This window comes from Sorex fumeus, unplaced genomic scaffold (assembly GCF_029834395.1).
Source record: "Sorex fumeus unplaced genomic scaffold, SorFum_2.1 ptg000013l, whole genome shotgun sequence".
Lineage (NCBI taxonomy): Eukaryota > Metazoa > Chordata > Mammalia > Eulipotyphla > Soricidae > Sorex > Sorex fumeus.
This window is the reverse complement of record NW_026606070.1, coordinates 1006678-1137414: the sequence shown is the minus strand read 5'-3', so window position 1 is coordinate 1137414 and position 130737 is coordinate 1006678. Positions and strand designations below refer to the sequence as shown.

At 47.0% G+C, this 130737-nt stretch overlaps 1 protein-coding gene across 2 annotated transcripts; it reads right to left on the bottom strand.

Annotated features, from left to right (window-relative positions):
• Positions 1 to 32488: 32488 nt before the first annotated feature.
• FAM13A (family with sequence similarity 13 member A) lies at positions 32489 to 129022 on the bottom strand. 2 transcript variants are annotated; one of them, XM_056111234.1, is made up of 17 exons: positions 128754 to 129022; positions 98521 to 98562; positions 95133 to 95312; positions 91869 to 92055; positions 80619 to 80692; positions 80210 to 80261; positions 68512 to 68656; positions 60134 to 60347; positions 59318 to 59456; positions 58341 to 58422; positions 57123 to 57343; positions 56469 to 56552; positions 49649 to 49744; positions 48458 to 48541; positions 39697 to 39893; positions 38873 to 38974; positions 32489 to 35188 (listed from the first exon to the last, which is right to left on the bottom strand). In XM_056111234.1, exons 1-17 carry the CDS (start codon positions 128780 to 128782, stop codon positions 35062 to 35064), a joined length of 2055 nt encoding a protein of 684 aa, XP_055967209.1. In that variant the 5' UTR covers positions 128783 to 129022; the 3' UTR covers positions 32489 to 35061. The 2 variants fall into 2 exon arrangements, with proteins under 2 accessions (XP_055967209.1, XP_055967210.1); XM_056111235.1 differs by lacking the exon at positions 98521 to 98562.
• Between the last annotated feature and the right edge of the window lie 1715 nt (positions 129023 to 130737).

The window sequence follows — 130737 nt, the reverse complement described above, 5'->3', positions numbered from 1 at the left end:
GGCCTCAGTGGGCGGCTGTGATGGGTATGAGGACGCGGTGTAAGGGGTCCGACAGGCTTGACCTGTCACAGGCGTGAGCTGGTGCTTGTTGAGGGACCGGTGGCTGTGAGGAACCACTTGAAGGCGTCAGCAGAGAAAATGGAATCATGATAAAGACACATCTAGGGAAAGTGAAGGTAGGTTTAGGGGTGAAGAGCCACCAACACATAGTACTTGAGGTCAGTAGCTGAGTTAAAATGTTCCTGTTTTGGGGTGGGAGGTAGACAGGAATATGACTTGAACCTAGTTTTAAGAAGAAAAATGGGCAAAGGCAGCTCATATAGAGAAGGGAGCACCAAATAAAGGGTGCTGGGAAGATCTTCCCAGGATGGGAGATGCCTGCTGAAAGTAGTCTATGGACCGAACATGATTGCCACCCAATGTCTCTTCTGCAGACCACAGCACCCAAAAGGAGAGATAGAACCAAAGGGAGTGCCCTGCCACAGAGGCAGGGTGAGATGGGGGTTGGGGGTGGGTGGGAGGGATCTTGGGATTGGAGGGGGTGGAGAATGGGCACTGGTGGTGGGATGGGTACTCGATCATTGTGTAACTGAAACCCAAGCACAACAACTTGTAAGTCTACAACTGTACCTCACGGTGTTCACTAGTAAAAAAGAAGAAAAATGGGAACAGGGGTCAATGTCGAGTCACTGCTGGAAGAACTGAGCCCAGGACAGTGGAGGGAGGGTGGGGGTGCATGGGTGGGATGGAGAGAGTAGGGAGGGGTGAGGGAAGAAGGGGCTGGCAGGACGGAGACTCTGTAGCCTCCTCTGCCCTGCAAGCAGGAACGCTGTTTTCTGCATACTGGGAACAGCTACAGTACATTGTTTCACCAGTCTTCACGGTGAATTACAGATCAAAACAAAGAGGGGAGTAGCTTTTCCTGAATAATTACCCCAGCACTTAATAGCATACCCAAGGGTGAAGTCTGAGAAATATTCAACCCTGCCACATTGAATCGTGAATGGAAACAACCCAATTATTTCAGATTGCTTGACCTTAGAATCCTCATCTCCTGCCGGAGCGATAGTACCACCCGTTGGGAGTTTGCCTTGTGCGTGTCCAACCCGGGTGCAATCCTTGGCATCCCATATGGTCCCTCAAGCACTGCCAAGAGTGATCCCTGAGTCCAGAGCCAGGAGTAAGCCCTGAGCATCACTGGGTGTGACCCAAAAAGAAAAAAAAAAGATCCTCATCTCTGAAATAAGAGAATAGACTAGGTAATGTCTGGAGTCTCTCAGAAAGAGAAAAATCTAAAAATTTGTCACCGAGAAGAACGCCCAATAAGTCCTTCTCAGCATTGTTGCTTGGGTGAAATTCTGTGCTACTTCTAAATGACTCTGATTTTTTTCTGGGAGACTTTTCTTTTTCCCCTTCATTACTAACAGTTTAAAAGAAAAAAATATGTATTTTTTTTTGGCTTTTAGACCACAGTTTGTGATGGCAGGGGTTACCCCTGGCTCTGCACTGAGGATCACTCCCACAGTGCTCAGCATGGGTTCTGGGGATCAAACTCAGGCCAGCTGCTTAGCCTCTGTGCTCTCCAATGTTTACGAACAGTTTTAGAAGATAATGCCACATGGGCATCAAAAAAATAATTTATAGTTGGATGGAATTACTATTTTATTTATTTTGCTTTGGGAATCACACCCGTTGATGCACAAGGGTTACTGCTGGCTCTGTACTGAGGAATTACTCCTGGCTGTGCTCAGGGCACCATATGGGATGCCGGCGATCGAACCCAGATTGACTGTGTGCAAGGCAAATGTCCTATCTGCTGTGCTATTGCTCTGGCCTGGATTTATTATTTGAAACTGTGAGTTACTACACTATATGGAGTTGCTTACCAGGGTCTGCGTTTTGGGTTTCACCACCTGCCTTTCTTCCCACCTTTGCAGAATTGTTGACTTTCCTTGTTTCATCTGCCAGTTTTATCAAACAACTCCCCGATTTTGGGTGGGTGGGATTCAGTAGAAGCAGAACTGTGTGTGATTCAGCCAACACTGATGTCATCTGCTCCCTGTCAAAGCCTTTCGGTAACGTATGTGGTTTTCTATCAATCCAGAAGGCGGGGGTTTGGGAGAAGACAGCCACGGGTCAAGACAAGTGACCTGTGTCTCAAGGGCTGCCTCTTGTTTTTAAACTTAGGAAGGGTGTGTGAGAGTTCACATGACCTACAAAACACAGCGTGCATATTTCACTGTTTACAGGAAAGGATTTACCAGCCCCTTTGAGACTGGACATGCAGCATTTTAGGAACTGCACCAACAGAGCTGGGTAAAGATACTGACGTCTCCGGGGACACGTGGCATTGTGGGGTAGTGAGCAGGTGGACGCACAGCTGTCCCAGCAGACCTTGTCCTTTGCATCTCTTCTGTCAGGTGGTTCTTGAGTTAGAGGACAGAGGTGGTACCACTAAAAGAAAATTGTGTAGAGGACACCTCCAGTGACAAAGAAGAAGTGTAGGGATCGCTCTGGAATCTACTTAAGAACATTCCCAACATGGAGCTGGAGTGATTCAGCATGGGGTTCTGGGGATCAAACTCAGGCAAGCTGAGCAGGCCCAGTAACGTCTCCACTGGAGACTTTGTTGTTACTGTGTTGGGCATATCGAATACATCACGGACAATGGGTAGGGACCTGGCCTTGCGTGCAGCTGATCTGGATTTGATCCCTGCGTCCACATGTGGGTCCCTGAGTCTGCCAAGAGTGATCCTGGAGCACAGCCAGGCATGACTCCCAAATAAAAACCCCCAGCACAAGGGAACAACAGAATCTGAGAATAACTGCACCCAAGGGAGAGGAGACACCTTCATCCTTCATTCTCCCTCGCTTTTGCGTTCATCCTCCCTCCTCCTAAGCCAGTATTGTTCCCCATCGAGGGGGCCGGGTGGGCGCTACCTGGTGAGAAAGAAGCCCCCTGCATGGAGAGCAGTTGAGGTGAGCCACGACTCCTGTACTTCTGGGGCCATCACATAGAGATTCCTCACCAAGACACGACAGAGTGGTGGCACAGATGGCTCGGAACAAGGAGGAGAAGGGAGGCCCGTCTGTCCCAGGGACGGATGAAGTTGCGATTCTGTGACGGGTTCTGCAGACAGAAACCCACAGCCGCACGCAGAGGCCTTTCCCCCACAGAATTGGAGCCTTTTCTGCTCACTCCCGAGGCTGTAAGCACAAGACTGTGAGCACAGCTGCTCACTGCATGCCCAGGGCCCCTCCCAGCCTGAGAGCAGCGCGGCCCCCACTCCAGCTCCCATCTTAGAAGAACATGCCAGCAGCCAGGCCAGGGGCTTGCTTTTGTTTTTCTTTTTCTCTCAAATATTTTCAAGTAATGGTATGCACTGTTTTTATTGTGTGTCCAAGCACAAAGTGTGCGTGGATGATAAATCCACAATGCAGTTAATAATGGAGGACTGAATTATTCTAGGTAAAGCAGAGGAAATCCAGAGAAATGATTTCTCCACTGCTAGAACAGAAACAAAGAGAAGCTCTTGGCACATGGCCAGCGCACCACTTGTAGATGCAAGTCAGGCCTCCCTCTGCCCTGGCCTGCGTGCCAGCCCTGCTGCTTGGCGATGGGTCTCACTGCTGGACACCCGCCCCAGCTCCTGCCCCACTCCTGGTACTGGCCCTTGCTGCCTGCCCAGTCCCTGCCCATGTGGCTGCACCCAGCACCAGTAGGGTACACACTCATCACCAGTTCCATTTTCTCACTGTCACAGGATTCTTGTTCTTCATGGATTCCATCACTGTCACTGTCACTGTCCTCCTGTTGTTCATCGATTTGCTCAAGCGGGCCCAGTAACGTCTCCACTGGAGACTTTGTTGTTCCTGTGTTTGGCATATCGAATACATCATGGGTAGCTTGCCAGGCTCTGCCATGCAGGTGAGATACTCTCGGTAGCTTGCCGGGCTCTCCGAGAGGGGCGGAGGAATCGAACTTGGGTCGGCCATGTTGGCTGCGTGCAAGGCAAACGCCCTACCACTATGCTATCGCTCCAGCCCATGGGTTCCATATTCCCATTTATCACTATTCCACATTCTCATATACTTCACTGGTTCTGTAGACTCATATTTACTGGTTCCATATTGTCATTCATCACTTTTTCCATAATCTCATATTCTTCACTGGTTCTATATTCTCATTCTTCATTCTTCACTGGTCCTATATTCTCATATTTATTGGTTCCATATTCTCATTCATCACTTGTTCCATATTCTCATATTTATCACTGGTTCCATATTCTTATATTCTTCACTGATTCCATATTCTCACTCATCACCAGTTCCATATTCTCGTATTTAACACTGGTTCCATATTCTCATATTCTTCACTGGCTGCATATTCTTATGTTTACTGCTTGCATATTCTCATTCATCACTTGTTCTGTATTCTCATATTTATCACTGGTTCCATATTCTCATTTTTCACTAGTTCTATATTGTCATATTTATCACGTTCTATATTCTCATATTCCTCACTGGTTCCATATTCTTGTATGTGTCATTGGTCTCATATTCTCATATACTTCACTGGTTCTATAGTCTCATTCTTCACTGGTCCTATATTCTCATATTCACTGGTTCCATAATCTCATTCATCACTTATTCCATATTCTCATATTTATCACTGGTTCCATATTCCCATTCTTCACTGGTTCTATATTCTCACATTTACTGGTTCCGTATTCTCATTCTTCGCTGGTTCCATATTCTCGTATCTGTCACTAGTTCCATATTCTTGTATCTATCACTGGTTCCATATTCTCACTTCGTCACTAGCTCCATGTTCTCATCTTTCTATCATTGCTAGTTTCAGTCACCGCTGCTGCTGTCCAGGGTCCTTGGCCACTGGGCCTTGCGGTGCCATTAAAGATCCCCAGAGCCACTGAAGCCGATGCCCACAGTTCTGTGGGAGCACGCCTCTCAGTGCCATGGGCCCCTGCAGTCCCACCCACTGTCCCCATGTGCTGCCCCCACAGGCAAAAGTCTTAAGTTTCTGAAGTGAGTGCATAGAGTATGCAAGAGGTATCCACTCTTCAAACACACAGACACCTACACCAGTTACAGAAATCCAAAGATTCAGAGAAACTTTCCCACCAAGGAAATATGTAACTGACTGGTTCCAGAGAAATGCAGGTTAAGGAATTACCTGACAAAGAATTAAACATAATGGTTCAGAGAATGCAGTTCAATGGTCACGGTCACGGTCCTCCCATTGTTCATCAATTTGCTCGAGTGGTCCCAGTAACGTCTCCATCATGAGACTTGTTGTTATTGTGTTTGGCATATTGAATACGTCACCGGTAGCTTGCCAGGTTCTGCCGTGCGGGCGAGATACTCTCCGTAGCTTGCTGGGCTCTTGGAGAGGGGCGGAGGAATCGAACTCGGGTCGGCCGTGTTGGCCGCTTGTAAGGCGAACGCCCTACCCGCTGTGATATTGCTCCAGCGCAGTTCAATGATTATCTTGAAAATAATGCAAAAAGAAAAACCTGTGTCAAGGAGAAAACAAAGAAATCTGCAGTGCTAAAGAATTCAATAAAGAACCTCAACATCAGATCTTAAAAAGCACAAGAAAGAATCAGTGAACTATACAGGATCAGTTGGAATCAGAGGAGCAGAGAGAATGAACACCTTCAGGTCTTGGGAAACACCATTAAGAGAAGCTGTTATGGCACTCTTGACAATAGCGAGAATCTGGAAAAAACCTGAGAGCCCGAGAAGAGATGACTGGTTAAAGAAACTTTGGTACATTTACACAATGGAGTACTATGTAGCTGTTAGAAAAGACAAGTCATGAAATTTACATGCAAGTGGTACTACATGGAAAGTATCATGTTAAGCGAAATGAGTCAGAAAGAGAGGGATAGACATAGAAAGATTGCATTCATCTGGGGAACATAAATTAATAAAATAGGAGACTAACACCCAAGAGTGGCCGAGATTAGAACCAGGAGGTTTACTCCATAGCTTGGAGGCCAGCCACACATGCTAGGGGAAAAGGGAGCTCAGATAGAGAAAGGAGCACCAAATAAAGGGTGTTGGGAGGATCCTCCCAGGATGAGAGAAGCATGCTGAAAGTAGACTCTAGATCAAACATGATTGCCACTCAATGCCTCTTTTGCAAAACACAACACCCAAAGGAGAGCGAGAACAAAAGGGAATGCCCTGCCACAGAGGCAGAGTGGGATGGAGGGGGTGGGGGGTGGGAGAGATATTGGAATCAATGGTGGTGGAGAATGGGCACTGGTGGAGGGATGGGTATTTGATTATTGTATAATTGAAACCCAAGCACAAAAATTTATAAGTCTACAACTGTACCTCATGGTGGCTCACTAATAAAAATTAAAAAATTAAAAAAATTAAATTAAAAAAGAAAGAAAGAAAGAAAAAGAAAGACTATAGGACATGAAGTGTACCAAGTCTTCTGTGCTTGGCTGCTTTAGTCAACTTCATACCTGTGAGACTTCTGTTCTGTCATGCGTAGCTGCCGATCGTTCGTTAGGCGTGTGGGAATACGCGATCCATGAGTTCGCTCTTGAGCACCATAGTCACCCCTTTGGAGCTATCACAGTAAGACGGCGCTACCCAGGGCCCACTAGGAGTGATCTCTGGGCACAGAGCTGGGAGTCAGCCCTGAGCACAGCTAGGTGTGTCTTTCCCAAGCACCACACTCCACCCCCCAAAAAAAGGAAAAAGAAGGAAAAGCAATCTCGTCTCTGGGAATTTGGCTCACTATTATAGACCTCGACTGTGTGAAGCCCCTGGCTCAGTCCCCAGTCACCACATGAGGGAAAGTGAGAAGCGGTGTGCAAACCTTTGGAGCCGCAGGAAAAGCAGAAACAGAGAGCCGGAGTGCTGACTGACGTGAGCAGAGAATGGGTGAGAACTCTAGAACCAAAGCAGGAGGGAACAGCCAAGGTTGGGAGACAACTAATAGGTCATTCGGGAAAAAAATGAAGCAGCTTAGGAACCATGATGGTGGCTGTGCCAGCCAGCCTGGGACAGTGGCAGCTGTTGGGAGTCCAGTCTGCGGGCAACGTGGCCCAGAACCCCTTCCAGAGTCCCTCAGGGATGAGTGTGAGTGTCAGCTCTGTCACAGGCGCTTTCCAAGGCCAGCCTCGTGTCCGGAACTGCTGTGGTACCCCTGGTGGCCATCGCGAGCGGCTTCAGGTACTCACAGCCAGCTGGGCACCCACTTGGGGCCCAGAAGCTGTGCCCAGACTGAAAACTACTGCTGCTTCCGTGGTACACTGCCGGCGGGCGCCCTGCTGCCACCTCTTCCCGGGACCAGCTCGCGTCACCCTAGGCGTCTTACAGAGGAAAGCCTCCCTGAGCACCCACTGTCTGAAGACCCAGGGAGGAGGCTTGCCCCCCCCCGCCCCCCGTTCAGGCTCTACTGGGCCGGGGTCAACAGCATGCCCAGAGTGTCCGGACCATGAGCCGTGCTGGTCAGACCCTGGGCCACCAGCCATGTGCCACCTAAGCTGTGTGTCACCAGCAGGTCACCCTGTACCCGCGGGGTGAGGGCATCAGCAGCCTGGTGGTGCCTTCAGGCTTCCTGAGACCCCAAATTCACCGCTGGCCAGACCCCAACAACTCAAGACCAAGATTCCTGAGAAATTAAGCTGCAAAAAGCGAGGTATATACATGGAAGCCATGCTCACAAACCACGTCTGGCTTTGCTGTACAAACTCCTTTATCGGTCTTGCTCCAGAGACCCATAAATAAATCTCGTCACTGTCACTGTCACTCCTGTTGTTCGTCAATTTGCTCAAGCGGGCCCAGTAACGTCTCCATTGTGAGATTTGTTACTGTGTTTGGCATATCAAATACATCACGGGGAGCTTGCCAGCCTTTGCCGTGGGGGCGAGATACTCTCGGTAGCTTGCCGGGCTCTCCAAGAAGGGTGGAGGAATCGAACCAGGGTCGGCCAGGTTGGCCGCATGCAAGGCAAACGCCCTACCCTATCGCTCCAGCCCAAATAAATCTCATAAGAGATCAAAAGCTGCAGTTCATCTCGGACCCGCACAAGACTGAACAGACCGGGGAAGGTTGGACTGGAGTGGGTCAGCTTATTGCCTGCCCAAACAGAGCCCCGGACAGCCACTTACTCCCACAGTCCAAAATCACCACTCTGCCCCTGGCCGGACTCCGTGGTCTTGGGACAGACCTCACCAAGACACTAAGCTGCTGGAAATTTGATGATGCGGGTTTTGTGACTGAAATCTCTGGGCTTTCTTGGAGTCAGGATGGGCTACCTCCCTCCACCCCACTTCCCTACACTCCTGGAACCACCTGCAACCACACCCCAAAGCCTCCAACCAGTTAAGAAAAAAAGCTACTCCAGCTGTGTCTTTCCTATAAAAATACTGAATGCCAGAACAAACATGATGACCTCTAAATACCTTTATTATAATCCATAATGTACAAAAAAGGATAGAGAGAGAGAGAGAGAGAGAGAGAGAGAGAGAGAGAAGAAAGGTGCCTGCCGTAGAGGCAGATTGGGGACCGGGGGGCTGGTAGGGGGTGGTAGCAGGGAAACTGGGGACCAACGTACATGGTGGGGGAACGGGTGCTGGAACATTCATGACTGAAACCAAACCATGAACGTCTTTGTGATGTGATTCAGTGAAATGAATAAAAACAAAATAAAATTATCAAAAAAATTTTTTTTTTGGAAAATCAATGAGAGGAGAAAATCTCTCATACAAGATTGAGTCCTAAAGCTACGCATGAATTTCCCAGCCGAGTCTCCGCAGACTTGAAGAGCTTCAGATGCTGGCTGAAAATTGCCAAAGAGGAAGACCCACCAATTAAGAGCACAAAGCAGAGCTGTCCTTTAGAAAGGAACGACAGTGTTATAAAGACTTTCCCTAATAATAATGGAGGGAGTTTATCACGAGCAGACCAGACTTCCAAGATAAGCTGAAACGAGGGACGCCAATTAGTGACATAAAAGCTCTTGGCAGTGCACAGGACACTGATAAGTTTAGTATCACACTCAGAATCTCTAAGACAGTGACATGGTGATGTTAACCATTTGGCTCTGGAAGTTGAAGCCTGGTTTTAGACGTTTTTATTCCTGTATATGCCTGTGAAAATAGTAATATTTTACAGATGTCTGAGGCAGAATTTTTTTTAAAAAAATACTAAACTAATATATATATATATACACACACTGATATACACACACATATATGTGCACACAATATATATGTATGTATATGTGTGTATATATATAAGCAATATTTTAAAGATGTCCAAGGCAGAAATTTTTTTTAATTTTTATTAGTGAAACACCATGAAGTACAGTTGTAGATTTACAATTTTTTGTGCTTGGGTTTGATTATACAATGATCAAATACCCATCCCTCCACCAGTGCCCATTTTCCACCACCACGGATCCCAGTATCCCTCCCACCCCCATCCCTCCATCCCACCCTGCCTCTGTGGCAGGGCATTCCCTTTTGTTCTCTCTCTCCTTTTGGGTGTTGTGGTCTGCAAAAGAAAGAGGCATTGAGTGGCAATCATGTTCAGTCCATAGTCTACTTTCAACATGTATCTCCAGAAATTTTTAAAAACACTAAAATAATATATACACTGATATACACACATATATACATATATGTGCACATAATATATGTATGTATATATATCTGTGTGTGTGTGTATATATATATATCCTTTTACTGCTACACAATGAAGGAGTATCATGTATCATGTTAATCACTTAACACATTGCCATGTGTTAAGTGACAATTTTTTGTGTGGTCTAGGAGAAATTATTTTCAGGTCAGCACCTCTCCATGGACTGGTGGTTGAAAGGAAAAAAGTATTAAAATCAGCTATAGCTACAGTGATTTATGTATACACAATATAAAATGATGTAAATTGTGACATCAAAAACAAGGGTTGAATCAACACCCAAAAGGAGAGAGAGAGAACAAAAGGGAATGCCCTGCCACAGAGGCAGGGTGGGTTGGGGGGATGGGGGGCGGGAGGGATACTGGGGTTAGTGGTGGTGGAGAATGGGCACTGGTGGAGGGATGGGTACTCGATCATTGTAAAACTGAAACCCGAGCACAAAAATTTGTAAGTCTATAACTGTACCTCATGGTGTTTCACTAATAATAAAAAAAAGATATGTGAAGCATGGACTTAATGTCAAAAAAAAAAGCGTTGAATAAGAGTAAATATTTGTGTATGACTAAAATAGGTCAGGTGAATGAGACTAGTTGTAGTTACTGGTTTTGGCATATCGAATACACAGCGGATAGCTTTCCAGGCTCTTCGTGCGGGCAGAATACTCTCTGTAGCTTGCCAGTCTTTCCGAGAGGGATAGAGGCTTTTGGGGTGACCTCTAATCACCCTTGTAGGTGTTACCATATTTGAACCCTATCAAATACGGTACGACAATTCCGGAAGATGGGTATTTAGTGTCTTATGATGTGTCGCGCGGCCGCTTTGCAGCCACGCGGGTCCGGAAAGCGTCCTGGAGTGTGGCGACGGCTGGGTAGTGGAAGTAGTGTCGAGAGTGGAAGTCTGCCAGTGGGGTATTTATCTGGGTAGGGTGGGTCTCCTGTGCACAATTCGATCCCTGGGTGGTTGATGGAAGCAGACAGGGCAGGGTAGCGTGGGGCTCCTGATTAGAATCCCTTTGTCACCTGTGGTGGTGGGAGCAAGCAGAGAAGCTCTGTCCCTGGGTCCGCCGAGCCTGGAGTCCAAGGTCTCAGAGAGTTCCGCTTATCTTGTTCTGTGGGTCTTCAGTCGTGCGTGGGTCTCGGCCGGAGCTGCCGCGCGGGTCCGGAAAGCGTCCTGAAGTGTGGCGACGGCTGGGTAGTGGAAGTAGTGTCGAGAGTGGAAGTCTGCCAGTGGGGTATTTATCTGGGTAGGGTGGGTCTCCTGTGCGCAATTCGATCCCTGGGTGGTTGATGGTCGACATCCGTCAACGATCAAGAATCAGGGACGCTGTCTCATTTGCCAAGGTGTCGAAAATCAGATGGGCTGGTCACGTAATGAGATTTAAAGACGACCGTTGGACTAGAGCTGTTGCTGACTGGATTCCACGGGATGTCAAAAGACCGCATGGCCGCCCACCTACTAGATGGTCAGACTTCTTCGTCAAGATCATGAACGATCGGTTTGAGGCTCTTCATGTTCCCAGAGCGAACAGATGTCATTGGGCTACACTAGCACGCTACAGGGACAAATGGAGACGTTACTGGCGCCCGCTCGAGCAAATCGACGACTAACGGGAAGTTAAGTGATTAAGTGACTAAAATAAATTTTTATTTTATTTTAACAAAACCTACAGTAAATTTTAGAAATACACACAAAAAAGAGCAGCCAGAATGACAGCACAGCAGGCAGGGCATTTGCTTTACACAAAGCAGACCTGGGTTTAATTTGTGACCATCACATATGTCCTCCCGAGTCCGCCAAAGGTGATTCCTGAACGCAGAGCCAGGAGTGAGTTCTGAGCACTGCACAACAAAAATGCAGACAAAGGAATAAAACATACCACTATGCAAAAAGTATCAGTTCATAAAGCGAGATTGGAAAAAGTGAAAGGAAAACTAAAAAAGAGTCAGGAAACAAATATTACATTGTTACCAATGGTATTGTGAAGTTCTGATCGATAATTTCCTTGAGTGTGGGTGGGTTGAATCTCAAAACAAAGTGGATAATGGATAAAAGGAATTTCCTCTATGGTGCCTGCAAGAGACCCACTTTACTTATTTACTTATTATGTGAAGCAAGGCAGTTTTATTGAATCTGAGCGGGGGATGGAGAAGGGTAAGTATGTTGAAGAGATAACACAGGCTTCTGCAGAGTGGAAACAGGCTAGCAAAAACCATGGAGACAAGCAAGTGAGATGCATGTTGAAGGAGAACGCAGGCTTGAAGAACAGGCCAAAAGGTCCGCTTCAAATGTAAGGACACACGTAAGCTACAGGCGAAGGGAAAAGGTATTCACGCAAATGAAAACCAAAAGAGTTGTAATAACTACAGTTGATCCAGGTGAAACAAAGTCTGGGCCAAAGGAGTTGGAAGGTGGAAGATGTTCACTGCATAATAGAAAAGGGTTTAACACCTCACAAAGGTAAAACAAAAATTCACCTAACATCTGAGCACTTAAAACTATTGAGAAAATTCTAACAGAATCGAAGGAAACGGTGCACAGTGCAAATATAGTCGTGGGAGTTTAGTATTCCACTTGGAGTCTCTTCAAGCAGTGCTCAGATGTCGCGAGGGCCCCACTGACCATTCTCAACTGAGTTCATGGTTCAATGCATGGGCCTGGGGTAAGGTGCTAAGGGCTTCCTGGGGTCACCCTGGTGGTGCTTGGGGCCTCAACTGCACCTGCCATCCCTGGAGAACCTGGCCACAGTCTGCCGTGCTGCCCCCATAAAATAACCCATTCATGACGATGAATCACCCAGATAGAACAATCAATAGAGCACTATTCCTGGCGATATACACCTGTCAAGACTGAATCATGAGAAAGCAAAAGCTCTGAATTGAGACATCCACTGTCGCCGCCTTATAAACAACAACCCAGTTTATCGGCTAATCTCAGAAGAGCTGTGAGCCAAGTCTGCGCCACTCATGGAAGCCCCACTCTCGGGGCTGAGAACGCTAGGGCCCTGTCGGGAGGGGCCAGCCGGGAGCCGTCACAGTTCTACAGACCCTGAACTTCCTGGAACATGCAGCCACAAACGCGGCCACAGGCCCCCTCCAAACTCCACAGTGCTGACCACCCAACACAGCGCAGCAAATTGGATTGGAAAGTATCATAAGGCCAAGTCAGCTCAAGAAGCAAATATTTACTGAATTTTTAACACAGGCGGGCGTTACGAATACTTTTCCCGGCTTCTGCCGCATCTACCAGTACTTCTGCTCTTCTCTCTTTGAGGTCTTCCTTGATCGCATCTCTGCACTGCTTTGCAAGCTCGGACGTTAGCTTGCGGTTGCCTGAGGCATGCGCCAAACCACGCTGGCGAATTAGCTCAAGAGTTTTCGAAGATAGGCGACTTTTTGTGGCTATCTCTCTCTTGGCGTTCCTCGCACATTCATGGAGGTGCTGAACCAGTCGATCGTATTCCTCGTCAATGTTGTCAACAATGGCATCTTCCCATGTTGCCGCAATAGTACCAAAGAGTTCCCAGTTGGTGGTCGTTCTGGGAGTTCTCTTTTTGAACTTTGCAGCCCTTTCTCCCCGCTCTGTGAAGTAGAATTTTGCACGAAGGAGACGGTGGTCCGATCCCGTTCGAAATTTTGGGACAACAGCGACATCAGTCAGGCAAAACCGTCGATTGAATATGATGTGGTCTATTTCATTGTGGAATCGTCCACCGGGAGACTCCCATGTCCATCGTTTAGATTCTGCCTTCTGGAACTGTGAGTTACCATGAATGGTCTTGGTCGACATGATGAACTCAGACAGTCTCTCACCCTGTTCGTTCCATTCTAGGCCATGGGTTCCGATGTGAAGTTCTTCAGCTGATCTTCTCCGTCCTATCTTGGCATTAAAATCACCCACAATGATCTTGTAGAAGGTGTGGTCTTCTTTATAGAATTTCTCTAGCTCCATGTAGAACTTCTCGATTTCTCTTTCATCATAATGAGATGTTGGTGCGTAGACAACGAAGATAGAAACTGCAGGCAGTGAGCCACATCTATTCAAATGTAAACGTCCAATTCGGGTTGTTAGGCATTCGAATGAATCAATGCTCTTGGCCAAGTTTGTGTTGATAAGGACACCGACGCCTCCGGGAAAAGTATTCGTAACGCCCGCCTGTCCTTCGCCAACTATAAGACCAAGATGACTGCCCTCCGACGTCCTGATGGATCCATCACATCCTCCAGAACGACAATGGAGAAGATTATCCATGACTTCTACTCAAATCTCTTCGATAGCCATGTCCACTTGCCGACATACCAAATTCCACAGGATGGGTATGTCGTTCCCAACGTTCTCCCTTCCGAAATCCGACACGCCATTTCGTCAGTAAAGAAGCAAACAGCACCCGGCCCAGACAAGGTCAGACCTGAACACCTGAAGAACCTGCCGTCAGTACTCATCAATACACTGGCTCGGCTCTTCACTCGCTACCTGTCTGAATGCAAGGTTCCATCTCAATGGAAAACCAGCAGGACCGTACTACTGTTCAAGAAGGGAGACATCCATGACATTGGCAACTATCGCCCGATCTGCCTATTGTCTGTCATCTACAAGTTGTTCACTCGAGTCATCCTGAATAGGATTGGCAGAACACTAGATGAAGGACAACCATGTGAGCAAGCAGGGTTCCGCAAAGGATTCAGCACCATCGACCATATCCACACGATAACCAAACTCATTGAGGTTTCTCGGGAGTTCAAGATGCCGCTCTGCTTAACGTTCATTGATTTAAAGAAGGCCTTTGATTCTGTTGAGACGGAAGCGGTCATTGAAGCCCTAGCCAATCAGGGCATACAAGCCCAATACATCAGGATCCTCCGTGAGCTGTATTGCGGATTCACTACCAGGATCTCACCATTCTACAAAGAAGTGATCGTTGATGTCAAGAGAGGGGTGCGGCAGGGTGATACCATTTCACCAAAACTCTTCAGTGCCACCCTCGAGAACATCATGCGACGACTGGAATGGGAAGGAATGGGAGTGAAGATAGATGGTCGGCAACTACACCACCTCCGCTTTGCTGATGACATTGTTTTAATAACACCAAACATCAGCCAAGCGGCACAAATGCTGGCCGACTTTGACCGTGAGTGTGGAAAGGTAGGACTACAGCTGAATCTTACGAAGACAATGTTTATGAGAAACAGCCTCGTTCCTGACGCCCCATTCGCTCTCAATGGAACGACCATCTCCGAATGCAACAGCTATGTGTACCTAGGTCGAGAGGTCAACATGAGAAATGACCTGGCACCCGAGCTGCGCAAGAGGAAGAGAGCGGCTTGGAACGCCTTCAAGAACGTCGAAGAAATAGCTAAGAGGACGAAGAACCTCCGGCTCCGGGCACATCTCTTTGATTCCACTGTTCTTCCTGCATTAACATATGCCTCAGAGACCTGGGCCCTACGCAAACAAGATGAGAACGCCATTCAGGTCTCCCAAAGAAGAATAGAAAGAGCTATGCTTGGAATATCACGTTTCACTCAAATGAGAGAACGAATCCGGAGTTCTGACATCCGTCGACGATCAAGGATCAGGGACGCTGTCTCATTTGCCAAGGTGTCGAAAATCAGATGGGCTGGTCACGTAATGAGATTTAGAGACGACCATTGGACTAGAGCTGTTACTGATTGGATTCCACGGGATGTCAAGAGACCGCGTGGCCGCCCACCTACCAGATGGTCAGACTTCTTTGTCAAGGTCATGAACGATCGGTTTGAGGCCCTCCATGTTCCCGGAGCGAAGAGATGCCATTGGGCTACACTAGCACGCGACAGGGACAAATGGAGACGTTACTGGCGCCCGCTCGAGCAAATCGACGACTAACGGGAAGTTAAGTGATTAAGTGATTTTAACACAAGTATGCTCAACCAGCAACAGACAATAATACAAAAGGCTCACACAGCAGCAAACAGCTCAGAAAATCCTTAGACGATGACTTAACTACCCCACGATGAGATAGAACAAATTTCACAAACGTAACAATTTTTTTTTGATGATTCCACTTACTGTTTTGTTGTAACAAGCAATTTTGTAAAAAATCTATGGATGTGTCTCTGGAGGGTTCCAAGCACCTTTTCTGCGGCCTGGGAGGTCCCAGACACCACATCCTCAGCCAGAGGTCTCTAGGACTGTTCCCTGCCCTGTCCCCAGAGCACTGTTTGTGAGCACACACACACCCCCAAAATTAAAAAAAAAATTGTTTAGGAATTGGCTGCATCACTGAATCAGAGGCTGTCTGAGTTGGACTTAGGAGAGTCTTAACTCTTAATTCCCTACTGTAAGAAAAGAAGGAAACGGAAAACAGAAATAGTTTAATGAAGTATGTTGGCTAAAACAGGGAATTTCTCGAGTTTTAAGAATCCAGAAGGAAAAAAACCAGCATGTCTGAACAAAGATGGTCATCCTTTTGAAAGTTACAGTGTCCCTGGGCCAATAGTACCAAAGATGCCCTTTGGTACCATGAACCACCAGGGGGAGCTTTTCAGCTTTACCATTCAAAACTTCGGGCATAAACAAAAAAGAAAAAAATTGCACTACTTTGTGTTTAAAATAAACGAAAAGAAGATAGAAGGCCTCACAAATTAGTTTTCCTTCTTCTTTTGGATTACCACTGGGTTTAGTCGCAAATTGGTTGAACTGTGAAAAATGCCCCTTGGTAGCGCCAGCCCTCAGTAAATCAGCAGTCTTTTCTTTGCCTATCTGGGGAATAATTCCGAAATTTTTTTTCATGGCCATGGCCAGGAATGTATTCTGTTGATCTTGACTAAACTTGACTTGATATTTGAAAAGACTCTTTTTTATGATGACCCTAGGGTTGAAAGTCTGGCCAACTTAGAAAATGGCCTTCAGGGGGTTGGAGTGATAGCACAGCGGGTAGGGTGTTTGCCTTGCACGTGGCCCGACCCGGGTTCAATTTCCAACATCCCATATGGTCCCCCGAGCACGGCCAGGGGTAATTCCTGACTGCATGAACGAGGAGTAACCCCTGAGCATTGCCGGGTGTGACCCAAAAAGAAAAAAAAATGGCCTTCAGAGATGAGGTTTTATTTTTGGTCTAAAACTGGTTTTGTGACTTTCCTTCACAAAACCAGTATCTCCAAGCATTAACATTGCTGAGGCTCTCCTGGCGAGATAATACAGGACAAAGACAGCGCAGAAACAGAGAGAGGAGACAGGAGAGAAGGAAAAGGACCTGAAGAATCTTGGTTAGCTACAGATTGCTTTAAAGGAAAATAAAGATCGGACTTCGCTCCTCATATTAAATTAGGTGAGTGTGGAGAGTAACTGAACTTTCCCAACCATTCTCTTAAAAGAGGAAGTCTTTGTCTTGCGAGGCTGGAGTACGCCCGGTGGTGCTTATTCCTGACTGACAAGGAGTCATTCCTGGCGGTGCTCAGGGGACCGTATGCAGTGCCAGTGATCAAATCGGGGTCTGCTGGGGGCAAGGCAAGCTCCTAATCCCTGTACTACCTCTCCAGTAGAAGAAGGGAGCACCAAATAAAGGGTGTTGGGAGAATCCTCCCAGGATGGGAGATGCATGCTGAAAGTGGACTATAGACCGAAAATGATTGCCACTCAATGCCTCTTTTGAAAACCACAGCACCCAAAAGGAGAGAGAGAACAAAAGGGAATGCCCTGCCATGGAGGCAGGGTGGGACGGGGGGGATGGGGGGTGGGAGGGATACTGGGGTCAGTGGTGGTGGGAAATGGGCACTGGTGGAGGGATGGGTACTCGATCATTGTATAACTGAAACCCAAGCACAAAAATTTGTAAGTCTACAATTATACCTCATGGTGTTTCACTAATAAAATTTTTTTTAAAAATGTTATTTACTTATTAGTGTAGTTGAGGTCACATGGTTATAATAGTGTTACTGTTAAGTTGATTCACAGGCTGGTGCCCGGGGGCCATATGCAGTATTGGGGATCAGCCCTGGGCTGGCTGCATGCCAGGCAAAAGACCCTTCCTTGCTGGACTGTCTCTCTGGCCCCCCAACGATTACATCTTATATTAGCATAGAGTTAAGTTTTCTTGAAAATGAAGAGATCAATGTATGTATTTGTATGTTTATGTGTTCTTTGTAGTTTTTCCCTCTGGTGATATTGCTGAGATGAATTAAATATAGATTTGGCTTTTAAAAGACTTATTAAGTATATTAATTATTTCAAAGTTCAGATTTTTTCTTTCATTTTTTCTTTTTTTGTGTCATATCTGGCGATGCTCAGGGGATACTTCACTCAGGAATTACTCCTGGCAGTGCTCAGGGGACCATATGGAATGCTGGGAATCGAACCCAGGTCGGCCAAGTGCAAGGCAAACACCCTCCCTGCTGTGCTATCGCTCCAGACCCGAAGTTGAGAATTTTAATAGAGAGGCTGGGCAGATAATTCCCGGGTCCCTGACTGACTCTCCAGCACTGCAGATGCCTCCTGGCCCTGCCCTCAGAGACCCCTCAGCACAGAGTCAGGAAGTAGCCCCTAAACGCAGCCTCCCACGTCATCCTGGGTATAGTCCTTAAATTCTACCTGTATTTTCATGAACAATTAGCTCATTTTATCTGGGGGAAAAAAGCCCACCTTGGCTTCCGGAATGTTTTGTGACTAGTTGAAAAGCCTGAGTCCAAAGATTCAATCGTACCTGCTAAGGGCTTCTCACCCAGCAGTACCAGCCTCAGCTTTTGTTCCAGAAAACGTACTTGAGAGGTAAAGGTGTAGGGGCTGGAGCAATAGAACAGCGAGGAGGGTGTTTGCCTTGCACGCTGCCAACCTGGGTTCGATTCCCAGCATCCCATATGGTCCCTCGCCAGCACCGCCAGGAGTAATTCCTGAGTGCAGAGCAGAAGTGACCCCTGAGCACAGCCGGGTGTGACCCAAAAACTAAAAAAAGAAAAGAGGTAACGATTTAAAAAACTGTGATAGGAGTCCAGATATTTTTGTTAACTCAAAACTTCAGAGCTAAGTTATATTAAATAGTAAGAATCCATTGGCAATCTAGGTCATTCTACTAAGATATTAATTACTGAATCTTTAGGTTTACTTTGAACTTTGTTTTTAATTTTTTAATTTTATTTTCATGAAGTTACTTGGAACTTCTTAATGCAGGGGAACTAAAGAATTTAGGTCATGGGTAAGACGTGTCTGTGTTCCCTTAAGAATTGTACTATAAGGTTTTTTTTTTCACATACGTTTTAGGAATTGTGAGGATTTGTAAGTCTTATGTAAAGAATCCTGGCATAACTGTTTTTACAAGTGCTTTCAATTTGGAAATTGAGAAATTAAGGTGCTGAGGGTAAAGATTTCTAATTATCTTCTGAAATTAAATCCAATACAGTTGAGGAACTCTGTAAGACAGACTTATTCTCAGTGAGAAAAGGAATAATGTAGCTTAAAATGAAAAGGATCATATCAAAACAGGAGCAATGGAAGATCTGAATGAAAAGGAACTTGATGTGTAATCAGGCTGAATAAGATTGAATCTATTATAACATTAGGGGTTTTGGTGGCTTTTGTTTGTTTGTTTTTGATTTTAGGGTCACACGTGGCAATAATCAGGAGTTACTCCTGGCTCTGCACTCAGGAATTACTCTTGGCGGTGTTTGGGGGACCATATGGGATGCCGGGGATGGAACCTGGGTTGGCCACGTGCAAGGCAAACGCCCTACCCACTGTGCTATCCCTCCAGCCCCATTAAAAAGTAAAACTTTAATCAATGCAAAACCAGTTCTAATTTCTTCCTCTTAAACTTTCAATAATCGTTAAATAACAAATTTTAAGCTGTTTCAGTTGTCTAAAGATTTGGTGCTTTGAATTATTTTTACGCTCATGCCTCTAGTTAGGAGAATTCTAAGTCCTGCCAAGAGCTGAGAGTCTGGCGCTGGAGAGGGAGTTCAGTGGGTAGAGCAGTGCACGGCACCTAGCCAACTCGGGGGATTGAAAGTTTGATATCTCTGCTCCCATAATCTTTGACATTCTGGGTGATCATCTATCGTTTCAGAAATGTTTATGTCTTAAGTCCATCCCGGTGCTAAAACTTCTCCAGAATAAACATTCTAAAAATTGTTCATGGATTAAGAGAAAAGAAAACTTGGAAAAATATCTCTAAGATATTCCACAGGGGAGTTGTCTCTGCTCAGGCAAAGAGAAATAGCCAAGGCATGAGGCAGAGCAGGAGTAACCCCTTACTGTGTCAGGGTAAGCATCGCCACTCGAGGAGAAGTGTTTAACTTGCTTAGCAAATACAGAAACACTTAGAATTTCCAAGTACTTAGAAATGTTCTTGCATCATATGATACTTCCTAAAAACCCACAACTAAATCTTAGAAGAGAGCAACACGCTGCAGTGATGCCTTCTCATGCTACACCAGGCTGGCTTCATCCGGGGAACCTCAGAGAGGGGTGGGTGAGCCCATCCCTTGCCCCAACTGACCCAGCAGCCAAAAGACCCCAGATCGCCACCATGCTCACGGCCACCAATGCTCATGGCCGATCTCCACAGGCTCAGGAATTCCTGGAGCACACTTGGGGCCTCGCGACATCTCATGCTTGATGCCATTGATGTTCCAAGAGTAGCACAGCACATTTGATGGGTGTAAAGTAGAAGGCAACAGATCTTGATGAATTATATATATATATATATATATATAACGTTATATATATGTGTATATATATATATAAAACGTAGACCTCCAGAACCAGCCACCACCATGCTGAGACCACTCTCCACACGCATGAAGGTACCGGCAGAGGAACAAAGGCATGCGGGTCCCGGGTCTGAGATCTCCAAGCTTGCTCGGATCGGGGCTGAGCATCCTCCACCCAGATCCTCCATCTTCCAGTAGGTAGGGGTCACACCCACCAACTGTCCCCCCACCCCCACGCTGTGTAATCCCATCAATGGCCAAGACCTAGAGACTATAAAACCCAGCTCCCGGAAGTTGACATCTTATTATCTCATTCTTACTTTGGACAACCTGGCAGGTTACCGAATTAACCTGCCCACACAGCAGAGTCTGGCAAACTCCCCGTGGCGTAACCAATATGCCAAATGCCAGTAACAATGATGGGTCTCGCTCTCCTAACCCTGAAAGAGCCTTGAATATGGCACTTTTTAAAAAAATCTCAGGGCTAGGATGAAGGAGACGTTACTGCAGACTGCTTGAGGCAATTGACGAACAACAGGATGGTCGTGATCGTGATCGTGATATATAATGTATATATTAGCACACAGGTCCAACCTGTAAGACATGTTAGTGATCTCTTATACAGGGGCTCAGTGGCTCCAGCGTGATATGCAACAGTTTTCACACACTTTCCTCTCAGGAAACCCTTTTGGATCATTTCTAGGGGATTTATTCATAACAAGCAATACAAAAGAAATTATTTAGTATCTGCCTTTGGGGTAGTCTTGGGCGGTGGTGGGGAAATTCAAAATAATGGTGGCGGGAAGGTGTTACGGTAGTGGGACTGGTGTTGGAATATTGAATGCAATCAACTATGGTGAACAGCTTTATACAAATAAAATGAATTAAAAATAAAACTTTCTAAAAGTCATCGACAAGTTCCGAAGGGAGGGAACTGTGAGGTGAGAGAGTCTGATGGGTGTTTCTCAATGTGCACACAGTCTCTTGCAACAGCCGCCGCCTAGGGAAAAGAACGAGGGAGGGTGTGTCAGCCTCGAGGAGAGAGGCTGGTTGTCCTCTGGCCCTTGTCACCCTCCTAATCTCAGAAGCAATCAGTGCAGCTGCCTTTATGCAGGGAGAGTGTGGTGGCTGAGGCGGCAGGTGCGACCTCTCAGCAAACAGCTCTCCTCTCCTCTCAAAGATGAACGCAGCCCTCCCTGTGAACCCAGACCCCGCTCCTCTCTCCGTGAGACCCCACTGTGTCCCAGGCTTGCCCACCTGAGGAGGTACAATCCTGACAATTCTCCCCAGAATGTTGTGAGATAAAGTTACTTTGACTGATCCATCTGATGCCGATTCAGTTTCTCAGCAGTCTGAGAAGAACCCAGAGGCCTGGGGACTTTCCCTGTGATTCTCCCGATCGAATGGCTACTGTCAGCGCGGTCAGAGGTGACCAGTGTTGGCAAGGATGTGGAACAAGGAAAGCATGCAGAGCTGGAGAGATGCAGCTGCTATGGAAACAGGAGGGTCGGTCCTCAAAGAAAAGACTTACCTGCCCCGTGATTCTGCAGTGTCGTTTCTGTCATCCAGTTCCAGAAATCCCCACAGGAAATGAATATACAACACTGAAGAGAGTACGCACCCCCATCCCCCAATATTCATTGTCGCATTGTTCAGAAGAGCCAAGATATGAACCACCTGTGTTCACGGATAGAGAAGAATGTGTGTGTGTGTGTGTGTGTGTGTGTGTGTGTGTGTGCGTGCCTGCGTGCATATGAAATATTATCTAGTCACAAGAAAAAGAAATCCCAACATCTGCAACAAAATCGATTTCGAGCATATTATACAGTGAAATAAATCAAAGACAACTCTTATCTGATCATACTTCTTCGTGAAATCTGAAAAGCTGAACTCATAGAGTAAAACAGTGTTCTCCAGGTATTGTAGGATGGTGAAAATGAAGAGATGGGTCAAAGGCTGAAAATTTCCAGTTATCGGTTCTAGGGATGCCATGCACAGCATGTATATGAGTATAATGCTTTTTATATATGTATATAGATATATATAGATATATAGATATAGATATATATGCTTGAAAGTTGCCAAGAGAGTAAGACAGATCTAAATAAAATTGGGGAAAGATAAAAGGAAAAACAAACAACAACAGCCGACCCCAGTCGAACTAGAGCCAGATTGCTTGAGAAAGGCGAAGGCTGGGTGCAAAGTGGGCCTAAAATAGAACCCCAACACAGGTTAACAGCGAAACTCAATGAATAGCAAAGAATATCCTTTGTGTTAGGGTCAGTTCTAGAAGAAACCGTCAAGGAAATTGAAAGCTAATTTATATAGTAGCATAATTTCCTCTTGAAGAGAAATGTCAGGGTCAGCACTGAAATGTAAGGAATCGCTCCTGGTGGGCTCAGGGGACCATCTACTGTGCCAGGGATTGAAGCCGGGTCGGCCACATGCAAGGCAAGGGCCCTACTCACTATACAACTGTTCTGGCCCCTTGGACTCTGCATTTCTGAGAGAAATCTTTGTGGATCAAAGATTTGGGGAGGCTCCGCCTTAAGTCTTATCTAGAGAAACAAGGATCTCTGTTTTGGGACCACACCTGGTGATGCACAGGGGTTATTCCTGGCTCTGTATTCAGGAATTACTCCTGGCCATGCATGGGGGACCATATAGGATTCTTGGGATCAAACCTGGGTGGGCTGTATGCTAGGCAAGTTCCTTACCCACAATACTATCTATCACTCAAGCCCCAACGGTATCTCTTTTTTTTTTCAGAGTTGTTCACAATAATTGATTACATTCAATATTCCAACATCAATCCCATCACTATTAAACCTCCCCACCACCATTATTTAGAATTTTACCACCACCATCCAAGCCTGCCCCAAAGGCAGGTCTTAAATAATTTATTTTGTGTTGCTTGTTATGAATAGTCCCCTAAAAATGATCCAAAAAGTTTTCCTTAGAAGAAAGTGTGTGAAAATTGTTGTGTCTCACCTGGAGACATTAAGCTCTTGTGTAAGAGGTCACTAACATGTTGTTACAGGTTGAACCTTGTGTGATAACATATATATATATATATATATATGTTAGCACATATATATATATATTTTTTTTTAACAAGATCCATTGCCTTCTTCTTTATACCTCATCAGATGTGGTGTGCTACTCCTGGTAGGTACATCAGTGACTTAGAAATGAGATGTCATGAATGAGACTAAGTGCTCCTGGGATTCTAAACTTTTAAATAGGGTGATAGGGCTGGAATTCAATTTTTAACTGGATGGTGACTTTGGGGTCCGCAGGCATCTCTGCAGCTGGTGGCCCTCTTCCGAGATTTAGCTGTACATCTTGCGGTCTCAAAATAGTTTATTTTCTATTACTTGTCACCCAAAAGCAGCTAACAAAATAATCAAAAAATATTTCCAGGGAAGAAAATTAACAAAATTGTATCTTATCATCAGATATGAAGTCCTTGTCTGAGGCTTAGCGGCAACTTTGGGGCTTCGATACCGCCCTAACCTTGTTTCTTCCCAAAGCTCTAGGTCCTGGCCAGCTGGTGAGCAGTGGACTCTGGGAGAACCCCAGGGTGTGGCCTGTGACTCCTTGAGTCTGTGTCTGTAGCAGCCTGGCCTGGCCTAGCCGACTCAGGCCCCCAACACTCCATTGTCTCCCTGCAGCTCCGGAGTGTTGCCTTCTCAGAGTGAGTGACTTCAGATGCCAGCTTGCCCTCCCTCCCTCAAGAAGGGCTGCGTATGGGCTGAGAGAGGGTGCAGCGGGGAGGGCGTTTGCCCTGCACACGGCAGACCTGGATTTGACTCCCAGCATTTCATACGGTTGCTCCGAGCACTGCCAGGAGGGATCCCTGAGTTCAGAGCCAGGAGTGACCCCTGAGCATTGCCAGGTGTGACCCAAGAACAAAAAAGGAAAGAAAAAAATTAAAGCAATATAAAAAGAAAAAAGTTGCTACAACATTGGGGCTGGAGCAATAGTACAGTGGGGAGAGCACTTGTTTTACACTCAGTGACCTGGGTTCGATCCCCTGGATCCCATGTGGTCCCCTGAGCACAGAGCCAGGAGTAACTTCTGAGCATCACCTTATATGACCCCAGGCAGGGCCCACAACCACAAGGTCACTGGGTCTTGGAAAACTGGTTTCCTGGGCTTGTGCTGGGGGTGCTAAGGATCAGGCTTGGTGATCATTGCTTCAGGGACCCTCAGGGTTGCCATTCTCAGTGTCTGCCCCTCACATCCACTTGCACCCCATACCCAATGACTCAGAGGAATGCAAAGGTGAGCTCAGACTAGCCTTCCACTGCCACCTTTTTTTTTCTACGATTGCACTGTAGCTCTGTCCTCCCGTCATTCATCGATTTGCTCGAGCGGGCACCAGTAACGTCTCCATCATGAGACTTGTTCTTACTGTGTTTGGCATATCGAATACGTCACGGGGAGCTTGCCAGGCTCTGCCGTGTGGGCGGGATACTCTCAGTAGCTCGCTGGGCTCTCCGAGAGGGGCGGAGGAATCGAACCCGGGTTGGCCACGTGCAAGGCAAACCCACTGTGCTATCGCTCCAGCCCTTCTGTAGGACTAGGAAAAAGAAAAACAAAGGAAAACCAAAGTGCAGAACTCCTGAGTCCCGAGGTTCTGAGGGCAAAGGCCTGGGGCCATCCTGGGGGCGGGGGCTGCCTTGCCCCAAGACGTGCTGTGGTCTCCAAACCACGGCCCGAGCACAGAGTCCTGACCCTGCAGGACGGGCGTTCTCCACAGCGCACGTGTTTGTGAGGAGGGTTCAAGGTCTCTCAAGTTGAAGTCTCTGGCAGATTTCTCCCAGAGGAGACTTGGGACTTCCGAGCTGCTGAGCAGATGCAGGGCAGGCACCAGCGAAGAGCCCGAAAGAGCCGGTGACACCCCTGCAGTAAGGGGTGAGGGGGGAGTGACCCCGGGTGCTCTCCGGCCCCTCTGGGCCTGGCTTTGGAGACCTGGTTGGCTCACTAGAACCTGGCCCAATCGGAGTCACGCTGCTCCCTGGGGTCAGCTTAGCTTCGAGTGCTTAATAATAAATAAGTTCCGAGACAAGAATTCCAGAGCACCAAGTGACCTAGAAAACAGTTCAAAGGTTGCACAGAACGACCGACTGCTCGCTCACAGAGGCAGGGCGTAAGGACCCACGGTGGGGGTGGGGAGTGGCATCAGATGCCCAAACGCAGCAGAGATTAAAAACTAGGAGAAGAGGAGAACTGGGCTTCCACAGGAAGTGTGGGGGGAGGGTAAGACGTGGACGGAAACATGCCCGTGACATGCATTATGCATGTGATGCCCTGTTCGTATCAGGATTCAAACCACAGAGCTGAAAAGAGAGAGAGAGAGATGGGGGAGAAAAAAAAAAACGGTGTGTCTGCCACGGAGGCGGGCTGGGCCTCTGCAGACGTTGGGGAGGAAGGTGGGCTGGTATCGATCGGCCTTGGAACACTGTAGGCCTGAAACGCAACCATGAGGAAGTTTGTGATTCACGGTGACTCAACAAAATTTTTTTTTTTAAAAAAGGGATTCTGTCGTGTCCTGTGTGTCCAGCCCTGCCTTTGCAGTGTTTTCACACGTTTCTCAGCTGCCCTGATGAGGTTCACTGTCCGCTCGTGTCTGGGCAGACCTGGAGACCCCCAAAGCCCCCCGACTCTCCCAGGGAATCCACTGAGCACCAGAGGCCTTTGAAAGCCCTGCATACAGGTCTTGATGCAGTTTGTTTGATGATAGAACCAGTTATGTTTCCGTCTGGGTCAGATATTCTCATTAATTCGGAGTCTCCTGCTAGGAAGTGACAAGGAACGCTTTCTCCCATGCTTACTGGATATCCGTCTGGCTTCTTCAGGCATATGTCTGTTCATTTCTTCTCCCCAGTTTTTGGGGGGTTATTGGATTTATTGGCATTTATCTCTGTGAGTGCCTTGTGTATCTTGAATATGAACCCTTCATTCGATGCGTTGCGTTCAAACCTTTTCTCCCCTTCAGTAGTGTGTGTATTTTAATTTTAGTCGTTTTTTTTTTTAATTCCCTGCTATCTTGATCGATGGAATCATGTGGAAAACACCCGTGAGCTCCAGATCCTGAAGTGTTCTGCCTGTATTTTCGAACATCCTGGAACTCCATCGATTCTGAAACTTTATAGAGATATTTTTTGAATGTAGGCAAAAAAAAAAATTCCCTTAAATTTTGTCTGTTTGCTGCACTCATTTGTGGAATATAAAATAACAGAATATGAGACTGACACCCAAGGACAGTAGACACAAGGGCCAGGAAGATTGCTCCATCGTTGGAAGCCTGCCTCATGAGCTGGGGGAGAAGGCAGCTGGGAGAGAGAAGGGATCACTAAGTCAGTGATGGTTGGAGGGTTGGTTCCAGATGGGAGATGTGTGCTGAAAGTAGATAAAAGACCAAACGTGATAACCTCTCACTATCTGTATTGCAAACCATAATGCCCAAAAGGAAAGAGAGAGAGAGAGAGAGAGAGAGAGAGAGAGAGAGAGAGAGAGAGAGAGAGAGAGAATGGGGAATATTTTCTGCCATGGAGGCAGGGGGAGGGTGGGAAAGAGGGGTATACTGGGGACATGGGTGGTGGGAAATGTGCACAGGTGGAGGGTTGGGTGTTTGGCCATTGTATGATTGAAACTCAAACATGAAAGCTTTGTGAGTGTATCTCACGGTGTATCATATGTGATATCTAAAGAAATATATTAGCAAAATGAAAGAAAATAAACATTCAAAACAAACAAACAAAAATTCTGTTTGTTTTTGGGCCACACCTGTGGATGCTCAGTGCTGGAACTCAGCGCTTATTCTTGGTGCTCAGTGCTTATTCCCGGTGTTCAGTGCTTACTCCCGGTTCTGTGCTTGGGGCTCACTCCTCAGGGACCGTCTGGGGTGCGGGGATTGAGCTCGCCCGTTGTACTATCTACCCAGCTCCAAGTCCAGTAGCTCTCGCTCAACATGTCACCTTGGGAGAAGCACGGAATGACTGGATGGCGAAGAGGGGCTTCATGACAGTGAAACCGCTGATGGTAAGGACCCCTCCCCCACCCCCCCAAGCGCGGCTGGAGATCTGCCTCCAAGGCAGGAGTTGGGGGGCGGCTGCCCGCCCCGCAGAGGGAGAGAGGCCGACCAGCTCACGCAGGTACTAGCAGTGCTCAGGAGTCTCACCCATACCCATGGGGAGACCAGCCAGCAGGGGCCAAGGAGGGGCAAGCCCGCCCAGCAAGGCAGCGGGCGGGTGTCGTCTGGGAGGCAACCAAGGCCAAGGACGCTTGAGGTGAAGTGGGGCTCTTGTGTGCAGTGGCCGCTGGCTGCTACTGTCCAGCGAGGCCTGGGTCCTTCCCCGCGCAAGCCTGCCCTTCAAGGCTCCACTTTGGCCCAGTCAGTCACTCGAATCCCAGGGGCAGCTCCTCCCCCAGGGGACGGTCCCTCACTCCCCAAACTGCCTGCGGCCAGTCCAGCTGAGTTTTCCTTGATCCCAGGGCAGCCCTTTGCATTTGGGTGGTGGGGAAGAGAAAGGGCCAAGTTGCAAAACACACCGGCAACCTACTTGCAAGAACTTGTGCTCAAGGTGCCCGAGGTGTGTTCCCGTGGGGCTTTCCCAGGGGACGCGGAGGCCATGGGGAGGGATGGCCAGAAACCGGCCCTCTTGCTGCTTTGCTGTGTCTTGCTGGACTTCAGCGTAGAGGCTCGCTTTGTCCCAACACTGACCCAGGGAGCCCAGGCCTTGGACGCCGGGTGCTTTCAGTGCTGTTCGAGGTGGGGAGGAGGCCAACTCTCCCCCGAGGGAGGGCCAGAGATGCCCCTGGGTTCTCTCCCTCCCTCCCTGCCCTTGTCCTGATCTCATCTAGTACTTTAATGAATTAAAATTTTTTTCCCTTGGGGCTGGAATGATAGCACAGCGGGTAGGGTGTTTGCCTTGCACATGGCCGACCCGGGTTCGATTCCCATATTCCAGCATCCCATATGGTCCCCCGAGCACCGCCAGGGGTAATTCCTGAGTGCATGAGCCAGGAGTAACCCCTGTGCACCGCCGGTGTGACCCAAAAAGCCAAAAAAAATTTTTTTTCTTTGTGTATTTTTTCTTTTAATTTCATTGTTTGCAGACCCGGCGATGCTCAGAGGTTCCTCCAGGCTCTGCACTCACAGGAATCACTCCTGGCTGTGCTCAGGGGACCCTGTGAGATGCCAGGGACGGAACCTGGTTGTCCCACATGCAAGGCAAATGCCCTCCCCGCTGTACTATCGCTCCTGCCTCTTATCTAGTACTTTAAAATTGTAATTTTTTCTCCCCCTTCCCCTGACTACATCTTGCAGTGATGAGGAGAGCCAGGGGGGACTTGATGCTGGCCTGTGGATTGAAGGCATGTCGCATGCCTGCTGGGTCCACCCTCTGGGCCACTGGGCCATTCCCTGCCCTTGGGTGCTGTGTTGAGGTGCTTCACGCCCTGGGGTGGGACTGGGAGAGGCCAGAAACAGAGACAGAGAGAGAGAGAGACAGAGAGACAGAGACAGAGAGAGACAGAGAGGGAGAGAGAGAGAGGGAGAGACAGAGAGAGACGAAGAGAAAAAGAGGAAGAGGAAGACAGGGAGGAAGAGAGAGAAAGAGAAGAAGAGAAACTGAGAGAGAAGAGAGGAAGAGAAAAAGAGGAAGACAGAGTGTGTGTGTGGGGGGGGGGAGCGTGAACAGGGGCCGTGATTGGTTTTTAAACTGGCCATTAGGCGCCGTGGGCTACTGTCCTGTCCATGGTGGTCTCCAGCACCCCCGGAATGTCCACTTTCCTGCGCCAGTGTCCCGGGCCGCCCAGCCCCACAGGGATCTTCACACAAAACCTCAGACCGTTCTCTGAGCCACGGAAATGTTTCACTCAGCTGCTGGGCAGCACCCTCCAATGTCCTCCCGAGGGGGAACCCATGAAAACATGATTCCCAGGAGGCCTCCAGGCCAAGGGCTGCAGGTCAGGCCCAGGGCCGTGTCCTCCGGGTGCCGGGAGTGCAGTGTGTCCAGCATGTAGCGTGTAGGGAACACAGCATGTACCCAACGCGGACAGAAGCTTTCCCATTCACTGACATCTTTTATTGGGAGGGAGAGAGTAGGGACACTTGGAGTGTTTTCTGCCTCCACGTCCTGTGACCTTTGCTCTTGGCCCATATGATGAGTAACTGGACCCAGTCTCGGAGCTCTGCTCACTTGCTTTCCTGGAGAGGACCCAGCCAGCTGTGAATTCCACCCTCTGAAGGTCTCCTCAGGCTCCAGGCCGCTGGGTGCGGGGTCCCGGGCCAGATGGAATTCTCCAGAGATGGAGCGGTGGCCCCTGAGTGGACCGGGTTGTGGGCACGAGAGGTCAGAGGTGAGAAGTGACCTCAGTCCCTTCCACCGTGGCCACTGAGGGGTCCTCACGAAGGCCGGCTCTGGGGGACAGGCCCACGCACTCTGGTTTGGAGCTGGTCGTGTCTGCGGCCACTGTTTGGGAAGGCACCAGTGGGCATGAACCGAGCTGACCACAGCCCCAAGATGTGTTTAGCCAGATCTTGGCAAAGAAAATGGGCTCCCCCCTAAATCCAAGGGGGAAAGAACAAGAAGTAATGTGTGAACAGGCACCAGGGCTTCAATTCGATTCCTCCGCCCCTCTCGGAGAGCCTGGCAAACTACCAAGAGTATCTCGCCCGCGCAGCAAAGCCTGGCCAGCTACCCGTGGCGTATTTGATATGCCAAACACACTTAACAAGTCTCACAATGTTACTGGGCCCGCTCAAGCAAATCGATGAACAATGGGAGGACAGTGATATATATATATATATATATATATATATATATATATATATATATATATGTATATGTATTATTTTGGGGAAAGGTAAGGTTTGAGTTTATTTTTCCATGAAATATCAAGGGTCAAACACCTTAAGCATTAGGCTCTGGAGAGCTTACAGATGCCAGGGCCCCACGAATCGCACAGCCTGGGGCGTCTGCCCTTCTCCTGTTTTTGTTCTTTGCCTCCTGACGTCTGGGAGGCTGGAAGGTTCACATGGGGTGAGCAGGCCTGGGAGGACCAAGAACTCCAAAGTGGCCAGGCTGAGGCGCCCCGAGTTCTGTTGGCCTAGAGACACGGCAACGAAGCCCTCGGCCACCCTGGACACACCACGGGGTTGAATAACACGGGGAGGGGTAGAACCTCAGGTACCAAACCCAGATCCAAAAGAACCAAAGACTCGAGCACTGAGTGGAGCCACCGGAACTGTAACGTGCCTGTCAAGTTGCCGGGAGGGGTGGGTGGGAGAGAATCTCGGGAAACAGGCGGAGGGGGGGCTGACACTGGTGACGGGGTTGGAGTTGAAAGATTTTAGGCCTAAAACTTAACTATCAATGCCTTTGCAAAAAATCACAGTTCTTTAATTAAAAACAAAAAAACATCCCTATGCAGCTGTTAGAAAAGATGAAGTCATGACATTTACATACAAGTGATACTACATGGAAAGTATCATGCTAAGCGAAATGAGTCAGAAAGAGAGGGACAGAAGTAGACAGATTAAACAGGGGACTAACACCCAAGAATAGCCAAGATAAATACCAGAAGGTTCACTCCATGGCTTGGAGGCCAGTCGCACACTCTAGGGGTAAAGGCAGCTCAGATAGAGAAGGGAGCACCAAATAAAGGGTGTTGGGAGGATCCTCCCAGGATGGGAGAAGCATGCTGAAAGTAAACTATAAACCGAACATGACTGCCACTCAATGCCTCTCCTGCAAAACACAGGACCCAAAAGGACAGAGAGAGAACAAAAGGGAATGCCTTGCCACAGAGGCAGGGAGGGATGGGGGTGGGGGTGGGGGGTGGGAGGGATACTGGGATCCGTGGTGGTGGGAAATGGGCCCTGGTGGAGGGATGGGTATTTGATCATTGTATAACTGAAACCCAAGCACAAAATTTGCAAGTCTACAACTGTACCTCATGGTGGCTCACTAATAAAAATTAATAATAAATAAATAAAATATATTAGTGAATTAAAAAAAAACAACACCCCAAAGATGGACTCTCTCAGACACAGAGAAGGCTACCAGCGGGGACCAATGCTGTGCTCTCTCCACCCCTCACCGTGGCCCGGCTCACGCCACAGGGACTGTCCCCTGTGTGCTGACAGGATCACAGCCCCCGGCTCCTCCTGGCCCACAAACCCCGGCCACGCCCAAGCAGGGACACCCCAGGGCAGATGTTCCTGCTCCCCGGCCACACACACGCCCAGAGCTGAGTTGGGATACCCCAGAACAAATCGCAGGCTTGCTGCTGAGGGCCTGGGCCATGACCGATGAGATTCCAGATAACAACCCCACAGAAGAAATCTAATTATTAGCCCACCACAAATGACAGTGAGCAATGAAAAAAAAATACAAAACAAAACCCCCAGTCATTAGCGTGAGCCTGATGGAGTTATCTCCTGGCAGTTCTGTTCTGGACCCGGGCGCCCCTGCCCCCAGATTGTATTGTCTGTCTGGGCTTTCTCTCGGCAGCACAAGACAGATGTCAGCTGTCCTGAAACACTGTGTGGCTGGACCCGCATCTGAAACCCTGCACGTATCTGTCTGGGAAGCGAAACCCAGACAGACGATTCCAGGATGAACTGCAGGAGCGACCCTGCGTTTACTGACACCCCACCCCCCACCTCCCCGAACACGGCAGAAGCACGTTCCAACGACAGCGACATCCCAGCCAGCTCTGACGGTCATCTCGTCCCTGCACGCTTTACCTTTAGTTATTATTGTTATTAAATAACCCTTGACATTTATTTTGTTGGCGCGTTCTAATAAACACACACGCTCCCAAGAGAGCAAAGGAAAAACCCCAGCTCCGAATATTCTGTCTGTGTGAAGCCAATTAAGTCCCAGTCTCCAGGGCGCTGAGACCTGGGCTGCAGGCACCAACGGTTGCCGTGGCAACGCAATTGCTTCAGCATTTCTGACAGGGCCAGAAGCGACCGATGTGTCTTCACGGGGGGAGGGGGGAACGCCAGTGTATGTGGGACTCCCCACCCCCGGCCCTGGGTTTGGGGGCTCCATTGTATGAAATTCAGATGATGAGGCATGACAAAGGACACACAGCATTCCATACAGAATTTATTTTCCTCGGTGTTTGAGTTTATTCAATCATACAAATTCGAGTGGGGATTCCTGAATAAATCTTTTACTTCGTTTACCTTTGGCAGAAACAAAAGACCTCAAAAACATCGAGTAGCTTCTCAGTTGTCTAGTTGTGTTTGTCTCTTTTAAAATTCCGTCGCGTCTCCCTCTCTCCAGAGCAATACGCTTACACAGATGTGCTTGAAACGTTAACAGGTAATGGTTTGATTCACATTTATAGCTCATTTAGAGAATGATCATTTTAAAAGGACAGACTAAACAGGTTTCTTTTTTAAAAATATGATCTTCTTTTTGGTCATGTGAATAATTCATGTTCCGATTTCAAAAGTAGAAAATGTCCTAAAGTGCATCATATCATTTATTTATAATATAACTCCTGGAAATTCTATCAGTCTGCAATGTAAACAGTAGAGCAAAGAATACCAAACTATATTTTCACATACATTTTAAAGTGTAAGGTTATGTACCATCTTTTAAGTGTGTGGATTAAACCAGGGAACTTCATGCTTCTACATGTTTTTTTTTTTCTTTTTCTTGTTTTTGGTTTCGGGGCCACACCCAGTAGAGCTCATATATCACTCGTCGGGGTGGTGGTCAGCCCCATATGGGGCAGGGGGTCAGCCGTGACAAGGACACGCCCTACCCAACTGAACTATCTTTCCGGCCCCTATATGAATATATTTTTTAAAGGAAATTCAAAGATATTCTTTCCCTCCTTCTCCCTGCTTGGATGATTATGTTTTGAGAGAGTGTGATTGACCCATGTCAGCCAAGGAAAATGCTGCTCATAAATCCATCAGGCCCATTGCTCTAGACACCTCCATTCCCTTTATTGGGTCCAGGGGTGCCGGGGTCTGTGCTCGGGCCCCCCATGTGCAAGGCGAGTGCTCTCCTGAGGGCCAAGTCCTCAGCCACAGAACCCATTTTGGAAGCTAACCGCTGATGTCAAGTTTCACATTCTCTCTCTCTCTCTCTCTCTCTCTCTCTCTCTCTCTCTCTCTCTTTTTGCTCCTTTACTCAGGAGATGGAACAAATGGGACCTTTGGAGAAAAAAAAATTCTTAGAACATCTAGGGGGTCTCCCTGGTTCCTGTTCCTACAGCAACAGTATATGCAAGAGGTAGGGGCTACGAAGCCCTCTCTCTCACTGAGGGCTGGTGTGCAGACCCCACGCGGGAGCCCTCAGCACAAACTAGGACCAACCCGCTCTCAGTGTAGACAGAGAGGGCTGAAAAAGTAACAATCACAAAGCAGCATCCGCGCAAGGAAGAGAGGATGCCAAGTCCGAGATTCCCTGGTCCCTCCAAAATGTCTAATATAGACAGGTTTGTGACACAGTCTGAAAAAAATTTCAAATCACAACGGGCCACACACCGTTATTTTTTTCCCCCCTCTTTTGTCCGTGATCTTGGAAAAGGTGTGATTTAGATTCTGCCTCTGGCTAAGCTCTGAAAGCTACATTGACTCTTCAGTGAGGGGATTTTAGTGCAGCTTAAAAAATAAAAAGAAAAAAATCAACCCTGGTGAGTTCCCAGGAGGCTGAGAACACAGGCTCTTTCTGTCTTATGATCCCTTAGACTTAGGAGTTAAGCAAGACCCTGGAGGCTTGGCACACGCCATCACAAAACGGAGCCCCAAGCAGGCCATCCAAGCCTCGACGGATCATGACAAAAACTGAGACCGATGCTCACAGCCAACGTTCAGCCAAGAGTCCTCTGGGCTCTTCACCCTGCTGTCACCTGACAAACGCATAGGAACGGAACGATGTCTTCCTTTGTTCCACCTGTCTTCTGCCGACGATTCCTCTCCTAGTCAGGGATCCAATCCTTTGTCCACCGAGGAAGTCTGGGAACACGGCGTCAAATCGACGCTTTCCAGACTCTTCTGGGTAGATGCAGCCTCCAGCTACCTGAGAGCTAGCGGGGAAATAATTCACACTAGTCGGGAAAGGTCACAAGAACGGGAGAGGCAGCAAATAGGGCTCCAAGGGAGATTCCCGCTTGGCTGGGTCCAGAAGGAGCACGGACGTGCCCAGAGAGTTCGCTCTGCAGAATGAAATCCTGAGCTGATTTTGATCACAGTTTGACAGAGAACGGTCTCGCGTTTGTCAGTTACCGAGGAAGAACGGCCTCTGTTCTCTGCGGATGAATCTCGACGACACGGCTCATCACCACTGCGAGTCTTAGTGAAATTCCCACAACTATGTGAGTGTGTGTCTATCAGTGTGTGTGCGTGTCCATGCGTGGACACACACACACACACGCACACGCACACGCATGCATGCATGCATGCACGCTTGTACATGTGCAGGAATCTTGACTTTCCCTTATAAAATTCCTACCCAGGGCAGGTTGCTTCCTTCCCTCTAGGCGTTTCTAAGGCAGGTAACGGGAACTGAACCCAAAGGCCTGGAAGGCAGAAGGGGCACGGGACTCGGCAGGTCCAGAACCAAGCGGATCTTCTGGCTTCGGCAGAGCTGCTCTGGGCCCGCGGAGGCAGGGAGCAAATCCCCCCGACGCCTCAGGATGGGGCAGCCCCTCACAGGGACTTGGAATCGGTGTCTCTCTTGCTGATGAGAACCTCCAGGAGCCGGAGCTTGGCTTTGATGTGCTTGTATTCGTTGTACTCTTCAGCCATGGGGCTGCGGTCTTCCTTCTGAACATTCCTGGGGAAAACAAAAGAAAAAAGTGGGCTGAGGAACACTAGCCAGCTCTCTCTCACACAGTAATGCAGTTTCCAGCACACCACACTACGCATGCACAAACCAGACACCCACGAACTGTCCAAAAGCATCACCACCAACAGGTGGAACTTCCACAACCAAATAGGAAAGCACAGCAAATGTGTATGTGTGTGTGTGTGTGTGTGTGTGTGTGTATGTGTGTATGTGTGTATGTGTGTGTGTATTCTTTGGAGAATGATCATGTGAGAAACAGAACAAAATTCTGCAATCAATCAGCCCCTGGAATCTCTGCTGACAAGCACCGCATGATCTCAAAGCTGGAGCTGGTTCAGACCAGCCAGAAGGAGCCGCGCCAAGGAGGCCCAGGGTGAGACGTTCTCGTCTCCCCTCGAAGGATCTGCGAGACTGAGGAACAGAAGGGCCTTCTGCGGGTGGGCAGCAGTGGGCACCGGGGGCCTCTCGGGAGTAACTCTGCCCAGACAGAAGACTTCCTCATTTTTATATTACCCCTCTGCATTTCTGGTAAGCAACCTGCAGTTTTTCCAAAAGAGTTCTTCCTCCTCCTGATTAGAAAACTCGTCTTGGAATTCAGCAAACTGGCTCACAAGCTCCCAGTAAGTCTGGCCCATGTCCTGAGTAAGGTTTGGTGCATACTTTTTATAGGCACAAATATTAAATGGGTGGGTAGCACAGCTCAAGCGATGTGCCGGGTATCCTGTGGTCAGCGTCTCTATGACCCTCTGGAGAACTTTCAGAAGTGGTTCCTGACACTTCACAGGTGACAGTGGGATGGGAAGTCAGGCTCTGTCTCCTGAGCGCTGAATCAGGCCTGCTTCCTGCTTATTGAAGCACGAGTCTGAGAGGACTGGAGAGGCAGCCCAGCTTCTCGGGTGCTTGCCGTGTATGTGACTGGCTGGGTTCAGATCCCTGGTACCCCGAATGGTCCCGCAAGCCCGCCAGGAGTGATCCCTGAGTGCAAAGCCAGCACTAAGCCCTGAACACAGCTCGGTGTGGCCCCCCGACTAAAATTAACCCAAACAAAACATGAGATATGTGGGGAAGGGCAGAATCACAATAATGCAGTTTCCAGCACAGCACACTACGCACGCACAAACCAGACACGCACGGACTGTCCGAAAGCATCACCACTAACAGGTGTAACTTCCACAACCAAATAGGAAAGCACAGCAAATGTGTTTGTGTGTGTGTGTGTGTGTGTGTGTGTGTCCAACCCATACAGCAACAGCAACAACAACAAAGAGAAGGGGAGAAAAAAAAATTAATCACTCATCTTTATTCTAGCACAAACCTGATTTTAGGTACATCATAACTATAAAACAAACAGCATAGTATTTATTCTGTGTTGATTTATATCTTAGAACTGATTTCAGCCCTCTGATCCTAATGTTCATAAGGTGTAAGCTCCACACAAGGTATGAAAGGGGTGCCCAGGGGCCCGAACAATATAGCAGGTAGAGCATTTGCCTTGAACGTGGCCGACCTGGGTTCGATCTCCGGCATCCCATATGGTCCCCCAAGCACTGCCAGGAGCAATTCCTGAGCAAAGAGCCAGGAGGAACCCCTGAGCATTGCTGGGTATGACCCAAAAAGCCAAAAAATAAAATTAAAAAAGAAAGTAAAAAAGAAAGAAAGGGGGTGCGTACCAGCAACTCGAAAATATTAAGATACAAAAAAAAAAGAAAAAAATTTGGGGAAGGGGATAGCATGAGACTGATGAGATAAACCAAAACTGTGCTTAGAAAAAGAAATCGAGGAAAAAATGATCGAACAAAAAATTAATTCTGATTTATCTTTGAGTATAATTATTACTCAAAGGTAAATTCTTTTATCTGCTCATCTGTATTTCCTAAATGTCCTAAATGCATAGAAAATGGACAGTAACTATTTATAGAAAAGGTCGGAATCTTAAGAACAGCCTTATAGCACAGATGTAGATTCAAAGCAGATATACATAAAATTATACAATAACTGAAATTTCTCAAGCGCACTTTAAAAAAAAAATGGGGGGTCACATCTGGCGATGATCAGGGCACTATCTGGGATGTCGGATTGAACCCGGGTCTGCTGCATGCAAGGCAAATGTCTAACCCGTCCAGTGCGCTTTAAATACCGAGGTTAATTTTCACGGTGCTTTATTTATGTTTGAAAAGTATAAAAGGGGGCTTGCAGAGATGCTATGTTTATGTTGCCAAAACAATATTAATTGAAATAAAACTAACTGGGGCTGGACAGAGAGTACAGCAGGTAGGGCGTTTGCCTTGCATGCAGCCGATCTGGGTTTGATCCTGGGCATCCCATATGGTCCTTCGAGCACCGCCAGGAGTAAATTTGAGTAACCAGTGACCAGTAAATCTGAGCCAGCAGTAACCCCTGGGCATAGCTGGGTGTGACCCAAAAAAGCCAATTTTAAAAAAGAAATAAAATTAATTTTAGTTAAGTTAATAAAACCTAACTCCAGGACAAGAAAGGCAAATCCACTGCCTGCAGCTTCCCTCTACCTGGCAATGGTAACACCCGTGTGCAGCCAGGTGACAGGGAGAACTCTCTGGGGTCTACTGGCTACGAAGGGACTGACATGTTTGCAGAGTCACCAGGGAAAGGATCCATGAACCAGGTAGGCCCATGCTTCCTGTATCTTTTTTTTTTCTTTTTGGGTCACACCTGGCGATGCTCAGGGGTTCCTCCTGGCTCTGCACTCAGGAATCACGCCTGGCGGTGCTCGGGGGACCTTATGGGATGCTGGGAATCGAACCCGGGTCGGCCGCGTGCAAGGCAAAACACCCTACTCGCTGTGCTGTCGCTCCAGCCCTGCTTTCCGTATCTTTTTCATTCAAATTTGACGACTTATATTTTCTGTTTTGTTCTGGCTTTTGGGGGCCACACCCCACGGTGCTCGGGGATCACTCCCGGTGGTGCTCAGGGACCAGAGGTGGTACAGGGATGGAGCAGCTTGGCTGGGGGCAAGGCCAGCACCCTACCTGCGGCACTCCTGCTCGGGCCCAACAACTATTAATTTTGCTTTTAAACTGAAAAGCAAAAGTTCCTTTCTCTTTCTTTCGTTTTTTGGGGGGGTGGGATGGGGTGTAGTGGGGTGGCGGTTTGGAGCCACGCCTGGCAGTGCTCACGCCCAATTTCTGGTTCTCTCTATGCTCAAGGTTCACTCCTGGTGATGCTTGGGGAGTCCTGTCTTTATTTCTGCTTCTGTGTTTTGTTTGTGTGAGGGCCACACCCAGCTGTGCTCAGGGATCACTCCGGGAAGTGCATGGGGACCATGTGGGGTTGTTGAACCTGGGTCAGCAAGGCAAGCATCTTCCTCACTCTATTATCTCCCCAGTTCTGCTTTTTTTTAAAACTCTCTCTGTCTCTCTGTCTCTCTCTCTCTCTTCCCCACTCCTACCCTTCCCCTCTGGAAACAGCTTCAAGCCATTCAGGTGACTTTATAAAGGCATCTGAGTGTGCAGGGGTCCTGAATACCATCCAGGGAGCATCTCCTCCTGAAGACCCACACAGAGCTCAGCGGCTGGGGCAACTCATGGTCCAGGTACCACCCGGGTCAAGAGGACCCGCTGAGCGGGCAGCGGTCAGCTCCCACTGGAAACAAGGCAGAGGGGCAAAAGGGAAAATTAAAAAAAAAATCCCCATTACCTGCCGTGCTGCCGGAAAAAACTGTCTTCAAAATCACGTAGTTTCTTTCGAATCCTCTTTTTTTCTTCTCTCATTTCCTGAAGGTGTTCCAAGAGTTCTGGTCTAAAGAGGACAAGGGGGAAAAAAAAGGGAAGGAGATGGGAATTACTGTCAGCAGGATGTGCACCTAGGCTGGGGGATGTGGAAAAGGCAAATCTATTGCCTATGGCTATTCCAATCGCCTGTGGGAAAGGGGGAAGCACCAGAGGGCAACTCGTGCTGGGCGGGCTACAAGCCAGCAGGCAGAAATAGATGTTTTCTATCCCTGTAGAGCAGCGGCTGCAGCGCTGGGACTTCTGATTGGTTAAGCGTGCAGATGCCACTTACAGACGCCTTCTGATTGGTTAAGAGCACAGATGCCAGTTACAGACGCCTTCTGATTGGTTAAGAGCACAGAAGCGCCTCCCGAATGATACAGGGTGGATCATATCCCCGAAACGGAGGCAAAGTGGGAAAAAAAAAATTCTGTTTTCTCAACATAGAATCATCACAATTAAGCTACATGTGTTTCATAGGCTAATTTGTTTAATATATGAAGGCCAAAACAGTCTTAAGAACTTGTTTTGTTTTTCGGCCACACCCGGTGGTGCTCAGGGCTTATTTGGTCGGTGCTTAGGGAATCACTCTGGCTGTGCTCAGGGGACCACATGGGGACCAATCCAGGGATCAATCATCGATCAGCTGTATCAAGGCAGACACCCCACCCACTGCACTATGACTCCAGTCCCTGTAAGGAAGCGATTTTCCCCTAAATTGCTCCACTCCTAACACCAACTCGGACATACATCGGAGCAGCGTGGAGGTTTGAAAGCCCAGTGTCCTGGCTGCATCTTGGTGGCAGTTTGTCATCCATTGGGGAAATAAATCCATCAGCATCATCTTCAAATTGGTCCAAAAAGCAGCGTGCTCCAAACTCAGTTTTCAGAGTGATCATGAAGTCTGGTCTTGCGGTGCTATCATCCTCGGAAGCCTCCTCTTCCTCCTGGTGAGAAAAACAGCTCAATAACCCATGGCTTTCGGAGGCTCTTTTGTGCCGAATTCTACTGGGCAACCACTTAATTCTCCTCTGCCACCTCGTTTGCCTTCCACTTGCGGCTAGACAAGACTGTATGTTATGGCCCTAGGATTGGCTTGAGCCACCCCACAGTACACAGACTCAAAACGAGGATAGGGGCTGGAGTGATAGCACAGCAGGGAGGGCGTTTGCCCGGCACGCGGCTGACCCGGGTTTGTTCCTCATCATCCCATATGGTCCCCCAAGCACAGCCAAGAGTAATTCCTGAGTGCAAAGCCAGGAGTAACCCCTGAGCATCACCGGGTGTGACCCAAGAAAGAAAAACAAAAAGAAAAGACCAAAAACCCCAGGATAGACTCCAGAACTGCAATACACATCCCAGGGGATCACAGTTCCTGCTCGGGAAGGCTGCAGGAAGAGAGGAACAACCATGATAATTCCAGGGCCGGAGAGGAGTAGTAGAAAGGTGGGTAGGGCAGCTGCCTTCATCGAAGCTGATCTGAGTTCGATCCCTGGCAGCCCACATGGTCCAGTTCCCTGAGCCAGGACTGATTCCTGAGCGCAGAGCCAGAAATAAGTCCTGAGCACCACTGGGAATAACCTCCAATCAGAAGCAAAAACATTACAATTCTTTCCCTAAGTAAAATAAAGGCAGACTCGAACAATTCCCAGCTCAGTGTTACTGCTCTCAGGTTCTATTACTTGCGTTTTCAGAAAAACATTTCTTAATTAACCTAGGGGCATTTTCAGAAACGAAACAATAAAAAATTTTGACCTAAGAGTTTAGAAAAAAAGGTATAAACCATTTTGTGGCTGGTTGATGCAGCAGATTTTCAGCAATTTTTAAAGAGCTCAAAACAGTTATCTTCCCATGGATGGAATTATGACACTCCTAAGCTGGTTTCAAGGAGCTTCCAGGGGCCCTGATTACTTTTCACCATCTCAGGTTCTAAGGAAAGTAAGATATTCTGTCTCTCTTGATGATATATTTTAATTAGGTTTTCCTAGTGTCAATTTAAAGTGAAGGGAAAACTATGCAAATCTAAGAAAAAATAATAGTAGAGTCTTAAATATTTTAAGAAAAAATTGAAATGTATAGTTAGGCTTGAAGAGAACATACCAATATTTTGTTTTTTAAAAAAATGAAACACTGGTTAAAATGTTAGGTACAACTCCAGTCACAAAAGGAACTATAAAATCAGATTTTCATGGTAAACTAAGAAATTTCAGGTAGCAAACCAGACTCAGTTATCGTGGGTCCAACAGAAATATATGCACGGCATGCGGTGAACTTTTCTTAACATAAAGTTTGGTCTGTTTAATAATATTCATTCTCAGAGACACAGCAACATTCTCAGATGACACCACAGCACTGGAGATCTCTCTGGGTCCCACACTGAGCCAATATCACCAGGGCCAGGAGAGCCAGAAGTAAGTCCTGAGCACCCCAGACAGAGCAGGTGCAGTCTCCCCGCCTACTCCAGATGGAATCCTGACATCCAAGAGCTCCCACAAGCAAGGTCCAGGTATGCGGGTACCAGGACTAAATATCCAGGCTGCATGGCTACAGAGGACCCAGGCTGTTCCTCCCTGGCTCCCTGACCACTTGTTGGCCTGGCTGTCACCTGCACAATGTGCCTCTGGGTGCCATCTTAGCACACCAATAGCTCTCGTCCAGAGAGGTGCAACTGAATCCCAAAATGGATCAGTGCCCTCCAGAATGTCTCTGGAACGCAACCATTTACAATGCAGGATTCCAGAAGTGCATGGCTGCTTTGCGGTCACATAAACTCTCATGACATTCAAAATGAACAATGGAAAATAAATTATCTAGTGTCTGCCCCTGGCAGGTGAGCTTGAATGGTGGTGGGAAAATTCGGGCAAAACATAATGCCCAAAAGTAGAAAGAGAGCATTGGGGAAATTGTCTGCCATAGAGGCAGGGGGCACCAGTAACGTTTCCGTTGTGAGACTTGTTACTGTGTTTGGCATATCGAATACAGCACAGGGAGCTTGCCAGGCTCTGCCGTGCTGGTGGGATACTCTCGGTAGCTTGCCAGGGTCTCCAAGAGGAACAGAGGAATCGAACCTGGGTCGGCCGTGTGCAAGGCAAACGCCCTACCAGCTGTGCTATTGCTAGAGCCCAGCAAATCAATGAACAACCGGAGGACAGTGCTATAGAGGCAGGGGGAGAACTGGGATTGGGGGGGGGCATACTGGGGACAGTGGTGGTGAAGAATGTGCACTGGTGGAGGGATGGGTGTTCCATCATTGCATGACTGAAACTCAAAACATAAAAGCTTGGTAACTGTGTCTCATGGTAATTCAATAAAATTTAAAAGAAAAAAAATAGTACTCATTCTGAAGAGAAATAATGCGAGTAAATAAACAGCCCTCCCTGCCATTAGACAACAACGACAGCAAAAGTACTGTCAGGAAGGAATGAAGGGAACATGGGCAAGAATGAGGCCGCTCTTCCAGATTTTTCTACCGGGGCCTCCTAACTGCCACGTTCTTGCCGGGTCTGCGGGGAGTGAGCGCTTCTTTATGAATGTTCTCAGTGTAAATGATTAAACACAGTTTAAAGTCTAGAGACTACAATTGACTTTTGAATGAATAATTGAAACGTTTCTTTTTTTGTAAGAGGAACAGAAAAATTCTAACCTCTGGGGTTTTCAGCCAAAGGAGCCGAGCCTGTGTGTGCAGAGCCTGTGTGTGTCGAGAAAGCCTCTGTGTGTGTGTGTGTGTGTGTGTGCGGAGCCTGTGTGTACCAAGCCTGTGTGTGTGTGTGTGTGTGGAGCCTGTGTGTGTGGAGCGTGTGTGTGTGTGTGTGTGTGTGTGTGTGTGTGTGGGGAGCCTGTGTGTGTGGAGCCTGTGTGTGTGTGTGTGTGTGTGTGTGTGTGTGGAGCCTGTGTGTGCGGAGCCTGTGTGTGCCGGGCCTGTGTGTGTTGAGCCTGTGTGTGTTGAGCCTGTGTGTGCCAAGCCTGTGTGTGTGTGTGGAGCCTGTGTGTGCCAAGCCTGTGTGTGTGTGCGAAGCCTGTGTGTGTGTGCAGAGCCTGTGTGTGTGTTGAGCCTGTGTGTGCCGAGCCTGTGTGTGTGTGTGTGTGTGTGTGTGTGTGTGTGGAGTCTGTGTGTGTGGAGCCTGTGTGTGTGGAGCCTGTGTGTGTGGAGCCTGTGTGTGCCAAGCCTGTGTGTGTGTGTGTGTGTGTGTGTGTGTGTGGAGCCTGTGTGTGTGGAGCCTGTGTGTGTGGAGCCTGTGTGTGCCGAGCCTGTGTGTGCCGAGCCTGTGTGTGTGTGTGTGTGTGTGTGTGTGTGTAGCCTGTGTGTGCAGAGCCTGTGTGTGCGGAGCCGGCCCACGCTGGCGCTGAGCGGAGGGAGGGGGAGCGAGCGCGGGCCCTTCCCAGCCAGAAGCCCTGCGGGAGAGGCCTCCTGCCCGAGTACTGGGCGCTGAGTGAGTGTCTGCAAGGCGGCCGAGCAATTCAGCCCTAACACAATAACCGAGGGAGTGCAGAAGGCCCAGGCAGACCATAAATCCAGCTACAAAGGAGAAGCTGGCCTTAATGAAGTCAGCGTCTCGGCAGAAGCAATTCCAGTCCCAGAAAACAGAACATTATAAACACTGTCTTGTCCACAAAAGAGTTCTTAGTGAGGCACGGGGGCAAACGAGAAGGAGGGAACTGCAGGCTCACAGGATGCAGCTGCCGGGTTGCTGAGGGTGCCAGCTAGCCAGACTCTGGGTCAAACAAACATGCGGGAGTCGCTTGGGCCAAGGCCAGCTGTTGTCGGTCCCTGTCCTGGCCTGCTGGACTCGGGGCTGCATCTGGGGGTGGAGCGGTCGGTGCTGGGGACTGAACCCGGGGCCTCCCTCACGCGGGCTCTGTGAGCGGAGCCTTAGCTCAGCCCCTGAGTGTCTGTCAGTCTGGTGTGAGATGGAGCAGGGCCACAGAGAACTGCCAGGGGGCAGCAGGAGGAGGAACCTTTGGAGACAGCCTGGGTGGGGACCGTGAACATGTGATGTGCGTCGGGCTGAGTCTCAACCATCCCAGAGGGCGATGCAGCCCAGGGTGAAGGGGGTTATGGCCATCCATCAATCTCACCAGTTTAATAGCCTCCAACTGTGATGCTTTAGTTAGGAAGCTCACACCTTCCAAAATGACAGATTTTACAATGACATTGCATTTAATTTAATTTATTCGTTTTGCTTTTGGGATCACACCCAGCGATGCTCAGGGGTTATTCCTGGCTCTGCACTCAAGAATTACTCCTGGTGGTGCTCGGGGGATCCTATGGGATGCCGGGGATTGAACCCAGGTCGGCCGCGTACAAGGCAAATGCTCTACCCGTTGTACTGTCGCTCCAGCCCCTGGCATTGTATTTTAGCATAAAAAGCGATGGCTGGGGCTAGAGAAACAATACAGTGAGTGGGGAAGGCCTTTGACTTGCACTTGACCGACCCAGAATTGGCCCTAAGTACCCCATAAGGTACCTGAGCTCCGCCCAGGCGATTCCTGAGATTCCTGAGTGCGGAGTTAGGAGTAAGCCCTGAGTACGGCAGGTGTGACCCAAAACAAAACACAAATGAAAAGACCAGATTTCTCTAGTGTATGTTTTCAGCTGTTATTGAAACTTCTCTCTTGTCAGGAGAGAACGGACGCTCCCCACTGCCGTTCATGCTTAAAGACCGAACGCCCTCCTCGGAACAGTGTCCCTGTTCTGATGAGTTTTAGGGGACACTATCTGGGGGTGGCCGGAACACACCCGGTGGTACTCAGGGAACCTGACGCGTTGCTGGGGCACCTGCATGCAGGTAAGAGCCCACCCCTTTGCCATCTCTCGGGCCCTTCCGGCAGGTAACCTCACCTGAGTTGGGAAAGTGGACACGCTGATTTCTAGGATTTGGGGGGTTGGCAGAACCCGGACTTCAGAACTTGAGCTGGCTCTATTTTCCATAACTCCCCAAAAGTATTTCCAACGAAGGATGGTTTTTTTTTTTTGTAGAAACCACTTGGATCTAATCTTCTTATTTGTACCCACACGGCTTTCTAAATTGTCTCCCAACTGCCAAGAGTCGGTACAACAATCCCAAACTTGCTAACCATCCCGGCCAACTGGAACAAAATGAACCAAAAGGCAACAGTATTGACCAAGCCAATGTCATCATTGCAAAAACGCTCTGCGGTTCTGACCAGCAGCTGGCCCCGCAGAAGCAGAGGCCAAAACACTCTCATGGAAAAACGAACGAAGCTCTGGGACCAGACTGGGGAGAGCGTTCCCTTCTTTGCTTTTTTGCTCACTGCTTTTCTGGGGGGGTGGCAGAGCTGAGAACAGCAAGGGGCTCTCAGCTTGGGTTCAGGGGTCATTCCGGAGCCTGGAGTTCCCACATCCCAGGCACGTACGCCAGTCCTTTGAGAGCGTTCCCCGCTCCTAGTGCCCTCTTAAGAAAGGCATCTTTGGTGTAGCTTCCATCCGTTAATGAGGCAATCGAGAAGGTCAGATTTTGAACGTGTTAAAGGACACATTAAGTCAAGTAACAACTCTATCACATACTTCTAAGAGAAATGTGTTAATTTGACACTCACGATTCCTCACATTTCTTCAATTACAGTGATTTAATTATTGCGTATAACAGCCAGACATAACTGCTCTTCTTTCCACAACACCATCTTGCAAGAAAACAGCTGATTTTTACTCTGAAAATAGGATACTGGCATAACTCTTATGTCGAGAGTACTTTTCTAAAGCAAGTTCTAGCTAAAATAACACGATTAACAAGACAAATGATTGCCTAATACCTTAAAATTTGGCATATGAGGTGTTTTTTTTTTTTTTTAGCTGAGAGATAAGGAAAGGCACAAATAAATAATCAGACTTTTAGCCCCCGGTCTCTTACTAAAGTTAAAAATAACAAGAACCAAGCAGGAAAATGAGAAATTCTGGCCATGACCCCCGGGGGGCGGTCCCCGATTTCTGAAATGAACATTCCTTACTGCGTTAGGTAAGCGACCCTGACAGGCGAGAGAACAACTAAGACTATTTCTATTTACTTTGTGTATTTTAGTGCTCAGGGGCGATTCCTGGCTCTGTGCTGAGGAGTGAGTCCTGTGGTGCTGCTGAGGACAGGTGCAGAGAACTGAACCGGGTCAGCTGTGCTCTAACCCCTAGACTATCTCTCTGGCCCCAGCAAGTGAATCTCTTAAAACTCACTTTTTTGCTGTTGTTATTCTTATATTTTTGTAATTGAATCACCATGAGATACAGTTACAAAGCTTTCATGATTGAGTTTCAGTCACACAATGATCGAACACCCATCCCTCTACCAGTGCACATTCCCCACCACCAATGTCCCCAGTATACGCCCCCCATCCCAGCCCTTCCCCTGCCTCTATGGCAGAGAATATTCCCCATACTCTCTCTCTCTCTCTCTCTCTCTCTCTCTACTTTGGGGCATTATGGGTTGCAATACAGATGCTGACAGGTTATCACGTTTGGTCCGTTATCTACTTTCAGCACACACCTCCCACCCCGAGCGATCCGTCCAGCCATCGCTGACTTAGTGACTCCTTCTCCATCCTAGCCGCCTTCTCCCCCAGCTCATGAGGCAGGCTGTCAACCAAAGAGCAATCTTCCTGGCCCTTGTCTCTACTGTCCTTGGGTGTTAATCTCATACTATGTTATTTTATATCCTACAAATGAAAACTCACTTTTTGCTGTAGGTTTTACCCACCCCTTTGGCATTTAACTATTTAAGATTGATTCTTAAGAGAAAGAAAGAAAGAAAGGAAGGAAGGAAGAAAGAAAGAAAGAAAAAGGAATTTTACTGTATTCTTTTTTCACTATGTTAAAAAGTGGAATCTTCGTGAATCACAAAGTTACAAAGATATCTGTGATTTAGTGTCAGGACTACATTGTTCCAACACCAATCCCTGCACCAGTGCCCACTCCCCTTCCTCAATGTCCCCAGTTTCCCCCCACCCCCCAGGTACTCTTCCCTCCCCCACAGTCCTCGTGTTCCCTTCCCTAACTTACCCCCTCACCCCTGCGCCAGTGCCGACCTTCCTACCAGTTCTCCTGCTCTTCATTTTCTTGTCTCTGGGCATTTGATATTCCCCTACAAAGCACCTTTGCATCCCACACATGAAAGCGACCATTCTGAGTAGTTCCTCTCCCTCTGACTATTCCACTCAGCATGCTACTCTCCAGAAAAAAAAAAAAGGATTGTTTTTGATTTTTTTCATCACTATTTCTCCTCCTAGCCAAAGGGGCCTCGGACTATCGGATTATCTGCAGAGTCCTTGATGATGATGGAGCGAAGGGGTCCTGCGCTAGGCCAGAGAGTCTCACACTGCCCTTCTTATTGGATCACCTGGAACGTCTTTAGAACGTCTCAAGTCTTTCTGGGCTGGAGCGATAGCACAGCGGGTAGGGCACATTTGCCTTGCATGTGGCCGACACGGCCGACCTGAGTTCAATTCCTCTGCCCCTTTCGCCCAAACGGCAAAGCCTGGCAAGCTACCCATGACATATTCGAGATGCCAAACACAGTAACAACAAGTCTCACAATGTTACTGGGCCCGCTCGAGCAAATCGATGAACAACGGGAGGAAAGTGACAGTGACGAGTCATTGTAACACTTCTAACGACATGGTTGAGGGCCGGACCCCAGTCACCACGACAGCATCTGATCGTCTCTGAGGTTCCTGGGTTGTTAAAGTTTGCTCAGAGGACCCCAGTGAGGCCGGGAGGACCCTTGTACGGGCAGCCACTCAGGAGCAAGAACACGGGGTGCATTCACGGGAGTGCAGGGGAGAGGAGGGAGAGTCCTAGCAAGGGAGAGGGTGGGGAAGAATGATTTCTCTGGGTCCCGAATACACTGTCTTTGTCAGTAGATGAGCCCTGGGGTGGGGGGGACCGAGGCCACACCCTGCAGTGCTCGGGGACCGGCCAGGATTCAAACCGGCTTGGTTGCATGCACGGCAAGTGGCCTGATCTCTATTTTACTGCTCTCTCTAGCCCCGTGAACAAGTGTTTTTTTTTTTCCCCTAAAAAGAAACCTCATGAGTTAATTTAACAAAACTAGGAAGCAGTCAAAACCCAATTCCCAGCTGGCGAAGACAAAACAAATCCAAATTTTTGTTTTTCAATGTGAAACAAAGGAAGAAGCAATAAACAAAAGATTCGTGCTTTCCTTGAAAGCAAAAGAAAAGCTAACACAACAGTAAGAGGCAAAGCCAGTTGGGGACGGTTAGGAAGGAAAAAAAAACAGTTCTAGGACAACAGCAGAAGTGTCTGCAGATTTGGGGAGCGTTCTGAGAAGGTGGGGGGCGCAGAGTGACGGTAAGAACAGTGGGTGGGGCATCTGCCTTGCATGTGGCTGCCTGGGTTCCATCCCCGACTCCCCCCTCCATCAAGAATAACCCATGAGCGCGGCTGGCTGTTACCCAAACCCAACCCCAAACCCCAAATCAACAAGGAAGTTTCCCCGGGAGGGCGAGGCCACCCCCTGCATTTCCGGGTCTGAGGAAATGGTCTTACCTTGATCTCCTTGAAGAAGGAGGCGGTCTCGCCCTCGATGATGGGCTGCAGCAAGGGGCTTCTCCGCTTGGTGGAGGGAGAACCCTGCGGTGGGCGACCGGGAACAAGCAGGTGAGACCATGAGCCCCTCCCAGATTCCACCCGCCCCGGAACCTCTAACCCTAACCCCTAACCTGAAACCCTAACCTGAAGACGAACCCGAACCCTAACCCATACCCTACGCTAACCCTAACCCTAACCCTAACCCTAACCTGAACCTTAACCCTAACCCCTAATACCTAACCCGAACTCATGACCTGAACCCGAACTTGAATCCTTACCTTACACTAACCCTAACCCCTAATCCGAACCCAAAACCCAAACCCGAACCATTACCCTACCTAACCTATTAACCATAACACCTAACTGTGACTCTAACCCTAACCCCTAACCCTGACCCTTATCCTAACCCGAACCCTAACCTGAACCCTTCCTCCCTAACCCAAACCCTAACCTGAACCCTTCCTCCCGAACCCAAACCTGAACCCTAACCCCTAACCTTAACCCAAACACAAAACACAAACCATTACCAGACCTTAACCCTAACCCCTAACCCTAACCCTAACCCTAACCCTTACCCTAACCCCTAACCCTAACCCTTACCCTAACCCAAACCTGAACCCGAACTCTAACCCTAACTCCAACCCAACCCTAACCCGAACCCTAACCCTAACACTGTCCTCTTCCGAGTTCCACCTCCCCCAGGGTTCACAGTCAAGTCAAGGAGGTGACCCGAGACCCAGGGCATCAGGGACTGAGGGCCGCGTCCTGCCCAGCTTCCCTCCCCTCAGGCCCCGCAGCTTCCGGAAACCAAGCCAGGTATGGACCCCTCAGCCGCACAGAGACACCCTGCTGCTGTTCATGCCTGTTCATGCATCCTGGGGCTGGAGAAATTGGGACGGGGGAGGCCCTCGGCGTGCATGTGTGTGGCTGCACCAGGTCCCATCCCTGCCCGACGCGGGATCTCCCGAGCTCTCCCAGAGTGATCCCTGAGTGCAGAGCCACGAGAAATCTGTGAGCATCGCCGGGTATGACCCCAAAACAAAACAAAAATAAATAAATAAATAAAGAAAGAAAGAAAGAAAGAAAGAAAGAAAGCAAGCAAGCATCGAGCGAGACCGCGATCAGCCAGGCGCACGGAAGGACACTCACGATGATGGGGACGGAGTTGACACGGGACAGGATCTGCTTGACCAGCCGGTACCGGTCATACAGTGGCTTCATCACCTGACGTTCATTCTTGGTCACCTGGAAGGCAGCAGAAAGAGAACTGAGCCACCGGCCGTAGGGGCATGCTCGGCGTTGGGAGGGGTCACGCAGACGGTCCAGTGACATCACCATTCTCTCGAGACCGCAGTCAGTGTCAAAGGAATCCACCAAACACATGCTAAGCTGCAGCTCACGGGCTGCGGGCTGCGTCTGCCACAGTCATCCCCCCCTCTCCCACCCGCTGTCTGGGCCTCCAGCAAGCTCCTCGGCCAAAGGATTCTCAGACAGGGGCTGGTCCCCAAGGTAAGGTGGAAGAAAGCCCGTGGTTTTACTACTACAGACCTGAGAATCGAGTTTTTAAAACATCTCTCTCTTTCTTTCTCTTTCCATCAAATTGTATTTTTAAGGGCAGTTTCTGGCAAATAACAGGTGCTTAAGGAACATCCACCAACATACTGCCCGGGCTGATTTGGAATTGTTATCTAGCATGGATCACAACTGCTTAAAGAATGGATTCTGGCCACCTCCAGTTCATCACAGCTCTGGTGCACAAGCCACAACAGGGAGGCCATGGAGATGCTCATTGGCACTTACAGGGATGAAAAGATGGGGTCTGGTCTGCACTCCAAGGGAACATTATTCAGCCAAGACAAAGGAGAACGTGCTGCCGATGTAAGCAACATGGCCGAGCCGTGGGCTCATCCTGCCAAGTGAGATGAGTCAAACAACGCTAAGAACTGTGTGCTCCTCCTCCCATGAGGGTTCCCAAGAGGAGGCAAACCACTCAAAACAAACAAACATACAAACAAACAAAACCACACACACACAACATAACCACGGAATACTACGCAGCTTTGAGAGAGAAACAGCATGCCATTTGCCACCGCGTGGCTGAAACCAGGGCGATCGTGCCGAGTGAAGTCGGTCAGCCGGGGCAAGCTAGATCCAGAGCGATCCCTCTCATACGGGACTCAAAGATAACCGCAAGGGAGCGGCAAAGGGCTGAGACAGCCTGACACAGGAGAACTGATCCACACCACTGAGTCTGTGTGTGGGGGTGGGGCCCCTGGGGGAGGGAGCTGGGCTCCTCCGTGATAGGTGTGGTGTGTGATAGGTGGTATATTGTGTGTAGGAAACATCACCAACAGTTTTGTCAACCTCAGAGCCTCAACTGATGAAAAAGTCAAAAATAAGAAACCACGTCCAACAGTGGTTCCATATAGAAGCTAGGGGTCCCGGGGGGCGGATGGGTCGTGGTGCTTAAGTGTACACCTTTGGGGGCTGGAGCGATAGCACAGCCGGGAGGGCGTTTGCCTTGCACGTGGCCGACCTGGGTTCGATTCCCAGCATCCCATAGGGTCCCCTGAGCACCACCGGGAGTGATTCCTGAGTGCAAAAGCCAGGAGTAATCCCTGAGCATCGCCGGGTGTGACCCAAAAAGAAAAAAAAAAAGAAAGTGTACACATTTGTAATGAATACTGAAGTAGAGAGAGTTGGGAGTAGTGACACTGTGAGCAGTGGACGTGGAAAGCAGGGGGACAACAGTGACCACAGTGTATCACGCATCCAAGCAACCCTTCACACAGCTACAGCGTCTCTGGATACGCCAAGTTCATCAAATCGGGAAGAGCAAAATAAAGGCGGGACCCCAGGGCGGCGGCAGGAACGAACCTGCCCCTCCACCTCCGCAGCTAGCCCCTGGGCCTTCCACCAGCTCTCGCTGTCGGGCCTCTGCCTCCTCCCAGGCCAGAGATGCAAGGGCCCTGGGGTTGAAGTTGGCTGCTCTTTTGCACCAGAACACACCGAGCGAGCCCAGATCTGGGGACTTTCGGCACCTACGTCTCCAGAAACGGGGGTTTGGAGACACGCTGAACGTGGGCGAGGGGTGCCCAGGCCTGTCTTCTGAGAGCACCGCCCGTGGACTGACAAGCCCAGGTCCACACTGCAGGCCAGGACCCAGAAGTGAGCAGTCTGGGCCAGGCTGCGGGCTGCCGGGAGGAGCGGGAGCAGCGAGAGGCAGGCAGGGCTGCCAGGCTCTGACCCCGGCTTTCCAGAGGGGGGACCCGGGGCCGCGGACAGGGTGCCTGGCCAGGCGACCCCTCCCGCGCCTTGGTGGTCCCGAAAGTCCCACCAGGGGAGACCCCTGAGCAACACTGGGTGTGGCCCAAAGTCAGAACACCAACAACATCTCCAGTTGTAGTCCCTTGCCCCGTGAGAAACCAGAACCTAGGTCCCCCCACAGAACCTGAGTCCCCCAACAGAACCTGGTCGCCCAACAGAACCTGGGTTGCCCCACAGAACCTAGGTCCCCCAACAGGACCTGGTCGCCCAACAGAACCTGGGTTGCCCCACAGAACCTAGGTCCCCCAACAGGACCTGGTCGCCCAACAGAACCTGGGTTGCCCCACAGAACCTAGGTCCCCCAACAGGACCTGGTCGCCCAACAGAACCTGGGTTGCCCAACAGAACCTAGGTCCCCCCACAGAACCTGGGTCCCCCAACAGAACCTGGGTTGCCCCACAGAACCTAGGTCCCCCCACAGAACCTGAGTCCCCCAACAGAACCTGATCGCCCAACAGAACCTGGGTTGCCCAACAGAACCTAGGTCCCCCCACAGAACCTGGGTCCCCCAACAGAACCTGGGTTTCCCAACAGAACCTGGGTCCCCCCACAGAACCTGAGTCCCCCAACAGAACCTGAGTCCTCCAACAGAACCTGAGTCCCCCAACAGAACCTGGTCACCCAACAGAACCTGGGTTGCCCAACAGAACCTAGGTCCCCCCACAGAACCTGGGTCCCCCAACAGGACCTGGTCGCCTAACAGAACCTGGGTTGCCCCACAGAACCTAGGTCCCCCCACAGAACCTGAGTCCCCCAACAGAACCTGGGTTGCCCAACAGAACCTAGGTCCCCCCACAGAACCTGGGTCCCCCAACAGAACCTGGGTTTCCCAACAGAACCTGGGTCCCCCCACAGAACCTGGTCCTCCCAACAGAACCTGGGTTTCCCAACAGAACCTGGTTCCCCAAAGGGGTTCTCCATGCATGTAAAGGGAGGAGATGAAGCGACAGGCAGGCTAAAGACAGGCATTCCCGACGCCCAGGACTCAGGGGTAGAACTGCGGCTCTTCCTCCTGATTCCACCCCAGGCAGCCGTGGGGCCGGCCAGAACCTCAGCAGGCCCATCCAGCGCCCAGCCAGGCTTCCTGGAGGCCCTGGGGGTGACACCACCCAGATGCCATGACGACCGGCCCACACACGGCGACCCACCTACACATAGCCCAGAGGGGCTGCCTGACTCCCCGGGTGCTGGGCTCTGGGTCCTGACGAGGCCACCAACACAGGCGCTCTGCGTGTGTGTGTGTGTGTGTGTGTGCGCGCATGTGTGTGTGCGCGCACGTTTGTGTCTGTGTGTGTACGCGTGTTTGTGTACGTGTGTGTGCCTGTGTGTCTGAGTGTGTGTGCATGTGTGTGTGTCTCTGTGTTTGCCTGTGTTTGTGTGCATGTGTGTGTGCATGTCTGTGTGTGTCTCTCTGTGTGTCTGTGTGTACTGTGTGTCTGTGTATACGCGCGTGTGTATGTGCATGTTTGAGTGTCTGTGTGTGAGCATCTGTGTGTGTGTCTCTGTGCATGTCTGTGAGTGTGTGCATGTGTGTGTGTGTCCGTGTGTGTGTGTCTGTGCACACGTGTGTGTCTGTGTGTGTGTGTGTGTGTGCGCGTTTATGTGTGTGTGTCTGTATGTGGCCAGAGGAGAAGGCGCCGTGGCAGAGAGACAGAGCAGGGCACACCAGCTCCCGACAGGCTGGGCCAGATTGGAAGGAAACAGAGCGAGGAGCCCGGGAGGTGCGGCCGGGATGTCTCCACCGAATCCTCACAGATGCACCAGCTCTCTGGAGCCAGCACTCAGGCCACCCAGGGGCCCCGCCCGGGGCAGAGAGGAGTCACCTTAGGCCCCGAGCGCCCAGGGGAGAAGGGATTTTCCCTGCGTTCGAGGCTCCACCTCTGCCAGTTCTGATCCACCAACAGAGAAGGACAAAGTTGCACAATGTATTTGATCTCTGGTGCGCTTAGTATTTGATTCACTGCCTTGAAAAAAGCCAAACCCCAACTTGGATTCCAACATGACCATTATCCCAGAGCGACAGTGTTTTTCCACTGCAGGGACAGGCCAAAAAAAAAAAAAAAAAATCAATCATCCTCCGCTCCAACTTTTCCTGTTTGTTGGTTCTGAACTTAAACCTGATAGATTCAGAAGCAAAATCCCACGGGGGACACTCTGTAGACAGGTCAGCTGTCAAGGGCCACATGAGCTGTGGAGAGCAGGGTCGCCATTAGGTGAACCAACTCGAGAATCCTCACTCTCAGAGGTGTTGGCATCGAGCATATGGTTCTGGAAGCTTCTTTCAAACGTGCCTATGTTCAGGCAAGACATGGTTTAAAGTGCATTCCCTGCACGCTGCTGACCTCAGCTTGATCCCTGTACCACAAATGGTCCCCTGAGCACAGAGCCAGGAGTAAGCCGGGAGCACTGCCAGGAGTAACCCAAAACCAAAAAAAAATTAAAATGGGGAAAAAAAAGTGCCTCTTTATGAAAGGACGAGTCCATTATTTAGCTGCGGCGAAGGCTGGAAAGAGAGTATGCTTTTGGCTCTAGGAAAATCCTTCCACAAGCATTTGCTGGCTCCTGGAGAATATTCTGAATTTTCAAAAGGTTAGGAAGTGTGGCTGGCGAGGCTACGGCCCGTCCCTTCAAGGACAGCTGAAGTCGTAACCCGCTCTGGCCCAGATCTGTCAGAACCGACCACAAGCATTCAACAAACACGATGAACAAACCACTGCAAACGTTTCCTGTGTTATGACACGGCAGAGGGCATATTCCACATTCTTCGCACCGGGGGTTTTGAACGGCAGCTGGAGTTTCTCTCCAAACACGGGTCGCAACCACCCTTGAGGATGGAGTGACCGCCAGCAGGGATGGGGGGTGCCGGGGAGCTGGTGCTGATGGGGGCAGGGCCAGGCCAGGCTCAGACAGGCACCCAGCGCACGCAGGGATCCGCCTGCCAGCCTGGGCTCGTCCAACATCTCCCCTAGAATCAGGGATGAAATCTGACCTAGAAACGAATTTTCCTTAGGAATTTGGAGTCGGAAATCAGGGGAAACTTTTCCTCTCCGTGTATACTTCCGGGAAGCGGAATTATGATGAAAGTATGGAGTGAGAGTATGAAAGAATGGCAGGTCGGGCACTTCCTTCACTTTCTTTGCTCAGGGCCAACTGGGTGCGATCCTTGACGTCCCATTCGGTCCCTGGAGTTTGCCAGGAGTGATTCCTGAGCACAGAGTCAGGAGTTCGCCCTGAGTATTAGCTAAGTGTGGTCCCCAAATGAAGCAAAAGCAAACAAATAAAAATAAAGTGCCCCTCCTTCCCCCTGCCCTGATGGGACACCGAGATGATGCCACATCTGGCCACCATCTACTTCAGCTCCCACGTGGCCACCATCCAGAGACACACGAACAATCTCAGACCCACACAACTTACAGCAGCAATTTCTTCAGACCCTAATTATTAAAATCTTAGAAGTCCTATAGCTCACGGCTGCTCTTGTGGCCACGCAACATTGTATTATACCCATAACACGCAACACAAAACACACTGTCTAGCAATTGCATTTTGGGCAATTATGAGGGGTGGTAGGACTGATCTCGAAATATCAAAGGTAACTAAAGTAGAGAAAGAATATTTTGCAAATTGTCTGCCACACGGAGGGGGGGAGGAGTGGAATGGGGGTGGGGGGTGTATATTGGGGATTTTGGTGGTGGAAAATGTGCACTGGTGAAGGGATGGATGGGTGTTTGATGACCGTACGTATGATCGAAGTTCAAACATGAAATTTTTTTTTTTACTGTACCTCATGGTGAATTAATAAAAAATTTTAAAAATATATAGAAAAATATAAATATAAAATATATATAAATATAAAAAATATAAAACCCAGCTCCCGGAAGAGAACAGCGCAGAGTTTCCTGCCCCCACGTCTGGCTGTCCTCGCTGGGGCCCCTTGGAGGGGGGCGGGTTGAGTTTCCCTCCCCACCCTGACCAGGGCTCCGGCAGCCAAAGATCTCCAGAACCAGCCACCACCATGCTGAGACCACTCTCCCCTGCATGAAGGTACTGGCAGAGGGACAAAGGCATGTGGGTCCTGGGGCTGAGATCTCCAAGCCTGCTCAAATTGGGGCTGAGCATCCTCCACCCAGATCCTCCATCTTCCAGTAGGCAGCGGTCACACCCACCAACTGGCCCCCTGGCGCCGTGTAATCCCATCAATGGCCAAGACCCAGAGACTATGAAACCCAGCTCCTGGAAGTGCGTGGCCACATATGCGGCCATGCAACACCTTATTATCTCATTCTTACTTTGGACAACCTGGCAGGCTATCGAATGTAACCAGCCCACACGGCAGAGTCTGGCAAACTCCCCGTGGCGTACCCAACATGCCAAATACCAGTAACAATGATGGGTCTCATTCTCCTAACTCTGAAAGAGCCTATGAGAATATGGCACTTTTTAAAATCTCACGGCTAGGATGAAGGAAACGTTACTGGTGCCTGCTCGAGGCAATCGACGATCAACAGGATGATCGTGATCGTGATAGAAAAATAAAAATAAATAAATACAGTGCACTCTTAACTATGTTTGCTTCTAGGCAAGAATACGGAACCTAGATCCATCCCGTGTCTCAAAGAGGAAAGGAGATGCATTGACCTACCGGTCGGCCGTGGACACTCTCGTAGTACAACAGTGCTTTCTGCAGTGCCACCTTCTCGTTTGCAATCTGGGCTTTGGTCATATCCTACAGACACGCAAGGAGAGAGGAAAGAAAGAGGGGGAACATTCCGTGAGTCTGGATTGAGGCACAATTCCTAAAGGAAGTGTGGGAAGAATTTCCATCCGACAGTTCCCACTGGTCCCTGCCCAGGAGTCCTCAAGTCAGGCACGGGCTTCCTGACCTCTGCAGGGAACACCACCGGCCCAGCACAACCGTGGCTGCCTGTGGGGTCTCCCAGCTGGCCACAGCGGCATGCGGGACACTGAGTTAGTGAGCCTATGGGCCAGTCGGTGCTTACTTATTGGCCCAAGCAATGGCTGGAGTCAGGGATGACACAGTCTAAAGGTTTCTCTCTAATCCTCCTGCCTCGGAGTCACCGATGGCCCACAAGCCTGACCATGTTTGTTCTACAGGCTCCGGTGGGTTTTGGCTTTTAACTCGTGGTGAGAAAACCCAAGTCTGGTCAGTGAGGCATGCTGGTGTCCACCCACTGCTTCAGACCTCTGAGCGCGTGAAATGAGGACGGGGGAGGGCTAACGGGTGTCCCTCTGCCAGCCCTCCTGCCCCGACTGGACGCCTCCGCGGTCAGCCCACCTTGATGTCCTCGGGACGGCTGCTCTCGGCCCGCTTCTCCTGCAGCTTCCTCTGGATACATTCCAGCGTGGCCTCCACGGTCGGCTTTATGGCTTTATCCACCAGCTCCTGCTTCTTCTCCTCTTCCTTCTCCAGCTGGGAGCCGAAACTCTTGGGAAGCGTGTTACTGCGCTGCCGCATCTTGGGGGCCAGCTCCTCCTCGGAGATCTTCAGCTTTGAGTCTGGTCGGAAAGATTTGGGTGGAGGATACATGAGTTACGGGTGGGCGCCAGGCCCAGAGAGCTTTCTCTCCTATGATGTCACTGCTTGACCTGTTTGTCAGAAAGTAGCTAACTATAATATGAGCTCCGACCCCAGGGTTATGACATAAAGCCCGGGATGATCAGACCAAAGAGGCTCTCTCCCGAACCCGGGATCCCAGGAGCCCTTGAAATAAATATGTACACCCATGCCTCAGTTTCACCGGCTGATTGCTCTTCTCGACAGGTGACAGATACCTTCCTCTACCGATCCCTTAGAGTTGATTGATTGATTTTGGGACTGGGGGCCATACTTGGCATGCTCTGTGCTTGGGGGTCTCTTCAGGGGACTATGAAATGGAGCCTGGGCTCTTGCCGGTGGTCTGCACCCAGGCCTCTCCCTTAGTCTTCAAAGGCATGTACTGTCCGAGCAACACCCAACCACTGGCCAACTTTTTCTGCTGGGCCAGACTATGGCTGAAGTATTTTGAAATCAAGCAAAGAAAGAGGAATCAAGAAGAGGCGGGGATTACCTCCTTCCTGATTATCCTCACTGTGTTTTCTGCTTCCTCACTAACACACACCCGTCTCCGCACAGACAGCGGGCTCCTTGGAAGGAGCTCCAACCCTTTCCCGATTCAGTTTTGGTCTGTGTGTTTTCCCCCTGACACCGCAACAGCCGAAGCCTTGGGTTAAACACATTGTCAGCGATGACGCTGACATCATCCTCCTTCCTTTGGTGATTTAGGGAAATGAAGAAATGCTGCAGAATTTGCATCTTGGCTGATCTGGGCTGCCCGCGACGGAAACCCTGGCAGGCAGGAGGAAGTCAGCGAGGACACAGAGATCTGGGAAGCTGGGGCCAGAAACACATCTTTCCTCGAGAAGTTTTGCAGCAGGATTTGGCCTGCGGGCGCCCACAAACGCTGAGTCTGTCCCTGTCTCTCCGGCAGAGCCACAGCCCGAGTGATCTACCCACCTTTAAGCTGCTTCCTGAATTTGGCAAGGTCATTCGTCCACTTCAGAACCTCTGGGTTGGCCGCTTTGTCACTGTGGGAAGGCTGGAAAAGGGGATGACAATGACTGGAGTGTTGGAAATCAAGCAAAAACAGGCAAAAAGAGGAGTTGGGACCACCCTGTTTTTGGGGGAAGGAATGACTGAATGTCCCTGCAACAAGGAACCAACCCTGATCCGAGCAGATGTCGCAAGGACGATTCCATGCTCCTACCTTACATTCTGGTTATTTTTATTTTTATTTATTTATTTATTTATTTATTGCTTTTTGGGTCACACCCGACAATGCACAGGGGTTATTCCTGAATCTGCACTCAGGAATCACTCCTGGTGGCGCTCAGGGGACCATAGGGGATGCTGGGAATCGAACCTGGGTCGGCCGCGTGCAAGGCAAAAATGCCTTACCCACTGTGCTATCTCTCCAGCCCTCATTCTGGTTACTTTTGATGCTTTCCAAGAATTAAAGCCCCCATGTTAGATTTCTACGATCAGGACTTTCTCTGAGAGGCTGTTTGCCTTATTTGGAAGGTTCTAGCTGTCAGACTAACAGAACAGAAAGATGAATAAAAAGCCGTTTTACGCTGCACCTCCCTTGAAAAATGCCTTTTTGCCACTCTTGAGAGAAAAACGAAGAATACGGTTGCGAGCCGAATGAGGTCAGTACTAATGGCATTGAGGAGAAAATCCTGAGTTCAGTCTAAGCCAAACAAAAGACTTCATTTGGCCATTTGCCCCTATTCCTGCTCTCTCACATGTTCAAAGCAAAGAATAAAACACTCGATCTATCAGGAAGGAGACGGGTGTAATAAAGATGCAGACGCATGTTCGGAGGCCTGTGGAGGGTTAGTACTACCTCCGGTTTTGCGGCGTTTGAGCTGGAGATTCCCCAAGGGGTGCCCTCGTCCCCACCGCTCCTTGGGGCCGCCGTGCCGGCCGCTTACCCTGTATTTCCGCTCCTCTTCGAATCTGTCTTCAAACTTGCGGATCTTCTTCTTGAGGCTCTGGATTCTCCGCGTGAGCTGGGCGGGCGTCAGGTCTTCCTGCTCGTCATCGTAGGAGCCCAGGGAGGAGCTGCGGCGCCTGCCAAGTCAAAGCCCGGGTCACTTTCCTGCGGGCACTGGGGGAGTGGCAGGGGAGCTGGACTCGCTGGAGTCACTGTGTCCTGCGCTTGGGGGGGACTCTCCAGCCTCGGCTCACAGCTGCAGACGCTGAGCTCACAGGGGTGCCTCGGATGGGAAGAAGCTTCCAAAAGGAGCCGCGTGGAGCCAGAGCAATAGTGCGGCAGGGAGGGCGCTGGCCTTGCACCTGTTGGTCCAGGTTCAACCCCGGGCATCCCACAGGGTCCCCTGAGCCCACCAGGGGTGACTGCTAGGTGCAGAGCCAGCCTCATCCCCGGGCACTGCAGGGTGTGAGCCAACCCCTCCCCCCACCCAAAAAGAGGAGGTGCGAGTGGAAATTCCACATGAGTTGCCACTGCTGTTCACCCGAAGGTGCACGCGAGGGTATGGAATTCTTAAACTGTTGCTGGATAGACTCAGAACGGCCAAGAGTGATTCGGTCTCGGGCAGAGACAGCCCAAGGGCCGGTGCGGGCTTTGCAGGGAGGAAGCCCACGCCTACTCCCGGACACCGCAGGGTCCCCCAAACACCCCCCCTCCCTGGAAGGACCTCCACGGGGTACACCGGAGAACAAAAAGTCAAGACAGACACGCTGTCAGCACCCTGCCAGCCTTTGGTTCCGAGGACACGATGACGTACCGCATGAAGGAGTGGGAATTGGGCGGGGAAGGTGCCACCTCCGTGTCGTCCAGGTACTGTGCACTCTGCCCGTAGGCGTAGAAGCGGGGGGAGACCAGGGGGTCGCTGTCTTCGTCCAGCAGCTGCCGGATCAGGCGCCCGGGCTGCGGGGACAGGCGCGCGTCGTCCGTGGACCCGGTCTCCGGCTGCCAGGAAGGTACGGTGGGTGCTGGCTCTGGGGGGAGAAGGACAGGGAAGGGGGACATGTGTCAGACTTCCTCTAGGGAGCACGAGAGGTGCCCGTCCCGGAGATCTGCAAGGGCTGTCTTTACAAAAATAATTGTTTTAAATCGAGTTTCTGTTATTTATGATACTGTCATGGGTGGTTTCCCAGGCATCGAATTCTAACAGCAGAAGGGCTCACATCTTTGTTGTGTGTGTCTGTGTGGGATTGGTTTTGGGGCCACCCCTAAGGATGTCAGGGGTTACCCTGGGCAGGCTTGGGGGACCATAAGCAGTGCTGGGAGTTAAATCTGGAAGCTCTGCTCGGAAGGTTTAGATGACGATGCCCTGCTTGGAATGACATCACTCACTTATCGGACAGCCACAGTGACACAGTTACAAGGTTGTTCATGACAGGGCTCCAGTCATACAATGTTCCAACACCTGTCCCTTCAACAGTGCACATTTTCCACCACAAGTGTTCTCAGTTTCCCTCCCAGCCCTTACCCCATTGGCCTCGATGGCAGGCACTTTCCTTCTCTCTCTCTCTCTCTCTCTCTCTGAACATTTGAACATTATAGTTTCCAATACAGGTATTGAAAGGCTATCATGCATATCCCTTTACTTACTTCAACACTCAGCTCTTTTCCAGAGTGATCATTTCTATGACATTAACAGTTAGAAACCATCATCACTTAAAACAAAAAAACAAAATAAACAAAACCTCCATCTTCCCTTGCTTTCAAAAGAGAATTTCTAAGGGCTGCCTTAAGAACAGTGTTGAAGGAGGCAACATTCTGTTCGCTGACAAGGTCTCTCTCAATGGAGGGTATCATTAACAAGGAGAGGGGCCCGGAGTGACAGCCCAGTGGGTAGGGCATTTGCCCTGCACACGGCTGACCTGGGTTGGACCCTGGCACCCCATAGGGTCTCTCGAGCCCACCAGTGTGTAAACTCAGGAAGGGGCACAGCACACAGTGGCGGTGGCTCTATCTCTCCCGCCGCCCGCGTTCGGTAGTCTCACCCTTCTTCCCCCCACCCCGGAGAGGTCGATGGCGATGGGCAGGCAAAGGAAGGAACGAGGGCCAGACTGGTTGGTCTTAGTCACAGTTTATTCTAATCCTCTCTTCATCCACACCAGTCTCTCTTCTCTGCCTCTGCCTCTGCTGAGTGACTTCTGAGTGCAGATCCAGGAGTAAGCCCTGACCACCACTGGGTGTGAACCCCAAATAAAATAAACAGACAAAAGAAAACAAGGGAAAAAAGAGGGAGTTCTTCGGCATTGTGGGTCATCTGTTCTTCACCAGGACAACCAATCCCAGGAATGATGTGAGAGCACGGTTATTGGGAGTTGGCACTGGCCACTGTTCTGTGGACCTGTACGGTCCCCGTCACCCTGTACAGTCCCCTGTGACCACCAGGAGTGAGTCCTGAGTGCAGGGCCAGGAGTAATCTCTGAGCATGACCAGGTGTGACCAAAAAAGAAAAGAAAATCCAAGTCCTGTCCTGGGCTTGGGGATGTAAGTGTTAAGTAGAAAACACGCCACATACGTACAAGGTTGTGGGTTCTACCTAACCAAAATTCTATCTAAAAGATTTTAAAGATAAACCTCAGATGGTTGAAAGTGTTTTATTTCCAATATCCTCTATTTTTTTTAAGGAACCCTTTAAATCAATTATGAATTACTATAATTTAAACAAGTCTAGAGTTCCATGATCTTAAATTATGGAATTCCAGAATCTGACTCATAAAACAGTTTTCTCTTCAGCTATCATACTAAATTGCACAAAATTTCCCCTTAAATATTTGATCACTCAGCATTTTATTTTTAAAAGACCACATTATAATCACAGATCTTAGAGTGGGTGAAACTAACAACATCATCTAATCAGCTACTTTTTCATCCTTGCTGCAAATTGGGGCCACAGAAGGAGATTAAACAGTGTTTCAGGGGACAGCCCAGACTGCAACACACACACACACACACACACACACACACACACACACACACACACGTTTAAAAGTTGCCCAAGTGATGCTAAATGTAGTTGGGTTTGAGATTAACTGATTCACCCCCACGAATTACACACGCGAAAACTGAAATCCAGAGAACTGAAGAGCAAATCCCTCATCAATTAAGCCTAGAAACCAAATCTCCAGACTTCAGGACTGTGTTTCCGTTCAGAATAAGCCAGAAATTCAGTCACAAGGATGGCTGGTAATGTTTGAGGACCCCACAGTACCGTGGGCAAGGAAAGCAGAGACTTATTTAAAAAGAACTTCACAGGGAATTAACTGCGTACATTCTCAAAATTTAAAGAAAATCAAGTAATTTGGGAACACAGATGAAAACATAAATATTAAAAAAAAGTCATGTTAAAGGCAGGTTTTTTTCCCCCCACCGAGAAATCCTCAAAAAGTGGCACAGAATTTTGTTGATAGAAATGGCGGCTGAGCCTGGAGGTGAACAAGAATTGTCTCGTCATTTGTACTAACGTTCACAGCAAGCTTCTCCTAAGGGCAAGGAACTGTAGCATCAAAGAGTGGAAACAGATTAAGAGGTGAGTGGAAAGAAACCCCTAAAAAATAATCCAAAGTGTTAAGCTGCAGAAGATGGGAATTATTAAATGGAATACGGTGCGTCTTTTGCACGTAGTAGGACAGCAAGCAGTTTTCTCCCGGGGGCTCCAACAATTATTCTGCATGCAGAGAGGCAACGGAGCACCAGCAAGGGGACAGGCTAGCTAGCTGGTCCAGGACAGAGGATGAAACGAAGCCTGATGCTGCGACTGGCAGGCAGGTGTGCTGGCCCGTCATTCTGCTCATCAAAACTTAACCTCAAGCTGGTCTGGAGAACTAGGACAGTGGGCAGGGTGCTGGCCTGGCATGCAGTTGACCTGGGTTTGATTTCAGCATCCTACACGGTTTCCTGTACACCACCAGGAGTAATTACTGAGCACAGAGCCAGGAGTAACTGCTGAGCATCGCTGGGTGTGGCCCCCAAAACAAAACATAAAAACTTAACTAGGAGAGGTATTGTCTTAGGCTCCAAAGACCTTTAACTTGTGTACATCCAGCAGAACTGCTCTTAAAAAACGTCACAACTCATCTTTGATTTTAGTTATCAATGATGTGGTCTCTGAATACTTTTTTTTTTTTTAGCAGAAGAGTGGATCTTAACATTAACCAACGTCTGTCCATTTTCTCTTAAAACCAACAGTGGAAATGAATATAGCTATTTAAAAATAGTATTTATACAACCGCTATGAATTTTTACTCCAACAAAATAAAAAGATATATGCTTCTGCGTGGGTCCTTGTGGACAGCTGAAGTTGTTTCTCATCTACAAAACGTGAAATGCTTCCATCATTTTCTCTCCTGTTTCGTTCTTTCCTTTCATGCTACTTGGTCTGACATTTTAAGGCTCCGATTCCAAAGAACACTATTGCAGGTAATACATGTTCTCTCTCTCTGATCAATAAAACCAACTCTTCCGTGTTTCAGATGGAAATGGTCTAAAAGCCATTTGGGGACCAAACTAGAAAAACAAGAAACAACCAAATAACATCAATGGCGCACACAATGTTCTCTCCAATGGCATAAACTGTAAGGGCAGTTTTGAGGATATCTTCAGTGACCATCCACCCCAATGGATAGTTTGGGAAATAGATTATACTTTAACCAGTAATTCCAGAACAATAAAAACAGACACGGACCTGAAACCCAAACACAAAAATTTGTAAGTCTACAACTGTACCTCATGGTGTTTCACTAAAAACGGCAGAGTCTGGCAAACTCCCTGTGTCGTACCCAATATGCCAAATACCAGTAACAATGATGGGTCTCATTCTCCTAAAGAGCCTTGAATATAATCTCAGGGCTAGGATGAAGGAGACGTTACTGGGGCCTGCTCGAGGCAATCGATGAATAACAAAAAATAAAAATAAAAAAAAAAACCAGACACGGAGGTTGAATGAAAATTATTCAAAGGAAAAAACAACAACAACAACAAAGAGATTTAAGATTTCAGGGTGGATTTCCTTCACCTGAAAGGACCATATAGAACACATGTGTTCTGTCCTCTGGAAACCAGCATTCCCTGCATGCAGGGATTTTGATTTTTGCTGTGATCTTGTCACAAAGAACTCTGGACCTAAGCGTGGCATGTGCCTCTATTAAAAATTAATCCGCCCAGGTCAGCTGGCATCAGAGCAGGTCAGTAATAGCAGAGATAAAAGCTCTTTGCCTGCTGCCTAAGTCATGAGTAAGAACAACCCTGCGGAGTTCTAGGTCAGGCCCACAGAGGCACAGGGAGAGGCCCGCAGCTCTGAGCGGCCTGGTGTGTTCTCCTCTCCGGGGGGCTGGCTGGAGCCCCTTGCTAGTCCAGAAAAATGAGCTGCTGGTGTGCATTGAGTGCACCTGCTATTCACGTCTGTCCTCCAGCCCAGGTACTCTGGAGTCGTCAGAATTCGGCCTGACGTCACAGCCATTAGGACTTGGCCTGACGTCATAGCCCGGGTCCAGGAGGCGCCTGTGTGGAGCTTGAGGGACTGACACAGCCAAGCCACAGTGTGGTGGGAGCCCAGAGCTGAGAGGCGCCGCTTCTGCCAAAGCATCCGAGTGCTGAGAGCCGCAATCCCATGCAAGCGTCCAGACGGCCGCCTGGAAGCCCAGTGGTCAGGCCTAGCCAGCCAAGGAAGCGTTGTTAAGTTTCATGTCTCTAAATTGCCCCCATAAGTGTAGTAAGTAGGTGCTCCCAGCGACCTTTGGGTCAAAAATACACATGGATAGGGCTGAGGACACCCGGATTCGTGGCAAGTTGGACCCGTAACTGCACACTGGCGAGCTTCTAATTCACTATCTCCCCGTCTTCCCTTCTTCCCGCATTCTGAGTCAGCCCCACGTAAGGCCCAGCTGGGGCCTTCCAAAGGCACCATTTCCCCTACGCTGGACTCATAAAAAGGAAGGAAGGGGGCTCGTGTGAGTCTTTCGTCCTCTGCCGTCTTCATCGTGAGGTGGGCTTGTGCTCTGCTTTTAAAGAAGGCAAAATTGGGCCACTGTTTTTTTTTTTTTTCCCTTCTCTGAAACCCCAGCTGGCAATCCTTGGAGAACACTGTAGTCCCATCAGCTTATGAATCACGCTGTGCGCCCACACCGCACCAAAGCTTTCTGCATATTTGTTACTATTTAATGTTTGGTTTGGAGGTCGCATCCAACTCAGATCTACTTCTGGTTCTGCACTCAGGGAGGATTCTGGCGGGGCGGGAGGGACCTGGTGGGATGCTGGGGGTCAAACCCGACAGGACGTGTGCAAGGCAAACGCTCGACCTCTGTGCTTTGGTCCAGCATTTTGTACATTTTAGTTCACTTAATTGTGGTAACAACCTAAGTAAACACAACACTATTATTCATCCCCATCTCCTTGGAGAAGTTGGGACAGAGAGAGCGTCCAACAGGCTGACGATAGTCTTTGCATGCAGGAGGTCTCGGTTTGAACTCCGGCACCACACGAAGCAACCTGCACAGAGCCTGGAGTACGCCGGGCACTGCTAAGTGTAGCCCTCCCAGTCTCCCCCCACGAGGTGCTATTTCGGCCAGGATAGAGACAGGACGTTTTGAGAAGGCAGAAACAGGATGGAAACAAAAAGATTTTTTTTTTTAAGGGTTACACCTAGCGATGCTCAGGACTTACACCTGGCCCTGCACTTAGGAACTCAGAAACTAGTCCTGTTGGTGCTTGGGGTACCATAAGAGATGCCGGGGATGGACCGGTGTTCCCAACGTGCAACGGCGCAAGGGCACATGCCCTCCGCGGTCCTGTCCCTCCACCCCGAGATGCTGTCTTTAACCATCACTTTGCCCCTTCTTGTGGACCTCTGCTTGCTTCTCTGTACAATGGGGGCACGGGGAAGAATTACATCTAGAAGGTCTTTAAGGTCTTATATTTTTTTCCCCAAGGAGTAAACAAAATATTACTGTTACTGTTGTTTTTGGTTTTGGACCACACCTGATGGCTCAGGGGCTCTTCACAGCCCAGTACTTAGGGGTCACTTCTGCTAGTGCTGGGATACGTGAGGGCAGGGGATTAAATGGAAGCTCTTGGCATGAAGAGCATGTGCACAAGCCCCTGAACGATGTACCCCGTCCCCAAAGTTAGTTCCATAAGCCTCACCGATGAATAAGATAAAAGAAGGACTTATGCCCCTCAAAAATGCCCTTTTGGGGTCAGGAGGGAGCGCAGTGGTTCAGCATTTGACTTGCATGTTTGAAGCTTGATCTTAGCAGCATTAGTACTTTACTGTTATTTGGTTTAACTATGTGAGAAAAAAAAGAATCATTGAAAGCACAACTACGATCAAAACAGATTCCATGAATCCATGCAGATGTGAAACACTTCCGTGTTCAATTTCAATGCAGTACTTGGCAAGAAAAAATAAGTTAAAAGTAAAATATTTTCTAAATACATGGGGCAATGCAATCCATAATGTTTATAAGAGTGCATTATTTTCATCAAAACCTTTATTATTTTTTTAAAAATTCCATCCAGCTGCCCAGCACAACATAAAACACTGGTGTCTTTATATTACTATTATTTGTTTGGAAGAAAGTTCTGTTTATTGAGTAATAAAATGGTTTTAAGAAAATCATCAACCAGTTTTCAACTACTCTGGAGAGAATTTGCAGCTTTATGTTAGTTCTACATGGAAAGACATGATCAATTTAAGATTAACCAAGATTTGAAAAAACAAAACTGAGCCCCTTTCAGAAGGAAGAGGAGAATTCTACCAGCCCCTTTGTACCTAATTTGAATTCTAAGCAGAAATCCTAGCTTGCACTTAGTTTTATGCTAAGTTCACACTAAGGTACCGCATTACTGAATCCATATACAGGACTTTTTGTGGCTTCCCCTCTTTTGGGAAGCTATCAAGAGCTATCAAGGGGCTTATTTTTGTGGGGGAGGAGAAGCAGCTTTGTTTTAAAAGCACCATTCAAAAAGCATTTGATTGTGTCGGAATGAACAAATCCCCAAGCAGTTCCCAGGAATAGCTTCCTTGAGTCGAAAGCAAAAGTTCTCCATTTTAAAATTCTGTGAGTGCACTGAGCTGGGAAGTCCTGAAGCATCTCCGCCAGGGGCCGGATGACCCAGCCGTTCCTACTCACCCTCTCGCCTGTGAGCTTGCAAGGCAGACCCCAGACAAAGTGGGGTCTGCTTCATGCAAGAAGCAGGTGGGGTTCCTAGTTTTCACCTTGGATTCTTTTTAGATCACCTCCAGGTCCTGCACCTAGGAAGGCGGACTTAATCGGCAGTACTGGTTTCAAGAAGACCGGGCACAAGGGCACTGTGTGTGATTCTCTGCTAAGTCATTCTGGGGAGTCTCGTTGCTCTTCTGAAATGAGCAGCAAAATTCTCCCCCCGCACTCACGGCCGTCTGGAGCACAGGCGGTCTATTTTGGGTACACACTCATCTATGCACGGATGTTCACACACGGAGAGAGAAAAGAGCATCTCGGGGAACCTGCTCCCCTCCCTTCAAACGCACAGCTGACAAGCCAGGAGACCCTCCTCCTCCTCCTGAGTCAACCATCCCCCTCCTAAGCAAACCCTGGGGCACAGTCTTTCTAAACACTACCAAAGGTTGTTTATTCTTATCTTCTCCTTGATAAGCAAATCCCCTCTGTTTGTTTCTTAACCTGGATTTTTAAAAGAAAAAAATCCATAAAACAAACACAGAAGGAGAGCAAACCCAAACACCCTTCCAAAAAAAAAAAATAATAGAAAAGAGATTTGCAAGAGGTAGGCGGTTGGCATATAGTAGTGGGAAACTGCCAAACGGGCGGGGGGGATGGGGGGTGGGGAGGGCTGACATCCTACATGCACTGCAGTTCCCAATTTCTCTGGTACTCCTAGAAGACAAACAAATGCATCCCTCTGTGTCAGCCCCGGCACTCTCTGGGAGGTCGTTGGAAAAGGCCTCGCAAGGTGACGCGCTGAGAAAGGACACACGCACACACGCATTCTCGTGCCGCCGGGACTGGAATTCCTCTTTCTTGGCACCACTTCATGCAGTGCCTTCCCGGGATCGGGGAGGGGCAGGGCCCCCGAGCGAGGCAGTGCGGGCACGCCGGGTCCCTCGCGCGCGCACGGCCACCCTGGGCACGCCCCGGGCCACCCTACCTCCCCAGGGCTCCTCCGGGCACAGCGCCGTCAGGTCCAGCGGGGCCACCTCGGGGCTCTCGGGCTGCTGCTCGGCCGCATCCTGGGTCCGGGCCAGCTTGGCGTCAGGGAGGCCGGGATGCTCCTGGATCTTCATGGTGGGGTTCTGCAAGAAGAGGGACCCCCCGAGCGCTCAGCGCCACCGGACAAAGCCCGCCGCGGCGCGGCTCCCTCGGGGCGCGGCCGGCCCAGTTCCCGGCGGCCGAATCGGAACCATCGCGCGGCGGGCCCCGGCGCTCCCGGGGCGTCGGTCCATGTGGGCTCGCCAACTTTCCCTGCAGCGGGGCTCGGGGAGGCGGTTTTCCCGCGGGTGGGCGGAGGGCACTGCGCGCCCGGGCGGAGCGCGGGGACACTGCACGCCTCCGGGGAGCGCGCGCTCGCTCGGGCTCTGCAGCCCGTCGCAGCCGCGCGGTTGGTTGCTAAGCGGCGCTGCACCCCACCCCCACCCCCCGCGGCACCCCGGGGAGACACTCGCGTGTCCAGCACCCGGCCGGGCGCACGCACAGCCCCGCGTCCTCCCCGGCGCGCTCCGGGGCGCGGTGGCGGCTATTTATGGGCGCGCTCCGGGCCTTGCGCAAACCCCAGGGCGCAGGGGACGCGGGCGCTGGGCCGCAGCCAACGCCTCTCGGAGCAGTTTTCTTTTCGCTTTTCTTTTCTTTTTTGAAAGTCAAAACGCCAAGAGTGGGCAAGTGGGTGGCGCCCAGTGTATACCTTAGGAAGCTGCCCCTGGCGCGGCCTCTTCATCGGCGCCGTGGACTGAACGCTCAGCCCCGGTGCAGGGCTGCGAGTGGGGGATGGACCGACGCTCTGAACGCAGCTCCATTACCTAAGCAATTTTATACTCCAGACCTTTGCACCGAAATCAATTCCCTGCCCCCACCCCCACTGGGTTCTTCCGCATGTTAAAAACCCAACACTTGTCATTTTCTCTTATTAAGAAAAAAAAAAAGTAGTGGCCTAAGTGCTTACTCACTGATGTAGGTCCCAAGTAATTCAGATTTGGACCAAAGATTTTCTTTGAAAATAATAATAATAATAACTGGCGATTTATTTTAGCAAACAGGCCACCATTAAATAGAAAAAAAATCCCAAACCATCTGGAAATCATAAATGATTCCATTAATGTCTGAGAAATGTTCTGATGCTTAAAATAAGGCACTATGAAGACTCCCAGCTACTTTTAATAGCTCTCCAGCCCACTCTGATATCACCAGGGGAATAGTTAAGACGTTTACTCTGATAGTACCACGAAATGATCCATGAAGATGGGAACTTGCTTCAAAATTAGGGTGAAATAAAATTCCATCAATCAATTCACAAGGAGTAATAAAAGTCAAACAGACAGCCACAGAAAGCCAGGGCTGTTTCCTATGGGGGCGGGGCAGACAGCGACAATGAACTGATGGATTTATGCCACAAAATCACTCTTCCTTGAGCTGACACTTTGGTACAGCAGTGCTGAGCGGCTGAGTGGTGTTACATATGTTTTAGAATCTGTGTACCGCAAATGAATTCTCAGGCTTTTATAGGACTTGTCATCCTCAACAGACATTAAGAAGGGAAGAAGGAAAAAAATACGATTTTATTTTGCTTTGTTTTCGGCTACGCAGAGATGCTCAGGGGTTACTCCTGGCTCTGCACTTAGGAATCACTCCTGGCGGTGCTCAGGGGACCATATGCCATGCCGGGGATTGAACTCGGGTTGGTGGCGTACAAAGCAAGCGCCCTACATGCTGTACTATCCCACCCACCCCCTGCCCCCTATCCATATTTGCGGGGGGGGGGGGGTTACACCCGGCATTGCACAGGGGTTACTCCTGGCTCATGCACTCAGGAATCACCCCTGGCTGTGCTCAGGGGACCATATGGGATGCTGGGAATCGAACCCGGGTTGGCCGCGTGCAAAGCAAACACCCTACCCGCTGTGCTATCGCTTCAGTCCCATCCATATATTTTTTAAAAATAAGTTTGGCACCTTCCTTCCAAGGAGCATGTTTTTAAGCCACCCGTGAGGCATAGCACAGGTTTTGCGGGAGGGTAGTGCTGGACTGGAGCAAGTGACCCTGACCTGGGGCTCTGACTTGGTGGCTCTACCCCGCTGAGCTCTGTTCCGTGCATTCACAGTGCCCATCCTGTCCATACCCATCCCTAAGATAATGAGGTGAGAGATCTGGGGTGTAAAGGATGCGATCATGGCACTCTCATGACCAAAAAATGAATGAATGGAACCGCTGCTCAAGGCACTGCAGTTTACAGCTGTCAGTGATGTACAGATGACAGCAGCTTGAGGAGAGATGTGTTGGAGCAGAGGGCAGAGCAGACTTTGACTTGAGCGTTCTGAGGTGGCTAGAACCAAGAAGCCCACACCTTCTGACACGCTCTCTCCGACTCACATCCTCTGCCTGGGTGGGTCAGGAGGCACAGCTAGGAGGAAAGGGGTTAACGTGAAGTCTGACGAAACCTGAGAGAGGAAAACCATGGACTCGTCGATACCTCTAACATGGATGCCACGAAATATCAGCAAAACAAGTTTAAAAGTAGATTCAAAAAAATATCACCCACTGCCATCAGGGGAATTCCCTTCAGGGATGCGGCTGGTTCAATGGATGGCCCTCACTCAATGCCTCTTTTGCAGACCACAACACCCAAAAGGAGAGAGAGAACAAAAGGGAATGCCCTGCCACAGAGGCAGGGTGGGATGGGGGGGGGGGACGAGGGGGTGGGAGGGATACTGGGATTGGTGGGGGTGGAGAATGGGCACTGGTGGGAAATGGGTACTTGATCATTGTATAATCGAAACCTATGCACAAAAATTTGTAAATCTACAACTGTACCTCATGGTGTTTCACTAATAAAAATTAAAAAATAAAAAAGTGAATGGCCCTGCATCACCACATCAACAAAAGGAAAGATAAAACTCATCCAGTCATCTCAACAGAAGCAGTGGAAACAAGGAAAGATCCGACATCTTTTTATGATAACACCCTTCCCACGGAGCCAGTCAGACAGTTCGGTGGGCAGAGTGCCTATCTTCCCAGGAAGGTTCAATTTTTGGCACCATTTATGGTACCCTGAGCTCTGTCAGGAGTGATCCCTGAGCACAGAGCCAGGAGTGAGCCCTGAGCACCACTAGCTGTGACCCCCAAACAAAACAAACCCTTAGCAATGTGACTGCAGAAGTAACACAGTGACATAAAAGTCACTGACGGCAGACCTCCAGCAAGCATCAGACTCAGTGGAGGGAAACTGAAAGCTTTCCTTGAAATCTCAGAAATAAGACACTGGCTACATGGGGGATGGAATGAATCGCTGGTGAAGTTGTTCTATTAACTCTCACTACTTCTACTCATTATTGCATTGGAAGACAAAGGAAGAGCAATCAGACAGAAGAATGCAAAAGGAATCCACTTTGGAACGAACTATGTAAGACTCTCACTCTTGGTAGATAACATGAAAAAAATATATATAGAGAGAAGGTGTCAAAGACTCCAGTAACAAGCCATTGGAAATGATGAGTATAGCAAAGTGGCAGGCTATAAAGTTAATACTAAAATTCTGTTACATTTCTATAAGAATTAATATACTAAACATCTGTTGCATTTCTATATGTAAATAATGAACCAGCAGAAAGAGAAATCAGGAAAAATTGCCACGTATAATTTTATCACAAAGAATAAATACCGCAGAATAAATTTAACCAAAGACGTGAAAAACCAATAAGTGGAAAACCATAAAATGTGGCCGAAAGAAGAAGACATGGGGATGGAAAGACCTCCGTGCTAAAATACTGAAAAAAAAAAAAAGCAACATCACTGGAATGGACAGATTACTAAAATAATCTACAGGTTAAGAGCAACCAAAGTCCCAATAAAGTTCCATCCAAAGTCCCAATGGAGTTCTTTACAGAATAAGAATAAAGATCTTGAAATTTATTTGGAACAATAAAGATCTTGAGTAGCCGAAATGCTTCTGGCGACAAAGAAAAAAAGCTGGTAGACTACCCAACTTCAAAATGCACTAGACGGCAGGATACTGTAATAAAAACAGACGCACAGATAGAACCAGATTGAGAGCCCAGAAAGAAAACCACAGACAGAATCCAACTGAGCCAAGAGTTTAGAAAGGAGGAATTTGAAAGTCTAGCCAGTAAATGGAGTGAGGCAAACCGGACAGTCGCCTGAAGAATGAGTCCTGACTCCCAACTGAATCCCAACATGGATTCGCTCTACAGAGATGTCTCTGCACTCCAACCGTCCACAATCTTAGAATTCCTCTCCTGATATTCAAATTGAACGATAGATAATAAATTATCTAGCATCTACCCCTGAGAGGCAGGCTTGAATGGCGATGGGAAAATTCGAGCAAACTATAATGCTCAAAAGTAGAGAGAAAGTATTGGGGAAATTGTCTGCCATAGAGGCAGGGTGAGGACTGGGATGGGGTGGGCGGATACTGGGGACACTGGCGGTGGCAAGTGGACACTGGTGGAAGGATGGGTGTTAGATCATTGCACGGCTGGGGCTCAAACATGAAAGCTTTGTAACTGCTTCTCATGGTGATTCAATTAAAAAAAAATTTAAAACAAAAAGAATGAGTCCTAAGCATGACTGAACCCCACTTATATAAGTTTTCTGAAAAAGATGACAGACTTTGATGTAAGACCTAAACCCATCAAAGACACAGAAGTGTCCATACCTGAGGAAGGGCTACAGGATTCCGCGTGTACAGACACACAATGGAATCGTGCAGTTATTGAAAAAGATGAAATCCTGGGCTGGAGAGACAGGTCAGAGGGAAGACACTTGCCTGGGTTCACCCCCCAGCACCCCGTCTGGTCTTCGGAGCTGCCTGAGTGACCCCTGGGTGCAGGGTCATGAGTGGGGCCTAGCACTGAAGGGTGCAGTGCTTAGCGAAGCAAGAAGGACAAACAGCACTGAGTGTCCTTCTGGGTGCCATACAGAGAAGCGCCCAAACAAACAAAACAACACGGTCACTGTCCTCCCGTTGTTCATCGATTTGCTTGAGCAGGCCCAGTAGCATTGTAAGACTTGTTGTTATTGTGTTTGGCATCTCGAATAAGTCACGGGGAGCTTGCCAGGCTTTGCCGTGTGGGCGAGATACTCTCGGTAGCTTGCCAGGCTCTCAACAACAACAAAATGCTCGATGATTTCTTTACAAGATGAAGTTAGTAGTTACTCAAGGGGAAGGGCCAGGTGACGACGTCAGGGTGAGACAAAGCAGCAGGCAAGGGCCCGGGTCGGTGGGGGCGGGTGTCGGGGGGGATCAGGGGGTCACGTCTGAGGTCCGCAAGGGCACGGGGTTCAGGGTGAGGAGTCCCACACATGTGCTCACTGCCATTGGCCGGGATGGCCCGCAGTGGGCGATTCCTCTGTCCTCTACACGTTGGCTTGTTTGAGCACCTGCACCCGCAGGGCCCAGGGGGCACAAGCTGCCCCCCGATGCCCTGTCCACGCGGGAGTGCTCCTCCCACGCCTGCCCTTTCCAGGGACCGACCTCAAGTCCTGGCCCCTCTGTTGTCTGAAAGTGTGCAGGGGCACGTGCACTGGGCGGCCCGGCCTGTGGCTCAGAGCAAGACCAGCAAGTCTACGCAGTGTGGGGGGTCTCTGGCCAGCGGATTCTCCTGGGAACAGTGCTCACACAGCACTTGAGACCCCAGATCCTTCACGCTAATGTGTCAAGGTCATGCGTAAGGACCTGAACATACTCTATTTTTGGCTTTTGTTGTTCCCATGTTTTTTTTTAATTTTTTATATATATTCAGTTAAATCAGAGCTAACCGACTTTTAACCCTCAGATCTTAAAAGTAGGTGGTGAGTGATAGTTTTGATAAACTTTCAGTATCAATATTGCAAATCACAATGCCCAAAAAGAGAGAGAGAAACAGATAGAGACAAAGAGAGAGAGACAGAGAGAGAGGGAGGGAGGGAAGGAGGGAGGGAGAGAGAGAGAGAGAGAGAGAGAGAGAGAGAGAGAGAAGAAAAATGCTTGCCATAGAGGCAGGCAGGGGTGGGGGGTGGGGGTGATGGGAGGGAACCTGGGGACACTGGTGCTGGGAAATGTGCACTGGTGGAGGGACGGGTGTTGGAACACTGTCGGACTGAAACCCAATCTTGATCAGCTTTGTAAGGGTCTATCTCACAGCGATTCAGTAAAAAAAAACTTTTAAATAAAACCAGAGCTAACCGTCCAATTTCGGTTTTCATTTAGCAACTTGTGCCATGATGTGACACCAAGCCCTTGTCACAAACATAGCCCCCCGCTGCTCATCCCTGGAACAGAGCCGGGCTTCCAGGGAGACAGTGAGTGGTGGAGGCTTGGGAACCTTCTGAGCAGAGGCCGGCACTAACCCCCGCGTCCTGCCCGCAAGAGCACCCTCAAGACCTTGTGTCTGGGTCCTTCTAGCCCGGGACGTCACTGCAGGACAAGCTCTGATTCTGTAGTTCAGTGACAGAAAGGCTCCCCCACTGGCATCCACGTCTCTTACCCATGCATCCATCTGGCCAGTGCCGACTGCCCACACTGGGCACCCAAGACACGGGCGGACAGGGGTGCCAAGGAGATGACCGACCAGTGCTGGGTGTCACACGTGGAGAGGGCGGCAGTGAACCCGCTGGGTGTCGCAAGCAGGAAAGGTGACGCACAGGGGTGACATGCGGAAAGCATGAGGGACCCCGGGAGAGCTCCCCAGAGCCTCTGGTCTGGCCAAGGTCACTTCCAGTTGGACGGACGCTGGTCAGCTCCATTCCCATCTGGCCGGACCCCACTCCCTCCCTGGCTTCAAACAGCTGCTGAGTGAGTGTTTCACGCCTTCTCCCTCTCCGCATTTACAGGGCACCCTCAAGGAATCAGAAGTATTGACTCTTGGGGCAACAATAAAGAGAAAAAAAGAGACCCACATTTCCCAAATTCACATGAACTACACGCCTTTGGTAGTTTCTTGACATGGCATGGAACTGGGAATGAATCGAAACAAACAGAGCTTTTCAATTTTTCTGTGTCTGAAATGAAGACTATTAGCACAATCCCAATGTTTCCAAGAAGTCAGCTGAAGCTGAAATAACAGGATAATTCGTTTCACAAACATTGGATGGTGGGAATATTTCAGAAGCCTTCTAAAACTTCCTCAGGGCAGAGAGAAGTCTTCAGCTCAGATCTAATAATAATACTAGCTCTCGGCATTTAGAAAACTGGATCCCTCCCTCCGTCCCTCCGTCCCTCCCTCCATCCCTCCCTCCCTCCCTCTCTCCCTCCCTCCCCTCCCTTCCTTCATCTCTCCCTTTTCTTCATCTTTTTTCTTTCTTCCTTTCTCCTTCCTCCCTCCCTTCCTTCCTTCCTTCCTTCCTTCCCCTCCCTCCCTCCCTCCCTCCCTCCCTCCCTCCCTCCCTTCCTTCCTTTCCCTCCCTCCCTCCCTCCCTCCCTCCCTTCCTTCCTTCCTTCCTTCCTTCCTTCCTTCCTTCCTTCCTTCCTTCCTTCCTTCCTTCCTTTCCCTCCCTCCCTCCCTCCCTCCCTCCCTCCCTCCCTCCCTCCCTTCCTTCCTTTCCCTCCCTCCCTCCCTCCCTCCCTCCCTCCCTCCCTCCCTCCCTTCCTTCCTTTCCCTCCCTCCCTCCCTCCCTCCCTCCCTTCCTTCCTTCCTTCCTTCCTTCCTCCCATGCTCCTTTCCTTCTTTTCTTTTTCAGTCTCTCTCTTTCCCAGCCTTCCTTGAGAGTAGGATAAAGGGGAAAAGTTCTGTTTATTATGAATATTGTGCTCTTTAATCAACAGCAGGCTTCCTAAGCTCTCCTAAGCAGTAGGCTTAGAAAGCAGAAAGAACATAAAAATATCTTGAAAGAATTTAACACTCAGTTAACCTTATACTCCTGATATAAAAGAACCTCTCCTAAATTATGTCATTCCTTTTTATGCAGCCAGTAATTCTTCTAAACAGTATGTTATTTTTTAATTTTACGAACTGTGGTTCAAACACTGCTGTTAGCAGGATTTTATACGTGAACTGTTCTGGGAGCATACCTGCCTCTCAAATGTCCACTTCACCATTGTCTTGTGTTCCACCTACCCCAAGTTTCTTACTGAAGACAAGTTCTCGGCTTCTGCTGTCTTCAGACATTTGTTATTTCCCTAATCTGCTTCTTTATGTCCTCACATGAGACAGATTGTTCTGGGACTGTCCCTCTCCTGGGGTACTTACTTGACTAAGAAAAATGAAACCATGAAACTTTCAGCCATATGAACAGGACTGGAGAGTATTGTGCCCAGGGGAATCCATCAGAAGGATCGGGCCCGTTAATGATTCTCAACCTATTTTGCCTTTTGATAGAGGTTGTAATTTAAATATTCTGGATTTTAAGTAGACGCATAGGGCTGGAGCGATAGCACAGCGGGTAGGGCGTCTGCCTTGCACGCAGCCAACATGGCCGACCCAAGTTCGATTCCTCTGCCCCTCTCGGAGAGCCCGGCAAGCTACCGAGAGTATTCGATATGCCAGACACAGTAACAACAAAGTCTCCAATGGAGACGTTACTGGGCCCGCTCGAGCAAATCGATGATCAACGGGAGGGTCTTTTTCTTTTTAAGTAGACGCATCAAAAAATTCCATAATAGAAAAATAGCTTAGGAGGCATCAAATTGAAGTATAACAGAAAAACCCCATTATACACAGAAGCTGGAAAATACCTGTATTTTCAGTGGTATTATTAAAAATACAGAAATTGCCCATTTTAAGGCCAACCTGTCTTCTGGCCCCTTTCAGTTATTAACTGAGTGTAAAAGCAAACAGAAGAACAAAGTGTCCAGCCTTTCTGCTCTCCCAGGCCGTGCTAGCTCCTGACCCTGCTAGCCCCATCACGGAGCCCCACAGAACGCTTTCCCACGATGCCAGCCCTTCTGAAAACTAACCCCATGCTCACCCTTGGACTTTTGGCATCTGGGAATGGCTTTTAAAAACTGCCAACATGTACCAAGCACATTCTAATACAAATCCCAGAGAAATCCCAAAGTCAGGTGACATAGAAATCATTACTCTCATTAACTCTTTCTGGGGGAGTCATCGTGTCATGCAAAGAAATTCTAAAACATGACCACAAAAGAAACCCATGGAGTGGAGACAGTACTGACAGCTGTGAAGTGATGACTTCAAGACTAAAGTCCCAGTCACGCGGTGGCTCTTGCATTTGCCTTTGAAGAGCAGACTGGGGTCAGAGTGGAAATATGAGGAGTTTGTGTCCTTCCGTCCTTCCAGAGAAACACAATCTTGGCCTCGAGGTGTTGCCTCTTTGCTCTCCTTGGGTGCAACTCTCTGTAGTTGTTTTTTTTTTTTGGGGGGGGGGGATCAGACCCAGTGATGCTCGGGGGTTACTTCTGACTCTACACTCAGGGATCTTGGCTGGTGGGCTATCGGGTCCTGGGGTTGAGCTTGGGTTGCCCCTTTCAAGACAAATGCCCTACCCACTGGACTATCTCTCCAGTCCCAGCCTTTATTGTGAACAACTGAATTTGCTGATAGCACAGCGGTAGGGCATTTGCCTTACAAGCGGCCAACATGGCCCACCCAAGTTCGATTCCTCTGCCCCTCTCGGAGAGCCCGGCAAGCTACCGAGAGTATCTCGCCCGCACGGCAGAGCCTGGCAAGCTCCCCGTGACATATTCGATATGCCAAACACAGTAACAACAAGTCTCATGATGGAGATGTTACTGGGCCCGCTTGAGCAAATCGATGAACAACGGGAGGACCGTGACTGTCAGGAAAAAAAAAAAAAACTTGATCTCCTAGCAGACATTTTTGTGAGGATGATCCTTATGAACAGTGACTTTATAAGCACTTCTAATCATGGTCTTGGGCGCTGGCTGGGGATGGCATGTGGGTCACACAAGTCAGGATGGCCCTGCACAAGAAAGAAGAATTGGAGATTCTTTCCCCATGATTCGACCATGGCCTCGAGAACTGTCTACAGTTCCCCAAGGCCAAAGGAGTTGGCACAGATTCCGAGGGTCTGAAATCCAGGATCTCACCCCCACAGCCTTTTATCCCACGAAGGATGATGGCAGTAAAAGAAAGAACTGACAAGACAGCTCCAGGAGACTGGCCAAGTAACGTCCTTTAAAGTGACACTCAATGGCATGAGAAGTAGGTGGTCTGCTGTGAGCAGGAAAAGGATGGACCCAGAAGAAAAAATGGAAAAGGTGCCCTAGGATAATGAAGAATGCTAGTTTTTTCCCTTGGGTCCCAGGGAGGAAGCATAAATGAGTCGGAAATAAGACTGGGGGAGAGGCAGTAGGACCACCACACATGATGCTGCCCAGGGGCTGTTCCTGGTGCTGGGCTCAGGAGCGACCCCTGCAGGTGCCCAGGAGACCAGCAGTAGTGCTGGGAATTGGGCCAGATCATTGCATGCAAAGCAAGTGCCTTAATCTTGGAGGAGAACTTTAGCTCAGGAGCATTTGAAAAAACAAAACAAAACAAAGAAACAAACAAACAAAGGTAGTCCAGAAGCTGTGGAATCAGAAAGAAGAAGCATCATTTTTCTATTATCTGGCCAGGTGAATGACAAAGACAAGACAAGAACAAGACAAGACAAGAACCAAGGTGAGAAAATAGAAGGAACTCATAGCACTGGATGCCGTCAGCCATTCATTTCCAGCTGGCGTGTGCCAGGTCTGACAGGCGCATTTTCCCCTTTGTGTGTGCCTGTGTCACTGTGTGCGTGCATGTGTGTGCCTGTGTGCATGTATCTTCCGAACATTACTCAGGTTGGGGAGTATCTCTCCCAGTGATACTCCCAGTGATACTCGCAGTGATACTTGGCCAAGTGAGTGAGCGGCTCCCTGCTCAGGCCTGGTGATGGAGTAGGGCATGAGTTGCCAGGGCTTAGCTGGCAATGCTGGCTGGCCCCAGGGCTGGTCTCTCAAGGTGTCAGACCCAGACCCTGCACACACGAGCCACGCCCTGCCCCCCTGTCCCCCCCACCCCCCCCCAGCCAGCGCCCTGCCCAAGACCACACATTTCTAAGGAAGCAGCAGATAGACCCTGGAAGGCACCTGCCATACTGATAAAACTTGGCACACCCCCAAATAGTATGAATGTGCCTTGTGCTCTTGGTAAACTTAAAAACAACAACAACAACAAAAACTTTTTTTTTTTTTCACTTATTGGGGCTGGAGCAATACATAGAGGATAAGGCACTTGCCCTCACTTGCAGTTGACTTGGGTTCGATCCTCGGCTTCCCACAGGGTTCCCTAAGCCCAGCAGAAGTGATTACTGCAGAACCAGGAGTAAACCCTGTAGCCTCCAAACAAACAAACAAACAAACAAACAAACAAAAAGTGACATATATGTATAAAATTGTGGACAATAAAACCAGCTGCTGTAGCTTTCTGCTTCATTTTATTTTAAGGAAAATCCAAAGAGAAAAATCTCCTCACTATTGAAGTTTATCTGTGCCAGCAAAATTGAAAGTTTAGAAGTGAAGTGATGGGAGCTCTTATGATTTCTCAAGGAATTGTTAGTCTTGGTATCCGCCTTTGTGACCAACCACAGATCTGTGGCTTATTTCTCTAGCCCTGGCAGACAGCCAACTGCACATTGCACGCATGTGCTTGGGAACGAATGCCCATCTGATCACAGCTGACCGCTTAGCCACTCACCTCAGAATGCTGGCTGCAGTCACCGTCTCCTTCGTTATCTTCGCTAGAAACACTGGTAATAAGAAAATATGATATAACGTCACTCTGCTTTATGGCAAAGCTCTTTATCCATTGATATCATGATTTCACATATTTTCAAAGTACAGAGTGGCTCAAAAGAAAATGCTTATGCAATTTCAGCAACCAAAAATTTAACTCAAGGCAAATCAGAACCCGAGGACACACACATGGCAATGTCTTCATGGTAGATTTTCTGTTCTAAGCATGTTCCTTGTACTTAAGAAATTCCCTTGGGAAATCAGGGGTTCTCTAATTCGATTCTCTGTCATTCTTATAGTGCATACTGCATTAAGTGGGGGAAGAGTCTATTCATACTCTTACAAGCTACATAAGGAGAAACTTTAAATACCTTTCGCTGGATACCAGTTCAACACCAGAACTCTTCCTCTCATGAGATGGCGTGGGATTGAGACTTTCCATATTCTGCAAGAAAGCACAGCATCGACGGCATGGGTGTCAGTAGAAATGACAGAATATAAAACAGACTTTCCTTTCTTTAGAAAAATCACATAATACTCATTTCTAAACTAAGTCTATTTGGGCCAGAGAGATAGCGCAGTTGCTAAGGTGTTTGCTAGCAGATGGCTGGCTCCAGTTGGATCCACGGCACTCCATCTGGTCCCTAAGCATAGCCAAGAGTAATCCCTGAGCACAGGCAGGAATAGCTCAACAAAACTCTATGAATTCTACTCATATTTTTGTTAAAATTAGGTAAGTTGTGAGTTTACTAAATGCTGCTTGCTCAAAACTGAACTTGATCATCCCTGGAATGGCAATATGTTGACTGCATCGGGAAACTGAATGAGAAGAGAAATCGAGGTAACTGAAAGAAATGTTTCATTCCCTGCTATTCAGTGACAACCTTTATACCAGCTAAACAGAAAACAATACAGACGGGAGCCAGCCTTTGAACAGTTTGTCTTAGGCTGACCAAGAGAACACCAAGCTCGTGAAGAGAAGCGTCTGTAAGGTTTGTTGTCTGCCTACGTGAGCACGGTGAGTGCTGCGCAAATTCTATTTGGGTGACTCAGTGGAGAATAAGTAAGCCATCTCCAAGAAGGAAGATTACTAATCAGCAAACAAGAGCACATTTGCGTGTACTCAGCAAACTAACAAGGACAGAGACGACCAGGAGAGTTAACCATAAATACCACCGAACTTCCAGGCTGCTGCGGCCAGGGAAATTAGCTCAAAAGGCGAAGCATGTACCCTAAAAGCATGAGGACCTGAGTTCAATTCCCACCACTGTAGTCTCCCCAGCACCACTGGGCCTGAACAGTACTTAATCACTGGCCCCAAGCACTGAAAAACCAGCCTGCACAGCCAATGGTGTATTGCTGGGAATGGCCCTGGGAGGCCCTGGGCATTGCTTGGGGCCCCTAATCCCCCCCAATGGATAACTCCATTTAGCACAATCTCCCGGCATCCTGCCCGGGGCAATGCATCTAAGCAGTAGGTGTTCATTTCCATGGTTCTAACTGCTCGTCATGAAAACCCTTTCCCAAAGTGAATCAGATTTGCGTTCACAATAAGTCCACCAAATTGACAAGCACAAAGATTTCCACACAGATACAGCACGAGAGAGAAAAACTAATATTGTGGCCTGGAAGATCTATTTTTTTTATTATCTCTTTATGGGGGTCTGGCCAGTTTGCACGAAATTCTTTATGTTGAGATTCTAAGCTCCCTTGAAGAACAGACTTGAATGAGACTTAAAGAGACAGCCTAATGTGAGAGTTACTTGGGTGCATCTATCTGAAGGCCGGGGCTGGGATTCCAGCTTCCAAACACCCTCCCGGAGTCTTGGTGTCCTTGTCTGAACACAGAGAGAGAGCAACATGCCATAGAAAGATCACGACGAGCATAAATGAGACAACACCCAACACTCGAGGATAACACCTTCTTACTCTTTGATTTTGGGATGTTGGCCCACACTTGGCAGTGCTCAGCGATGACTCCTGGCTATATGCTCAGGAATTGCTCCTGGTGGTACCCAGGGGAACCTTTGCGATGCTGAGACTGAACCCATGTTGGTCACGTACGAGGCAAGTACCCTACTCACTGTACTATCCCTATGACCCCCACATCTGGTACATACAATAAGGATTAGCTGTTATTGTTGCTATAATCCCTATAGGCAAGAATCTCCAAGAATATCATTTTTCCTCTCTCTGTCTGCAGTGAAGATGTCCCAAAAACTGGACAGAGAAGTGTTTTGTCTGCCATTAGAACAAAGTTTTCATTTACTGGACGTAGGCAACCGACACAATCAGTTTTAGAATCAATCTAAAAATAAAGACAGTATTCAATTCTATTTATTTGGGGGTGCACCCAGTGGGTCACTGCCTGTGAGAAGGTCCGGGAGTGGTGAGAGGTGCTGGGAGTTCAGTGCTGGGGTAAAAGTTGGGGTTCCTCCACTTTGAGCTTCTCCCCAGCTCCATCTTTCCATTTTTATACTCCTAGAATTCGAGTTAGAGAGTCCTCTATTAAAAGGCTCTCATTAAACCAAAGCATGATTGTTATTACCCTGATAGAGAGGGATAGATAAAGTCATGACAAAGACACGTTCCTTGCTTGTAACTGGTGCTCCTCAATTGATTATTCAAATCTTTAGTGTGAAATCGAGTGCAAGATCTTAAGGCTTCAGGTTTTATTAATTACCTGAAACCTGAATCCTGGGGGGCAGTAAAACTCTCTACTTTAAGATCATTTTATAATTGTAGCACTGTAGCCCTGTCCTCCCGTTGTTCATCAATTTGCTCGAGTGGGCCCACTGATGTCTCCATTGTGAGACTTGTTACTGTGTCTGGCATATCGAATACGGCACAGGGAGCTTGCCAGGCTTTGCCGTGTGGGCGAGATACTCTTGGCAGTTTGCCGGGCTCTCTGAGAGGGGCGAAGGAATCGAACCTGGGTCGGCCGGGTCGGCCGTGTGCAAGGCAAACGCCCTACCGCTGTGTCAAAGAAATATATTTATGATTATAGGCAATGACTAACTCAGAAGACATAAAACTCTTCAGATTATGGCTAAGATAAATTCAGAACAATTAGGAGAAAATAAGGGCAATCAGATTATATAAATTTAGTTACATTTCCCTTACAAGATTTTATTTAGAGATGATATTACTAGATTGATTTTTCTAAATAGAAAGAACAAAAATATAATCAATATAAGCTTGAGAATTTGGAAGAAGGAGAATTGTGTTATCCAGTAAAAAGTCCCTGCAAAAGAGCAGTTGTGTAATTTGGCCAAGTTTAACTTATCTCCATAGTTAAGGCAAACAAGTAATAATTTCTTTAACCTAAAAAAACCTGATCCATATGTTGAAAACCTCCCCAAGGATCTGAGTTTTCAGAAACGTAATTCACACGAAGTGACATTCAACATTATTCCGTATTGCTCTCGAAAGCTTTGCAGTACCTCCCGGTCTCCTGTTCTTCCCCACAGCTTTGATACCTGTTGAATATTCATGGTCTGTTTTCACTAGAAAGTATGCAAGAACACAGAGTTCCTTTGCTAAGGCACTTCTACCCCTGTGCCTTTTGGAAACCAGGAACACGTGAAAAATGTGTTATGCTTGATAACCTTCCCCGGTTTAACAAGGGTGGCAAACGGCTGTGAGTGGAGTTGGGCAAGCCTTTCCATGGGCATAAAATGTCTGATAAACTCAAACTTCCCTACTCTACCCAGCTCTGTAATTCCCCTACTTTACAAAGAAGGAAGAAGGAGGAAATGAGATGGCCAAGTAAAACCAAGGCTGAAATGCAGACTGTGTCCACTTTGGAAGTATCGACAGGGCTCTCAGATGTTCTGTGGTGCTAAGGCACTTCTCTTGGGAGGAAACACTGACTCAATGTCTCCTGAATTTTCCACGTGTTTTAAGTCCCCCGTTTCTAGGTGTGGCAAAAGAGTAGTTCATCAACATTTTCATTTATCATTAAGGTTCAAAATAAAGATATACAAAATGTTTTAGGAAGGGCCTGAGAGAGTGGGGTTAAGGCTCTTGCCATGTGTGTTACCGACTGGTTTGATCCTCAGCACCACATATGGTCCCTGGAGCTGCCAGGGAGAAATTTCTGAGCACAGAATCAGGAGGAAGGACTCAGCACAGCCCAGGGTGGCTCAGAAACCAAAAGCCAGAAACAAACAAACACAAATATGTTTTTAAGTCTCATATTATTTGAGGAGATAGTGACATGAGTTCACTATCTTTCAACCTTCCAGCATGTTGCTATTAAAATTCTTTCTTGACCCGTTACACACACAGAAGTTTTATTATATCGACTCCTAATAAGTCTTCTAAAGTTAGGATCTTTCAAAAGTGTTTGCAGAGGACATACAGTGACGCTAAGTATAACTCAATGAAACTGCTTCTTGTACTGCATTTTTCAGAAAGCAGATAGAGTCTAGGTTTTAATCCACACAATTCTGCCTCATAGAAGACTTAGCAGATACAAAACATGGGCATCTGCGTGGACGACGTAATTTACTTTGACAACGCAGGGACAACATAAACAACTGATTCTTAAAATCCACCCCTGACAACTAGAAAAATCACATCGGATCTAAGAAGAGCAAAAGCCTTGAAAAGTTGGCAACAGACTGGAGGATTTCTTTCCCCGCTCCCCTCCTCCCTGTTTTGGCTGAAAGCTCAGCCCTAAACTTGTCTGACCACTGAAGCGCTTGAAAACACTTTGAGCAAAAACAAATTTGTCTTCTAAAACTGTAAACGCTGACAAAGCCTTTACAGAGCACCCTGAAAAAAAAAATGCTTTCTCGCAGTCCGCTAATAGCTTGATCTGAAGGTTGCAGGCAAAGCTCCTAGTCACAACAAGTTCATTATTTTAACCTTGAGCTTCAAGAGAAGGACACTATTTGACATATTCTCATAAGCAAAAGACTAAAGGTGGATTTGAATTTCTTTCCGTACCCTTTTGCACATTTTCTCTTCTACTGCTCAAAACTGCGTAAATGAATCCCTATTCCAAATGACTACCTCCACAAAAGGACATTTATCAAAGGGTTTGCTTGTTGTCCACCCAAATTCAGTCTGTTCTCCAGTAGCAATGAAACAGTCCCACGCCCAGCCACTAGACAGGCCCCAGCTGCAATTTCAATTAGGCGTAACCATGTGATAACCTTCTCTCCAGCAGGGTATGGGGTTTGCTGAGGGACCTCCAGGCCTAGCCAGTCAATAGCCTGAATATTCTCTGATGCTTGCTCTCTTCCTTGTACTGCATGGAGATTAAGGGCCATGAGAGTGACTTGCTGAGATCCAGGGATGCAGTTGGCCTCAGTGGAAACTATACAGAACAATCTTTATTTTTTCTTCCTGGCCTTGACCTCTTTGTTGTCATGGAAGAAAGACCTCAAACCCAAACCCTACTCAAGAGACATTGTGTTTGGGTCTCCTTGTTTAAAAAAAAAATAACTAAACAGCATGGGAACTAATTACTCACTCTTCTGTTTGTTTGTTTTTGAGTTCTGAACCACACTGGGAAGTTGGGAAGGGCAGTGAGTTTGCACCAAAGGCACTTGTTCTTGCCATCATGATTTGGGTATTTGGGTTACAGCTCCATCTTTGGTTACACTATTATTATCTTCAGAGGGTCTATCAAAATTGTAATGTTAAATGTTAACTGAGATAATATGAGTCAAAGCTTCACGTGGATTGTATTCTTATTTAATCATATGCAAAGAAAAGGAATCCTAGGCATTTATATAAACTTGCAGAGACTCTGAAGTGATCAGGTCAACATATACAAATAGAATTTTTGATTTTGTCTCCCTCCATCCCTTCAACTTACACCCCCACCAGTTTTTTCCATCTTAATAAGAGGCAACTTTATCCTTCTAGATTTTGGAGTTATCCTACAGTCCCCATTTCTTGACTGCCCACATCCACTCCACAATAAAAACCTCTACTTCACAACACATTCACAATCATCCTTGTCTAAACTGATATATTCTTTGACTTAAGTCATGTCACTTATTTTATTTCGTTATTGTCTGCCCCCCCCCCCCATAGTCCCTTGGCTGTTCTTAATACATTGCAGGAATGAAACTTTTAAGTATATAGACTAGAAGAAGCCCGTTTCCCCTTTAATCACTAATGGCTCCTTCTTTCACTCACGGTAAATGTTAAAGATCTGAAAAGGGCTACCAAGCTCTAAGTGTCCAGGACGCCTTTGTATGCCTCTGATCTTACCTCCTAGAACGTCCCTTCCTCCTATCCGGTCCAACCAAAGCAGCTTCTTGCTTACGGTTAAAAGGCTACGTCTTCTGCCCTTCAGCAACTCTCTCCCAGAGACCCCGATGGCCACTGACTCACCACCTGCGGCGCCCCGCTCGAGGACCCCCTCAGTGAGGAGTGATCCAGGGTCTCCATCGGCCGCACTCCTTAGCCATCACCCTGTGCTCCCTCTCTCCACAGCACGCACGGCCGACTAACCACAACTTCCCTTGCGTATCTCTCTCTGAGCTTCAATAGGGCAGAGCTGTGTCTTTCTACATGACTCTTTGTGTGTTTAGCACCTCAAGTCATGTTTGTCAGAGAGTTAAATATGCAATTGAAGGAATGAGTAATTTAAAATGAAGGGTTTACAATGTTTTTTTGTTTTGTTTTTTCTTGTGGCAACACCTGGCTGTGCTCAGGGCTTACTCCTACCTCTAAATTCCGGGATCACTTCTGGTGGGGTTTAGGGAACCAGATGCAGAATAGCCGTGGGTTGGCTTCGCATCAGGCAAGCAACACCTTACCTGCCAGACTCTCTTTCTGGCTCTGATGGTTGGTCTTTTGATATTGCATTCACACCATTCAGTCAGTCATTGGAATGCAGTTTGGGATTGGAAGTTCTAACTGGGTTGAACTGCACTGAAAGCAGAGCTAGCAATTTCTGCATTAAGTAGACGACTGTTCTGAGGCCGTGGATGAGAAAGTTTGGAGAAGGAAGAGAGTGGAGGTGTTGTGAGACACTGGGTGGTTATGACGACCTTTCACATGAGGCATACCGTGGGCCTCCGTTTTGTAATGGCAAGATACAAGGACTTTTCATGACACATGAAAAGTCAACTGGACTTTCAAATTTTGACAAGTGATAATCAGAGAGGACTCTGACGATGATGACGCAGATGCGGATGTGACACAATCAGTTGGCCAGGTTCAGAGAAAACGAAATCGAGGAGAGAAAGATGATGTATTTGGCTTTTGCATGATGCCTTTGAAGCACTATTCAGAGAACGTCGATCAGACATTGATGTGGACGTCACTGTAGAGAGGTGACGTTGGAAAGCCTGCAAGTGGAGATTAAAGTGCTCTCAAAGAAAAGTCCTGATGGAAAAGAGCAAAAGGTAAAGGTAAAGGCCCTCCCGTTGTTCATCGATTTGCTCGAGCGGGCCCAGTAACGTCTCCATTGGAGATTTTGTTGTTACTGTGTTTGGTATATTGAATACATCACGGGTAAAGAGCAAGAGACAAAAATCTGGGTGTCATCTACCTCCTTCGGGGAGGAGCAGACAGAGAAGTGGGGAACAGAGAAAACAAATCACTGTGGTCAGAGGACAGCAGGTGTGAGGAAAAGCACCGAGTTTCAAACACAGCACGGCACAAAAGGAATAAGGATCAAGCAGGGCCTCTCAGCTAGATCCACCCACACGGACAGCCAGTGACATGGACAGACAGTTGCCCAGAGAAACAGCATGGAGAGTCCACAGCATGGGTCAGAAGCAGAGAGATCAGACCGGGACTGGAATAGTCACTGTGCTTTTTGGTGATTATCATTGTTACCATCTTAGTAGTTTCACTGCACTTCACTCACAGTGAGAAAACACGTGAGATATTATTTCTACAGGCAACGTAATCTGCCCACTTGCTATGACTTTTGAGGGATGAAGCTGGAACTGAAGTTCAGCCTGACTGCAGCCCCCAAGCTCCTTCTTGAGCCTGCCCTGTGATTCCAGAGGCCACGCGAGACATGAACTAAATACTGTTTATCAATAGGAGAGCTACAGGGCTATATTTTATTTTTTTTTAAAGTAGGAAATACAGTGCTTATTATAGAATTAGTTTAATAACACAGAAGGTATCAAGAATACAGAGGGTGGAGTGCCAAATGTGTCTAACTACTAGCACTGCCACGCTAAGTCATACGTTGCTCTGAGTTATCATATTTCCTTGGTTATAGTCCCTGAGGGGGCACAGAAGTCAGACACTGTAGATGGTGCTTTGTAATCTACTTTTTGTTTGTTTTTTTTGGGTACACACTTAGTGGTGTTCAGGGCTTACTCTGAGGCTCTGTGCTCGGGGACCATATGTGGTGCCAGGGATTTCAATTGGGGTCAAATACAGGCCAGGCAAGTGACATACCTCACAACCTACTATTAACATTGAAGAAAAAGGATAGAATCTCAGATTACCACTTGTGTATTGCTTTGAACAAATGGATTAATCTTCTGGGTGAAAATTTTCTCAAATTTAGAATGATGCTGATATTGGTGGTGGTGCTGAGAATAACATAACAACATCCACTGTATGGATCAGAGGGAGGATTGAAATAGATAATAAGTGCAAAGGACCTAAGATATTTAAAGAGCTATGTTTCATTTATCACAGAGCTTTCAGAGCCATAATTTCAAATCAACACAATATTTCATTGAACTGACATGTGAATGTTACAGATATGATCTCTTACTCTTAAACATTAAAATTTCCAATTCTCAGGATTATAGTCTTTGGTGAACAAGTTAATACTTAAGGTTTCTTCCAGATTTAAGATCATGTCTGTAGGACAGAGTAAAGAAGCAAGATTACTGGATAAAATGCATGTCTAAGTAATGTTTTTAATCCAAATTCTTAATTGTATCCTAGAGAAAAAGTACTATCTCTCTGGTCTCTAGGGTTTTTTTTCGGGGGGATTGTATGGGGGGTATACCCAACATGTGCGACTTCCTTCCAAACGCTGTCTTTATATTTAACTGTCAAATTCTTGGCAGGTTTTGTGCGATCACTCTTTATAAATGCATTTCCGGTCCCATTTCAGCTACCACCCCTTTTTCTGCTTTACTTTTTTCCTGTGTCATCTATCTTTGGTCTCACTGATTACTATTTTCCTCACTCTTGTATGCTTTGGGCTCTACTATATTTCCTGGCATGTACAGGCATGCAATTACGTATAATTCTTTTCTTTTGTTATTATTATTATTTTTTTCTGCTATAGAAAGAGGTGTTTGGTCAGGGTATAAAGAATTTAAAGCTCAGTGGAAAGATTCTGGAGGGCAGTTGAGGGAAAAAAGCAAAATGGGAAAGTTCAAAATAAAGGGGGGGGAGTTAGATGCACAAATGAACTTTTCGGATGGAATCTAGAGAAATGGGCCTCAGGTGCCTCGTCAGCACAATCGGATTTGGCTCCCAGGCTGCGGAGCCCTGCGACGGTAGGCTGAAAAACCCCTGGAATAGGAGAGTTAGGAGAGACACCACCGTCCTCTGCCTCAGCTAGGCTGAGAGGGATTTAAATTATTCACCGCAACAAAGACACAGTCCATTGAACTCACTTATGCTAACAGGTGATACGCACAGTCCAGGAATGTGGAAAAGGGCAGGTAAGAGAGATGGAAGCAAATCCTTTCCCAGAAAAGAGCAAAACAGAATTAGGTTTCCCATCCGAATGATTTAAAATAGGATATGCCAACATTTCCATTAATAAAATCCACTAGTATTATATTTTATTGAACTGACATGTGAATGTTATGGATATGGTTATGAGATGATATCTTACTTTTAAACATGATTTCCAATTCTCAGGATCACAGTCTTTGGCGAATAAATATTAGTATTAGTGTTATGTTTCTGAGTGACTTCTGGTGGTGCTCAGGGCTTACTCGTGGCTCTGTGCTCAGGAATCACTCCTGGCGGGCTCAGGGGAACATGTGGTGGTGGGGATTGAACCCAAGTCAGCTACGTGCAAGGTAAGAGCCCTGGCTGTTGTTCTACGCCACCAGAACACATATTCTAAAGAGAAACTATATATACTTTTCCAATTCTATTTGTTAGTACATGAAGCCAACTTAATATACTATTCCAAGAGGAAGAAAGGCATGAATGTGAGGACTTATGGGGAACAAAGAGCTTCCGAGAAATAACTACGCTCTTTCTTAGTCAACTTTCAGATTTTTTAGTCACTGCAATTCTCTTTGGCAGATAAGCAAAGAGATTAGTCCATGTAGAGAACTGAGAAGTTAGTATCATTCATTTACAGGTGCAATTTTCTCAAAAATAAGAAAGAATGTTAAAAAAAAAACACATACAAAACCCAGTTTACATGCAACAGTTCTAAAGTTGAAATGCTTTGAGACCTGACTGATGATGCTGTACCCTGGCTGGCTACTTCTCTCCCAGCTCCTCAAGTTACTTGCAGGAACAGGGCTTGAAGAAACTCAGGGATGAGACGAAATAGATTTTCCCCCAGATTAATATTTTCATATATTTAGATTAGGACAAAATCAGAAATCTTCTTTGAGCACAGGAGAAGCTGGCAATCGGGTGATCCAGGGGCCAGAGCGATTTTGTCTCCAGCACAAATGACGCTTGCCTTCACGAGGTCACCCTGGGTTCGATCCCCAACATCCTGTGTGATCCCTGGGACCCCACCAGGAGTGATTCCTGAGTGCAGTCTTGAGTAACCCCTGAGTATCGCTGCGTGTGGCCCAAAAATTAACTAAAAAAAAAACCCCCACAGAACTTTTGTTTACTTCTGGAAAATTCAACATGTAGCTGAAAATTGGTCAGAGATAGGGGAGATGAAAGATGTTACACAATCTACAGGAATAGCGGATATCACCTGCATTTATTGGGCACTCTAGTGCATATCACGAATTTCAACTTCAGCTACCTTTTCTTATTACTGAGAGAATTTGTAGACAGAATTTGGTTCTCATTCCCGCCCCCCCCCAAGAGAAACTAAAGCATATATGAAGAAGGATGCAGTACTAGTAGTTAAAGTAAATCATCTGTAAGAACTTATATATCAAATTAGTGATTCAGGACTCGGGTCCATAGCAACTGTGTAGAGTAACTTTTTATTTGTTTCTGATTTATTTAGAATAAAATACTTTATAAATTAGAGTCAAACTGTATCTCTGAATAAGAAGTTTCTAAACACAAAGATAACTGGTCTTTTCCAAATATTTTCCCATTACCTTACTTTGGGATTGTTCATTAATTCTTTTTCACATGTTCATGCAAGCAAGGTCAAATAGGATGGAGAAAATAGCAAAAATCCTCGATTGACAATTTTACTATAATAACAAATATTAGAAATGCATAAAAGAATGAGATGATCAAACCAATTCGAGGGACAGGGAAATTGAAGTGAGGGCTGTCCCCAGTTCTCTGGAAGAATATGTTTCTCAGCCTTAACTTTATATATATATATATAAAGGAAACACAAATAGACATACTCCAAGGTCTCAGAACTTATACTATAAATCTGTGAAAAAAATACTGAAACTCTATATTTTTTGTCTTTCACGAAACAAAGGAGAAAGAGATGTGAACTTTCTTAACTGGCTACACATAGACATTGTATAGGATTATTCACTTACCACAAGACCTTCTTGATTTTCATTGAGCTCAGAAAGTTTGGTACTGGATTTCTGATGTTTATATTTGCTTCCTTCTTCAATATGCCCAGAAGTATTTTCATGGAATATTTCCACTGCCTGAGTATTCAAAATACAATCACCAAGATTGCTGAACCCAGGCGAAGTATTTTCTTTGTTGAGAAGTCCCCTTGAATTAAAAAAAAAAACAAAAACATTTAATTTTATTTCATAAGGAAAAAAGAGGACATGTTAATAACAACAAATCACATGAAAACTCATAAGCAAGCCCTGAAATTCTAGCTTGCATCTTTGATCCAACTATGAACAGAGTGCTACTTCATGCCAAATAAATCGCATTAATAGATCATTTATTCCTAGAGGCAATTGGCAAAGGCTGTGTTCTGACCAATGAACAGCTTTAGTATTTGTATCCCAAAGAATTTATATTCAAACACGAAGAAAACTGCATGTTGACAAAGAAATTTCCAATTACTGACATTACATAGAGACATATACTAACACTGTACTCATAAATCTTATAAATTAATAAATGAAAATTGAAGAGGAAAGACAGGGACGTTTTCTCTAGAACAGGACATTGTGATTTTCCCAAATGATCGATGTTTTTGTAGAATAGAAATGCACGAATACCTAAATACGCATTGGATAATCTTAGTAGAAATAGTTTATTAATAAAAAATACTATGTAAGATGAAGTATCTTAGCTGAAATATGGATTTATTATTTCCCAGTACTGAGTTTCACGATGTAACCTTATAATTGGAAGTTTTTCATGACTTAGGGTTTGAAATAGACTTGAGGGCCAGAGAGATAATAAAGCAGGTAGGGCATTTGCCTTGTGTGTGTTCAATCTAGGTTCAATCCCAACATCATATAGGTCACCGCGATCCTGTGTGTGTATGTGGGGGGGGGTATCCCTGACATTAGAGCCAGGAGCAAGCCTTGAGCACTGCTGGGTGTCACTCAAACACAAAAACAAAAAACAAAACAAAACAAATGGCCTTAAATTTCATGATTATGAGCTTGATGGATTTAATGTACTTTGATTCATCTACATTGTAAACATTTCCTTTTTATTATACCATGGAGTAAAAGCAGAATATATATATTCTTCCTCTTGGAGAGCCCGGCAAGCTACCAAAAGTAGCACGGCAAAGCCTGGCAAGCTACCCGTGACGTATTCGATATGCTAAACACAGTAACAATAAGTCTTACGGTGGAGACGTTACTGGGCCCACTCGAGCAAATCGAGCAAAAGCAGTGCTCCATATATTTGCTAATATACGAAGGAATAACATTTTGACTTTCCTGTTATAACCCTAACAGCAGCAAAATAAGTGAGTTTTAATAAGTAAAAGCTGATGATCCTTTGACTACAATTTAATAGCATCCAAAAATAAAAGACAGTATTAAATACTTATTCTTCAACCTATTTCATATTCCTTTTTTTGGCTATATTGAAGGCAAAATTATGAATTAAATATTACCAGAATATTTTTAAAAAAAAAATAGCCAAATTTTTGGGGGATATTTTTCCCTCATGCTCAGTGAAGAACTTATTTCTGGGCCTGTTCTCTGGGGTCATTCCAGGCGGGACTCGGAGAACCTTACGGGGTGCTGGAGATTTGAACCAGGATTACATGGAAGGGAAGTGTCTGACCCATGGGGCTATCTCTCCGGTCCCTGAAATAATCTGGAAAGACAATTTTATGATCTTTTAAAATCTTTTAGAACTGAATGAGTAGAATAAAGTCTATCAAAATAAATACATGCAATCGAGCATGTGGTCATGAGCATGTGGAAATATGGTTTTTCCAGGCGGGTCTCTGCTAACCTATTGGTGGTGTCTCCTGTCCAAACTCCAACCAGGCCCGAGGCGGGAGCCAACCTGGAGTGCCATCTCTCGGCTCTCTTTAACCATCTCTACCTTATTTCTGGTTTTCACTTTCCAGTGTTTTCTCTTTACCACTTTCTTTACCTAAACATACACATACTGAATGCTTGAGAAATACCGAGAGATTTATTGATTCCTGATAAAAATCTGTTCTTCTAGCTTACCACGCAGTACACATTTGATATACGTATATAATAAAAAATTTTTATGATTTTCTAGCTTACTGTCTTTTGACATATGGAATTACTTCCATATAAAAAAGAATGTATTTTAAAAAAAATTCACTTTGACGCTTTCAAACGTGAAGAAAAAAAATTCAGGAGATCATCACAAAATAAACCTTCAGCCATTTACCACCAAGATTAATAACATTGCCACAAACCCTTCTAAATTAATTTATTATTAAACAGAACTCTTTTATGTAAAAAAATATATATTCTTAAAAATACTTTTGTTTGGGGCTGGAGCAATAGTACAGCGGGTAGGGCATTTGCCTTGCATGCCGCCAACCTAGGTTCGATTCTCATCATCCCATATGGTCCCCCGAGCACGGCCAAGAGTAACTCCTGAGTGCATGAACCAGGTGTAACTCCTGTGCGTCGCCGGGTGTGACCCAAAAAACAAAAACAAAAAAAAATAAAAAAACTTTTGTTTGTTTTCCTTTTGGGCTACACCCAGATGTGCTTAGGCTCTGTGTTCAGGGATCACTCCTGGTGGGATTCAGGGGGACAATATGGGGCACCAGAATCGATCCTGGGTCGACCAACTATCTATTGCTATGGCCCCAGTTGTAGATGTTTTGTTCACTGGTTGTAGCTTTAAGTTTTTATAGCCAAAATATTAGAAGTCACTATTATTAAACTATACAATTTAATAATATACTACAACACAAAATATTATCTATTTTGGTGGGAGCTTCCTCCATGGGGGCCATGCCCAGCAATGCTCAGGGCTTACTTCTGGCTTCGTGCTCAGGGATCACTTCCTATGGTACTCAAAGACTCGACATAGTGCTGGGAATCAAACCAGAGTTGGCCGCATGGGTGACAAGAGCCTTGCTTGTGGTGTTCTCTCTGCCCCTATTTTAATATTTCAGAGTCTGCATCAACTTAACTGATTTTTTTAAAAAAAAAAGTTTTAGGAGAGTACCAATAGAATTATGTAAAATACTAACTATCTCAAAGCATGTTTTCTGTTCCCTGAAAAGAGAAGAACAAGATTCCTCCACCATGAGCATCTCAACACAAAGCACCCGAGGCGTGGGGGTGCGAGTGTTGGTGATTGATGCAGGTGCAGGTTCCGTAAAGGAGAAGCAGGAAGCGCCAAGGAGCGACGCCAAGCCCACTCACAGGTCTGGGTCCGGTGGAGCTTCGTCTCTCTGCATGCACAGACGCCGTCGCTGTCTGGCGGATGTGCTGGAAGATGCTGAGGAGGGTCGAGGCTCTGAGGCTTCTGAGCTTTGGCCTCCAGGGCCACTGACATCAAAAAGATGCTGCTCGACGGCTGACCGGATGGTTCTTTCTAGAAGTCTGGACAAAAGGAACACAGAGACGATTAAAAAACAAACAAACAAACAAAAAAACCCCTAAACCAGTTTATCAACGGTTTTCTTTTCTTTTCTTTTTTTAAACAAGTGCCCATAATTTTGGAAATATTAATATATATATATTTTTTTTTCTTTTTGGGTCACACCTGGCGACGCACAGAGGTTACTCCTAGCTCTGCACTCAGGAGTTACTCCTGGCGGTGCTCAGGGGACCATATGGGATGCTGGGAATCGAACCCGGGCCGGCTGCGTGCAAGGCAAACACCTACCCGCTGTGCTATCGCTCCAGCCCCGATATTAATATTGTTAATGGAAGCCCTACTGCAGCTTGTGCAGAGATGAGAGATGAGGCCTTGTTTGCGTCACGAGTTAAAAACTAAACCATACAGTTTCCACCAATTTTATACCCATGTTTCTCATCATCCTGAGTCCAGGATTATTGAAATGCTCATAGTAAATCTAGCAATAATTATAGGAGGAATTCAGGAAATAGAGGTCATTCACTATCAGGCAGAATGAGGAGAGCTTACTTCCCTCATAAAGTAAGAATGGATCTATTCTTACAAAGCCGACCTTCCTCCAGTCTCATACCAGTTCGACAGAGAGGGAGAGCATAATTTACAAAGCAAATGGGCACAAGTAATTTCATGATACCTACTATCTATTTAGATCCTTTACAGATAAAATTGCATAGGAATAATGGTACTGAACAACCCATTTTATCAGAGCGATCATATAACAGAATGGAAATTTTTCCAAACCTTTATTCAATTAAATTATGCCATAAATGACTAAAGTTGTATTCTTGAAAATATTCAAATATTCAAACATATGTGTATTATGTATCACAATCACGATCACGACCATCCTGTTATTCGTCGATTGCCTCGAGCAGGCCCCAGTAACGTCTCCTTCATCCTAGCCCTGAGATTATACTCAAGGCTCTTTAGGAGAATGAGACCCATCATTGTTACTGGTATTTGGCATTTTGGGTACACTATGGGGAATTCGCCAGACTCTGCCGAGTTGTATTATGTATGTGCATATATATATATATATATCCGAATTAAGAAGAATAGATTTTTTTTTGCATACTCTGAGTAAAATAGGTAAGCCTAGGTTATACATGTAAGACAGAGATGGTAGCATTTTTAAAAGTATAGAATCTTTCAACATGTCTAATCTTTCTTTTATCATTGCACTATTTAATGCTAAACAAGCTATCATGTAAAATTCTAAACATCTCAAATTATGTTTTCTGTTCCTTGAAAAGAGAATAACAATCAGGAGTCAAACTGTATACATTAAATATGTAGGATTTTTTTGTATCACTTATATCTCAATAAAGCTGACAAAAATGGGTCTTGAAAATTTAATAACTCCATTTTTTCTAAAGATCATTGTATAACAGAGATGAATTAGTTTAAAAGTATTTTAAAACAACGAGCAAGTCTAGTTCAACAGAAGCATTTAAAACTCTTCCTCGAGGTGTTTTCAACATTAGCACAGGGAATGAGTAAATTAACACAGACATAAAGACCCATCCTACAACTTTTTAAAACTACCCAGACATATAAGTGAAAATTATTAGGAAACAAATACACAAATACACAACCTTGATGCAATCCTGGAATCTCTCCAGAGTTTACAGAGCTACGAGAGGTCAATCTGATTGCTTTGTCACTTCACAAATTAGGAAACAGAGCCCCACCATACAAAAGTGCTAGTTCTAGATTCATCGCAGTCAAGGCTTCTATTTTTTTCTTTCTTCCTTCTTGTCACGACCCCTCCACCCCATCTGATTCCTGCTGATGAAACATGTCCCCGAAGGCTCACACACAGGGCTTGGGAGAAGTCGCAAAGGGCAAAGCATGCAGAAGGCCTAGCACTGTGTGGCATCTTAGCATCCCAAGGAATGATGGGAAAATCTTTGGACAAGGACGTTTTCACGAATACTTGGTGTAGCATGCAGGATATAGGCATGAGGGCTGTGAAAACAAAACGAATGATAAGGTCCTATATTTATGGCGTTTATGGCACTGCTGTGAAGCAAAAAAAAAAAAAAGCACACACAAGTCACGAATTCTCAGAGATGGGTTGATTGCATCAAATCAAGCCTGAGGACAGCAGCAGTGGGTGGTCAAGGATAGCTTCTCGGGGGAAGATGAGATTTGAACAAATGCTAAAACGCTACCACATGTGAGAAGAACCGACGCAAGGCTGCTGACCTATTCCAGAAATAGGGTCATGTGGCCCAAATCTGAGGAACGATTCGGTCAGAAAGGTGCATGAGGGCAGGTCAGTGGGCGTTTCGATTTTAGTCCAGGTTTGGTTAGTGGCCTTCAAAGGTCAAAGGGCCATGAGTACACAAACTCATAAAGGCCGCCCTTGCCCTGAGCTAAACCAACTGGCCACACAGCTGACTTGTTTTGTTTGTGTGTGAGCGTTCCTCTTAGACTTCAAGATCCCCGCGGGCAGAACACGAAGCTGATCTGACAGGAAGCCTTTCCGCTGCTACGTGTGACACTTTGCTGGGTAAATGCAGGCTGAACTAAGTCAAAGAAACAGAGACCCAGATAACTCCTTGACCTTTAATGGAGTCACCTTCCAAAGCAAGATAACTCCAAAAGTACCCAGAATGTTTTGCAAATAGGAATTGGCCCTGACATTTATTTTTACTGAAATTTTCTGACATTTCATTCTTCTTACTGAAATCAATGAAAATCTCAGACATTCAAATGACTACTACGGCGTCACTCGCTCACCCGCACTGGAAAACTCACATCAGAACATTAAGTTTCCCCATAAGAAAATGATCAATTTTAACGGAAAAAACTTTTCAGGGCTGTGAACATTGCTCTTTTAGTTTGTGTAGTTTTTAAAAAAATAAACATTAGGGGCTGGAGCCATAGTACAGCGGGTAGGGCGTTTGCCTTGCACGCGGCCGACCTGGGTTCGATTCCCAGCATCCCATATGGTCCCCTGAGCACTGCCAGGAGTAACTCCTGAGTGCAGAGCCAGGAGAAACTCCTGTGCATTGCCGAGTGTGACCCGAAAAACAAAACAAAACAAAAAAAAGCATTAGCTGTTTGTTGCCTCAAGATCCAATAGAATGTACCACGACTGCATAGCGTCCTCCGGTGTCATAAAGGAGACAAAAAGGAAAGGAAAGAACAATGCAAGGCACTTACTCTCCACTGGCTGACACACTGCCCACTTGGGACACGCGAGCACTGTGGGAAAAAGAGCAGAGGGAAGGGCAGTTAGGTTAGACGAGGAACCAGACCCCACACATCTGGCTGAAAGCGTTAGCCCCAACTGACCCCTTTCGAGATCCTTGGTTCTAGGAGGAGTGACCCTAGAACACTGGCTTTTTCTCGTTTTCGACGATGTCCATGACAAACGGTCTCACCAGCGACATTTGGGCATCATCTCTGCCCCTCCAGCTACTGTCATGTCCTGCCTAGGGTCTTCTCGTTTTCCCAGATGTTAATGTGGTCGTTCCAGTTACCACCTCCTGTTCCTGCTCAGCCGCCCTCCCCCAGGGGACAGAGAGAGATGGAGAGCATCTTTCTAACGCTATTCTGAACCCGCGGGGAACAGCAAGGAACAAGAGGGCTAAACATGAGGGACTAACCTTGCCTTCTACACATCTAGTTCCAAAATCCCCTCCCCCCCCCCTTTTTTGGGGGGGGAGCTACACCCAGTGGTGCTCAGGGCCAACTCCTTTCTCTGTGCTCACGGGTCAAAGCATCTGCATACACCAAGGCGAGTATCCCTTGGCCCCAGTACCGTCTCTGTAACCATCTAAGTCATGCATTCCTCTTAGATTCCTTGACATGAAAATCATCTTAAGTTCTACGAAACTTCTTGGTTGATCTTACAAGAAATCAACGGCTCTTCCATGAAGTATTTGGAAATTTCCTCTGCCTCTGCGTCTTAAAGCCTGAATTCCTTGGAAAGTAATTCAAAGTGCCAGCCTAAATGGAGAGCTTTGGAGCACTGTCCCATGAGCCTCCCTTAGAGGCCGTTCCATTCTGCCTGCCTCCGTGCTCCTAGAACAAGGTGGAGGGCTACAGCTGCTCTTCTACCTGTGACCCTATCTGTAATTCTCACATTTTTGTTCCTCTCAAGTGCTTAGTTTATTTCCAAGTCAAGATTGGAAAGCACGCTTAAAAAAAATGAAATCTGGAATACCTCTTTAGGGCACATACAACTATATAGCTTTACCAAATAACTATAATAATTATCCTCTTTCTCTTTCTTCTTTATAGAAGATACCTGTACAAAATAAGAATTGCTCCCAGTGGAGTAAAGAGATGAGAAAAGATAATAAAATATAATAAAAATATAAATAATAGATAATAAAAATATAATAATAAAATTAAAATAAAAATTAAAAGATAATAAAAAATATAAATAAAAAAAAATAAGAATTGCTAATTATTAGTGTTGATGGCTACCTTTCAGTGATTCAGTGATTCCAAATACTATATATCACACTATATAATAAATGATAACATATTACATTGTATAGGCCATATGTATATTTACACATTACATTATATATTGCATTATAATATGTTACATGTACATTATAAATATAATGTAATATAGACCATATATATTTATATATTACATTATATGTATTATATATACATTGCATATAATTTAATTTTCGGCATGAATGTTGACTTGAAATCATCTGTTGAATTTTCCTTCCATGTATATCTTATGTCTTAAATGATGAATTCAAGTGCTTCAAGGGATTATATGTTATTTACCATTATTTTCATTATATACTACCATACTATCATCCGACTCAGCACAGTATGCATTATGTCAGTGAGCAAACACAATATTTATCTCCAGATAACTTTCTTTAGTTAAAACTGAAGTTTCTTTTTTGCATGGTCATTAACCAGAGCCAACTCCCAGAAAAAACTTTAAAATAGAGCAACTCTGCTTAAGGAAGATGCTAAGAATTATAATTAATGAATATACTCTAATCAGTATTGAGTACGTAACTGTGTTTCCGACATTGTATATATATTTTTTTTAATGTCGATTGAGTCACTGTTTACCCTCTGAACAAGACTCTCTTTCTCTCCCTGCTTTTGGGTGAGGCATGAGATATTAACTAAGTTGTCCGCAGTCATAAAGCCAAGAAATAGATGAGTCAGATTTGAAGCAGGAAAATTTTAGCTTAGTTTTGCCTCTTACTTACTGCAGTAGACTTGTAGTCCATCACTCATTAGCAGAAAAACGCTCAAGAATCATCTTGGTCCATGGAAGCCTGACCTAGCTATTTGACTTTGATTTCAGCCATGACCGTTTCTCCTCTGCTCACACTGCCTGTTATTCACAGTGCTCCCAGGTTACATAACCAACAATAAATCCTTTGCAGTTCTCTGTCCTTCCTTGGAACAGGCAGTCCATGCTTTGGAAACTTTGTGGTTCACCTCTGTAAACTCAACGCTGTATAATTAACTCCTGTACTCCACTTTCGATGCAGTTACACAACCGTGCCTTGGGGAGCCGGCATCAGTGTGGAATGTGAATGATAACTCGGCGGGAACCCCGAAGACGCAAAAGTCGGCTCGATGCTAAAGCACATTCCAAAAGAAATATTACGATCATGTCCTTTGGTCGTCCAAGCAATTCCACAAGAAAGAGGTAACTGTTTTCTCCATCCACCTACACGCTTTTGGACTGAATTTCTCTTTGCTCACTAAAGCACCTCTGGTATTTTTATGTTCAGTGCGTGCGTGCGTGCGTGCGTGTGTGTGTGTGTGTGTGTGTGTGTGTGTGTGTGTAAAAATTACAGAAAGGTGAAGAAGAAGAAGGCTAGGCAGAGATAGCCAACAGGGCCAGACTCTGAAGTCACTCTCGTTCAGGGATGACTAACTCTCTAATTGCGTCTCCAATGCTAATGTGAATTCGAGAGTCATCTGGGAGATTCGTTGCACAAAAATGCTGATCCCGTAGGTGGAAATCTAGAGAAGGGGGAAGTCTCCGAGAAGCTAAAAAAAAATTCAGTGATGATTCCAATGCTATTTGCGGAAGATGCTGATGAGCAAAGATCTAAATCCTTGCTACCAAAGTTCTTGAAAATTCCAATTACTTAGATGTCACCTGGGCTATTTTCAACCTTTTAAAGGAATGAATGTGAAAAAATGAGAAAACTAGGCAAATCTCGGGGAATTAAAAGATAACACATCAACATTTCCTTTAGTTTAAAGAGAAATGACCCAAGTCTTCCAGGTGCTTCTTTAGAATGTAAAGTCCGGGACAGCACAGGTGAAGTCGCTTCCCTCGCACACACGGACTCGGTCTGATCCCGAGCCCTGCACGGTCCTTTGAACATGGCAGGGTGCAGCCTAGATGTCCCTGAGCACCTCTGGGCGGCCTGGGTAACCCCTCCACACACCAGGGCCTGAGCAGCACAGCCCTCCTGGGCCCAGCTGGCTGATAGTCTCTGGGAGAAGCCTCTGGTCCTCTGAGCCCTTCTTGGGAGGCCCTCCACCCCCCAAAAGAAACAAGAACAAGCCAATAACAAGATTAGTAATTGGGGTGTTTCTCACCAGGGGGTGCTTGAATGAGCCTAGGAGAGACAGTAGTTGCCTGGATATTGGGGCAGCGGGGGCGGGGGGTGTTACTTCCTGTCTATGGGTTTAGAGACGACACATTCTCCCTGGGACTGGAGTAAACATTTCTCTGCTGTAGGTCAAATAAACTCGAGGACCCCTGAGTCAGATCCCAGGCATTTTTGCGAATATATTTATCTTAGGCCGAAGGGATGATGCATCTTGAACAGTAATGAGGTATTTATAGTATACTTAACATGTTCATGTATTTATGTTTTTAAGAGTTTCTGAAGAAATATTTAGAGAGCCCGGCAAGATACTGAGAGTATCCAGCCCGCATAGCAGAGCCTGGCAAGCTCCCCGTATTCAAAACGTATTCAATATGCCAAAAAACAGTAACAAGTCTCACAATGGAGACGTTACTGGTGCCCGCTCGAGCGAATTGATGAACAGTGCTACAGTGCTACTTTCCACTTCGGGCCTGGAAAGAGACACTCTCCTCCTGGCTCTGCAGGTCATGAGCTGAAACCAGAGGAAGTTGTTGGTTAACTCGGAGACGTTTGCATTGGCTGTAACATATAGAAAATGAAAGATCTGGCCGGTGAGTTTTAACCTCCTTTCACTGCTGAAAGTTTATAACACTAGCCCAGATTTAAGTTTATCGCCCCAACACTCAAATCATGCAAAAGGAAATAATAGCATACTTAGTTTTACGGCAGTGTCTACCAGATTCGTGAGTGATGAAGTATCTGAAAGGCACTGCTCAGGTATTCAGACATCTTCCTGCTTCTAGGGATACGTGCTCAAGAACTCTTGAAGAATAACTGGGAGTAGCTATGACAGAGATAGGGACAGCTCCCCCATCTGTCTGTAATGGGCTTCCAGAGGCAATTCCAAGACCCTGATGAGGCTGCAGCGAGAGTACAGTGGGGAGGGCACTTGCTTCTGCATCGCAGACCCTGGTTTGATCCCTGGCATTGCACAGGGTTCTCAGAGCCTGGCCAGTAGGGGTCCCTGAGCACAGCGGCAGTGAGTTCCTGAGTACCTCTGACCTTGACCCCCAGGCCCAACAAAATCCAAACCAAAAACTAAGACAAAGAGAAACAAGCAAATAAGGTAAAGTGAAAAGTACAATTTCCCCCTATCTATATGCAGCTTTTTTTTATCCTCTGCATTTAGCCAAAAATAGTGAAAGTTTTCTACAGTCCTTGACAAATTTACTGAGAAAATTTCTTATACTTGGATGTGGAAGAGTTAACTTCCTAACATTAGTAAATCAAATATTTGAAATGGAAAGAAGGAAGTTCATGTGAAGACTCTACATTCTGACCCATTTTTTTTTTTAATTCACAAACATATTCTAATGATGGTGCAATGAATTTTCTATCGCTGCAGTCATTTTAAATAGACATAAGCCTACTCTGAAATAAACTCTATGACCATATTTAAATGTACTTTGCTTTTATCTCTATCAGCAAAACCCAGATAACATTTCTCTAAGCTGATCTGCTCAGTAATATTAGTCTATAAAGTTTGCAGGTGATAAGATGCAAAGAATACCCGTCAAAAATTGTTTCCTTAATCAGATCTTTTGATTTTCAATAAAGAAATTTACGAAAAGGGAAAGATGTTTCAAATCTGCTAAAACCAGCTATCTTGAGAAGTTGTAATTTTCTCAGTGTCCTCTTATTTAGCAATCTCTTTTCTTTGGGGCATAAAACTCTGCCTGTAAAGTTCTTTTTTTTTTATAATTTATTTATTTATTGAATCACTGTGGGAAAAGTTACAGAGCTTTCGGGTTTAGGTCTCAGTCATGTAAATATCAAACACATTTCCCTTTACCAATACTTATTTTTAACCCCGAACCCCAATAGACCCCCACCTCCCACCCCTCCCAATTCCTGTGAGGCAGATGAGTTCTAGTTAATACTCTATCTACTTTGACTAGATAGATTGTTTCGATAGAAGATGCACAATTATTGTTTAGAGTTTACGACCCACCCCCCACAATCAGATATGCTGAAACAGCGTTGTGAAATGATTTGCTTTCTACAACTTGGTTTAAGAATAAAATGATGTCGCGCGGCCGCGATACCGGTTTTGAATTTCTGCTATTTTACTTATTGACCCTGGAGGAATTTCTATTAAAAGTTAGATAGTTAAGAGATTGGTTTCTGTGCCCTGGAGTCATGGCCGTGCCGGAGAGCCGCTCGTGGGGGGCAGCTGGCGACCTCGGTGGGGCGTGGGGGACGGCCCACAAAGCCCCCCTTCCCATGAGGTCCCCGCCGCTCCCACCGAGCCCGGCTCAAACCTGCTGTCCACAAGGCTCCCATGCGGCCGCCATCTTTCTTTCTGCCTGTAAAGTTCTAACTAATCAATTAACTGATTCATTGATCAAACAATTGGCTTTTGGGTCACTCTCAGTGATGTTGGGCACTTATCCTGGTTCCACACTCAGGGATCAGTATTGGCACAGGGTTGCTTATCAAACCTGTGTTTGCTGTGGATGAATGCCTTAATCCCAGCACTATTTCTCCTGTCTTAAAATGTTACTTTAATAATAGGAACCAATAGACCTAACAGAATCACCCTTTTCATCTAGAAGATAGTATTTATGCCAACTCCGTTTTTTAGTGAATCTGAATTTTAAAAAATAAATATGTGATTTTTGGAGAGTGTCATCTCCACATGCATGAAGGTACTGGCAGAGAAACAAAGCATATGGGTCCCAGGGCTGAGATCTCCAAGCTTTCTCAGATCGGGGCTGAGCATCCTCCACCCAGATCCTCCATCTTCCAGTAGGCAGGGGTCACACCCACCAACTGCCCTCTGGTGCCATGTAATCCCATGAACGGCCAAGACCCAGAGACTATAAAACCCAGTTCCCGGAAGCGCCTGGCAGCATTTGCGGCCACGCAACATCTTATTATCTCATTCTTGCTTTGCACAACCTGGCAGGCTACCGAATGTAAGCTGCCCACACGGCAGAGTCTGGCAAACTCCCCGTGGCATACCCAATATGCTAAATACCAGTAACAATGATGGGTCTCATTCTCCTAACCCTGAAAGGGCCTTGAATGTGGCACTTTTTAGAATCTCAGGGCTAGGACGAAGGAGACGTTACTGGTACCTGCTTGAGGCAATCGATGAACAACAGGATGGTTGTGATCATGATCGCAAAATATGTGATTTTTTTAAAAGCTTCATGGGAACATACAGTATGTCTGAGTTGATGCTGAGTGGAAACGGATGAGCACAGCCTCTCTGTGAGCAGTGGAGCTTTGAAACATTCATGGACCAAATGCTCTTCCTGCCTTTGCCTTCTCTCACCCCCGTGTTCGGGGACTGAGCAGGCCAGGCTCATGTCTGCTCCTCCGTGCTGCTTCATATACCAAAAGCCCCAGGCTGCACGGAAGTTGAAAAACGATGATGACAGCAGGAAAGCGAAAGAGAACAAGGAACTCCACCCTGGTTCAGAAAAGAAGTTTCTGCAGAGCTGGAAAGACACCTGCTCTCTGGTCAGCGGACAGGGAGTGATCTAAGTCAGTCCCGTCCCAAACCCCTCTCTCTCTCTCTCTCTCTCTCTCTCTCGCTCTTGCTCTCTGTGCCATTTAGACAGTGAGACTCACATCTGCAAGGCTACAAGATGCTTTTCAATATCCAACCCTCCACCCCATTCATGAAGTTACCACTGAAATAAAGTTTCGTCACTGCTAACAGAATGGCATCAGTGGCCGTTAGTGTCATTGGGATCAGAACGGGAAACTGAGGGTACCTAGATCGGGCAACACCAGTCTGCTACTTGTTTCAGTAGATGTTTGCATTTTTACTTAAACCTGAAGTTTTTACAATCTTTCCCCTTTTGGGGGCCACAGCTGGGAGTGCTGGTGGATCTTGCTCCCAGTGCGGTCCTGGGGGTGGGAAGGTCATTTAGGCGGTGCTCAGGGGACCAGGCAGTGCTATGGGTCATACCCAGGGCTCCCACCGGCAAAACATATCCATTCCATCCCTCTGAGCTATCCCCCAAGTCCCTGACAACGGCGGTTTAGAAACTGAAGTCCAGGACCAGGAAGATAATACACAGGTAGGGCGCTTGCCTTGCAGCGGGTAGAGTCAGGTTTGATCCCAGCATCCCACATCTCTCTCCCCACCCTACCCCAGCCCACCAGGAATGATAAATGAATGCAGAGCCAGGAATAAGCCCTGAGCACCACCTGGGGTGTCCCCAAAACAAAAGCCAAGAAACAGAAGTCCACAGGGAGCCAAGCAGATTGAAGACTGAAGAAGCAAGAGGTATGGATTTGAATTGCGACAGAGGGATCGTTTTCTACAAGCAAAATTTTCCTTTGCGAAGAGAGAGAGAACAAGGGGGAATGCCCTGCCACAGAGGCAGGGTGGGGTGGGGGGTATGGGGGGGGTGGGAGGGATTCTGGGACCCGTGGTGGTGGAGGATGGGTACTTGATCATTGTACAACTGAAACCCAAGCACAAAAATTTATAAGTCTATAACTGTACCTCATGGTGTTTCACTAATAAAAAAAATTTCCTTTGCTCTTGATCATGCTAAGGGAAGCGTGAAGTGAAAAAAATCCATTTGTTTATCTAATTTACCTGCGTTTCTCAGGTCAGCTGAGGCATACGTGGTTTAATACTTCTATTAGCCCCAATAAGACCAAACACCCTCCCTCCCCACGCTGTAAAAGGCTAGTCATAAGTTCAACGAGGAATCCCTGAAGAATTCTATGAAAAATGGTAATAAAGTGCATGATTATTCCTCAGTATAAAATAATTATGCTGTTGCTGTATTGAGTGTTTTTCAGCTAAGGGCATGGGTAAGAATCTACCTGTTCCCTCTCTCTCCTCTCCCAACTCAAGTGTTTACTGGGCTATTTAAAACAGACGTATAAAATTGATTGTTTACTATTCAAATGAGTATTCAAGAAGGGTTTGTCCTTAAATATCCTTCTTTTAACTTCACAGTGTACTCTGGTGTTTTCCTCAATGATAATCAGCAGAACTGTCTGTGACCATGGAAACCATAACCACTGATCTCTCCTGTCTAACATGGTGACCACAGCTAGATATGGCGACAGAGCTCTTCAAATGGGACTAGTGTAACCAAGGAATTACAATTTTAGCTTTAATTTAATTGTATTACAATGAATTCAATACACGTAGCTCATTGATTTCTGTCTATTCCTACCCTACTCTTTTTTTTACCCCAGCTGCCTTTGACACAAAGCAAATCCATCTGTAAAACTTTAATAGGTGTTTTCTCAATCGCATTTGTCTTTGGACAAACTGGCAGGCTACCGAATGTAACCTGCCCACACGGCAGAGCCTGGCAAACTCCCCGTGGCATACCCAATATGCCAAATACTAGTAACAATGATGGGTCTCATTCTCCTAACCCTGAAAGAGCCTTGAATATGGCACTCTTTTTAAAAGTCTCAGGGATAGGACGAAGGAGACGTTACTGGGGCCTGCTTGAGGCAATCGACGAATAACAGGATGGTCGTGATCGTGATTTAAAAAATAAGTAAAATTGATCATCATAACTATTTTTAAATAGGTGACGTGTCCCTTCAATTCAAAAAAGTCAAGAAGGATAAAGATGGGGCTGGTGCCATAGTACAGCCTGGAGGGTATTTGCCTTGCATGCAAATGACCCAGGTCAGTCCACAGCACCCCAGATGGTCCTCCGAACTCCTCCAGAAATGATTCTAAGTGCACAGTCAGGAGTAAGCCTTGGGCACTTCAGAGTGTGGTTCCAAAACCAAACAAACTTAAAAAAAAGGGCAAGGAAAACAAATTTTTTTTCTGTATAAGGTTATTTGCATCTAGAGATTGTCTCCTGGTTAAAAAAAATCAAGTAGAGAAAGAAGCATTTTGCTTTTATTCTGCTTCTGAGTAGCCTGAACTGAGTAGCCTAAACGATGTCTGGTGGGCACACTACACCTCACTCGCACCTGTGGAATCTCCATTAGTACAGACTAGCTAATTTGATGATGAGAAACTCTTCCTCCGAAGTCACACATATGCTTCTTAGGGAAAAAAGCACACTATTAAGATGGTAACGGAGTATGAGACCTGCCCCCCTAAACTCTTAGGCACACAAGTTCGAGCATAAGTTGTTTGGAAAGATAATCTCCCCAAAAATGAATAAGAAAGATATTTTATAGGAAAGTGCATACGGAAAACATATTAGCATAGAAGTGGAATAATATGATTTCTGTATGCCATCCAGTGTCAAATAATATTTATAATTATGGAAGTACCAGATGTATATATGTTTTCTCAATCACATTAATACAGACTTGAATACCTACAGAGTATTCACACCCCCCCTCCCCCCCACACACACACATTTTGGTGCCAGGGATCAAACCTAGGACCTCACCTATGTAAAGCAAGTGCTTCTTCACTGAGCCACACCCTTGGCTCAATATTGTGATAATCATATTTTAATCTGAATATGCCCTTAGCTAAGGTTTTCTCCAGAATTCTAGAGTTGGAAAAGTTGTATAAAGTAATGACTCATAGGTTCTAAGAATAAAAAAGAGGCCTAATGTGAATCTCTATGCCAAACAACTAATTTAGCAAGAATCCCACTTAATGATTCAGGAGACTCGGCAACATGTGAAGCAGTTCCAAATCGGCTAAAATCGTAATTCCTCTCTAGAGCGCACCATGTTTAAATGTGGAGGGAAATACTAGAAGCTGTCTGTGTCAGGGCTCCAAAAAAGAGGAGGGATGGAGGAGAAAGACCAGCGGAGTTGCAAGAAATTGGAGTTGGGGGGCTGGGGGCGGGTAGCTAGGAGGCAGGGTGCAGAGGCCAGCAGGCAGAGAGTGAGTGAGACGCGTCACAGCACACAGTTCCCGAAGCACTTACTTAGGATTCTGCTCAATTTTAGGCAACGTCAGGTTCCAGCTATACAGGGTAAGTCAACCCCAGGAAATTGTGAAAAGAGAAGGAATTCAAAGATTGCAGTAGAATGGGATGTGATGGGGAGAGGGACCAGCTTAATGTTACCCCAAGGAATAAACTGTGTCATTCAGAAGAACTGTTCTCATTGGTTGGCATGGTCTGGTCTGAGACTCTGCACCGCTCAGTTCCATGAAGATGTGATAATTGCTTGTTTGATATTCTGATGTATTTACATAATGAGTGCCAGAGTCCCAGGCACTCGCTGACAACAGGCCCACATATTGACAGTCGCTCCGCAGTCAAGATGGCCTGTGAGCCAGAACTGTTGATCAGGATGGCAGGAAGCCAGAGAATCAAATGGCCCAACATGTTGTCTCAAACCGAAGCCTTGGATGTTCCATCTTCTGCCACAAAGTGGTTACTGCACTAAGCCCCCTGTCACTAAAAGGCAGAACCCCCCTGAAAGGCAGTTCCTCAGCTGAGCCTTAAGTTTTCTGGCACATTGCTGAGTGGCTGGGGGCGGAGTGACTCTCCGAATCTCACATCGGGTCTGCTGCAGTGATCTTAAAATGAATTGCATCCCAACGATCTGGAATTTCTCTTAAAAGGCAGATTTCAAAACTGGTAAATGGCTTAAAAAACTTCAGCCCTTTTAACTTTCTGTGGTCATCAAATTTTCAAGGAGGGGCTGGAGTGATAGCACAGCGGGTAGGGCGTTTGCCTTGCACACAGCCGATCCGGGTTCGATTCCCAGCATCCCATATGGTCCCCTGGGTAATGAGCACCTCTAGGGGTAATTCCTGAGTGCAGAGTCAGGAGTAACCTCTGAGCATCGCTGGGTGTGATCCAAAAATAAAATAAAAAAAATAATTAAAATAAAAGTTTACTTTAGTCTACTTTCAGCAAACCACAACACCCAATAAGAGAGAGAGAACAGAAGGGAATGCCCTGCCGCAGGGGCAGGGTGGGATGGGGGGGATGGGGGGTGGGAGGGATACTGGGATCCGTGGTGGTGGGAAATGGGCACTGGTGGAGGGATGGGTGTTCGATCATTGCATAACTGAAACCCAAGCACAAAAAATTGTAAGTCTACAACTGTACCTCATGGTGTCTCACTAATAAAAAATTTTTAAAAAGTTTATTTTAAAAAAAATTTTTTTCCCAAGGATACCAGTCTTTGAAGTAAACGAATAGGCAGTGAGGAAAGAAATGTCATGATTAAGAAAATCTTCCTAGTTTATACTTAAGTCAGATGCGTCAGTGACAATCTCGGTATAACAACTTTTCCGTTTCTGGAAAGAAGTGAGCTACAGAAGAGACGGGCCATGAGCGCTCTTCAAATTATAGTTTAGTACTGGTTTTTTGGCTGTATAAGCTCCAGAAAATAATCCTCAACTCCACTAACTTGCTGACTATGTATATTTGCCCTACACGACTGTACAGAACATGGTTTACCATGTCTGAGACTTTTTCCTGAAGTGACCACCATCCCCTCTGACATATATGTAGAGAACAGAGATTTTAAAATTACATTCCAGTCTAATCATTAGGCAAAATTTAAAAATTAAAATGCTTTCTTCTCCCACACTTTTGAGTTTAGTTTAATGTTTTGTTTTAAAGCTTTTGAATTTAGGGGCTGGAGCAATAGCACAGCCGGCAGGGCATCTGCCTTGCATGCGGCCGACCCAGGTTCGATTCCCAGCATCCCATATGGTCCCCTGAGCACCGCCAGGAGTAATTCCTGAGTGCAGAGCCAGGAGTAACCCCTGTGCATTGCTGTGTGTGACCCAAAAAGCAAAAAAAAAAAAAAAGAAAAAAATTTTGAATTTAAAACCAAACGCCTTATTCTGGTCCTGTCAACTATGAAGACACTGCTTTTTAGAATTCTTAAATCGAAGAGGGAGAAATAAAAGCATTTTACTGTAGCTTAGGTACTATGGATACAATAGTGTTTAACTTCACAGTTAAAAAGTTATGTACACAGGTACTGATGCACACTCTCCCACTGAAGTAGTCATATCCAAAGAGGGGGAAATTATAACACGGACCGTACACAGTGAGGGTTCTAATAAGCTTAGTCCCGCGACAGTGTGGAATAGTTATTGAAAAAATTAAAATGAACAAATAAGACCAAAACAGTCTAAACTCTCCTCCTACCCAGTTATAGAGCAACAAAACATGAACGCCTCAAATAGAAGGGTGACAGAGATCTTTCATCTTCCTTTGAACTAAAAGGAAAACAAAACTGATCAATGTAAGCTGTTACTGTTATTACAGGGTTATGTTACTAAAACTTGATTCTTTCACAAATTCTGTTGGAGCTCATTAAAATTGATCTCATCATGGTAAGATTCCTAAAACACACACTACCCAGATCAAGACAAGGCCCATTAGAGTACTGTGTAGCTGTTAGAAAAGATGAAGTCATGAAATTTACATACAAGTGGTACTACATGGAAAGTATCATGTTAAGCGAAATGACTCAGAAAGAGAGGGATAGACATAGAAAGATTGCATTCATCTGGGGAACATAAAGTAACAAAATAGGAGACTAACACCCAAGAGTGGCCGAGATTAGAACCAGGAGTTTTGCTCCATGGCTTGGAGGCCAGCCACACATGCTAGGGGAAAAGGGAGCTCAGATAGAGAAGGGAGCACCAAATAAAGGGTGTTGGGAGGATCCTCCCAGGATGGGAGAAGCATGCTGAAAGTAGACTATTAGACCGAACATGATTGCCACTCAATGCCTCTTTTGCAAACCACAACATCCAAAAGGAGAGAGAGAACAAAAGGGAATACCCTGCCACAGAGGCAGGGTGGGGTGGAGGGATGGGGGGTGGGAGGGATAATGGAACTCGTGGTGGTGGGACATGGGCACTGGTGGAGGGATGGGTATTTGATCATTGTATAATTGAAACCCAAGCACAAAAATTTGTAAGTCTACAACTGTACCTCATGGTGTTTCACTAATAAAAATTAAATTTAAAAAAAATTTAAAAAAGGTAAGGTTCATTATTTCATCAAGGGAGACTCGTCAAGAGAGGTGTTTTGCTTTTTGGGTCACACCCATTGATGCTCACGGGTTACTCCTGGCTCTGCACTCAGGAATTACTCCTGGTGGTGCTTGGGGGACCATATGGGATGCCAGGGATTGAACCCGGGTCGGCTGCATGCAAGGCAAACACTCTACCCACTGTATTATCGCTCCGGCCCCAAGAGAGGTTTTTTATTTTTCATTTTTTTTGAGACTAGCCTAGCCCATAGATGAAAGAAGACACCACTGTTTTTTAGTTTGTTCGCTTTTGCTATGTTTTGGGGCTCACATCAGGCAATGCTCTGGGGTTGCTCCTGGCTTTGATCTCAGGAATTACTCCTGGCAGTGTCTGGGAAACCAGTAAGGATGCTGGGGATCAAACCTGGGTTGGCTGCGTGCAAGGCAAACGCCCTGCTAGCTATAATCTCTCTCTAGCCCCCACCACTGTTTTTCGGAAGCTTCTGACTACATTATTCTACAAGCTCAAGCCAAGTTTTCATGTGTTACATACACATAAATCCTTGAGATGATTACATGCTCAATTAACTCAAGCAAAGTTAATTACAGCTCGTGAACATGATGATGAAGGTAAGAAACGGTCAATAAAATAGTCCCGTGAAGAGGGAGCCACTTAGGAAGGCCGTGTGAGCCAGGAGAGGCGTGTGTCACCTCCATCCTGACACGAGGTGGTACCTCTGTGGCAGTCACTGGCGGGGGACAGGAAAAGGCAGACACAGAACAGCAGAATTAGTCTAAGTTCCCCCAACAACACAGAGGCAGTAGATGCCTCCACAGGAAACAATATTTTTATAACGCAAAATACATAGGACCATAAAGCAGTCTCTGCTTTTAGCTTGCTTTTTCTCTGTCTGATCAAAACACAAAATGAATTTCTTCCTCTTAGTGTCCACCGGCAGAGCCTGGCAAGCTCCCCGTGGCGTATTCGATATGCTGAAAATAATAACAGGCCTCATTCCCCTGACCCTGAAAGAGCCTCCAATATGGCAGCGTTGGGAAGGACGAGTAAGGAGAGGCTGCTAAAATCTCAGGGCTGGGACGATGGAGATGTTATTGGCATCCGCTCAAGTAAATCGATGAACAACGGGATGACAGTGATACAGTGATACAGTGATAGTGTCCACTAGGCTGGTCTTTGAAATCTGTGATTATCCACTGGGGGGGGTGAGGGGTCCAAGTTGTGTTTGTGAGACCCGGGGCCACCCCTGATGAGCCCTTGCTAGTCCGTGTGGAGGGTTCATTGCCCGGGACTGGGGTCAGGGCGCTGGAATCTGGTCTGCACGCATAGAATCCCGGCTACTGAGCCCTTTCCCTAGCCCCTGTTAAGCATTCTTACAAAAATTCTGATTCTAAGCAGCAGATTCCCTTTATAAAAGATCAAATATCTATACCACGTGCAAAATGAAGCAGGTGAGTAGAGAAAGTCAGATCTTTGACACTTTCGTGGGTGCACACCATTTTTGAGGAAGCAATTAATTTCAGTGTTTTTACTTGCAGGTTTTTCTTAAGCATCACTGATGAAAAGAAAGAGTTTGTTTTCATTGGTGGCAGTAGAAGAATTCTGATGGAAACTATACAGAGGCAAACACACACAAATACCTGTTTGAAATGTTGAAAAGGTCTTAATGTTGGGGTCTGAAGACAGCATCTAAAACTCAACTCACTGTTTTCTATTCACTCATGATCTGGGTTTTCAATTTCCACATTGCTCCATTGCTCTAAGTCTTGCTACCAAAAGCTGTGATCGCAACTGCACTAATTCTTCCTAAGTGAGGTGTTAAGTGACTGACCAATTCATTATGGGTTCCAATAGAGATGGAATGGAAAGTACTATCATTACCACAATGCAGAAAGCTGACCCTAACCATCTATCGTGGTATTTGGTTATAGGAAGATTGTCTCCATGAGTTGTAAAGTGGGCACTGTACTAAGGGTTTTATTTGCCCAGAGTAGAGCTTTAAATTGAACAAGTAACTAATGAGAATAAAAATCAGTATGCTTGGTCGGGCACTTCAGTGAACACTCAATTAGCAATGTGCTTAGTTTTCCTAGAATTTAGAAGAGCTTGGGGACTCGACTAAGCTGGTCCAGGTTTCCACAAGCAGCTATTCCTGGATTTTGCCTAACAGTGTGTGTGTGTGCGTGTGTGTGTGTGTGTGTGTGTGTGTGTGTGTGTGTGTTTATTTTCATTTGTAGCAAACAGAGGCAATCAATAGGAACCAATCCCTTCCTCTTTTATATTTCTCTCTCTCCCACACACCAGCAGTCAGGTATTCTACATGAATTGTAATGTAGATATTACATCCTAAATCCTTACAAAATCCCTTCCTGTTTCTTGTCCCTCACTGGGGAAAAGCAGATGTGCACAGGTCACTATGTCCATTGCATGTAAATTCCTGGTACAAGTCAGCTCATTTTTTGTTGTGTCTTCTCTTCAGTAATGACCTATGAAAATAATGGTGGCCTGAGCAGATGAATGAAGTAAGAGTGTCTACCATGACCAATATACTTTTTAGTAGCTTTCAACAAGCTGGGCAGACTCTCTGAACCCCACATCCTACTTCTGATACAACAATTCTGTGCCTTCCTTGGTCAGAGTCACCTAACACTGCCTTGTATGTCTGACAACACTTAAAAGGTGATTCAATTTATTAAAGTGCATGGGTAGTTTTTCAACAATGTCTCTTGATTGAAACATAATATTTTTAATCATCAAAGACATTTTTTTTCAGGCTCCATTTGCACAAAATAACATTTGTCCAAGAAAGACAAAATCAGAAGCTTTAATTTGGACCTGTCCCCATATTTTGACTAGTTTTGTAGGTTCTAAAAATTAAAATGAAAGCATTGGAATTTAAATAAAATAAAATAGAACCAGGATTAGATTTTATCAATTAGTAGTACTCAACAGGAATGTGTACATAATACCCAAGAAAGAAAATATAATTACAAAAGAAAATTCGAATTGTGAAAGTTAATTATAGCACATTCCTCTTTTCCTTTCCATGAAGTGGATCCTTGCTTGGGATTCAGTAATATAATCTTGATAAATGCATAAATTCTAAAACAACTAGAGAACTGCTTTCAAACTGATTAAGTAAATTCATTCTAAAAGTCAGTTTCATGCACTGATTTTAAAGAAAAACAATCAAGAACAATTTTCCACATATAACAAAATTGTCTTCTTCCACAAATTCACACATCAGATTAAAAGGTATTTGGAAAGACCAGCATTCTTGAACTGTTCTGTCTTTATACTATTGTTTGTATTATTCTTAAAGGTCACCCCAATATCTATAGCAGTGACCAATGCTGTCCCTGGGTTCTCAGTCATGTCCAATGATATTAAAATGGTCATAAGTGTTTGCGGGGGGGCTAAGTTATTACACACACACAACACACAAATCATCCTGTTAGTCGTCGATTGCCTCGAGCAGGCCCCAGTAACGTCTCCTTGATCCTAGCCCTGAGATTATATTCAAGGCTCTTTAGGAGAATGAGACCCATCATTGTTACTGGTATTTGGCATATTGGGGACGCCACGGGGAGTTTGCCAGACTCTGCCGTGTGGGCAGGCTACATTTGGTAGCCTGCCAGTTTTTACACTGAATATTAACACAAATTCCCTTTTTCTTAAAAAAAAAAAAAGGCACCTGTGTGTCCTATGAATGAAAACAGGCGTGGACATCATGTTATTAAGACAATGATCACTGTAACATCTTGGAATTCACTCAATTCCTCCTTGGTTTCTAGTATAAATTCCATGTTTTAATTATTTCCTGTTTTGCTAATTCAGAACAATGGCCAAGCTTAAGCATCCTATTAGATTCCCGCCCCCCCCTTTTTTTTTAATCAGAAAAATTGAAAGAATGGGGCCGGAGAGATAGTATAGGGGTAGAGAATTTGCCTTGCATGTGATGGGCCCGGGTTCGATTCCCAGCACCCCATATAGTCCCCCAAGCACAGTCAGGAGTAATTCCTGAGCACAGAGTCAGGGATAATCCCTGAATATACACTCACCCTCCTCCATCCAGCCCACCTTCCTCCACCCTACACTCACCCTCCTCCACCCTACACTCACTCTCCTCCACCCGGCCCACTCCTGTTCCTGCTCTTGTGAGAATCAGAATGTCCTTTTGCAATGTAACTTTTACTCCTCTGCCTGACTTATTTCACTGAGCAAATCCCCTCATTTCCTCAAGGCTGCTGCGACATTCCCTATTATTCTTTTTATAGCTGAGCAATATTCTATGATGTGCATACACAAGCACCCCCCTCCCCGCCACACACACACACACACACACACACACACACACACACACACGTCACAGGCCTACACCCCACGTCTTAGCCGATCATCTGTTAATAAATGTTGAGGTCATTTCCATACTTTGGCTATTTCAAATTTCTTTAAAATATTTTTTTTTTCTGTGCCTGAGAGACAGTACAGCAGGTAGGGCACTTGCCTTGCACGTTGCTGACTTGGGTTCAATTCCCAGCACTGTATATGATTTTCTGAGCCCCACAAGGAGGGATACCTGAGTTACGGAGTCAGGAGTAAGCCCTGTTGTACAGTTGGGCATGGTGGTCTTATATGCAGCCCTACCCTTGCCCCATCTTCCCGCCTTGGCTATCAAAGGATGGTGCCAAGAATGAGGCTCAGGGCTCTGGAGAGATTGCCTGAGGGGCTTAAGTATATGCTTTGCACGCAGGAGACCTGGGTTTGATTTCCTGGGGCCCCTGAGCATCAGGCTGGCAGTAGGCCCGGGAGCCTCCCTGCCTCCCCGCTGGACTCTCCTTCACACTTGAATGACCAATACGCAGCCTCCCCGACAAGGGGGCCTAGCTGGGCACACTCAGAAAGAAAGGACTGTATCCTCATTTCTGTTACGACACTGAGTTTCTTTAACAAGCCACGTTCTCTTCTTAAAATAAGAAGAGAGGTTATCCTTGGCTCTGGGAGAAAGCTTCCAAGGTTGGCTTGGAATGGCTTTGCCTGGACGGATCTCAGCCCTGCACAGTCCCCTGACTGTCACTGGCGGCGGCGTCCTGCCAAACTTACACACCTGGCCCAGGATCCGGGGTACTGATTCTAACATTTCACGGACGTCTCTTGGCCGGGCCATCTCCTTTCCATTTCTGCATCCTGTCTTCACAGCAGTGACGCCTCACCCTGCCTCTGACTCCTCCACATCCCTCCCCCCAAGACTCAGCCCCTCGCTCTGAAGCCCCTCTGGCTTCCTCATCACCCCTAGGGTTGAACCTGAATGACCGAGCCCGGAACGCAACGCCCCTCCAAATCTAAGTGTGGCCAGTCTTGGCTGTAGTCCTGGCCCCTTCCTCTCACTCATGTTCAGTTCCTGTTCTCTTCAACACTTCCGCAGTCTCCACCGCTCCCTGGGAACTGTGAAAAGCCTCCTCCAGCACCCAGGGGAGGGGGCTCAGCTTTCTGTCCAATTCTCTCTGTCCAGTGCTCTAAGTCCTCAGCATACGATTAGGATAGGTGAGTTCAGGTGCTGGACCCAACTCCCGCATTTGACTTTATCTTTGCCCCCAGCAGCCAGCCAAGACCCAGGCCACAACTCTCCATCACGCAGACCTGGCCGGGAGCTGACGTTTAGCGTCTGAGGAAACATTTTGAGAACAGACATTGCTTCCAGTTTGTCAAATGAACTGCTCGAGTGAAAACCATCCTCTTTCCAGCCAGGGGAATTGCCATGACCGTGAGTTTTCTTCCGTCCCGAGGGAACAAAAATAAATCCTTCTCTCTCACTGCACGACTCGAGCTGGCAGTTGTGCCATTCATACCTGAAACATAAACACCGACTTTCTGCGGGGTACAGAGAACCTGGGGAAGGATATGTTCAGGCGGGCAAATGTTTAAACACGGCCTCGCCACACAGCGTGTCTGTTTGTTCTGGATGGAAGGCAGGAAAAGAAACGTAATTCGCCTCCCTGCAAGCCCGAAGGTTGTTTGGGGTTTCCAGAAATCTTGAGTTTACTTACAGAAGTATTTTCAAGGCAGCTGAAAGCTCTCATTTTCCTTTGAGATGCCTTTCCAGAGAAGTGACCTTTGTCATTATTAGACATATATGACGATTATCTCAGGGAGGCAGGAAGTCAGAATAAAATAGTAACTTGGTGTTGTTGAGAAAAGATTTTGAGAGCAATAGTGACGAAGTCAACGAATCTTCAAATCCACTCACAAATAAATCTCGGAAGAGAGCCAAAAGCTGCAGAGATGCCTCCAAACCCCGCGCCAGGCTGGATCTCATCTGAGATGCTCTAGAAGGGAAAGGTGACCCCTCCACTCATCCCAACAGAACCCTGACAGCAGAGAACCTCCAAAACCCAATTGCTGCCATGCTCACGGCCAATCTTCACACGCTCAGGATGAGCCTCACACAGGAGAATGAATCTGCTGAAAAACCCAGGTATGTGGGTTTTTTGACCGAAATCTCCAGCCATCACGGAGTCGGGAATGGGCCCCCTCCCGTCATCTCCCTGTGCTTCCCGGAGCCTGGCAGCCACGCCCATGAACTGCCTCTGGTCCATATAAGCTCACTGACGGCCATGATCCAGAGACTCACAAATAAATCTCAGAAGATGCTGCAGACCCCAAAGTCACCATCCAGTTAAAAACTTAACTCAGCTCTATCATCCTATTTAAATTTTTAGACGTCCTGGAGCACTTGGCCGCACTCATGACATCTCATTTTCTTTTCTTTTCTATTTTTTTTATCATTTTTTAAATTAATAAAACACCATGAGGTACAGTTATAGACTTATAAATTTTTGTGCTTGGGTTTCAGTTATACAATGATCAAGTACCCATCCCTCCACCAGTGCCCATCCTCCCCCACCACGGGTCCCAGCATCCCTCCCACCCCCCATCCCCCCCGTCCCACCCTGCCTCTGTGGCAGGGTATTCCCCCTTGTTCTCTCTCTTCTTTTGGGTACTGTGTTTCGCAAGAGAGGCATTGAGTGGCAATCATGTTTGGTATATAGACTACTTTCAGCATGCTTCTCCCACCCTGGGAGGGTCCTCACAACACCCTTTATTTGGTGCTCTCTTCTCTATCTGAGCTTCCTTTTCCCCTAGCACGTGTGGCTGGCCTTCAAGTCATGGAGCAAGATTCCTGGTACTAATCTCAACCATTCCTGGGTATTAGTCTCCCGTTTTGTTACTTTATGTTCCCCAGATGAATACAATCTTTCTGTGTCTATCCCACTCTTTCTAACTCATTGTGCTTAGCATGATACTTTCCATGTAGTACCACTGGTATGTAAAATTCATGACTTCATCTTTTCTAACAGCTACGTAGTACTCCATTGTGTAGAAGTACCAAAGTTTCTTTAACCAGTCATCTGTTCTCGGGCACTCAGGTTTTTTCCAGATTCTGGCTATTGTAAAGAGTGCTGCAATGAACAAACAATTGCAGAATGACATCTCATTTTCTAAGTCACTAATATACCAGGAGTAGCACACCACATTTTATGGCGTGTAAAGTAGAAGGAAACTGATCTCGATAAAAAATAAATCTATTAGCCCACAAGGTTCAACCTGTAACAACGTGTTAGTAATCTTTTATACAATAGCTTGATGTCTCCAGGGTGAGATACAACAATCTTCACACACTCTCCTCTAATGAAATTTTTTTGGATCATTTTTAACAGATCATTCATAACGATCATCCTGTTGTTCATTGATTGCCTCGAGCAGGCACCAGTAATGTCCCCTTTGTCCTAGCCCTGAAATTTTAAAAAGTGCCATATTCAAGGCTCTTTCAGGGTTAGGAGAATGAGAGCCATCCTTGTTACTGGTATTTGGCATATTGGGTACGCCATGGGGAGTTTGCCAGACTCTGCCGTGTGGGCAGGTTACATTCGGTAGCCTTCCAGGTTGTCCAAAGCAAAAATGAGATAATAAGATGTTGCGTGGCTGCAAATGCGGCTGTGCGCTTCCGGGAGCTGGGTTTTATAGTCACTGGGTCTTGGCCGTTGATGGGGGGCAGTTGGTGGGTGTGACCCCTGCCTACTGGAAGATGGAGGATCTGGGTGGAAGATGCTCAGCCCCGATCCGAGCAGGCTTGGAGATCTCAGCCCCGGGACCATATGCCTTTGTTCCTCTGCCGGTACCTTCATGCGTGTGGAGAGTGGTCTCCAACCAGCATGGTTGTGACTGGTTCTGGAGGTCTTCGGTTGCCGGGGCTCTGCTCGGGGCAGGAAAATGGAGGATCTGGGTGGAGGATGCTCAGATTTTAACGGATCATTCATAACAAGCAATACAAAATAAATTATTTAGGATGTGCCTTTGGGGCAGGCTTGGGTGGGTGGTGGGGAAATTTGAAATAATGGTGGTGGGATTGGAGGTGTAACATTGAATATAATAAATTACTGTGAACTTTATAAAAATAAAAAAATAAAATAAATGAATACAGAGAAAGAAGTTTAGAGGAAAGGATAAGGAATATAACTGGGGGTATGGTGGAATGGGAGGGGTCTTAGGGACTTGGTGGAGGGACGTGAATTCTCTGGTCGTGGGGACGGTGTTAAAACTCTATCTGCATGAAACTACCATGAACAGTATTACAAATCACAATGCCTCAATAAAGATTAAAGATAAGACAAAGAAAGATTTCTGAAAACAATCTAAACATCTTACACTGCCAAATAGTGATAAAAATGGAACCAACCCAAGGTCTTGTACACACAGAGGAGACACTCTACCTACCACTCATTTCCATCCCAGCCCTGATTTCAATTTTCCTAAATAAAAGTCTTCTGATTTATATAATGTCTGACAAGAAGGCAACGCATTTTCCTTTTCCCAAATCCCAAATGTTTTATTGCCTTCCACTTTGGTCCGTCCCATAGATTTATTCATCTTTACTTAAGTACCTGAAAGCAATTCTAGGATTTACTTCAATTTGGCTTTTGCCTTGTCCATCCCACGATTTTCCCTGAGTGTCCCTTCAAATGCTACACTCAAAGTCTACGTCTGGCTTCTACGTGATCTGTAAAGGTCTATAATGGTGTGAATAATAATCCCAAGCACACAACCCTGAACACCATCATTCTGAGAGATGAAACCTTGAGGGATCCCTCAAGTCTAAAAATCCGAAAAATTAAAAAATAATTCATGAAAGGTCAAAATATGTAATGCTGAAACCCTGAAAGCTAAAAGAAATGAAAACGCAGCTGGAGACCCTCTTGCTAGATCTCCATCCCAGGCCTTGATTCCAATTTTCCTAAATAAAATGATTTATATAACGTTTGGCAAGACGATAACACGTTTTTCTTTTGCCCAATCCTAGATGTTTTATTGCCTTCTGCATCTGTCCCTCCCCATACATCCAGCCCTTCACAGAGAGTTCCAGGCTGCCATTCCGACACGATCCTTTGTCAGAAAACAGAAAGAACTCAACAAGCTCAGAGACCTTTTGAACCAAAGACACTTGTTAATTTATTCTATTTATTTGTTTGTTTATTTTTGGACCACACCTGGCTGTGCTCAGGGCTTACTCCTGGCTCTGTGCTCAGGAATCACTCCTGGTGGACTCAGGGATGCTGATATGGAGGCTTGATCTCAAACCTGCGGTTGGCCATGTGCAAGGCAAGTGCCCACCCTGCTGTGCTATCGCTCCGGTCCTCACACCTGCTGATTTAGAGGTTCCTTGGGTCACAAAACACATGAAGCAGTGAATGCATCTTGGTCACGGATCTGACTATTGAAAAAGACAGATGTCTTGTGTTTACCCCTGGACCTAACTCCTTGCAGAGTTCGAAGTATCATATGTGGTGCTTGGGATTGAACCTGGGTTGGCCACGTGTAAGGCTAGTAGTGCCTTACCCATAGTTCTATCAGAGGAACTTTTATTTCTCAGTGTTCTGGAGGCTGAAGTCTGAACTCAGAGTACCAGGATAGTGAAGCTCTGGTGAGAACATACCTTGGCTGGCAGACTGCTTCCTTCTTTCTGTTTTGTTTCTGTTTGAGCACCACACCTGGATGTGCTCAGGGATCACTCCTGGTGGGACTCAGGAATAAAACCGTGCTGGGGACTGAGTCTCAGTTGGCCATGTGCAAAGCAAGTGCCTTGCTCACCATGCTTTCTCTGGTTCCAGCTTTCTTCCTTTTGAGTCCCACAAAAAGGAAGGGTGTCTAGAGGGGGAAACAGGCTCGAAGGGACACTCTGGCCCCTCTCTTGGAAAGGGCACTCACCTGATCTAGCTCATCTAACAAGCATTTCAATCCCACCACCTCATCCAAACCCAGTTCCCTGCAAAGCTCCTACCACCCAGGACCATCACAGTGGGGGAGCTTCAGCACAGAGTTAGGAGGGAAAGAGGGAAGGAGGGAAGGATTCTGTACACAGTGCCATCACAGGAGAGCAGGATTTATTTTCCAGGGCCAGATATTTTACGGTTATGCACAATTCTATGCATATGCCAAAGATCACCGAATTGTACACTTTAAGTAGGTAACTTGCATGGTCTGAGAATTTTATCTCAACAGACTTATTTCTAAAGGAAGTGATTTCCGGTTCTTCTAGGGAAGAGGCTGGAGCGATAGCACAGCGGGTAGGGCGTTCGCCTTACAAGCGGCCAACATGGCCGACCCGAGTTCGATTCCTCTGCCCCTCTCGGAGAGCCCGGCAAGCTACCGAGAGTATTCGATATGCCAGACACAGTAACAACAAAGTCTCCAACGGAGACGTTACTGGGCCCGCTCGAGCAAATTGACGATCAACGGGAGGGCCTTTACCTTTACCTTTACCTAGGGAAGAGGAAGTAGCGTTCAAGGGGTTTCATATTTTACAAATGATTTATTTGGGATACATTCCTGATCATTGCATATACATCGAAGTATCATGGGGTAAACAAAGGTAAATTTAAGTTTCAAGGCACTTGACTCCATGCTACTTCTTTAGATCATTTCCCACTATTCAGTTGATGAAATGGAAAGTCACCTCTATGATGGTGGGCACCTCTCATCTACAGAACTGGGAAGATAATACAAGTAAAAAAAATAACAAAAAGCAGAGTGTGCTACCACGGAGTTGGTATACCATTTACAAAGAGTTACTGGATCCTGTAACTTCAAAATTTCCCCCATAAGTCAGGATGGTTTGATCTGAGAGAAGAGTAAACTGTCTGGCCCAGATCCACAGGGCCCTTGGTGGGGGCCACCCTTTCCAGAGGGCACATTTATTAGTCTTCCTGTCAGTTTGTCCCGCCCAGCAACTCTACCTTTTCACTCATTTAGACAGGGCAATCTTGGTGAGACGTAAAGGGTCAAGAGGATTCAGGTACATTGGTGGAATTAAGATTGATAGAACTAAATATCCAAACCAGAGTCAACAACACTGAAATCACGAGACCCAAACCTGAACAACCAAATGTAAAAGGCAACTGTCAAGAGGGCAGGCTGGGGGTGAGGGGGTAGGAGAGGAACCTGAGAACATTGGTGGAAGGAAGTTATCACTGGTGTTAAGATTGTTGCTGCAACATTGTATGTCTAAAACTCAACTTTGAACATCTTTGTAAATCACAGTGCTTTAATACATCTTTGTAAATCACAGTGCTTTTAAAATTTTAAAAAAGACCCACCCACAGCCTAAGGGCATACTTTTTTTTTTTAGAAATTGGTGTATTTCTTTTCTTTTCTTTCTTTTTTTTGGGTTACTCCTGGCGATGCTTGGGGGACCATATGGGATGTCAGGGATCGAACCTACCCGCTGTGCTATTGCTTCAGGCCCAGGAATGGGTGTATTTCAGCTTCCCATACATCACAAGAGGGCAGCACCCAAGGAAACAGACTCTTCGTTGTCATCTCTTCCAAATGCTGGTTATAAGAATGGGTGGTGGTGGGGACGGCCACTCAGGGCAGGTGACCCCACAGCCCAGACCACCCAGCGCAGGGGTGAAGAAAAGCGATTTTAAAGGCCTCTTAAGAGACTGTAGGGGAGTCTGCAGGGGAGAGGAAGTGCGATCAAAGGGCCAACAAGTCGGGAGGAATGAGGGAGAGCAGGGCCAACAGTAGGGGGCCCCCTAACACCACCGGGAAGGTGTGCAAGGAGGGCCATCATCAGGCAGTGACTTCACTGCATCCCCCCCAATCCCCCACCCCCACCCCCCGCCAACCCCCAGGCGACCCTTTTCCAAAAGGCTATTCTCAAACCAATACTTGGAAAGTACAGGTGACTTTGTCATTATGTGTGAATGTGAGTGCGATTTTCCAACTCTGGACCGTCACTTTGTGTCAAGATGGTAAGTCTTTTCAAAGCCACTGCAACTTGCTTTAAAGTCAGTCTCCAAAAACCCACTTAACACCCACGTTGCCGAAAGACTCAGTAAGATATACCGAGTATGCTGGGGGGAAAAGGCAGCTCACATAGAGAATGGACCACCAAGTAGGGGGTGCTTGGAGGGTCCGCCCCGGATGGGAGATGCAGGCTGAAGGTAGACTACAGACTGAAGGACGGCCATTCAGTACCTCGATTGCAAACCACAATACGCTTAAGGGGAGAGAGAGAGAGAGAGAGAGAGAGAGAGAGAGAGAGAGAGAGAGAGAGAGAGAGAGAAAGGGAATGCCCTGCCACAGAGGCGGGGTGGGGTGGGGTGGGGAGGATGGGGTGGGGGTGGCAGGAGGGATACTGGGATCAGTGGTGGTGGAGAATGGGCACTGGTGGAGGGATGGGTACTAGAACATTGTATGACTGAAACGCAAGCATGAAAGTTTGTTAAGTCTGTAACTGTACCCCATGGTGATTCACTAAAATATAATATCTGTCACTGTCACTGTCCTCCCGTTGTTCATCGAGTTGCTCGAGCGGGCCCAGTAATGTCTCCACTGGAAACTTTTGTTGTTACTGTGTTTGGCGTATCGAATACGTCCCGGGGAGCTTGCCAGGCTTTGCCGTGCGCGAGATACCCTCGGTAGCTTGCCGGGCGTATATTTAAAAAAAAAAAAAGATATACTGAGTATCTGGCTAAATGAAGGGAAAAGGAGAAAAGAAAGGAAAAAGGAGAAGTATAAAGTTATTATTAATCTCAGCTTTCCACTTTGGAAACAAACTGAGGGAACCACAGGATGTGGACCAGGGGAACGGGCGGGAGTGCCAATGGAGTGAGAGCGAAGGGAAGTGCAAATTTTCAGGGGAAAAAAAAAATACCAAATGAAACACGAAACATGCAGATAGTCAAAGATACACGCCTGGAATATGCTAGAACATACGGTGTCATCAGTGACAACAGGGAACTTAATCATCTGCGGAAAGAAAGTTTCAATTCCTAATTCAACTTATTTATAACATGATTTTATTTAGATGGGGCAACTTTTTCAGATGGCAAGAAATCACATATGAATATGGAAGGAATATCTATATATAGTTATACAATGGGTTGAGTTTTATCACTAAGCAGAGAAATTCTTTACTATTTTTGCTAAATATAAATATTACAAGTCAATATTTTAGAGCTTACATAAATAACTGGGACAATTTAATCACCTTAAGAGATATGTAAATTGGTCCTATATTCAAGTCATTTGGGTTATACTGCAAAAACTAAGTTTTTAATGTTCAGACTCTACAAATTTTCTAAGGATTATGAGTTTGAAAACAGCCAATTCAAGTCCTGGAAAGTTTTGAAATTACATTCAGCGATAAACAGATAACAAAATGCATTAAAGGAAACAAAATTTATTTATTTTTTCAGTCTTGATGTATAATAGCACAGCGGTAGGGTGTTTGCCTTGCACGCAGCCAGCCTGGCCTAGCCGGGTTCGATTTCTCTGCCCCTCTCGGAGAGCCCGGCAGGCTACCGAGAGTATCTCGCCCGCCCGGCAGAGCCTGGCAAGCTCCCCGTGACGTATTCGATATGCCAAACACAGTAACAACAAGTCTCACGACGGAGACGTTACTGGGCCCGCTCGAGCAAATCGATGAACAATGGGAGGACCATGCTACCTGATATATAATCTCATCTATTAGTTTCATCTTACTTGTAAATTACTCATAACAAATTTGTCTCCTACATACTTTCACAATATGGTTAAAAAAAAGGCTAAATAGTCATTTATGGACATTGAAAGTTAAGTAGGATACAAACATAGACTCTCGTGAGATCAAAAAGTTATCTGAGGTTATATAAAACATCGACTGACATTAATCTTGTAGGCACAACGCTATTATTATGCGAATCATACATTCTATTACTGTAGGATTACACATGCACTGTAATTGTGCACTCACTGACATGTGACCTCTTGGGCAAGAACGTGTGTATTAATTACTTTCATATCAGTGCTGTTGGTCACAAAGAAAATGTTAAACAACCTGCGAAATATATTTTGTCGTAAGAGGTAACACTGATACCAGTAAATGAGAGTATCAAGTAAGGTCACGGCGCTAAATGTGCTATTTGCGGATGTTGAGCTGTAGAGTGAGTCTCACTTACACCCGCTGTCCAGGACTTTATACACACTGACAGCATCCACTAGGGCTAGGTCAGGGTTTCCTGCAGTGTGTGGACTATTTAAAAAAATCAGATTTGCTTGTAAGAAAACTGTTAAGATGCAGGCAGTTTCCTGCCACATCAGACTCAGATTCAGTAACTCTAGCCAAGGAGGGTATCAGGAAAACTTAGCTTTCAAAATAAGTTCCCCAAGTAACCCTCATGCACCTATATGGAGAAGCATCGGCTGACTCTGCGCTCAGGGTTCATTCCTGGCTGTGGGTTCGGGGGAACACATAGGGTGCTAAGAATGGAACCAGAGCAAACACATGCAAGGCAAGCACCCTACCTGCTGTACTATCTCTCCAGCCCCTGCGAAATAATGTCTAGAGGAAATCACACTGATTTTATTTCAGTTCTTGAGTGAATTCCCCCCAAACAGTGTCTTAAGTATGAAAATCTATCTTCTTTTTAGTTCTTACATCATCCAGCACTTTCTACAGAGTTCAGCAATAGCTGATACTTTAATCTACAGTAAAATTCAAGATAGGCAAGAAATGATAAGGTTCTTGGGAAAAAATAAAACACACCTTTAACTATACAAGTTAGAAACCAAATCAAGACTTCAAATGTATCAACTACATTGCTTTTTTTTCCAGCAAGAAGCATCTATGGACCTTCTTGCTAAGTTAATTGGATACTCGGTGTATCCTCAAAGCACTTCCTGCTTCTGGGTTATTCATTTTTCGTGAGGGAATTCTTGGGATCTAGCCAAGGGGTCTCATTACAGTGCAGTTGTTGGCCCAGCGGCAGAAAAGCAGGTTATCTCACAGGATACCTGGAAGGCCCATCTTGCACGAAAAGAAACATTGGTCCGCCTGTTTCCACTGTCAAAATATGAGCATTCACTGAAATACGGGTGACAGGGTTCTGAAAGATGCAATTTATCTTCATCGAGATGAGTCAGACAAATTACATTCTTTGATTTGAATTAGCAGCAAGTGACAACAGAGGGTGCAAGTGCGCTAAAGGAAGTATTCGGGTGGGACCCAGTGCCCCCACGAGCAGCGGCTGAAGTTTAAAAGAGAGAACGGGATTGACTAAAGACATTTTTTGCTTATTTGCCTTGGGATGTCGTGGCCAGGGCTCTCGGCTCTGTGCTCGGGGCTCAGTCCTGCTGGTGTGCAGTGCTGGGAGTTGAACCTGGGTCCTCCCCGTGCAAGGCAGGCAGGCGCCTTCCCGCTGTGCCATCTCCCCACTCCAACGAGAGAAGTTTTAAACGAAGCACTGCCAAGCGCTGTGCGGGGAAACACCCTGAGCACTGAGCCGAGAGTAACCCCTGAACACTGCCGGCTGGCTGGCTCCAAAACAACCCCCCTACATTGGGTAACTTCCTCCGAGACTTCCTCCATGCCTCAGTTTCCCTGTTACGACCAGGCAGGATGGACTCTTCTCGTGTCAAGGAGTCCCAGAGACATTCTGCGCCAATGAGGTCTGCAACGGCATGTTTTTTGGGGGGAAGACAGCCCCCCTTTCTATATTAAACTCCTCTGCTTTGCCTCAATCCCTCTCCTCACCCTCCACAATTCCTATCTCAGTCAGTAACAATAAAGTCACAGGGGCTGGAGCGACAGGACAGTAGGCGGGGAGCTTGCCTTGCTGGCCTGGGGAGGGGACCTGACTTTGATCCCCAACACCACGAGAGGTCCCCACCACCACCAGGAGTGACCTCTGAGTGCGGAGTGACAAGTGAACCCTTGGGTATTGCTGGGTGTGGCCCCCAACCAAACAACCAACCAACCAAGCAAACAAACAAAAATCCCCACCCCAACAAAAACCAAACTCAGCATCCCTCCCCAACACCCCAACCAAGTCCAACCTTGTTCCTAAGCAATCTCACAGGGCCGTTTCCCACCCCTAAGGGATGGGTTGTGTGACCAAGCTCTGGAGAATGGCATGTGGGGAGAGAGCTTCCCTAAGGTTTATGTCCACTTAGGGTTCCATCCTCACTCACTGACTGGAAGAGGCTTTCTGAGCCCCGAACTCCAGAAGGCCCTTCGCGGGGAGACACAACGAACATTTGGTTTTCTTACTAACGCCTCCATCCAGTCTTCAGTCTCTGTCTTCCTACAGATGGCAAAGGTACTTTCTGACATTCACATTCCGTTGGAAGAGTAACTGCATTGACCAGTGGAAGCGGAGCCGTGCGCTGAGTGAAGGCAGCAACAGAATATTTCTGACTTTTCTGGTCTTAGGGAAGGACAGGGACTGTGGCTGGCAGCACAGCAGTGAAAAAGACCAAGGACTGGCCAACTTACACGGCTGAGAGCTCCTGAGAAAACACAGAGCAGAATACCAAAGAGTCGGGAGGGAAAAAAAAACCAAAAACAGAAACACTACCTTTGCAGAGGCATAATTTCACAAGCCATTCTGGTACATGGATTTGCAAGGGAGTCCCACACACGCCAAGCCACGCCGCGGGGGGCCCGTCTGCACAGCGACCTTCTTGACAGGGGCCAGGCTGGGCTCGGGGCCTGGGGCCTCCCCTCCCAGCTGGAGAAGCCACTGGCTCTGCAGTTCGTCTGAGGCTCCGCTGCTGCTCAGTTTCCAAACTTCTCGAGCAACTCTGCTGTGCGATGAGCTCCCGGCGGCCGCCTCCTCTCGCACTGCAGTCCACTTTGACCTTTTGTTCCAGGCGAGCAGCTGAGGCAGCCGCCAATCACAGGAGCAGCTGGGGCATGGCTTCAAGGCTCTGATTATTTTGCTGTTCCTCCTCCTCCTGCTGCTGCTCCTCCTCCTGCTCCTCCTCCTCCTCCTCCTCCTCCTCCTCCTCCTCCTCCTCCTTCTCCTCCTGCTCCTCCTCCTCCTCCTCCACCACCACCACCTCTTCCTCCTCCTCCGGCTTCTGCTTCTCAGTTGGATTAGCAGTTCTGCAGAGGAGTGTGTCTCTCTGGGGAAACGCTACCAATAACTGCAGCGGGAGCCAGGATTCCCTTACTTCTCTAACAGACAAAGGCTGCCAAGGAGGAAATCCATTAGTTAAGGAGAGACGCTGGTTCTGCAAAGAAGGTTATGCCGTTCCCCCTTCCTCCTTTGAAAAATAAATCTAAACAAACAAAAAAACAAAGCAGAGACATTGAAAGGCAGGCTACCTCCGAGAAGGAAGACGCACAGCCAGACCCTGGCCCTACCCTCTCTGGTTTCCTGCCAATATTTGTTTACCCTGCGGGGACTCCTGATCACTGGTGATATCACCCCAAGCATAGAACTCTGGTTCGCTTCAGGGAGAACATGGATGTGTCTCAGGATGGCCCAAGTTCGCACAAACGCAACTAACTGCCTTGGAAGAATCACTTCTGCCTTTATCTTTGTAAGATTCTTTCTCTACCTACTCATTATTTCTATACAAACAACAACTTGTTTTCTTTTTTCTTTTCTTTCTTTTTTTTTTTCTTTTTGGGTCACACCTGGTGATGCACAGGGGTTACTCCTGGCTCTGCACTCAGGAATTGCTCCTGGTGGTGCTCTGGGGACCATGTGGGATGCTGGGAATCGAACCTAAGTCGGCTGCGTGCAAGGCAAACACCCTACCCGCTGTACTATCACTCCAGCCCCCAACAACTTGGTTTTTTTTTTTTTTAGGCACTTACTTTGTCCTGGTAACATCAAATCAACTTTTCCATTTGGTCGGCTCGTTGCCTGTGAATTCTTGGCTTATTCTAGCAGTTCCTCCTTTTGTATATATAGCCACAGCAGGTGTGTTTCAGGGCTTACTCCTGGCTCTGTGCTCAGGGATTACTCCTGGAGGGGTGACCATATGGGGTGCCGGGAATTGAACCCGGGTCTGCAGCATGCAAGATGTGCATCTTAACCCCTGTACTGTCTGCCCTGAGCCCCAGCAGTTTCTTCTTTGATATGGAAAACCAAAGAGTTACTTTTTTTAGGAGTAAGATTGCTAGACCACAGATTCCATATATTGCAAGAGCAATAATAGTAGCAATAGGTTTTTGTAAGATTTCTTTCAAGGCACATATGTTGCCCCAGTCCATGTGCTGCTTGTGCCTACATGACTGAGCCCATGTGGTGCCCGAGCACATGCGTCGCCCGCATCTTCCCTCTTGAGATGTGGCCTTTCATGCTTTCCTGTCGAATGCTGGGGTGTGTGTCGGGGCCCTCTCTGCCCTTGGAGAAACCCGGCTTCTCTCTTAAAGCCCCTTCTTCCACTTTCTCTCCCTCCTCTCCTTCAAAACCTCCAAATAAAATTTGTTTTACTTCAAAAAAAAAAAAGATTTTTTTCAAGGGGGAGAAGAGTCACAACTAAACCCACATTATCACTTATGGTAACGGAGGGCAGAGCGCACGTCTGCACGTTCAGAAACGGGGT

Excerpts from the sequence above, each read along its gene's own strand:
- FAM13A (XM_056111234.1), bottom strand. The coding sequence starts at position 128,782 with ATGGCTTGTGAAATTATGCCTCTGCAAAG. Across the intron at positions 59,457-60,133 it reads AATTCCCACTCCTTCATGCG|GCGCCGCAGCTCCTCCCTGG; the intron begins GTACGTCATCGT and ends TTGACTTGGCAG. Across the intron at positions 56,553-57,122 it reads GCCGTCCCGAGGACATCAAG|GATATGACCAAAGCCCAGAT; the intron begins GTGGGCTGACCG and ends GCGTGTCTGTAG.